This window comes from Lathyrus oleraceus, chromosome 7 (assembly GCF_024323335.1).
Source record: "Lathyrus oleraceus cultivar Zhongwan6 chromosome 7, CAAS_Psat_ZW6_1.0, whole genome shotgun sequence".
NCBI lineage: Eukaryota > Viridiplantae > Streptophyta > Magnoliopsida > Fabales > Fabaceae > Lathyrus > Lathyrus oleraceus.
The window spans coordinates 7,509,975-7,643,877 of NC_066585.1; the positions used below are offsets into that span (position 1 = coordinate 7,509,975).

General features: G+C 38.6%; 5 protein-coding genes, 2 long non-coding RNA genes and 1 pseudogene across 10 annotated transcripts; 5 read left to right on the top strand and 3 right to left on the bottom strand.

Moving 5' to 3' along the window:
* Window positions 1–18,165: 18,165 nt before the first annotated feature.
* LOC127106316 (uncharacterized) lies at window positions 18,166–104,926 on the top strand. 2 transcript variants are annotated; one of them, XM_051043630.1, is made up of 5 exons: window positions 18,166–18,320; window positions 102,584–102,737; window positions 102,824–103,197; window positions 103,709–103,751; window positions 104,276–104,926. In XM_051043630.1, exons 2-5 carry the CDS (start codon window positions 102,620–102,622, stop codon window positions 104,698–104,700), a joined length of 960 nt encoding a protein of 319 aa, XP_050899587.1. In that variant the 5' UTR covers window positions 18,166–18,320; window positions 102,584–102,619; the 3' UTR covers window positions 104,701–104,926. The 2 variants fall into 2 exon arrangements, with proteins under 2 accessions (XP_050899587.1, XP_050899585.1); XM_051043628.1 differs by lacking the exon at window positions 18,166–18,320 and adding an exon at window positions 101,921–102,096.
* Window positions 18,844–20,007, top strand: LOC127100645 (uncharacterized). The gene is made up of 3 exons (XM_051037890.1): window positions 18,844–18,961; window positions 19,048–19,421; window positions 19,933–20,007. Exons 1-3 carry the CDS (start codon window positions 18,844–18,846, stop codon window positions 20,005–20,007), a joined length of 567 nt encoding a protein of 188 aa, XP_050893847.1.
* Window positions 20,500–21,150, top strand: LOC127106318 (uncharacterized; annotated as a pseudogene).
* Window positions 29,868–34,338, top strand: LOC127106314 (uncharacterized). The gene is made up of 2 exons (XM_051043627.1): window positions 29,868–30,073; window positions 32,499–34,338. The coding sequence occupies exon 2, from the start codon at window positions 32,545–32,547 to the stop codon at window positions 34,243–34,245; it is 1,701 nt and encodes a 566-aa protein (XP_050899584.1). The 5' UTR covers window positions 29,868–30,073; window positions 32,499–32,544; the 3' UTR covers window positions 34,246–34,338.
* Window positions 48,147–118,115, top strand: LOC127106313 (uncharacterized). 2 transcript variants are annotated; one of them, XM_051043626.1, is made up of 2 exons: window positions 48,147–48,368; window positions 116,276–118,115. In XM_051043626.1, the coding sequence occupies exon 2, from the start codon at window positions 116,322–116,324 to the stop codon at window positions 118,020–118,022; it is 1,701 nt and encodes a 566-aa protein (XP_050899583.1). In that variant the 5' UTR covers window positions 48,147–48,368; window positions 116,276–116,321; the 3' UTR covers window positions 118,023–118,115. The 2 variants fall into 2 exon arrangements, with proteins under 2 accessions (XP_050899583.1, XP_050899582.1); XM_051043625.1 differs by lacking the exon at window positions 48,147–48,368 and adding an exon at window positions 113,663–113,850.
* Window positions 64,612–67,613, bottom strand: LOC127106317 (mitochondrial import receptor subunit TOM40-1). Of its 2 annotated transcripts, none has more exons than XM_051043631.1 (6): window positions 67,476–67,613; window positions 65,974–66,075; window positions 65,600–65,668; window positions 65,435–65,524; window positions 65,013–65,108; window positions 64,612–64,928 (listed from the first exon to the last, which is right to left on the bottom strand). In XM_051043631.1, exons 1-6 carry the CDS (start codon window positions 67,515–67,517, stop codon window positions 64,872–64,874), a joined length of 456 nt encoding a protein of 151 aa, XP_050899588.1. In that variant the 5' UTR covers window positions 67,518–67,613; the 3' UTR covers window positions 64,612–64,871. The 2 variants fall into 2 exon arrangements, with proteins under 2 accessions (XP_050899588.1, XP_050899589.1); XM_051043632.1 differs by having other exon boundaries at window positions 67,457–67,603.
* On the bottom strand, window positions 71,517–72,735 carry LOC127106319 (uncharacterized). Its single transcript, XR_007795328.1, has 2 exons — window positions 72,381–72,735; window positions 71,517–71,782 (listed from the first exon to the last, which is right to left on the bottom strand). It is a non-coding gene; the product is annotated as an uncharacterized LOC127106319 (long non-coding RNA).
* Window positions 90,781–91,995, bottom strand: LOC127106320 (uncharacterized). The gene is made up of 2 exons (XR_007795329.1): window positions 91,642–91,995; window positions 90,781–91,046 (listed from the first exon to the last, which is right to left on the bottom strand). It is a non-coding gene; the product is annotated as an uncharacterized LOC127106320 (long non-coding RNA).
* Window positions 118,116–133,903: the final 15,788 nt, after the last annotated feature.

A 133,903-nucleotide genomic window follows, 5' to 3' on the forward strand; every position in this document is an offset into this window, starting at 1 on the left:
AGCTTCCCTCCTAGTGGGTAGGTTGCCTTGTGAGTTGATTCTTGATCACCAAGCATGTTTTGCATTTGTATATCTTTGCTTTTCATATGTTTACTAACCAAAAAGTACAAAAATATTTTCAGCTAACCATGTTACTTGCAGCTGAAGCAATCATCAGCCAATTAGGTCAAAATCAGTCATTGGTCAGTCAAAGCAGTGGATGGTGGCCATTCTTGCAGAATTTGGGCACCATGATCAATAATCAAGAGTTCATATGACTTGAGACATCATTTGGAATCAAGGTCTCAAAGAATCAGGGTTTGGAATTCATCAGAAGTGGTTCAATCATGCAAAACCCTAGAAAAGTCAACAGGAAGTCAAACTTGGTCAACTGTGGATTTAATCAATGATTTGATGGATGGAATTGATTTGAAGGAGCTCATTCATGTCTATACAAGCCTCATATATCATGCCAAACCTCATCATGGAAGAAAATAAAGTCAAACAGAAAATTTCCAGAAATAGAAACTTGACCTGTAATTTCAACTGCCAAAAATGGAAACTTCTTGATCCTCAACTTACATCATGATACAAGCTTCAAATGAATTTTTGCCCAACATGAAAGTTGAAGATCTTGTTCTCCCATTTCCAAAAAGTCCAAGAACTCTCAAATCCCATGTATGGTTGTCAAGATATGATCAATTCATTTTCACAATTTCATGAACTTCAAAAGGCCATATCTCATGAACCACAAGGCCAATTTTAGTGGGGTTTTTTCCTACAAGCTCCATTTGTTCCCCTCTTTCCAAAAATGCATTCATCCTTTACCAAAACCTCACCATGCAAAATGCCATTTTTGGACTTGACTTCTTTAAATTCAAGTGGTGCAAAAAGTTGACTTTTTGATTTAGCATTTTTTAACACTTGTGACCATTTGGGATCTGTTTAGAAGGATATTTGAGACATGTTTTGAGGCCCAATTCGTGCAGACCTTACACCTCCATATGCATATGTTGGAAATTAGCAAATTGGCATTTTCACTTCATTCAAGTTAACCAAGCTTAGCACATTCATTAACAATGCTAAACAGACATATATAACTTCATTTTCAGCAGATTCTAAACCTAGCTGCAGCCTCTAACATACAGAAAAACTCTTTCTCTCATTTCTCTCATTTGGTGTATTGTTGAACTTTTTCCACAAAACCTGAAGAACCACGAGCTAGCTTGCATTGCTTCATCATCCATCATCGTTGTGAGCTGTTTCCAAGTGTAAAACACCAGCTGGAAGTTCATCTTGTGTTCTGTTTTCTTCGACCACCCTTCCATGGCAGTTTGGAGTTAAAGTTGAATCGAGCAAGTTTGAGCTTAAATCCTTCCATCATTTGTCATTTGAAGCTTAAAGCCACGACTGTTTTTGCTATTTGGAACCAAACAACAATCACATCACGACTGTTCTGCAAATTAGGTGATTTTTCGATTTCAACCTTTTCTAAAACTATGATGTGCTTATAATAGGTCTCCTTGCCATGAGCGTTTTGAACTTTGAATGCACAAAAATGCTTAAGTCTACTGAAAGTTATGTTGAATTCAAATCTGGCATGTGATTATGTTTTTGTTTGATGCTTCTTTGTTGGTTCAAATTGATGTTGATAATTGTTGGATTTGTGATGCATGATACTTGCTGAGTCCATTGATGTGTTGTTTTGCTGTTTCTGGAAAATAATTTCGCATGATGATGATGAACCATGAAGATGAACATATGCTGTAGCCTGTATAAACCCTAAGCCATTCCCCGTTTTTTTCCTATTTTTCTGTATCGTGTTTGGCTGTTGTTTATATTGTGATTGCATGAACCATTTCATTGCCATGCTGCTTGTGCATTTCTGGATGAATTTCGTTTATGATGATGAACATGAAGATGAACATATGCTGTTACTGTAGCAAACCCTAGCCATTTTTCCAGAAAATTTATTTTCACGTGTATCTCTTGCTTATGGTTTAATCGATAGATCATATAGCGACGAATACACCGCTACAGAAAAGTGGCGACTCTGCTGGGGATCGAACCCAGAATCCTTGGTGGTATTGCCTACTTTTCACCCTTGTTGTGCTATATTGTTATCTGTTATTTGACATATTTTTGTACAATTTGGGATGACTGTATTGATTGTAATGTTTGAATTGCTTGATATACAATTGCTGTTTGCTTTGGTGATCTGTGAGATGAGTTCTATACCCGAACTCGAGTGCACTCTAGGATAGGAGAATGGCATAGTCTTGTTGACTGGTGTGGAGTATTCCTTAGCCAGTTGACTTGCGAGTCCATTCACTTGGTGGAGGTCATGTTGGATTAATAATGTCACACAAGTTCTTTGTGGTTAGGCATTATTCTTCCAATCATGTGCCGCAGAAGCCAAGGACCTTAGTTTACTAAACCCATCTTGGCCTATTTTTAGGACCGTAGTGCGGAGGTCGTTCAGATGTCAGTTCTGATACGATTGTTACGCGATACTACACTCATAAGAGTTTCTCTTGAGAATATTCTTGGAATACGAGTATTCGTTCCTCCGATAATATTCGAAAGATGGAACGATGATTATGGGAACCTCTGATAGAACATGTCTGGCAGGTTTAAACCCTAGTACACTCCCTTTGGGTGGTTCTTAACCGAGACTCCATGCTCGTGACTCTCAACAAACCCATGATTCGTGGTTGAGTCGTTCAAACATTGTTAATATCAATGGATCCCGGATCAGGTGTAAAACCTAAAATCCATCAAAGCGGCTGGTTGATATTAAGAATGTCTGAACCGGTTCATGTACCGTTAATATCAATGGAACTTGGGTGTCGATAAGGTGAAAACCTAAATCCACCAAAATGGATGATTGATATTAGGGATACGATGAGCTTTCCCACGACCTTTGTTTGGTGTGCATTTCTTGATCCTTGAGTGTGTTTGTTGCATTCATGCATTCACGCATTCATCCGCATTCATGTCATCAGAAAAGAAAATTTTCAAGGAACTTAAAGGGTTATTTGCAAAATTTTCAGACATGGAAAGACCAAAGAGGCATACAAAGAAGTACAGCTTTAAGCAACCTGATGTAAAAGAGTTAAGGAATCTGACATCATATGTATTAGATCCCTTGGGTTTCAAAGCTCGCTATGGGAAGCTTCTGCCTCTGCTCACCACTCAAGTTGACGAAGGGTTGATGAGTACTCTGGCTCAGTTCTACGATCCGTTGCATCATTGCTTCTTATTTCCGGACTTCCAGCTATTGCCGACCTTGGAGGAGTATTCTCACCTTATTGGGATTCCGATTCTGGATCAAGTGCCGTTCAGTGGCCTAGAGAGTATTCCATCTGCTCGAGAGATTGCTAGTCTGTTGCACATAGATGAAGATCTGATTAGAGCTAATCTGACTACCAAAGGCGGAATTCAGGGTTTTCCTTCCGAGTTCCTCATTGCCCAAGCTACGTTCTATGGGAAGGCCATGAGTGAGGATGCCTTTGAGGCTCTATTTGTGCTGCTCATCTATGGATTGGTGCTATTTCCCAACTTCGACAAGTTCGTGGACATGAACGCCATAAGGATTTTCTCAGTTCTTAATCCAGTTCCGACTTTGTTGGGCGATGCATATGTCTCCTTGCACCTGAGGAATATGAAGAATGGAGGAGTTATTGTCTGCTGTTTACCCCTGCTGTACAAGTGGTTTATTTCGCACTTGCCTCAGACAGTTGCTTTTAAGGAGAACAAGGGATGTCTACGGTGGTCTCAGAGACTCATGTCTCTCACCAATGATGATATCACCTGGTATGATCGCGTGTATGATACCGTCCAGATCATCGATTATTGTGGTGAATTCCCTAATGTGCCTCTTTTTGGTACATGTGGGGGGATTACCTACAATCCTATTCTTGCACGTCGTCAGCTTGGGTTCCCCCTAAAGGATAAACCTAATAACATTCTGTTAGAAGGTGTGTTCTTCCAGGAGGGTAAAGATCCCCAAGGCCTGAAAGCCAGATTTGTCCGTGCATGGCGCAGTATTCGCAAGAAAGGTAGGAACGAGTTGGGTCCAAAGAACTGCATTGCTTTGGAGCCATACACCTCTTGGGTCAGACAGAGGGCTGCTACCTACCTGATGCCATATGATCATCCAAGACCTACACTGTTGGATGTGGCTGGGCCTTCAACCATCCCTACCCAACGTGTAGAGGAGTTGAGAGAGGAGGACCTTTCGCGTGCCTGGATCCGTGAGAGGGAGGAATTGCTGCAGCAGCTTAAGGAGAAAGATGCGATGATTGAATTTCTCGAGCACCAAGTGATCGACGATCCGAACGACGCTTGGACTTCTCTGCTTCCTCAGTCTTCCAAGTTCTGGAAGAGGAAGTATGATCGACTTGCTAAGGAGAAAGCTGATATGGAGGCTGCCTATGAGAGAGAGATCAAGAAGTTGTGCACTTCTCGTCCTCCAGCATCCCGAGCTGTTAGGGATCCATAGGATGTCATTTACCTTTTCTCTTTGTAATAATTAAGAATGCTGTATTTCTTTGTTTTGATATATCAAATGAAATATTTTCCATGAGCAATTAAAATGTTTAAATATTCAAAATATTGCAAATAAAACCCTAAGGGTTCCTTGAAAACAAAGCACTTGCACAAGCATTTCATGCATCATTCTTGCATAAACAGGTACTCCTTTTCTGGTCTTCTGGTTCTAACCTTTGATCTTCATTTATTTTGAAGACAAGCTGACTCACCGGTATTATACGCGGGTCAATTCAGCAAGGGTAATGGAGCAATTGGAACAAGAGAACAGAGAATTGAAGGAAGAGGTCGCCAGACTTGGCGCTTTGATGGAGCAACTCCTTGCTGCTCAGAACCAGCCTGCTCCACAGCCGGCAACTCCTGTTCAGAGGACGGTTATTTCTGAAGTCTCTACTTCAACGGTACCAGTTAGTGCCCATCAGCCCAATGCCATGCCTCCCGGTTTCCCTTGGGGGATGCCTCCAGGCTTCATGCCTGATCTGCCAGCTCTAACATTTGTTCAAATGCCGGCATCTAGCCCGGTCCCTGTTCCCGCTCCTCCTGTCGTGCATACCATGCCTAGGGTAGACGACACCATCTATCACTCTGAGGCATCTGAGGGCTCAGATGTTCATGAGAAGATGGACGCAATGAACGATCAATTCCTTGAGCTGAGAAAGGAATTGAGGACTCTCCGTGGCAAAGATCTCTTCGGCAAGTCTACAGCCGAGCTTTGCTTGGTTCCCGGTGTGAAGATACCGATCAAATTCAAGGTCCCAGACTTTGAAAAATACAAGGGGAACACCTGTCCACTAGCTCACCTGGTCATGTACGCCAGGAAGATGTCAACACAGACTGATAATGATCAACTTTTGATCCATTATTTCCAAGATAGTCTGTCTGGTGCCGCGCTCAGATGGTACATGAGCCTGGACAGTGTCAACATCCGATCTTTCAATGACCTTGGCGAAGCTTTTGTCAAGCAATATAAATACAATGTCGATATGGCACCTGACCGTGATCAACTCAGGTCCATGTCGCAGAAAGACAAAGAGTCGTTCAATGAGTACGCCCAGAGATGGCGTGAGCTGGCAGCTCAAATCACTCCACCGCTGGAAGAGAAAGAAATGACCAAGATCTTTCTGAAGACTCTTGGCTCATTTTATTATGAGCGAATGGTGGCAAGCGCTCCCTCTGATTTCACCGAGATGGTGAACATGGGGATGCATCTTGAAGAAGGTGTCCGTGAAGGACGGTTGGCTAAAGATGATGGTTCTTCCTCTAAGCGATATGGAGCGTTTAAGAGGAAAGAAGGGGAAGCACACGCTGTGCAGTCTCAGCCAAAACATAGAAGACCCTCTGTTCAGAGGAAGCCTGCACGACATTCCAGTCATCAGCACCAGGTGGCTAATGTAGCGCCTGTATTCAAAGATAATGCTCAGCAGTATCAACATCAACAATATCAGCATCAGCAGCAATATCAACAACCGCAATACCAACAGCCACAGCAACGTCCACAGCAACAGGCTTACCAGCCTCGTGGAAGTACAACCAATCAAGCTAATGTGAACTATGATAGGAAGAAGATCAGCTTCGATCCGATTCCTATGACATATGCAGAGCTTTATCCCTCCTTGTTGGAGAGGAAATTGGTTTCTCCCAGGGATCCTCCTGCCATTCCTGCAAACCCACAACGGTGGTACAAACCAGACCAGCATTGTGTCTACCATTCCGGTGCTCCGGGCCACAATGTAGAGAACTGCTTTCCATTGAAGACTAAGGTGCAAGACCTTATGAGAAGTGGAATTCTGAGTTTTGAAGACTCAAATCCGAATGTCACCAGGAACCCATTGCCTTCGCATGGGAAATCTGTGAATATGATTCAGGAATGCCTTGGGAAGTACAAGGTTAAGTATGTCAGCCACATCAGGCAGTCGTTGGTTGATTTACATAAGATGCTGTGTCAGTACAGCTATTTGGAGCATAACCACGACAAGTGCCGTGTTTGTTCGGTTAATCGCTTGGGTTGCGACCAGGTCCGCCGTGAACTTCAGAAGATGTTAAATGAGGGTACCATTGAGATTCTCCAGAATCGCAATGTTGATATAGTTGAACCTGAAGTGAATGTCATCTCACCAGTGTTCAAGCTGCCCGAGCCCGTTGTTATTCGTTACAATAGCAACAAGCCCAAGGCTTCCCCTTCTTTGATTATCAAGCCTGCAGGCCCTGTGCCTTATTCATCTGATCGAGCTGTGCCATTCCGGTACAATCCTGTTGCTGTCCAGGATGGGGTCGAAGTGCCTTTGCCTTCAACATCTGTAACCACTATTGCTGATGTCAGTGGTTTGACCCGAAGTGGTCGTGTGTTTTCTGCGCCTGCTAAGGCTACTGTTTCTGATACTGTTGAGCGTCCTGTAGGGACCGCGGTGAAAATTCAGAATCCGGCACTTGATGTTGCCAAACCCTCCTCGTCCGTACAAAAGACTCCTGTTTCTTCAATTGGCCCAAGCGGCATTGTCGATGAAGAATCTGATGAGATGCTGAGGCTCATCAGAAAGAGTGAGTACAATATTGTAGACCAGCTTCTACATACGCCCTCCAAGATCTCTATTCTTTCTTTGTTGCTGAATTCAGAGCCTCATAGGGAGTCTTTGCAGAAAGTTTTGGACCTGGCGTACGTTGATCACGACGTCACCCTTGAGCAGTTTGATAGTATTGTTGCAAACATTACCGCTTGCAACACTTTGAGCTTTTGTGACGCTGATCTCCCTGAGGAGGGAAGAGACCACAACATGGCCTTACATATCTCAATGAATTGCAAATCTGATGCAATGTCCAATGTGTTGGTGGACACTGGATCATCTCTTAATGTATTGCCGAAATCCACACTCTCTCGATTGTCATATCAAGGTCCTCCTATGAGGCAGAGTGGGGTTGTTGTAAAAGCTTTTGATGGGTCGCGCAAGACCGTGATTGGGGAAGTTGATCTCCCAATCAAGATAGGACCAAGTGATTTCCAGGTTACTTTCCAAGTAATGGATATCCACCCATCTTACAGCTGTCTCTTAGGCAGACCATGGATTCACGAGGCTGGCGCCGTGACATCCACCCTACACCAGAAGCTGAAGTTTGTCAAGAACAAGAAATTGGTCGTAGTAGGGGGAGAAAAGGCTCTCCTGGTTAGCCATCTGTCTTCTTTCTCGTACATTGACGCAGAGGATGAAGTTGGAACTCAGTTCCAGGCTTTATCTATTGATGAACCAATCGAGAAGAAGTCTCCTTCATTCACTTCCTACCGAGATGCGAAGCTGGCCATTGAGTGTGGTGCAGTTGCTGGATTAGGGAAAGTGCTTGAACTTGAAGATAACCGATCCCGGGCTGGCATTGGCTATGGTTCTGGGGCATGCAATGAGCAAGGTCTGTTCACAAGTGGAGGATTCATCCATGCTGATCAACCTGCAGAAGAGGAAGCTGCTGCTATCATTGAAGAAGAAGACGCAGAAGACTTGAACAATTTTGTTATTCCTGGTGGTGTTTGCCACAATTGGGTCGCTGTAGATGTTCCTACAGTCATCCATAGATCAGAGTAAATTGTTCACTTTGTTTAAAACCCTTCTCCCATGCCAAAAGGAGAAGTGATGACATTGTTGGCAAAGCATATATACAATGATATTTTCATTCAATTTTCACATTGTTAAACATTTGTTTTTCCTTTGTTTTCACTTTTTGCTTTTCGTCATGAAATCAGTGATCACAAAAAACTATAAAAACAAAAAGCAATAAAATCAAACATTTTTCATCCGCATAATGATTTGCTTGTTTAAATTCTGAAGTTTTTCCTTAACTAAAATCATTATGCAGGCTGATCCTAAAACCCATTGAACATAATGATCCAACGCCATCTCCCAATTTTGAATTCCCTGTATTTGAGGCAGAAGAAGATGACGTTGAAGAGATTCCTGATGAGATCACCCGTCTCCTTGAGCACAAAGAGAAGATCATTCAGCCGCATCTCGAAGACTTGGAAACAGTCAACTTGGGGTTTGAGGATTGCGAGCGCCTGGTGAAGATTGGGGCACTGCTTGAAGAGTCTGTCAAGGAAGATTTGATCAGCTTGCTACGAGAATATTCACATATCTTTGCTTGGTCCTATGAAGACATGCCGGGTTTAGATACAGATATTGTGCAACATTTCCTGCCTTTGAAGCCTGAGTGCGTGCCTGTGAAGCAGAAGCTCAGAAGAACTCATCCAGATATGGCAGTGAAGATCAAAGAGGAAGTTCAGAAGCAAATTGATGCGGGGTTTCTGGTGACTTCTACATATCCTCAATGGGTGGCCAACATTGTGCCTGTTCCTAAGAAGGACGGAAAAGTCCGTATGTGCGTTGATTACAGAGATTTGAACAAAGCTAGTCCAAAAGATGATTTTCCTCTACCACACATTGACATGTTGGTAGATAACACAGCTAAATTCAAAGTATTTTCCTTTATGGACGGATTTTCCGGATATAATCAAATCAAGATGGCACCAGAGGATATGGAGAAGACAACATTCATCACACCTTGGGGAACATTCTGTTATCGAGTGATGCCCTTCGGTCTGAAGAACGCCGGAGCCACGTATCAACGAGCTATGACTACCTTGTTTCATGACATGATGCACAAGGAGATAGAAGTCTATGTTGATGATATGATTGCTAAGTCCCGAACGGAAGTTGAGCATATTGAGCATTTGTTGAAGCTTTTTCAGCGTTTGAGGAAATTCAAACTTCGCCTGAATCCGAACAAATGTACTTTTGGAGTCCGTTCCGGCAAGTTGTTGGGTTTTGTGGTAAGTGAAAGAGGTATTGAGGTTGATCCTGCAAAGGTCAAAGCGATACAAGAGATGCCCGCACCCAAAACTGAGAAGCAAGTCCGAGGTTTTCTTGGCCGCTTGAACTACATTTCCAGATTTATATCCCACATGACTGCCACATGTGCGCCGATATTCAAGCTCCTCCGGAAAGATCAGTCTCATGATTGGACCGAGGATTGCCAGAAAGCTTTCGACAGTATCAAAGATTATCTGTCTGAATCTCCGATTTTGTCTCCGCCTGTGGAAGGAAGACCTCTGATCATGTACTTAACAGTTCTTGAAGACTCGATGGGTTGTGTACTCGGTCAACAAGATGAATCAGGGAAGAAGGAGTTTGCTATATACTACCTCAGTAAGAAGTTTACTGATTGTGAGTCTCGGTACTCTACACTTGAGAAGACGTGCTGTGCTTTGGCTTGGGCTGCTAAGCGTTTGCGCCAGTACATGATAAATCATACAACTTGGTTGATATCCAGAATGGATCCGATTAAGTATATCTTCGAGAAGCCTGCTTTAACTGGGAGGATTGCCCGTTGGCAGATGTTATTGTCTGAGTATGATATTGAGTATCGAGCTCAGAAAGCTATCAAAGGTAGTATCTTGGCTGACCACTTAGCGCACCAGCCAATTGAAGATCATCAGTCTGTTCAGTTTGATTTCCCGGATGAGGAAATTCTGTATTTGAAAATGAAAGATTGCGATGAGCCTACACTTGATGAAGGTCCAGAACCTGGTTCCAGATGGACGATGGTGTTTGATGGCGCTGTTAATCAATATGGAAATGGAATTGGGGCAGTGATCATTACGCCTCAATGTTCACACATTCCGTTTACAGCAAGGCTAACTTTCAAATGCACGAATAATATGGCGGAGTACGAAGCCTGTATTATGGGACTTGAAGAATGCATTGATTTGAGAATCAAATATCTTGATGTCTATGGTGATTCAGCCTTGGTTGTCAATCAGATCAAGGGTGAATGGGAGACGAATCAGCCAGGTCTCATCCCATACAGAGATTATGCAAGGAGAATTTCAACGTTCTTTATAGAAGTTGAATTTTATCATATTCCTCGAGAGGATAATCGGATGGCAGATGCTCTTGCTACGCTGGCTTCCATGATAGTTGTCAGATGGTGGAATGATGTTCCCAATATTACTGTGATGCGCTTGGACAGACCCGCTCACATATTTGCAATCGAAGACGTGAAAGATGACAAGCCTTGGTATTTTGATATCAAGAATTTCCTCCAGAACCAGGTCTACCCGCCTAGGGCATCTGTGAAAGGTAGGAAAACTTTGAGAAGGTTGTCAGGCAGTTTCTACCTCAGTGGAGAAGTGCTGTATAAGAGAAATTTTGATATGGTTTTGCTCAGATGCGTGGATAGACATGAAGCAAACCTATTGATGACTGAACCAACAAACATTCCGTAGGGGATCAAACATTCCGTAGGGGAACTGGACCAACAAACTCGGCTAGGGATACCCGAAGTGTTAACTGCTTGGGGAATCCATGATGCTCCACACTTAAGGACTTACTGTTCTTCGAAGTGCTGTTGATACTTTTTTTAATTGCTTTGAAAAATTCTTGCTTTTATATGTTTAAGAAAATGTTTTTGAATAAAATTTTGCTGATATAACTGACCATAACACATGGCAGTTAATCTCTTCTCTTCAATCAAATTCAGCTGATCATACCTGGTCTGACACCATTCAGCCTCAGTCAACTTAGCTTCCATGAGCACACACAATTAAGGAATTTCAACCTCTACGGGGAGCACTCCTTCCATACCATATACAAGAGAGAAAGGGGTTGCCCCTATTGAAGTGCGGATGGATGTACGATACCCGTGCAAAGCAAATGGGAGCATCTCATGCCAATACTTATACGTCACAACCATCTTCTGAATAATCTTCTTGATGTTCTTATTTGCAGCTTCAACAGCCCCATTCATCTTGGGTCTGTAGGGAGAAGAATTATGATGTGCAATCTTGAAGTCCTTACAAAGAGCTTCCACCATATCATTATTCAAGTTTGATCCATTATCAGTAATGATCTTGCTTGGCACACCATAACGGCATATGATCTGATTCTTGATAAACCTTACAACAACTTGCTTGGTTAGATTTGCATACGATGCCGCTTCAACCCATTTTGTGAAGTAGTCAATTGCCATTAAAATGAAATGATGTACATTCGAAGCTTTGGGTTCAATCATCCCAATCATATCAATTCCCCATATGGATAAGGGCCATGGGGAAGAAATAACATTCAATAGTGTCGGAGGAACATGAATTTTATGAGCAGATATTTGACACTTGTGGCATTTCTTCACAAACTTACAACAGTCAGATTCCATTGTCAGCCAATAGTAACATGCTCGCAACATCTTCTTCGCCATTGCATGTCCATTGGAATGAGTACGAAAGGAACCTTCATGCACTTCGGTCATCAACAAGTCTGTTTCATGTCTATCCATGCATATGAGCAAAACCATGTCGAAGTTTCTCTTGTACAGTATCACCATTCAAGTAGAAATTGCCGGCTAATCTTCTCAAAGTCTTCTTATCTTTCAAAGATGCCCTAGGAGGGAAAACCAGACTTTGGAGGAAACACTTGATGTCATAATACCACAACTTCTCATATTTGACTTCTTCAACAGCAAACACATGAGCTGGCCTATCAAGACGCATCATAGAAAAATTGGAAACCTCATTCCAATACTTCACCACAATCATTGACGCCAACGTTGCAAGAGCATCTGCCATTTGGTTCTTATCTCAAGGGATATGATGAAACTCAACTTTTTTGAAGAAAGTTGAAATCCTCCTCGTGTAATCTCTATATGGTATCAAACCGGGTTGATTCGTCTCCCATTCACCTTTGATCTGATTAATAACCAAAGCTGAATCTCCAAAGACATCTAAATGCTTGATTCTGAGATCAATGGCCTCTTCGAACCCCATAATGCAGGCTTCATATTCTGCCATATTGTTTGTACACTCGAAAGTCAATCTAGTTGTAAATGGTAGATGCGTGCCTTGAGGAGTAATAATCACTGCCCCAATTCCATTTCCATATTGATTAACAGCTCCATCAAATACCATGCCCCAACGGGAACCATGTTCTGGCCCTTCTTCAAGCAATGGTTCATCACAATATTTCATTTTCAGGTACAAAATCTCTTCATCAGGAAAATCATATTGCACTGACTGGTAATCTTCAATTGGTTGGTGAGCCAAATGGTCAGCCAAGATACTACCTTTGATCTCTTTCTGAGATCGGTATTCGATATCATACTCTAATAACAACATCTGCCAACGGGCAATCCTTCCAGTTAAAGCAGGCTTTTCAAATATAACTTGATTAAATCCATTTTGGATATCAACCAAGTGGTATGATTCAACATATATTGACGCAGACGCTTAGCAGCCCAAGCCAATGCGCAACAAGTCTTCTCTAGCATAGAATACCGAGTCTCAGAGTCGGTGAACTTCTTGCTAAGGTAGTAAATTGAAAATTCTTTATTTCCAGTTTCATCTTGCTGACCTAGAACACAAACCATACTATCTTCAAGCACAGTCAGATACATGATCAACGGTCTTCCTTCAATAGGTGGAGAAAAAATCAGAGGCTTAAGTAGATATTCCTTGATACTGTCAAAATCTTTCTGGCAATCTTTGATCCAATCACAAGACTGATCTTTCCGAAGAAGCTTGAATATAGGCCCACATGTGGCAGTCATGTGTGAAATGAATCTTGAGATATAATTCAAGCGGCCAAGAAAACCTCTGACTTGCTTCTCAGTTTTGGGTGCAGGAATCTCTTGTATTGCTTTGACCTTGGCGGGATCAACTTCAATACCCTTCTCGCTGACAATAAATCCCAATAACTTACCAGAACGAACACTAAAAGTACACTTATTGGGATTCAAGCGGAGTTTATACTTCCTCAAACGCTGGAATAACTTCAACAAATGCTCAACATGTTCCTCTTCATCAATTGATTTAGCAATCATGTCATCGACATAAACTTCAATCTCTTTATGCATCATATCATGAAAAAGAGTAGTCATTGCTCTTTGGTAAGTTGCACCAGCATTCTTCAAACCAAAAGGCATCACTCTATAACAGAATGTTCCCTAAGGTGTAATGAATGTGGTCTTTTCCATATCTTCGGGTGCCATCTTGATTTGATTATATCTGGAAAATCCACCCATAAATTAAAAGACTTTGAATTTAGTAGTATTGTCTACCAACATGTCAATGTGTGGGAGAGGGAAATCATCTTTCGGACTGTCTTTATTCAAATCTCTATAGTCGACACACATGCAGACTTTTCCATCATTCTTTGGCACAGGGAAAATATTGGCCATCCATTACGGATACTCAGCAGTCACAAGAAAACCGGCGTCAATCTGTTTTTGCACTTCTTCTTTGATCTTCACAACCATATCAGGATGCGTTCTCCTCAATTTTTGCTTGACTGGTGGACATTTTGGCTTCAACGGTAATCTATGCTCTACAATCTCAGAAACCCAACTAGGCATGTTGTGATAGGACCAAACAAACACATCTGAATACTCTCGGAGAAGATCAATCAACCCCTTCTTAACATCTGGACACAGGCGAGACCCAATCTTGACTTCTTTCACATCATCTTTGGAACCTAAGTTGACTAGCTCAATCTGCTCTTCGAACGGTTGAATGGTCTTTTCATCATGCTCAAGAAGACGAGATAACTCATCACTCACTTCTTCATCACTTTCCTCCTCGGCCTCAAACACAAGGAATTCAAAATTTGGAGAAGGGGGAGGATCATTGTATTCAATGGGGTTAGGAACCAACCTACATAATGATTTGGTGTTTTGATTTTAGAGAAGTGAATTTGTGACCAAATATTATGCAGATGGACAATTATATTGTTTATTTATGTTTTTTGTGATCACCATTTTCAGAATAAAGGAAAAAGTAAAAACAAAACATCATAGATGTGGATGAATAGAATTAATTTTTTTAATGATCAATTTTAAAATGACCAAACAATGTTCACTTCTCCCTTAGGAATAAGAGAAGAATTTTGAAAACATATAAAAGCAATTACTTAGATCGATGCAAAATAACAAGAATATCAACAGCAATCCAATTGTTGCAAGTCTTTCCATGCATCACAAAACTGGCCCAGTCTTCCTCTTCGCCATCCTCTAGCACAACAGCTAAGTGTTGTTCATTGCCATGAATGAACCCTCCATTACGGAAGCTAAGTTGCATATCCTCAGACCTTGCAGTTGATGAACCTTGTTGAAAGCCCAGATCGGTTCTGCCTTTGTTGTCGGAGACCTCTACCATCCGCCCCCACTGATCAACATTGCCTTCTTCAACAATCTTCTTTGCATCTTTCAATGAGGACACAAGTGCCCCAACTCTCTTTTCAGCAGCAATAGATAAGGCTTGGAACGGAGTTCCAACCTCATTCTCATCCTCAACATAAGAGAAAGATGACAGGTGGCTAACCAACAACACCTTTTCCCGCCAATAATTACAAGCTTTCCATTCTTCACAAATTTGAGCTTCTGGTGCAAATTGGAGGTAACAGCTCCTGCCTCATGGATCCATGGCCTTCCCAATAAACAACTATAGGTTAGGTGGATATCCATTACTTATAAAGTAATTTGGAAGTCACTCAGACCTATCTTAACTAGAAGGTCCACTTCACTAATAACTGTCTTGCGCGAATCGTCAAAAGCTTTGACGATTACACCGTTATACCTCATAGGTGCTCCTTGATATGATAGATTTGACAGAGTTGACTTTGGCAGCACATTCAGCGACGACCTGGTGTCAACAAGCACATTAGACAAAGCATCATCTTTGCAATTCATAGAGATATGTAAAGCCAAGTTATGATTCCTACCCTCCTTAGTGAGTTCTTCATCACAAAAGCTGAGATTGTTGTAGGAAGTGATGTTAGCCACAATATGATCGAATTGATCCACCGTAACATCATGTTCCACAAACGCTTGCTCTAGAACTCTTTGCAGTGCTTCTCTGTGCGCTTCTGAATTCATCAGCAGAGACAATACTGAAATTTTCGAGGGGGTTTGGAGCAGCTGATCCACCATATTGAACTCGCTCTTCTTTATCAGACGAAGTACCTCATCATCATCATCATTAGTATTCAAATCGCTGGATTCACCAGACTTACCCTTTGAAGCACTAACCGGATCTACAGCAGGCACTTCCACCTTCTTATCGACAACTGATTCTTCTTTATCTTTTGGGAACACCGGCCCAATCACACGACCACTGCGGGTCACCTTGGTAACATCAGCAATGCTCACTACATAGATGGTCGTAGGTAACGGGACCTCTTGACCATCCTTCAACATTGTAGCATTATACTGATATGGAACAACTTTATCAGATGAATACGGGACTGGACCCGCTAACCGTATAACTAACGGCGATACTGATCTGTTGTTGTTACTGTTACTGTTGTCGTATTGAATCACCAATCTTTCTGGTTGTTTAAAAACGGGTACTATGACATTCACATCGTCCCCTAAGTGACGGGATTGGAAGATTTGAATCATGCCTTCATCCATCAACCGCTGGATGTCCCTTTTCACTACAACGCAGCCCCTGCTGACGAGTTTCCCAATTTGAAGAATTAGAATTACGAGAATTTGTGCAAGCAGGTAATGGTTGTTTTTTGCTATCAAGATCTTTGGGATCTTGTGAAGGAGTGGGTAATGTTGCTTGTAAAAAATACAACGGATGAAGAAAAGGCTGCACAAAAATGATTGAATAAGAAAGATTATAAAGCTCTCTTTATGATCCAGCAATGCGTTGATGCAAATAATTTTGAAAAGGTCGGTGATATTGAATCAACAAAAGAAACATGAGAAATTCTGGAGAAATCATTTGGAGGCGCTGAGAAGGTGAAAGAGGTGGAAGAAAGTGAAACATAACTTAATTTTTCACTAGGGTTACGAAACTAGTGAATCAAATCAAGGTATGTGAAAAAGTATTGACATCAAGATCAATTTTTGCAAAGATCTTGAGGTCATCGGATCCAATGTTTGACCACGTGGTAGTAGTCATAAACGATTTGAAAGATTTGTCAACATTGACAAAAGAGGAACTTCAAGGGACAATCTCATGAACAAATAATGGTCGCAAGAGCTGCAAGCAAGTCGAAAAGTGACGGGGCTTTGCAAACACAGTCAGCAAGAGAAAATAAAGGTAAAGGGAAGTGGTTCGACAATAAAGGTAAATGAGACTACAACAATTCGACTAGTCGAATTCAGCAAGAAGGAGATTGGTCGAATCAGAGAAAGTCACCATACCAAAGCAACCAAAGAGATGACGTTGCATGTAGAGGAAGCATGGTGGTCGAAAACATGACAAAAGTCATATTTGGTGTTATAGTACCTCAAAAAATGAGAACATGACGCTTGCGAAGCGCAATCTCACGCTCGCGGGATGGACTAACAGAGCCGCCACCAAACTTTACTTATTCACAAAAGGGGAAAGGGAAAATATCGATAAAACCTCAAAAATGAAAGGATAAGATATGGTTATCGCAACCAAATCAGGGCTCAGGAGTCGATTACACAAGGGGAAGGTGTTAACACCCCTCACGTTCATTGTACTCAACAAGAATCATTTGATTAATTGTGTGCGTTAACGTTAACTTAGAAATGTTAGGCTTCTCAGGTTATTAAGAAAAAGATGAGGACAAAAAAGATTTATTTTTTTATTAGGGTGCCTGATGAGACTCTGAGACACCTTAAATAGACTCCAAGAAACTTGAACCCGAGAAGGAGAAGAATGACCTTCCTTTCGAATTGTCCCAAAGGGACTGAGCTAGAGAATCAGAGACGATATAGAGTTTAGTCTCTTGGATGGCCACAAAATCCAAATAATTAGAAAGAATGAGCTTCCTCACCTTCCTCCTTTTGATTCTACCTCTTAACCCCGTAATAAATTAAAAGAATAAACTAATATTTATCCATAACCCTAAACAACCGAGAAACTCTTTTCTTTTTATCTATCCTTTCCAAATCCATCACTTCTCTACCTAAGCCATATCATTCAACATAAACTCACAACCCAACTGTCTATAAAGTCTTAATAGTTTATAAGCTATAACATAATACTACCTGAATCTCCAAATATAAGTGAAACCACATTTAATAAATGTGAAAGAGAAGGAATATATGATCCTTATAAACAAACTAATAAAGAGAAACTCTAAGAATTCAATGCTCCGTTAAGTATTTGTTCATAAACGTTATCCTACAAACAAAAATCGATAGAGATATAAGTATCAAAATAGAGGTTAGCCATACCTACCTCCTGGAAGGAGTGAGGATCACTTGAACCACTGATATATAATAGAGAATGAGCTAAAGTCTGACCTTTGATAATCTGCAGATGGAGCAATGTAGTCAGAGCACCTATCTCAAAAGACTCTGAAAGCGACGAGATGATCTCATCGTAGATTATCAACTTACTTTAAATATGATGAAAATAAAAATTAAACACTATTAAAAATCTAATAGTTATAATTAAGTGAAAAATGTAAAATATCTTCACATTATATAGACTTTTAAAAAAATTATAATATACAATAGAATTTTAAATCTTTAATGTGCAATCCTACCTCGTGGTAACAATATAATTTAATCCCATAAATTTAAATAAGAAACACCTTATTAAAAAAAACAAAACAAAATAACAAACACCCCATATAAAATTATGCAATAAAATAACTTTCCTCTATATTTATTGTTTTCAAAAAGCTCATCAAATCATTATTCTAAACACATTTTAAGAAATAATTTAAACAATTTTCTCATCGATGATCAGTCGGAGTCGCAGTACTGAACTCAACCGCCCGGCAATCGCAGTCGGAACTTTCCGTCGACGCCGAAACAGTTAAAAATCCATTCAGGTTTTTTTCTTATCAATCATCATTACAAAATTGTAAAAATAGCCCCTTTATACCAAACCTAATTCCACATTAAACTCCTTCAACAATCATTTTATCAATCATCATTGCTAAATTGTAAATTTCTTCAACAATCCTTTTATCAAACAGAGTTTCCAATCTCATAATATAATCTATGAAATTGTTCTGGTGATGCTGAAGTTAGTAACAATTGAGATAGTTAAAATGTCGTTATTAGGTTTTGTTGTATGTAGATTATGGTGTTTAATATACCGATTGAAAATGTAACTGCAGCTTAGGAATACAATATCTTTTGTTATTTAGCTTAATTTTTTTAGTTAAGTGAGTTGTCGCGGATTGGAAGCCGCGCCTCTAGAGTCTGATGTCTTACACAACTACCAACTGAGTTGGCTTAACAGGACTCGCTAATCTTTATTTGTTCATTCATTTTTCAATTATATGAACTTAAGGAAAACTCATTTTCAAACAGGTTGTGTAAGGTTCCTGGACTTTACTTTCTTCCACAATGGCTAACAAATCTAAAGAAGAACCTAACACTGCTCCTAAACCTGATACGTGGTACAATCTCACACTAGGACCTTCTTTCAAAGATGATTCTGCTAACAAATACTGCACTCTCCGATGTAAGCTCTTCCCAACATATTACCTAATATTATTCTGTTTGGTATTTTTTATTTTTAATTTTTTTTATGTGTTGAACTTTTTATAGATGAATTTAAGCCAGCTTCAGTTGATAAGACTAAGCCAGGAATGCTACGCAAGAGCAAAGAGAATAGGGTCTCTGTCGAATTTCAGAACAACCAAATAGGAAAACCCAAGGTCACATTTGAGGGAAATAGCGAGGAATACAAGGAAAATGATGCTGTCTTGTTCTTTGATGGTCAGACACTTCGATTGGAGCGGCTTGATAGGGCTGTAAAGCAACTGCGCCACCTTCGAATGCCTGGTGAGTCTTCAGCTGCTGCGTCTGGAACTGTTACTGCTCCATCTGGACCAGCTTTGGATCCTTGGTCACCCCCCATTGGGAAGAACACAAAACCAGCATATTTTGGCAGTGCCAGGAGCTCGAATCAAGCTGTTGCGGTAAGTGCTTACGAAATATTTTTAGCATAGTTGTTAGTAGTCTAGTTCATTACATCATTAAAATGTATGCTGTTGGATACTTTCCTTTATATGGTTATTTTATTTTATATATTAAGATTTTCAGGAGGGGCAATGTTAATTTGATTCTTTACATACGTACAAACGTACATAACATACAAGTCACTCGGCTACTTCTCACTTGATGCTTAGGCAGATATTTGCATCCTTGAATTACTCCACACTTTTTTTTATGTGTTCCATAATTGAGGAAAAGAAAGTGGATTATAAAATGACTTGAAACCGGTGAATTTGTATTTTTGAGGTTGGTGTATGTTGGGCTTCTAAATGAAGCACAAGTACTCTTACAAATCTCTTTTAGAAAGTGTTAACCTTTTTTCTGTTTTAGCTAAGCTGTTAACTATTTGGCGACGGAAGGGAAGGAAATTATTCATTCCTTGTCCTTATCGCTTTTCTTACCTTATTTCCTTGCATTTACATTTATTCTTCACAGGTTGAAGTGGAACGTATTGATATTGGTGAACCTGAAAATACTGGTATGTATGATATGATTACAGGGTTTCTATAATGGAATATTTGAACACTGTAGATTTCCTTGATTAATTGATTTTCTGATGACTTGTGAGTACTTTCTATTTTGTCCTTTTTCGGTTGCATTTCTGTTTCCCACTTTGCAACCTTTTCCTTCAATCAGATGCAGGTAGGATATCGTACTAAACTTTTCATTTTGACATATTATTGTAACTTGATGCTGCCAAGTATAGACTGTTAAATTACATTTGCGAGGAATTATTTTATATTATCATATCCACTGTTGTGTAAATGTATCTTATGCATTCTTTCCAACATGATAGTTTTCACGTTCCTTTGTTGCATCTTCCAAAATGTCTATGGTATCTTCTATGTAGTTCTATGCACATACCCAAGATATTTTGCAGGATGTGTGCTTTTTGTTGTTTTTAGAAGTGATGCTTTCACAATTGATGAAATAGTTTGCAGTGACTTTACTATGCATTTGTTGAACTAAAATTAATTTAATATTATACTTATCGTAATGCAGGCATCAAGTCTGATTCTAAGAGGTCATATGATCAACTAAATGAACCGCCCACTGTTTCTGCTGCCTCACCCGCTGCCATAGATGAAGTTGGGGAACATAGAGATATAGACATTGATGACCTTTTTGGAAGTGGAACACCTGAGGATGACAATAATGTTGAAGAAAAGGATAATGTTGGATTTGACATGAATGTTCCCATCACTGATGATGAGATCGCTGATGTGGATGATAGTGGTGACGAGGTGGACAAAGGACCCAATGCCGCCGAAGCTCTCAGAGCCCAAGTGAATGCAGAGGGGAAGGGTGAAGAAACATCTACTTCTAGCAGTAGCAGTGACAGTGGAAGCAGCAGTGATAGTGGTAGTGGGAGCAGCAGCAGCAGTGATAGTGGAGGCAGCGATGACGACTCAGTTACCTCAATATAAAATTGCACAACTATGATTTTTTCTTTCTTTTCCTTTTATCAGTTATCATTGCAACTAATCCAATATATAGAATGTGTTTATTAAGCCCGGGCGAGAAGAATGTAGATTCTAAAAGGTTATTAATGATGTGGAATATTTGATATTTTGTGTTGTCTTTGATTTTACTTTGTGATCATCATTGAAACATGATAAGCAAATTTGAAGGTTATATCATCTTCATTATAAATCTTTTGTATTTTGTGATTCAAGTAACCCCTCTTGGAATTAATCTATGTCTGCTTGAAGAATGGGATTATGCAGAAATGGAAACGCTTGCTGCAGAAGGAAGCGATTGGTTGAAGAATAATGGTTCAAAGAAGTTGGGGGACTGGAGATCCTCAGATGTGGACAGAAAAAGTCATGTGGTTATGTTTCTATGGTGTTTCTTTTCATGTGTGGTGTCCGGTGTTTCTTTGAATTCATCACGGCACCGGTGGGAGTATATATGTGTTCAGATGACACCACAAGAAACCATACAACCATGGACATAACACGTATACTACTCAGAACAAAATACTCATCGGTGTTGAATGAGACTTTGGACATGCATATTAGTGGATATGTATTTAGGATTAAGGTGGTAAAAGATTCTCACGGACCTCTTAGAATAAATCTACCTAAGCAGCCTTAAAAGGGTTAGGACTCATCTAAGGATGACTGTCGAAGGGAGTATTATTGTATATGTTTCCTTGAATCGGAACTCATACTTATATGGGTATTAATTTTTTGTATTTGTACTCACATCCTATACACATATCCGTTATCTATATTTCTAGTAAAAATAAATTAATGAATTATAAAATAAAAAAACACTCAAAATTTTAATATTGAATTATAAAATAAATAAATATTCATATTAAAATGTTTGATACTTTATATTGATAATTTTTTTTAAAAATTGATATACATAAATTTTTATATAATAATATAAATGATAATATATAAACATATATTGTACGGGTATGGGGCGAGTTGGGTACTAAGGTACTCGTACCTGCACCCATATTGACTTATTATAGTGGGTATATACTTGTGTCAATATCCGAGTCCTCTTTATAAATTTTTACTCTATCCGTTGTGAGTATTTTTTGCGGGTACCTAGTGGGTATGTGCCAAATTGTCATCCCTAGACTCATTAGAGTTCTAAGAGTATTTCGACGAATGGAGTGGAGAAGAAGATGGTTCAAAACTTAAGGCGGAGTGTAATGATGATAATTCTGAAAGAATTAATATAAAGAGAGATTTTGAAAAAGAGATTAAGTCAAATGAAGCCATAGTGGTGTACGAAGAGGCGACCATGAGAAAACGAAATAGTATTGGGCAGAAAAGGAAGGAGTTGATGGTGACAAGGGAAGCCAGGTTTAATCAAATGGTGGCGAATGTTGATCATCCTAGGTCAACGATGGACAAGACAAGATATCATAAAATAATAGCAAAAAAAGTTGGAGGTAGAATAGAAGGTGACGTGGATAATGAAGTCAAAGGATTTTCATCTAGTAATAATGAAGGAAAATAGTCGTGGAAACTTAGCAATCAGGAGGTTGGAGGCAAATAATATAATGTGGCATAGCTTGAGGCACAAGGAAAGTATGCTTAGGCAAAAATCAAGTTAGAGATGAATTATAGAGGATGACTCTAACTCAACGTACTTTCATTTTGTGACGAAGAGGAGATATATAAGAAACTGCATAATGGCCTTAAACACAGTTGGAGATCGATTAGAGCAAGTTGAGTAAATCAAAGGGGAAACTAATAACACTTTCAAAGGAAATTTCAAGAATCATCTCCATCTAGAATGTAACACCTCCGTTTTTTCGAGTTATTATTTTAATTGATTTATTTGTATCTTAATTTATTTATCATGTGTGATAATTGAATTGATTTTGGGATGTGTGACCTTGAGGTGGGGGTGTAGAGAGTAAGTAGAGGTTAATGGTGTTTATTTAGAATAATTAGAATTATTTTAATAATTAAAATAATACCATTTTATGGGATTTATTTAATTAACATAAGAATTTAGAGAGTTTGAATTCAATTTGTAAACTAAGGGAAATATAGGGGAGGAATGAGTAAGAGTATTTGTTAGTAAGGGAAAGAATTATAATTATGACTAGATTATCCTAATTATATAAGGTTAAGAGATAACCTAGGCTAGGGATTTTTCTATCAGTGCATGAAAAATATTATAGGCATAAGGGAGATAGAAGGTTAGAACTTTGGAGAGAAGGGAAGAACAATCAAATACTATAATTTTTTTATTGCTGCTAGAAACACCGGGTAAATGGGAGAACTATATCAATAATTGGTATATGCACGAAGGGTGGAATTGAGGAGTCCTTAACCTCCATTAGGGCAATTGGGATTTTGATTTAATCCTAAGTTTGATGGTTTTCTGATGTTATATGTTGTTTCAGATGTGAAAATGCATGCACTAATATGAGGATAAATTTTGTTCTTATGTTGTTTTGATATGTTCACCTTTGTTAGGGGGTTAGAGCTTTTGGGATTAAGTGACTAAATGTGTTAAAATCGTTGAATTAATCTGTTATGAATGTATTATAACATGTATGATGAATTCGGTGTCGAAATAGAGGGTTTAAAAGTAATTTTGGGAGATCACATCGTTCTCCACTTTCAAAATCAAGTTTCTGCTTTTGTAGCAAGCTGTTGATGGGCGTCATCCCCTTTGAAGCGTTGGCGGGTAGCCCATCATGTCTCCCGATCACGTGTGTTGATACAGAGCGTCACAGTGGTGGTGGGTTAACTTTGATGTTGATGACAAGTGTCACACCTGTGATGCCTAGGGCGTCATGGGCCTGGAAGTTTTACAGATGGTTTATTTTCTTGTAACGAGTTGCACAATTTGATTTTTTTGACTTTTATGAATTGTTTGGCTACTGTTAGCAGCTAGTTGATGTTGTTTTTGGGTGAATTGTTGATTAACATGATTTTAATCGGGTGTTGTGAATTATTACGATTAATTGGATGTTGTTGATGAATATGATTATGAATGATTGTTGAGCATATTGATGATGAAACATGTTATGCTGATTTCGTTGTGGGATAATAGTTCAGGAGGGGAATTGTTATCGTTGGGTTAATGCATGTTTTATTTATTGTCGGGAGGGTACTTTAAACATCATGTTGTTGTTTCATTGACGTGTTGTGACGTGCATTTATTATGTTATTGTTGTTGATGAAAGAGGCAAGTTGCAATTCGAGTATGATGGATTGGTGACTTGTCCCAAATTCGAGTAGGGTGGATTCGAGGTTCGATTAGGGTGAACTCGATTCTTGAGTGAACCAATTGATGATGATACGATACCACATGCATATGACTCTAGTTGAAGTTGTGAGTCTCATTGCATATTTTAATTGATGAATATGTGATTATTTGTGTATGTTGATGGATTGAGTTTTATAATGTTATTGTGTGATTGTTATGGTATGAGTAAATTTTTGAATTCTACCTTGCAGTTTATACGTTAATTTACTGATGTGAATTCTTACCCCTTTGCTTTGATGTTGTCCATCATGGATATCTCGCAGATACTCAGGAGTAAAGTTATTGTTGTGAGTAAGAAATAACTTTTAGAGTTATTTTTATTTGTTATCGCTTTTATTATTAGTCTTCATGCTCAGATTCTGTAACACTTGGGGGGGATGCTTTCGTTTATTACGTTTGATGTTGATGTGTTTATTTTGCCGAAGTTTAACAACTGTTATGTTGAGATGTTTTTGAAGTTGTTGAGAGTTGAATATGGAATTTCCTTTTAAGTTATTTTATGAAGGGTGAGTCTTTATAAAACGAAAATTGAAGTTAAATATTATATTATTGCGATTAATATGGTTCTGCTGCAATGATACCCTAAGTGAATTTGAGATGCGATGACAAATGTTGTATGTTGTTTATTTTTCCGCAACGTGTTTTCTGATTGTCTATGTGTTATTTGAGAATTGTCATTGGTGACACCTTAAATTGTCGAGTAATTCCTTATTATAAGTTTAGGTGTTTAGGATGTCACATAGTGGTATCAAAGTTGGTCGGTCGGTCCCGCCAGGGTTTTGCATGATAATTATTCCCTAGTATGCGACATGTGTGTACATTGCCAATGCATTGTTTCTTCTAATGTTTGTTTGATGATGTGGAGAATGGCTGGAAGAAACAATCATGCAATTACTGATGCTTTTGAGTTAGTGGCTTAGGCGTTGCTTTGGCAACAAAATCAAGTCGGTAATGAGTTTCGTGGCTTGGGAAAGTTTCAGTAGAATAATCCATGATGTTCAATGATAAGTATTATTCTTGCTAAAAACACTAAAGGATTGACTTCCTTGTTCTAAGTCAAGAAGAGCCTAAAATGAATGATTGAAATGCATGTTATGTGAGTTTTTCGTGTTCTCTATCTCTCCTTTTATCTTCCAAACATCCTCATATTTATAGGTTTTCATCCTCCTCCCCTTTTTTTCCTGACCCTCCATATCCTTCCTAAAAATCATCTATCAGTAACGTCTGCCGCCCCTATAATTTCCATTTAACGTTTGCCTCCTCAGTAATTATAACTCCCTGCCATAATGTGTCACATTGTAACCGATCCTTGTGACCCTTCACATGGCATACCGGCCTTGTCATCGAATCCGACCTGTACAATTCGCTCCATTCTCGGCTTATGGGAAGTCAACTCCTCCTTGCTTACTCAGACCTACTGATCAAATTCCAATTAGTAGATGACAACTCGATAATCTAACCTGCTAACTGTAACACCCATTTTTCTACCCCAAATTATTAGCATATAATCAGAGTAAATAAGCACGCATATAAAGAAAAGGGCGTCACATCGACGTTTTCGAAACTTAAAATTTTCAAAAACCAACAATATACCTGGTCATTCAAAATAACACATTTCACTCATCATGAATATTCAAGCAATATGCGTTAGCAACGGAAAATAAAGAATACTCATGTATTTCATAATATGATCCATGTCCCATACCATGATCATCTCTCAATAATCACTTCAAATAAAATAAACAAGTAATGACATAAAGCATACCAAAATAAGGTACGAGTTCAATACCACTAATCTACCCAGTGTTACATGACCAGAGCATTGACTCATTACCTAATTTCAAACTAAATACGGAAACTCTCCAGCTATTCTTGAGCGAGCTACCGTCCACCTACTCCAGCAATACTACTCTGTAGTATCTGCATGATACCCATGTAAAGGTAACATTCAAACAGAAAGGGTGAGAATTCCAAATCATTATGAAATATCATAATAAGGCACAATGAATTAAAACACAATTAAAGAATTCATCACACTTTGTATTATTATATCAATGATATTAACAGACAATCATTCCACATATTTCAAATGTACATCATGTAACACCTCAAAATTTGCCCTCCTCTCTTGGGACTAGCATTAACATATTTGCATTGCATTTTAGGACATTAGGCAGTTCATGTTGCATATCATGTGGTTACATTATGCAAGCCATTCTCCCAAGTCTTGATCAGAAGATGAGGAAGTCAAAAGTGCAAGCCTAGGTTACTGACTGATCATGGCCATCTGAGGATTGGGCTGTGGATTAGGGTTTTATGATTCTCCAAGGGTATTGGTCTTCATATTGATTGAATGATACATCATCATCACCATGGTGGGATGTCATCAGAAGATTGAAGAAGATTCCTTGAGATTAGGGTTTTGACCACTGGTCAACCCTAATCAGTTGCATTGGGCCAATCAGGGCTGGATCAGGAGATGGGGTTTCTGATGATTCTGGGGTTCATTCTTTGGTTATATGGTGATTATTGAGGCTAGGGTTTCACCCTTGAGCCATTTCAGTTGGAGATTGGGGTTCAGATTGATCTGTGCATTGCCCAATTCATCTGTCAGTTGAAAAGTCAACTGTGGTCAACTGTACATGATCTGGTGAATTTGGAGGTGGAAATGAGTTAGACACACTTCATTCATGTTGGAACAAGTGTTAAATGACATCTCAAAGCTTAAAAATGAAGAAAATCAAGTCAGGACAAAAACTGCCAAAAATAGCAGGTGACTGGTAACTGAAGTTTCCAAAAGTGGAAAGTTTTTGACCTCAAAAACAGAAGTCCAAGGAAGCTTCAAATGAAAAATTGTTCAACATGACAGATGTAGATCTTGTTCTCACCTTTCCAAAAAGTCCAAGAACTTGAAAATCCAATGTACGGTTTGCAAGATATGGCTCAGTGAATTTCAGAAAAGACCCGTAATCAGGAGGGCATAACTACCACGTGGTTTATCCAAAATGCAAGTTCTTTATATGCACAAACTCCATTTAATGTGTACTTCAAAGTTGCATAATTGGATTTTTTGGAAAAGGCTCCATGCAAAATGCCATTTTTGAAGTGAATCAATTTAAGGAGAGGGGCAAAATGGTCCAATTTTGGAAATATGGAGAATTTGGAAAAAAGGCCAATGCTATTAGCTTCCAATGGATATTTTAGACTTGTTTCAAGTGTTAATTTTCTGCTGAATTTGCTTCTAAGCATTGAAGAGCTTAACTCCAAATTGCACATAAACCAATTTCCACTAATCATTTCTCTTGCTTAATTGTAATTAAGTTTAGATTAAGCACTGCATATAAAAACAAAACTCTAACAGAATTTGGAGAATCTTTTTCTGCTAATCACAATTTTGAGAAACTTCTACACAACCACATTTTCACTGCATAACGGAAAACCGATTCTCTCACAGTCACATTTTTTTTGACAACCCCTTCTTCACAATCACAATTCCAAAAAAAATTCTTCACACTCGTTTTGGGGAAGCTAACAGAAAATCACAACAGCTAATCATTTTCTCTCACGATCCCAAACTTCACAATCTCAATTTCCATCTAACAGAAAAAAGCAAAAAGCTCTCAAGCTCTCTCACATTTTTCTCGGTCAAGGACCTTTTTCACCAATTCATCGACGATCCTTGAAGCTTGATGCGAATCCTTGGTGGATTTGTCAATTATACTTGTTTTGGAGTTTCTGTTTGCAGGATTCGAAGCTCAATACGCAAGATTTCGCAACCGTAGAAAGAAGGTTCTTCCATACCGGCTTCACGAATTCTTGATAATCCAAGCGACTTCGAGCTGAATCGAAGACTCCACGCACCTCCTACAACTAATCGCTGCATCTGTTCGCGCGAGATCGAAGTTCAATCGCGCCGAATCCGCATCGCATCGCAAGAAAGGTTGGAAATCGAATCTTGTGTTTCGTCAAATTGAGTTAGGAGTGTTGTAGATTGTAGCTCGTAGATTGTATAACAGCTTTTGGATTGTAATTTCGTTGCGATTTGAGTGAGTAATTGTCAATTTAAGTTTCGATGCGTTTCCTTCTTGCTGTCGATTCGTGCTGCATGTTAATCTATAGAGGAAATCGCATCCATATCCTTGCTCGCGATCGAGAATCGGTCCGATCGGTACATAGTTTATGCATTTCCGTTACGCTTGCTCAAACCTGCGTTTCCAGATGAAGAACGCTTTGAGAAGACGATGAACATTCTTGCTTTTCTGGAAAAAGAGTGCGTTGGATCCATCGCGTTTCCATTTCAATGTCGCTTCATGTTTTTCGTCCCAGATGCGATCTCCACCGCTCATCACGCCTAATTGAAACGGCGACGTATAAGGCCAAGCGTTAAAAATTTCAATTGTGCCACTGGCACCAAATTAAATTTAATAAACCTAATATAATTCTAAATAATTATTAAATAAACATTTTAAAACTTAGAAAATTCATATGATATTCAATAATAATCCAAAAAATACCATATTTTTTTGTTAATCATAATTTTTTCCCTATTATTTTATAAAGATGAAAAACAAAATAATGCTTGGTAGAAAATCCAATTGGACCTAGAGATGTTTTTAATGTACATATTTTCCTACACATTACCATTTTAATTCTATACTCCACATACTATATCCAAAATAAGTGAAAATTGAAACATGACTTCTAGACATCCTTCTGGATTTTTTGACATAGGTTTGGGAGTTTTTTAGCCTATGGTCTATTATATATGAATTATTGAAGTTGGACATGTATATATGTGACATAGTTTGGCATGCTGAATTCCCCAAATATTTTTCCATGCTTCCCATTGGCCAATGGCCCTAATTTTTTGCATGAAGCTTGTTTAACATGTTAGCTATCACTGATAATTTTTGTGGATTTTTACAATCAATTTCCAATTTGATTCATATTTTTTCTTACTGCCTAGCATGTTAGAGTTCCATTGGTGTAACCTTTAGCATTTATGTTGCCATATCCTCATAATTAATCCAATGGACATGAAAATTGATAGCATAATTCCTGACACATTAATGTAGCTTTTGGCTTTGGTCCTACTGATTTATGATGCACCATTGCTGTTTACCATTAGATTGAAGTTGGTGTATAATTTTTGACTTCATTTGATGTTGTTTTTGCATGCTGTACCATGTTTAATTAATTCCTATTGATCTACTAGTCCAAATGATTTGAAATTTAATATGTGGCTTGTTGAATGCCTTCTGGTTAGGATAGAATTTTTGTGGATTTTTTGGATCCTTTTTGACATGTGGTTGGATATGATCTTGCTGGTTGTTTGTATGAGACTCAACATTGCTTCATTTGCCTTCTAGGTTGCATAATTTAAAATAGGAACATAGTTTGAATATGGGACCAATTAGGATCCCTTTGTATTTGATATTACTTGGTTTTCATCATGAATTGGCTGCTGTTTTAGGATTTTTCCATCTTTTTGACCCTAGGCTAGTCCTAGTGGTCATAGTACTTACCTTTGAGTGTGATTGTACCTTTTCAGGTTAAAGATAATGATTAAGGAGATTTGCTCACATTATGGATTGTGTTACTTGACACATATGACTAATGTATTTGTTTTGTAGGATGTTGGTTCATGTGAGCCTTGTGCTATGCACCTCATTATTTGTATAATTGTACTTGGTTAATTGATCATTATATTGTTGTCTGTTTGTGAAAGTAGATGCTGATTCTGTTTGACTTTTGTACAGGTACCTTTAGTTGCTCAATTCCTTGCGAACTTTTGCTTTGCGTTGCTTAAGCAACTTGCATTGAGGTAGGTCTTCTTGACTTCATGTAGTCTGGAGACCCGGCTGCTACCGGGCCGGGCAAATAAATGTCTGAAGTCCTCCTTAAGAGGCAATGATTGTGTTTGTTTATTTTTAAGCCCAAGCAGGAAAAGTCCTTCAAGTAAGGCAATTGGTGGAAGGTAGGGACAAGCAACCTGTCCCCCACTATTCAGTGAGTCTTCTCCTTGCTCCCATTACATGGTTGTAGCATTGAGATCAAAAGCCCAAGATCTGTGCAGTGCACATTGTGTCAGAGTCATCGAGTATAGAAGGGTTCCCCTATTCTGGACCCATGCTCATTTGTCAGCTCTCCCTGGTTAGGGATATGAGTTGTGAGGTCTGATCCTCACTTCACCTCTTCATCTGCTTCACCTTAGCCTCGTAATGGCAAGGTTAAGAGCAAAACCAGCCTGTACAGACGACTTGCTTAGGCAGTCAAACCCGATTGATTGAGCCCCTTGTTTGGCTATAGTGGGTGTTATGTGGACATTTGATTGACATGTTTGTGTTGTTTGAGATGCCTGTTCTCATCTGATATATGCTTGTATATTGTATGCTTGTGTGCTAGCTTCTTTCCTGGTTAGGATAGGCTTGTTTATGCAAGTAGGATAGAAAACCGAACTTAGGGTTAACGATGCATGACAACATTAGGCTCGAGTCTCAGCTCCCTAATTGTGTATCTTTCCCCGGTTTCTGGTTAGCAATTTAGTCCCTTTCAGGGGAACTACATCGCCCTGATCCTCGTTCCAGACGAGGTATGTAGGCAGGTGGTCGTGCGAGACCACTCCGGGCAACCTTTTTCTTTTTTGCGTGCGTTTACTTGTTATCTGACTGCGTGTTTTGGCTCGGATGCCGACGTAAGTCCAGTAAGTGGCTGTCGGGCTCCCAGTTTGCCCTTTTGAGTGAGTTTTGGTTCGGATGCCGACGTAATTCCATCCAGTGGTTGTCGGGCTCCATGTTTGCCACCCTTGCTTGTTTGTATGTTTTGGTGTTGTTTGGCGTGTGTAAGCCGAACTACAGTGGCTCTGATTCTTGTTCCAGACAAGATATGTAGGCATAAGGTGCGATACCTTATCGAGCCCGTTTCTCTTAACCCCACCTGCGTTCCCCGTGTGTGTGTGTGATGTTTAGCAACCTATTCTGTATTCTAGGACGTGGATCCCTAGGAGTACCTAGGACGTGAGGGGTGCTAATACCTTCCCCTTGCGTAACCGACTCCCTTACCCTGTCTCTTTGGTCGCGAGACCATGTCTTTCCAGGTTTCTCTGAGCGTTTCCTTTCCCTATCTTGGGATAAATAACGCGCAGTGGCGGCTCTGTGTGTGTTTTCTTTTTCGAGCTTCGCCGGTTGATTTTTCGCAGGATGCGACAGCTGGCGACTCTGCTGGGGACTTGCGATGTAGACCTATGCTGGTCCATCGTCCCTAAGCGAGTCCTTCCTAGCGTTCTAGGATTAGTTTAGGTTGCTTGTTTGTGTTATTTATTGCATTTATTATTCTAACCAGTGTGTATATACTTGCATTAAGTATGTGCATGCATCATTACTGTCACGTTGCCATCTTCCTCTGCAGGTGGTTCTGTTACTTTGGGGTGGGTGTTCTGAGTGGGGCTAAAACCCAGGCCCGAGTATACACCTAGGACTAGTGTGGTCTCACGTTGCCTCTTTCATGTTAAGTCAACATGTGCCTGGCGGCGTGATGTGCCACAAGCCGGACGAGGCTCACTTGATAGTGCTCATCTCTGTGGATATTCCGCTTTGTTTGAGTCACTCCATTTGAGTTGTTGACTCTGGTGACCGATCATTCCCGGATCTTTGGTTTAGACGATTTTAAGGGAGCTACAATGGCACACCCGAAAGGGCAAACCCATTGAGTATCTCCGCCCGATTGTCGAGACTATTATCCGCCTTAGGATGGCTTGTTTAGAACCTACCTGTGAGGGGAGGGTTGTTCTGTCAGATGTTTGTTCAGATAGCCTTCAGATGGTGACCTTTTGATCTGTGATTCAGAGACATAATTATAAGTCGGATTTATGGTTATTTATTGCTGTGACGCCGGAGTGCTGTCCGTGACTTATCAGTGGGGATCCGTTTATTTCGGATTCCCCGGGCCGAGATATGTATCAGTGGGGATCCGTTTATTTCGGATTCCCCGGGCCGATTCAGATGATGGTGTGTCTGCTCAGAGATGGTCTGGTGTTGATGATGATGATGATGCATCTGTCTTCCGTTTATTTCGGAACCCGTGGATCAGATTGGTGATTATTTGTCCACTCAGATGGTTATGATCAGTTCAGAGCCCAGATTCAGTACAGATAATCAGATGGCTTGGAGGATGGCAACGCATTGCATTCATTCATCAGCATCATTGCATTTTGCATTATTTGCATCTAACCCATGTTTACCCATATGCAGGGACACTTTTGATCGAGATTCTGGTTGAGAGATTTTCTGCTCCAGTATGAGGACCGGTTTGAAGAACAACATTGCTTACAGTTTCTTTGATCCAGAGATTGGTGTGCTCAAGGATATGATAGCATTGATTACTCCTGACCATGTGGGAATGTTTAGAGAGTCATACGGCGGTATTCTGAAGATGGTTTTCAGACTCACTGACTGCGACAGGAGCGCCATCCACACTCTTCTTCAGTTCTATGACCCTGGGTTGAGGTGTTTCGTTTTTCCAGACTATCTGTTGGGACCTCTGATGGAGGATTATGTCAGCATCCTGGGTATTCAGATCCGTGATCAGATTCCTTTCCATGTCACTAGGGCGGAGCCGGACGTCCTTGGGATTTCACGTGCTCTTTATTTGAGTCCGGAAATGGTCAAGGAAGGTTGGAAGGAGAAGGGAAAGTTACCTGGATTTCATTTGAGTTTCTTGGAGGCTAATGCCAAGGAACATGCTGCTGCGGGTAACTGGAAGACGGTTTGTGCTCTGATTGCTGTGAGCATTTATGGGATTGTTCTGTTTCCTAACCAGAAGAATATTGTGGACCATAATGCTATCAGATTGTTTATGCAGAGAAACCCTATTCCTACCCTGATTGGAGATGTCTACTACTCAGTGCATAACAGGAATGAGAAGAGGCGGGGTGGTCTGGTTAGATGCTGCTCTCAGTTGCTCTTTAGATGGTTCATGGGGTATTTGCCTTCCCGAGGTGCGTTTGTTCAGATTGACCCTAGTGTCAAGTGGTCCTTCCGATTAATGGGTCTGCGGGCTGATGACATTGCTTGGACTCATAATGGTTTAGCTGGTCAGGACTTCATATGTAGTTGTGGGAGTTTACCTAATGTGCCTTTGGTGGGAGTTCAGGGTTGCATTAATTACAACCCGATGCTTCTCCGGAGACAGATGGGGTTTGCTATAGAGGGTCCTCCTCTCGGGCGAGAGATTCAGGAGTCCTTCTATTTCCCGATTGATGGTAACCAGACCAAGTTGAGGCAGGTATTGGACGAATGGCGAGATATCCAGAGGAGGGGTAAGGTTCCTTATGGCAAAGTCAACTGCCGGTATTTTCCACTATTTGAGGATTGGTTGCGGAAGAGGATTGAGTCTACATTTCTACCGTTCCCTGGAGGTGACTCAGTGTGTCCTAGGATTGAGGGTCCAAGTTCTTCTGTCAGCATGGATGAGTTCTTAGAGGTGAAGCGGGAACGAGATCAGCTACTTGCAGAGAAGACGGAATTGGAGATGAGTGTCGCTCGGGTTCAGAGAGCTAATCAGGAGCTCAAAGCAAAGATGGAAGATCAGGATAAGCGGCATGCTTTGGAGACCAAACGCTTTGAGATGGATACAGCCTACTATGGGAAGATCAGCCAAGCTTTAGCATCATCCAACCGGGAGCACGATATCACTAAGGATAAGCTGTTCAGAGCGTCAAAAGTCATCGAAGATGAGAAGAGAAGGCAAATCATAGTGAAGGATCAGAGAGATGAGAGAGCCAGAGTCCTCGCTGCAGAGTGGGAAGCGGAAAAGGCAAAGATCAGGGCCGAGAGAGATCATTACATGGCAGAGAGAGACCACTACTTCAGGCAGATGAAGATTCATCAGAAGGAAGTTGGAAGACTACAGCAGGAGAATACCGAGCTCAGGTTCGCCGCAGAGTTCGCGAGGATGGAAGATGAGATAGGGCCATCTGTGGGACCCTCATCTAGCTAGATCTTTCATTTGTGTTGGATTACCGTCAGGCTTGTTGACGGAATTCACTTGTCTGTATTTCTTTCCTATTCTGGAGGATTGTATCTGACCTTATCGGGTTGATGTATGACTGTTGCACTGATTGTGCACTCTTTTGGTTATGTGATGGCGATTTTCATTCAGTGACTGGTCTTCAAGCTTTATTTGCTTTACCGTATGCACTTACACAAGCACACACATGGTTGGGGGTATTCTTGCTAAATCACATATCTCCGATCTGCACAACAAAATCAAACACTGCTAATCAGAATGTTAATGCCGGCTTATTATTTGTCTCGATGATGCCAGGGTCGAGAGACAAAGTGTCCTTCATATGGATAGACACTGCATACATGCATTAATCATGATAACTTGTGTTTTATTTTGCAGGTGACTATTACTAACGTGCTTGTTTGTAAACAGGAACCATTGCTCGCGCTCGAAGAGTAGTACCCCTGCACTCAACTCGCCCTCACCGATATTACACAAGAAGAAACACTCCCAGACTCATGGAGCTTCCCAGTGCTGATATGCTGGAATTGAAGGAGAAAATGACCGAACTGATCAATATAATGCAAGGTTTTGCCATTGGTCAGAAGGCTCTCGCAGATAAAGTTGAGAAACTCGAGCGGGTTTCTGCTCAGAACAGTGGGGTCAACCTGGATGGAGTCTCCAACCAGGGGCAGGGATCTCGTGATGGTGGAAAGAGGACAACAGTTGGTCTGGTGAATAATGCTGGTGCTGCTGGTCAACCTGGGCCTAGTCAGAATATGAAAGACAACTTTGTGCCTCCGTTTTATGGGTTTGACGAAGATCAGGAAGAGGATAGAGAGGCGGATCAATTCTCGATACAGAATGAGTCGTTTATGCCTTACAATATTCCACCCCAGAACCGGGAAATCCAGCTGCTGGCTGAGAAAATCAAAGTGCTTGAAAGTTATGCCACGCCAGGGGTGGTTAACATGTCCAACATGGGATTGGTGGAGGGGATTGTCATTCCTCAGAAGTTCAAGGCGCCTGCGTTCGACAAATACAATGGCAGTTCTTGCCCGGAAACTCATCTCCAGGCATTTGTCCGCAAAATCTCGGCATACACCGCGGATCAAAAACTGTGGATGTACTTTTTCCAGGACAGCCTGTCTGGAGGCTCCTTGGAATGGTACACCAAGTTGAGATCGTCCGATATCAAAAGCTGGCAAGATTTGGGAGATGCTTTCTTTAAGCAATACCAATTTAATGCTGATATGGCTCCGAGTCGTACCCAGCTGCAGGGTATGTCTCAAAAGCATAACGAAGGATTCAAGGAGTATGCGCAGAGGTGGAGAGAACTGGCTGCAAGGGTGCAACCTCCTCTGGTGGACAGAGAGATGTCCGATTTGTTCATGGGGACCCTGCAGGGGCCGTTTGCAGAAAGAATGGTGGGTTGCCCTGTCACCAATTTCTCTGACATTGTGGTGGCAGGAGAAAGAATCGAAAGTTGGTTGAAGCTGGGTAAAATCCAGGGTGGTGCATCTGCGTCTTCTTCAGGAACGAAGAAACCATTCGGTAATAACGGTCAGAGAAAGAAGGAAGGAGACACCAGTGCAGTTTATACACAGCGCGGACCCAGTAGGGACCGCTACTTCCAGCACAATGCTGCAGTAACAATTCCTGCTGAGTCTCAGTCAGCACAACCGCAACAACAACAGCAGCAACAAAGACAACCGTTCCAACAGAGGCCCCAGAGGGCTGGATACCAGGTCAGGGGCAGAGCAAATGATAGACAATTCGACAGGCCTCCGGTGACTTATTCGTTTCTGTTGAAGAAGCTTCTGGATCTCGGGCTGGTGCAACTGAGGACGCTGGCGCCTTTGAGACCTGATCAGAGGCCGCCCAGTTACAATGAAAATGCTAAGTGCGAATTCCACTCGGGTGCGCCCGGGCATAATGTTGAGGACTGCAAAGCTTTTAAGCACGTAGTCCAGGACCTAGTGGATTCCAAAGCAATCAACTTTGCGCCTTCTCCCAACGTAAATGCAAATCCCATGCCTGCGCATGGTCAGAGGGGAGTAAACGCTATTTCTGTGGAAGATAGAGTGGGGCTGTCTGAGGTCGATCAGTTGAAGACGCCTTTGGTTGAGTTGAAAAGACAACTGCTGATGAATGGGGTTTACCCGGGCTGTGGGTTTGAGTGTGCTGAGTGCACTATTTCTACGAATGGTTGTGAGCTTCTGAGGAAGCATGTCCAGGGTCTGATGGACGGTGGTGAGATTGTGGTCGAGAGGACTGAAGGAAAGAAGGAAGAGGTCTCCACCATAACCATTTTCTATGACCCGGTTGATTTGTCTAACCTGGTGGAGGAGGCTCCAGTTACCATCACGGTACCTGGGCCGATTCCATACGACAAAGAGGATGCCGTGCCATGGCATTATGGGGGAGAGGTATATTGTAATGGTGAGAGGTTGGAAGAACAATCTGCTAGTGAAACCACCGTGCTAAAGGTGGATAAGGCCGGTCCCAGCGGTTTCACTCGCAGCGGTAGGTTGTTTGCTCCCGACGCATTGAGGAGGGGGGAGGAAGAAAAAGAGAAAAAAGAAAAGGCCGAGGCTTTAGCCAGGGCAAAGGGAAAGGCTGTGGTGGATATTGGTAGTACCCCTGTGATGACACCGGCGCCTGCGGGGTCGGATAATAAATTTGATGATGAAGCTGAAGAGTTTCTGAGGATCATCAAGAAGTCAGAGTACAAGCTGGTGGATCATTTGCAGCAAACTCCGTCCAAAATCTCCATTCTTTCACTGTTACTGAGCTCAGAGGGGCATAGGGAAGCCTTGTTGAAAATATTGAAGAAAGCTTATGTGCCTCAAGAGATTACAATCAACCAGTTAGAGACGGTCGTATCCAACGTGCATGCTAGCCATGGGTTGGGCTTTACTGATATGGATTTGACCGTAGATGGAAGGAATCATAACCGAGCCTTACACATTGCAATGGAATGTAAAGGAGCCGTGCTTTCGCATGTGCTGGTTGATACCGGCTCCTCTTTGAATGTGTTGCCTAAGAAGGCCTTGGCAAAGCTGAATTGTGACGGACTGATTTTGACCCCGACTGATCTGATTGTGCGGGCATTTGATGGGTCAAAGCGGGCCGTATTTGGGGAGGTGGAATTGCCAGTGAAGATTGGCCCAGAAGTGTTTAAGTCGACCTTTTATGTTATGGACATCCAGCCAGCCTACAGTTGTTTGTTGGGTAGGCCGTGGATCCATGCTGCGGGAGCAGTTACATCGACTTTGCACCAGAAACTGAAATATGTCTGGGGAAGCCAAGTCGTTACTGTTTGCGGAGAGGAGGACATCTTTGTCAGCCACCTGTCTTCGTTTAAGTATGTGGAGATGGATGGAGAGATATGGGAAACGCCTAGTCAGGCATTTGAAACCGTTAAGGTGGAGAATGCCCTGTTCGCCAAGCAAGAGGAAGAGAAACCGTCCATCGCTTCATACAAGCAAGCTGCTGAGGTGGTCAAAAGCGGAGAAGCTCCAGGCCGGGGCAGGATAATGGAGGTCCCTGAGAAGAAAGACCGTTTTGGGGTTGGATATCAACCGGGCCGAGGCTTGGGACGAGGAAGAGGGGGTCGTACGTCTGTAACTTTCACCAGTGCTGGAATGCTAGATCCAGACCACATCTGCATGATGGGTGAAGATGCTGACAGCGACTGTGATATGGACCGATGGATAACACCGTGCGCACCAGGGATGGAAATCCACAACTGGAAAGCCGAAGAAATCATCCGGGTCACTCTCCTCGAAGAGTAATATTTTCCTTGTTTTCTTTCTTATTTGCATGCAAACCATACGTGATCGCCCGACACGTAATGGTCCATTGTAAGGGCCACCTCATGTTTAAATTTGCAGAATTTTGCATCATTAATAAAAGGATGTTTTTTAGTCAAAAGCGGTGTTCCCTGTTTTTCATTTATTTTTGCAGTTTAAAAATTAAAAACAAATAAAAATGGCAATGTTTTCATTTTCCTTTTTCAATTTTTCACACCGGTTCTAAAGCAGTGCATGAATCAACATTCATGCAGATGCGATTCCTCTCCGGACCTCATTGATAACAATCCTGTTACACCCTCGTATGACTTCGACAATCCGATCTATCTTGCCGAAGAAGAAGACGAAGAAGATTGCGAACTGCCAGGGGAATTAGCCAGGTTGTTAAAACAAGAGGAGAAGGTGATTCAGCCGCATGAGGAACAGATTGAGGTTGTGAATCTGGGTACCGACGAGGTTAGAAAAGAGGTGAAAATCGGGGCTGCTTTGGAGGAAAGTGTTAAGGGCAGGTTGGTGGTGCTATTGAAAGAGTATGTCGATATCTTTGCCTGGTCTTATCAAGATATGCCAGGGTTGGATACCGATATCGTTGTGCACAAGCTACCGTTGAGAACAGATTGTCCTCCAGTAAAGCAGAAGTTGCGCAGAACTCGACCTGATATGGCAATGAAGATTAAGGAAGAAGTGCAGAAGCAGTGGGATGCTGGTTTCCTTGCTGTCACTAATTATCCGCCATGGGTTGCGAACATCGTGCCAGTCCCGAAGAAAGATGGGAAAGTAAGAATGTGTGTGGACTACCGAGATCTGAACAGAGCTAGTCCGAAGGATGATTTTCCGCTACCTCACATTGACGTGTTGGTAGATAATACAGCTCAATTCTCGGTGTTTTCTTTCATGGATGGCTTTTCTGGCTATAATCAAATCAAAATGTCGCCAGATGATATGGAGAAAACAACGTTCATTACACCGTGGGGCACCTTTTGTTACAAGGTAATGCCATTCGGTCTCAAAAACGCCGGTGCTACTTATCAGAGAGCCATGGTGACTTTGTTTCATGATATGATTCATCATGAAATTGAATGCTATGTTGATGACATGATAGCAAAGTCCCAGACAGAAGAGGGGCATTTGGTAGATCTGGCCAAGCTGTTTGACCGGTTGAGACAGTTCAGACTGAGGTTGAATCCGAACAAGTGCACGTTCGGAGTGCGGTCCGGTAAATTGCTGGGGTTCATTGTAAGTGAGAAAGGAATCGAGGTTGATCCTGCAAAAGTAAAAGCAATAAAAGAAATGCCTGAACCGAGAACAGAGAAGGAGGTTCGTGGTTTCTTAGGTAGATTGAACTACATTTCACGGTTCATATCTCACTTAACAGCCACGTGTGAACCGATATTCAAATTGTTGAGAAAAGATCAAACGGTCAGGTGGAATGATGATTGCCAAGCGGCATTTGAAAAAATAAAAGAGTATTTGCAGGAGCCTCCGATTCTGATGCCTCCTGTGGAGGGGAGACCGTTAATTCTGTACCTGACAGTCCTCGAGGGGTCTATGGGGTGTGTATTGGGGCAGCATGACGAGTCTGGTCGAAAAGAGCATGCCATATACTACCTTAGCAAAAAGTTTACCGACTGTGAAACAAGATATTCACTGCTCGAGAAAACTTGCTGTGCTTTGGTCTGGGCTGCTCGCCGACTAAGGCAGTACATGCTGGTTCATACCACTTTATTGATTTCCAAGATGGATCCAATCAAGTACATTTTTGAGAAGCCAGCATTGACCGGACGGGTTGCGAGGTGGCAAATGATTTTGACAGAATATGATATACAGTACACCTCTCAGAAAGCGATCAAGGGGAGTGTATTGTCTGATTACCTCGCCCAGCAACCCATTGATGATTATCAACCGATGAAGTTTGAATTCCCTGATGAGGACATCATGTTTCTCAAATCGAAAGATTGCGAGGAACCGATCCCGGAGGAGGGGCCTGACCCTGAATCCGAATGGATTCTGATGTTTGATGGGGCCGTTAACGTGAACGGAAGCGGTGTTGGTGCTGTTTTGGTTACGCCGAAAGGATCCCATATTCCTTTTGCTGCCCGGCTAACATTTGAGTGCACCAACAACGTGGCTGAATATGAAGCTTGTATCTTGGGTATTGAAGAGGCGATTGATTTGAGGATCAAGAATCTTGTTATATATGGAGATTCAGCTCTGGTGATAAATCAGGTTAACGGAAAATGGTATACGCATCAATCTCATTTGGTTCCGTATCGAGATTATACGAGGAGATTGTTGACGTTTTTCACCAAGGTGAAGATGCATCATGTGCCCAGAGAGGAGAATCCTTTGGCAGATGCTTTGGCTACTCTGGCTGCCTTGATTAAGGTGCAGAGGTGGAATCAGTTCCCCCATGTTGAAGTGGGACGTCTGGATAGACCGGCTTATGTGTTTGCTGTTGATACGGCCTCTGATGATGAGAAGCCGTGGTATTATGATATCAAGCGCTATCTAGAGACTCAAGAGTATCCTGAGGGAGCATCGAAGAAAGATAGAAAGACTCTGCGGAGGTTAGCCATGGTGTTCTACCTGAATAAGGATGGGGTTTTGTATAAGCGGAATTTTGATTGGGTCTTGCTCAGATGTGTTGATGATGCAGAGGCAAGCCAATTAATGAAAGAGGTTCATGAGGGATCGTTCGGTACCCATGCCAGTGGGAATGCGATGGTGAAGAAGCTGCTGAGAGCAGGTTATTACTGGATGACTATGGAGGCCCAATGTTTTAATTTCGTGCGGAAGTGTCATAAATGCCAGATTTATGCTGACAAGGTGCACGTACCTCCAAATCCGTTGAGCTTAATGTCGTCTCCATGGCCGTTTGCTATGTGGGGCATTGATATGATTGGAAAGATAGAGCCTACAGCTTCGAATGGGCACAGATTCATATTAGTGGCTATTGATTACTTCACCAAGTGGGTAGAAGCAGCCTCTTATACGAATGTGACGAAGCAGGTCGTGGCCAGATTTCTCAAGAGAGACATCATTTGCCGATATGGGGTTCCCGAGAGAATCATTACTGATAATGGTTCTAATTTGAATAATAAGATGATGGCAGAGTTGTGTCGGGAATTCAAGATCGAGCATCACAATTCTTCTCCCTATCGTCCGAAGATGAATGGGGCGGTTGAGGCAGCCAACAAGAATATAAAGAAGATTGTGCAGAAAATGGTGGTAACCTACAAAGATTGGCATGAGATGTTGCCGTTTGCATTGCATGGGTATCGAACGTCGGTACGCACATCTACTGGGGCAACTCCGTTCTCGTTGGTATATGGGATGGAGGCTGTACTACCTGTCGAGGTTCAGATTCCCTCTTTGAGAGTCCTGATGGACGTAAAATTGCAAGAGGCTGAATGGGTAAGGACCCGGTACGAAGAGTTGAGCCTGATAGAGGAAAAGAGGCTAGCAGCCATCTGTCATGGGCAGTTGTACCAGCAGAGGATGAAGCGTGCTTTTGACAAGAAGGTGCGACCTCGGGTGTATCACGTGGGTGATATGGTGCTGAAAAGGATCCTTCCTCCTCAAAACGATCGAAGGGGCAAATGGACGCCGAATTATGAAGGTCCATTCGTGGTCAAGAAGGTCTTCTCTGGCGGAGCCTTATTGTTAACGACCATGGATGGCGAAGATTTTCCATCCCCTGTGAATGCGGACGCAGTTAAAAAATACTTCGTATAAATTGACCCGCTGGACGAAAAGAACAAAATAGTCCAGGCAAAAATGGGCATCCCGGCGAACCAAAAACAGAAAAGAGGTTCGGGCAAAAATTAGGGATAAAAATGAAAATGTACACCCGGCAAGTCGAAAACCTGAGAAGGCGACTTGGGCAAAAATGGGTATCCTGGTGGACTGAAAACCCGAAAGGGCGGTCCAGGCAAAAGAGGGATTGAAACGAACAACTGCGTCTAGCATGATCGTTTGCGCTTTGGTTAAGGCATCATGGATAATACCCGGTAGGGATCAGTCAGAGTTGTCTTGTTCAGAAGGCAGAAAGCATGGAGAGTCTGAGGATATAGGGGGTGTAACCGAGTTGGAACTTGATGAGATCACGGGTTTCACATTGCCATTAGGATAGATTTTTCCTTTTGAGCGCAATTACCTCTTTTCAGGAATTGCTTCCTTTTGTATTGCTCAATTTGAGCCACACTTTTCCAATCAATAAAATGCATATTCAGTCAAATAATTTTGTTTTTGTTTTTCATTACCGCTTTGATTGCAAAAACATCCAGATATTTTTGATAAAGAATCTTACATTTTAAGACATACGGGTTCCTTCCAATGCATGTTTATAAGATTGAAAGCTTGAAATCTTATGTGGAAGGTTGAGTGACCCAAGTGTTGAAATCTTGACACACCTGGGGCACGGTTTTATCTGACGATCTGTTTTGCAGGAACTGTTAGGTATTCGTCACTCACTTGCAGGTTGTGAGGCGGAAGCTTTGTAATAAATCCCCAGAGAGTTCGCTCAGGAACAAATGAATATGAAAAAATGACGAAGACGTTGAGACGTACGACGATCCTTGATGATAATCAAGAAGACTCTTCAAAGTCGGAAGACATGAAAGTTTGTAGTTCCCCGCAGAGTTCGATCAGGGACGAAGGAGGAACGGTGGAGAGAAGACGTTGAGACGTCCGACGACCTTTGGAATTAATCAAGAAGACTCTTCAAAGTCGAAAATTGAAATTTCTGTATAATTCCCAGGAGTACGTCTCTCGTCGAGCGCAGGGCGATTTGAAATACAAGATGATGGAGCAGAAAAGGTCCGGATGAGTCCGGGAATTCTTATTTCCCAGCTAAGTCCCCAAGCAGAATCGTAGGACTAGCTCCCCAGCCGAGTCAGTGTGGTTATACCTGGCAGGTTTATAATGGTGTTTCCTCAGCAGTCGGGTCTGAAGGTTGCTACCCCCGAGTGGAGCGGGTCTTTTCCAAAGAAATATATCTCCAACAGTGTTCATCTTACCGGAGGATTGAACAAATTCCCGTGGCGGACGGGTTTCTGCATCCCCAGCTGAGCCGATTCTACCTATGGATTGCATGGGTAATCCCCAGCGGAGTAGCAGTCGTTTCTCCTAGCATGGTCTGGATGGTCATCCCCGGTAGGTTGAAGATTGCCCATTTCCTCAGCGGGAGTATCGGTGAGGGTTCCCAAAGCAGAGTTGGGGCGTGTATCCCCAGCAAGACAAAGAGATTGTGGTATCCCCACAGAGCGCGATGATGGTTCTTCTGCCCCAGCAGGTCCTCGAGAGGGTTGGGTGCAAAGGAGGTATTCCCCAACAAGGGTGGCATTCTCCCAGCAGCAGTACTATTCCCCGGCAGGGTGGAAATCGGAGCAGTGACGAGAGCCTCAGCAGAGAGTCTCGTGTCCCCCAGAGGATTCCCCAGAGGGGGATATTTCTTTTTATGCATTCATCATGAAAAAATAGCATGGCATATTGCATAAAAAATGAATAATCGCGTAGCATTTCCATGTTTATGGAGCATTACGCAGAAAAATCAATCATGTATCATTGCAAGCATAAGCTAGTCCTAAACCGTGGTTACCGTTTGAGGGGTGGTTTTGCTGAAAGATAAAGGTGTTATTCTGAGGAGTCTAGCATCAGAACGTCAGATCAGCAATGTTCCCCAGTAGTGCGATATTGGAGGAAATGTTTCCGTCGGGCGGAGAGGGAAATAAAATCAGAGGACGTTACGCGATTAGCAGTTTTCCGGAGTTCAGACCGAGGCGGTATCCAGACCGAAGTGGCGTTCAGGCCCAGTTTCCGATTCTCAGATCGAAGAAGTTTCCGACGATCAGGTTGATGTACTTGTGGTATTCAGGCCCAGTTTCCGATTCTCAGATCGAAGAAGTTACCGACGATCAGGTTGATGTACTTGTGGTATTCAGGCCAGTTTTCCGGAGTTCAGACCGAGGCGGTATCCAGACCGAAGTGGCGTTCAGGCCCAGTTTCCGATTCTCAGATCGAAGAAGTTTCCGACGATCAGGTTGATGTACTTGTGGTATTCAGGCCAGTTTTCCGGAGTTCAGACCGAGGCGGTATCCAGACCGAAGTGGCGATCAGGCCAATTTCCCGGAGTTCAGACCGAGGCGGTATCCAGACCGAAGTGGCGATCAGGCCGATGTCCCGGTGTTCAGACCGAAGGGGTTTTCAGACCAAGAATTATCAAAAGTTCCGGGGTTCAAATGCGGAGATCCGAGGATCGTTTGCGCGGAGAAAGTTTCGGGGTTCAAGAAAATGAAAAAAGATAAAGAATATTTCGGGGTTCAAGAAAAGAATAAGAAGAAAGAATAATACTCCCGAGGGGATGTGCGGTGTTCAGACCGATTTTCTCCGTACCAGACGGATTTTTGTTCAAAGTTTGTTTCTTCGCCGATGCTGACAGGCGTTGTTAATTATTATCCCATCAGAGTGCAAATTGTTCGCCTGTTCTTGGTATTCAATCACTCTTCATCCTGATCATCCGAAAGCCGAGGCTATTTCGTATCGACAGGTTCACAGTGGATTGAATAGGGGCAGCTGTAACACCTCAAAATTTGCCCTCCTCTCTTGGGACTAGCATTAACATATTTGCATTGCATTTTAGGACATTAGGCAGTTCATGTTGCATATCATGTGGTTACATTATGCAAGCCATTCTCCCAAGTCTTGATCAGAAGATGAGGAAGTCAAAAGTGCAAGCCTAGGTTACTGACTGATCATGGCCATCTGAGGATTGGGCTGTGGATTAGGGTTTTATGATTCTCCAAGGGTATTGGTCTTCATATTGATTGAATGATACATCATCATCACCATGGTGGGATGTCATCAGAAGATTGAAGAAGATTCCTTGAGATTAGGGTTTTGACCACTGGTCAACCCTAATCAGTTGCATTGGGCCAATCAGGGCTGGATCAGAAGATGGGGTTTCTGATGATTCTGGGGTTCATTCTTTGGTTATATGGTGATTATTGAGGCTAGGGTTTCACCCTTGAGCCATTTCAGTTGGAGATTGGGGTTCAGATTGATCTGTGCATTGCCCAATTCATCTGTCAGTTGAAAAGTCAACTGTGGTCAACTGTACATGATCTGGTGAATTTGGAGGTGGAAATGAGTTAGACACACTTCATTCATGTTGGAACAAGTGTTAAATGACATCTCAAAGCTTAAAAATGAAGAAAATCAAGTCAGGACAAAAACTACCAAAAATAGCAGGTGACTGGTAACTGAAGTTTCCAAAAGTGGAAAGTTTTTGACCTCAAAAACAGAAGTCCAAGGAAGCTTCAAATGAAAAATTGTTCAACATGACAGATGTAGATCTTGTTCTCACCTTTCCAAAAAGTCCAAGAACTTGAAAATCCAATGTACGGTTTGCAAGATATGGCTCAGTGAATTTCAGAAAAGACCCGTAATCAGGAGGGCATAACTACCACGTGGTTTATCCAAAATGCAAGTTCTTTATATGCACAAACTCCATTTAATGTGTACTTCAAAGTTGCATAATTGGATTTTTTGGAAAAGGCTCCATGCAAAATGCCATTTTTGAAGTGAATCAATTTAAGGAGAGGGGCAAAATGGTCCAATTTTGGAAATATGGAGAATTTGGAAAAAAGGCCAATGCTATTAGCTTCCAATGGATATTTTAGACTTGTTTCAAGTGTTAATTTTCTGCTGAATTTGCTTCTAAGCATTGAAGAGCTTAACTCCAAATTGCACATAAACCAATTTCCACTAATCATTTCTCTTGCTTAATTGTAATTAAGTTTAGATTAAGCACTGCATATAAAAACAAAACTCTAACAGAATTTGGAGAATCTTTTTCTGCTAATCACAATTTTGAGAAACTTCTACACAACCACATTTTCACTGCATAACGGAAAACCGATTCTCTCACAGTCACATTTTTTTTGACAACCCCTTCTTCACAATCACAATTCCAAAAAAAATTCTTCACACTCGTTTTGGGGAAGCTAACAGAAAATCACAACAGCTAATCATTTTCTCTCACGATCCCAAACTTCACAATCTCAATTTCCATCTAACAGAAAAAAGCAAAAAGCTCTCAAGCTCTCTCACATTTTTCTCGGTCAAGGACCTTTTTCACCAATTCATCGACGATCCTTGAAGCTTGATGCGAATCCTTGGTGGATTTGTCAATTATACTTGTTTTGGAGTTTCTGTTTGCAGGATTCGAAGCTCAATACGCAAGATTTCGCAACCGTAGAAAGAAGGTTCTTCCATACCGGCTTCACGAATTCTTGATAATCCAAGCGACTTCGAGCTGAATCGAAGACTCCACGCACCTCCTACAACTAATCGCTGCATCTGTTCGCGCGAGATCGAAGTTCAATCGCGCCGAATCCGCATCGCATCGCAAGAAAGGTTGGAAATCGAATCTTGTGTTTCGTCAAATTGAGTTAGGAGTGTTGTAGATTGTAGCTCGTAGATTGTATAACAGCTTTTGGATTGTAATTTCGTTGCGATTTGAGTGAGTAATTGTCAATTTAAGTTTCGATGCGTTTCCTTCTTGCTGTCGATTCGTGCTGCATGTTAATCTATAGAGGAAATCGCATCCATATCCTTGCTCGCGATCGAGAATCGGTCCGATCGGTACATAGTTTATGCATTTCCGTTACGCTTGCTCAAACCTGCGTTTCCAGATGAAGAACGCTTTGAGAAGACGATGAACATTCTTGCTTTTCTGGAAAAAGAGTGCGTTGGATCCATCGCGTTTCCATTTCAATGTCGCTTCATGTTTTTCGTCCCAGATGCGATCTCCACCGCTCATCACGCCTAATTGAAACGGCGACGTATAAGGCCAAGCGTTAAAAATTTCAATTGTGCCACTGGCACCAAATTAAATTTAATAAACCTAATATAATTCTAAATAATTATTAAATAAACATTTTAAAACTTAGAAAATTCATATGATATTCAATAATAATCCAAAAAATACCATATTTTTTTGTTAATCATAATTTTTTCCCTATTATTTTATAAAGATGAAAAACAAAATAATGCTTGGTAGAAAATCCAATTGGACCTAGAGATGTTTTTAATGTACATATTTTCCTACACATTACCATTTTAATTCTATACTCCACATACTATATCCAAAATAAGTGAAAATTGAAACATGACTTCTAGACATCCTTCTGGATTTTTTGACATAGGTTTGGGAGTTTTTTAGCCTATGGTCTATTATATATGAATTATTGAAGTTGGACATGTATATATGTGACATAGTTTGGCATGCTGAATTCCCCAAATATTTTTCCATGCTTCCCATTGGCCAATGGCCCTAATTTTTTGCATGAAGCTTGTTTAACATGTTAGCTATCACTGATAATTTTTGTGGATTTTTACAATCAATTTCCAATTTGATTCATATTTTTTCTTACTGCCTAGCATGTTAGAGTTCCATTGGTGTAACCTTTAGCATTTATGTTGCCATATCCTCATAATTAATCCAATGGACATGAAAATTGATAGCATAATTCCTGACACATTAATGTAGCTTTTGGCTTTGGTCCTACTGATTTATGATGCACCATTGCTGTTTACCATTAGATTGAAGTTGGTGTATAATTTTTGACTTCATTTGATGTTGTTTTTGCATGCTGTACCATGTTTAATTAATTCCTATTGATCTACTAGTCCAAATGATTTGAAATTTAATATGTGGCTTGTTGAATGCCTTCTGGTTAGGATAGAATTTTTGTGGATTTTTTGGATCCTTTTTGACATGTGGTTGGATATGATCTTGCTGGTTGTTTGTATGAGACTCAACATTGCTTCATTTGCCTTCTAGGTTGCATAATTTAAAATAGGAACATAGTTTGAATATGGGACCAATTGGGATCCCTTTGTATTTGATATTACTTGGTTTTCATCATGAATTGGCTGCTGTTTTAGGATTTTTCCATCTTTTTGACCCTAGGCTAGTCCTAGTGGTCATAGTACTTACCTTTGAGTGTGATTGTACCTTTTCAGGTTAAAGATAATGATTAAGGAGATTTGCTCACATTATGGATTGTGTTACTTGACACATATGACTAATGTATTTGTTTTGTAGGATGTTGGTTCATGTGAGCCTTGTGCTATGCACCTCATTATTTGTATAATTGTACTTGGTTAATTGATCATTATATTGTTGTCTGTTTGTGAAAGTAGATGCTGATTCTGTTTGACTTTTGTACAGGTACCTTTAGTTGCTCAATTCCTTGCGAACTTTTGCTTTGCGTTGCTTAAGCAACTTGCATTGAGGTAGGTCTTCTTGACTTCATGTAGTCTGGAGACCCGGCTGCTACCGGGCCGGGCAAATAAATGTCTGAAGTCCTCCTTAAGAGGCAATGATTGTGTTTGTTTATTTTTAAGCCCAAGCAGGAAAAGTCCTTCAAGTAAGGCAATTGGTGGAAGGTAGGGACAAGCAACCTGTCCCCCACTATTCAGTGAGTCTTCTCCTTGCTCCCATTACATGGTTGTAGCATTGAGATCAAAAGCCCAAGATCTGTGCAGTGCACATTGTGTCAGAGTCATCGAGTATAGAAGGGTTCCCCTATTCTGGACCCATGCTCATTTGTCAGCTCTCCCTGGTTAGGGATATGAGTTGTGAGGTCTGATCCTCACTTCACCTCTTCATCTGCTTCACCTTAGCCTCGTAATGGCAAGGTTAAGAGCAAAACCAGCCTGTACAGACGACTTGCTTAGGCAGTCAAACCCGATTGATTGAGCCCCTTGTTTGGCTATAGTGGGTGTTATGTGGACATTTGATTGACATGTTTGTGTTGTTTGAGATGCCTGTTCTCATCTGATATATGCTTGTATATTGTATGCTTGTGTGCTAGCTTCTTTCCTGGTTAGGATAGGCTTGTTTATGCAAGTAGGATAGAAAACCGAACTTAGGGTTAACGATGCATGACAACATTAGGCTCGAGTCTCAGCTCCCTAATTGTGTATCTTTCCCCGGTTTCTGGTTAGCAATTTAGTCCCTTTCAGGGGAACTACATCGCCCTGATCCTCGTTCCAGACGAGGTATGTAGGCAGGTGGTCGTGCGAGACCACTCCGGGCAACCTTTTTCTTTTTTGCGTGCGTTTACTTGTTATCTGACTGCGTGTTTTGGCTCGGATGCCGACGTAAGTCCAGTAAGTGGCTGTCGGGCTCCCAGTTTGCCCTTTTGAGTGAGTTTTGGTTCGGATGCCGACGTAATTCCATCCAGTGGTTGTCGGGCTCCATGTTTGCCACCCTTGCTTGTTTGTATGTTTTGGTGTTGTTTGGCGTGTGTAAGCCGAACTACAGTGGCTCTGATTCTTGTTCCAGACAAGATATGTAGGCATAAGGTGCGATACCTTATCGAGCCCGTTTCTCTTAACCCCACCTGCGTTCCCCGTGTGTGTGTGTGATGTTTAGCAACCTATTCTGTATTCTAGGACGTGGATCCCTAGGAGTACCTAGGACGTGAGGGGTGCTAATACCTTCCCCTTGCGTAACCGACTCCCTTACCCTGTCTCTTTGGTCGCGAGACCATGTCTTTCCAGGTTTCTCTGAGCGTTTCCTTTCCCTATCTTGGGATAAATAACGCGCAGTGGCGGCTCTGTGTGTGTTTTCTTTTTCGAGCTTCGCCGGTTGATTTTTCGCAGGATGCGACACATCACACTCACATCAATACATGCATTCAATGATCACATAACTATAGACGACTCTATGCAAGACAATGTGACCCCATGCATGTGGTACCTCAATGTGAACTCAAAGTTTCACCGCTTTCCGATTCAATATCTAGAATCCAAACCACGCTTCCGATCCAGACAAGATCAAAGCCCTACGTCTGTTTCCAATGAAGGATCACCGCTTAAAACTACGCCTAATCCCAATTAAGGATTAACGTCTGCTACGTGTGTTTCCAATGAAGGATCACCGATTAATACTACGCCTGATTCCAATTGAGAATCAACGTCTGCTCATGTGAACCCACAGTTTCACCACTTCCACAATGAAGTCAACCATGCTATGAATGAATGCACACATACCAACACATATGCAATTAAGATCTATACCATCTTAACATACCACATACCATCATAACTCGCAATTGGTACGTATACACATTCATCACCACACATCATCTATGATCACATATACACATCCATAACCAGAAATCATTCACAATCCAATAATGGTATACATACCTATTCATACAATATTTTATTCACCAATATAGGTCAACCATCAAATAGGTACACATAGATTTCATTCCAAAACGCACACAACAATTACATATCAATTTTTCAATATTATAACAGTGTTAACCGGTTAACGCCCTGGGTTAATCGGTTAACGCAAAACAGAATGCGCTTCTTGGCAATTTTTAACAGTGTTAACCGGTTAACACCCTGGGTTAACCGGTTAACGCAAGACAGAATGCAATTTTTCAATATTATAATAGTGTTAACCGGTTAACGCCCTGGGTTAACCGGTTAACGCAAAACAGAAAGCTGTTCCTGCGCTAACAACGAAACAGAATGCAAAATTCTCCGTATTTTTCATCGTTGGAGGACTTCCGGACCTCCGATTTCGATTCCGTAAAAAGCTACACGTTCAGAAAATTATGACTCATCCAAATATATATTCATTCACAGTTTTAACATAATTTAATCATCACAATTCAAGAGTATTTATCAAACCTAATAATTCCAAAACCATGCCAATTAAGGATTTCAACCTAAAACATGTTCATACCCATTGACCCAATCATACTAACCCATAATAATAAGGATTTCCCCCCTTACCTTGTAAATCTGATGAAAACCCTTACTCCTCTTTACTTTTCCTCTCCTCTTTCGCTATTGCCTTCAATGCTCAAGTGAATTCTAATTCTCACTCCCCTCACCTCTTACTATTTATAATAGTGTTCTAGTTGGGCTTAACTCATCTAATTTAATCACTAGGCCCAATAATGCCTAATATTTAAATACCTCTATTTAAATTCAAATAATTAACCACTCACTATGCACACTAGGTTAATTAATAATTATTTAATTATATCTCATATCAACTAAATAATTAATTACCACACTAATTAAATTAAAATATAATAATAATAGTATAATAATTCAATACTAAAAAAAATGGGTTGTTACACTAACCCTACCCTATTCGGTTATTATGTCAAGTCAACTAATTTTCTGGGATGTACATAAGCCCCTCGAGCATGAGATCTAAAAGATTGAAGTGTTCGGACAAAAGAAGCCCGAAAAACCTTTTTATTTAGAACCAGAGTCTTCCTCGACCTTTCTATGAAATAGTACTTGGCTACGCTGGCTACTTTCTTCAGGATGATAAGTTCTTTTTTCTCTTTCTCCCTCTCTTCAAGATTACTTTTATGGGAACTCCCAGTTCATCATTCGCCCTTTGTTTACAACTTCCTGACCGTTACCATTATCTTCTTTTTAAGGGTTTCACTTTCATTCATATATCTTCTCCAAATGTCTCTTTCCTTGAACGCCTTACCAACTGATCAACCTTCAAACTTCAGGTATCATTACTCTTCTGCTTCTTTTTTATCATGTCATAATATTTTATTGTTCTTATTGCTTGTGATAGAAATAGAATTTGGAATGCCTGTATGCGGGAGTGGGAGGGTTATTTGAATAGAGTGTATTTTGACCGCATTATTAAAAAAGATCATTGTCGTCTTCTCCTTCTCTGTTAGGGTAACATCCATCTTCTCAGATCCTTTTAACGCTTCTAACAAATCCCGCTGAACTAGTAGGGTTTGCATCTTCAAGCACCATAAATCAAAATCAATCACACTGGTGAATTTCTCAATCTCATCCTTCATTGATGGCATCTTGTCCACGCTCACCTCACTAGTTTCTTGTGACAATCTTCACACTAGGAATGAATAAAAATATGAGAAAGATTGAGTTTCTTGAACAAACACAATAAACCTTTTTAGGTTTACGAAAGAGAGAAAAAAGGGAAGAACAAGAACAAGAATTGGTTAAACCCGTTTTACTATTTACTTTCACAATTAGGGAAAATTGTTTACAAGCAAATAGCAATCAATCTTAACCCTCTCTCGACTACCTGAAAGAGCGGCATACTTATAGACTACAAGATAACTTAAACACTAAGCTAACTTAATCACTAAGCTAACTTGACTAACAAGTTAACTTATACAACTACATGCTAGAATATACTTCGACTACATCATACATATCTTCGACTCCTGCATGCTTAAATAAACTTCGACTACAACATACACAACTTCTGTCGAAATATGAAGTTATCTCTGTCGAAACTAAAGTTCGATTGGAAATACTACATAAATTAAGTTGAAAAAATAAACTATAGGACTGCAAATAACCTCAAAAATAATAATAACATTACTATTCTTTTTTATCAATGCATCTCTCTTAATTATGTTATATTTTTTTCATACAACTTATATTAAATATGATAAAAGTTACTCATATGCATGTCAATTTATTAAACAACATTACTTGTCAATAAAATTAATAATTTTCTTAACTTTTGTGTTTTGATCAATAAAATTTAATGCTTAAAGATAGTAGAAAAAGTATATATATATATATATATATATATATATATATATATATATATATATATATATATATATATATATATATATATATATATATATATATATATATATATATATATATATATATATATATATATATATATATATATATATATATATATATATATATATATATATTAAAAATAATTGTGTACCCCTGATCTAAGTTCTTGGCTCCGCCACTAGTTGCGCTTAGTGTTTTATCTTATAAAATCATTTCGGACTCTTTTTTTTTTCTTTCTCAAAACTTCTTTAAACTAATTCTAGCAAGTACATAATAAATTAAGAAGCGATTATGAGTAATTAAGAAATCCAAAATCGTTGTCTAATTAATTATACCTTTTGATCGAATTGATTAAGAAACCGATTAGGGAGCCTTTTAACCGATTGCACACACACCTTAAAGATTGGTACTTATACCTGCAAGAGATGTTTTCTAGACAACTTACTAATTTTTCAAAAATCCAAAAGCTAGAAAACCATATGTTGGTGCACAAGGTGAAGAAGATGAAGATGGAAGAAGGGAGAGAATAACAAACTTCCACTACCCATACAAAACAGTTTCAATAAATAGTTGCACACCCACTGTATATAATGCACACACTCAGTATTTCACTACTAATTGTTGACAACTACACTATTTATATATAAAAACAATAATGTCACGTAGGCAAAATGCTAACCTACACTAGCTAGGTTAAGCTTAGAAAAACTAATATTAAAATACTGAATTACCCTTCAACATCATCCCTTAATTCAATATTTAACTAATCGAAACTAATAACACCAATTTCATCCCTCAAGTGGAGAAATTGATCAATTTTGATTGCTTTTGTCAAAACATCTACGAACTGCTTATGGGTGCTACAGTGCATAACTTCTAGCGTTGCATTCTAAACTTGACTTCTTAGAAAATGATACTTAGACTCAATATGCTTGCTTCTCCCGTGCAACACAGGGTTCTTGGCAAGATTTATTGGAGACTTGTTATCAATCATCAACTTCAGAAGCTTGTTTACCTTGATCTTTAGATCCTACAGTAAATTCAGAAGCCAAATAGCTTGATATGCAGCCACAACACCTGCAATATATTCAATTTCACGGATTGACAGAGCAACAATTGGTTGCTTCTTGGAACACCAAGAAATAGGACTTCCCAGATACTTAAACAAATATCTAAAAGTACTTCTTCTATCAACTTTGTCTCCACACCAATAAGAGTCTACGTCAGACATTAGCTCTGAACTAGCATTTTCTCCAAAAAGGAACAAAACTCCATACTTCATAGTCCCTTAATATGCCTCAAAATCCTGACAACAACTTGGTAATGAGACCACTTCAGTTTACTCATGAACCTACTAACATTCCAACTGCATAGCAAATGTCAGGTCTGGTATTACATAAATACCTCATAGAGCCAACCAACTACTTGAAAGTTGTAGCATCTACATCATCACCTTTAGGATCTAATCCAATTTGTAATTTGTTTTTGAAGGTGTGACCGCAGTTTTATAATTCAGCAACTCAAATCTCTTCAGAAGTTCAAGTTCATACATCGACTGATGCAAAATGATACCCTTCTCAGAGTACATAACCCCTATCCCTGGAAAATATGTCATATTTCCTAGATCGGTTATTTCAAACTCATTCATCAACACCTTCTTGAACTTAGTTATCTCATGTTCACAACTTCATGTTAGCAATATGTCATCAACATATAGGCATACCAAAATAATATTGCCTTCAGAAGTATGCTAAACATAGACACCACTCAATCTACGCTTTCTAAATCCTTGGAGCTTGAAAAATGAATCAATTTTTAGATTCCAAGCTCTAGGAGCTTGTTTCAGTCCATACAGGAGGTTGTGACATATATACCTCCCGATTCTTTTTCACAAATCCAGGAGGTTGTGACATATATACCTCTTCTTGCAATGGACCGTTCAGAAATGAAGATTTCACATCCAGATGCATCAGATGCCAATTCCTATTAGCAGTTGTCGTAATCACCAATCTAATTCTCATGTCTTGCTACAGGAGAAAACACTTTAAAGTAATTTGACCCAGGTTTCTGTAGGAAGCCTCTTTCTACTAACCTTGCTTTGTGTTTGCCAATTGATCCATTTGACTTTAGTTTTACCTTGAAAACCCACACGACACTGATGACTTTCTTGTTCTTTGAAGCTCAGTCAACTTCCAAGTCTTATTTCTTTCTATAGCCTCAAGTTCTTATTTCGTGGCCTTAAACCACACTTTCTTCTTGAGCGCTTCTTCAGTACTCACTGGTTTAAAGTCTACTAATATGGCAGACTTGATAACTTCTCCTTAAGAGTTTACTTAAGTATCTTGCAGCATGTTAAACTCTTCAAACCTTATTGATATGCTTCTGATTCTTTGTGGCATCTGAAGTTGTTAAGAATCTCCTTCGGATGCTGGAACAATATCAAATGCTGAAACCTCAGAAATACCACCTTCAGAGGCATGACCACCTTCAGAGTATGGAATATTCCTAGAGTCTAGATCTCCACCAGATTCTGAATCACCATCAGAATTTGGATCAGAATCAGATTCACCTTCAGAGTCAGGCTTACCTTGAAAATTATTTTATGATTCTCACTCATCTTCAGAACCTTCAGATTCTAAAGTATCTTCAGAGGTTAACTTTACACTAGAGTTGGATTAAGATTTACTTTAACCCCACAATTATGATTCCTTCACAATGACATCTCTATTGAATTCAACCTTGTTATTGACAAGAGAATAGAGCTTATAAGCACCTGTACTGTGGTACCCTACAAGCAACATAACTCGACTTTTGTCATCCAACTTCTTTCTCTTAGTATCTAGAACATGTTTGTAACAAACAGAACCAAACACCTCCAAATATGCATAATCAGATTCAGAAGCCATCATTAGCATAAATTCATCATCAGAATCTCCTTTGCCTACATTTGCTTCTTCTGACTTCCTTTCCTTGTTTGATCAATAATCGGCAACGAAGTGGCCAAACTTCTTACCACAATAGCACTGAACTTTCCTCTTGTCATACTTATCCTCCCCCTTCTAAGCATTCTTCTGCCTTTCAGAAGTTGAGGTTTCTGACTTCTGAACACCATTAGATCTCTTCCTGGCTTCTCACCAAGACTGCTTCTGATATTTCTTACCAGAAGCGGCTTTCAGAGCCTGTTGCTATACCTCTATTTCAGAGTTTCTCTCAGTCAGACGCAACTCTTGTGCCTTTAGACTGCTTTACAACTCTTCAATTCTCATGGTGCTAAGATCCTTAGAATGATCAGTTTCTATAACAATATAATCAGACTGAGGAGTAAGAGATGTAAGTACCTTCTCAATTATACTTTCTTCAGAGAGAGTTTCTCCACACAACTTCGTCTCATTTGTGATCAGAATCACTCTGGAGATACAGTAAGATACCTTCTCATTGTTCGTCATGCCGAGATTCTCATACTACTTACATAGAGACTGAAGCTTTACCTTCTTCACGGATGCATCATCACCGTAGCACCGTACCAGTGTGTCCCATGCAGTCTTTTCCATCATCGAATAAGCGATTTTGTCAAACACGTTCACATCCACACACTGATGGATGTAGAACAACGCCTTCTGGTCCTTCTTCCTCAGATCACGCCGATCATTCCTCTGTACATCCGTTTCATTTTCTGGAAGTGCAACCGGAATGTAATCATCATTGACGAGATCAAGAACATCTTGAGCGCCAAACAACATACACATCTTAATCATCCACCAATTCCAGTTATTTCCATCAAACACTAGAAGCTTAGTACTCAGATTACCATTTCCGTTCATCTTCAACCTTGTGCAAACCACTCAAATCTCACGAAACATTAGTGTTTCCCAATCCCACAAAATCAAGACTGTGATTATGTTACGATTCCGATCAAGAATTCAACACGAATTCAAGAAACGAAATCAACCATACAACACCTCATCGTTCACCCATGTTTCCCTGTGGATATGAACTGAATCTCTAGATACCAATTTTTGGTGCACAACATGAAGGAGGTGAAGATGGAAGAAGTGAGAGAAGTGAGAGAATAATAAACTTCCACTACTATTACAAAACGATTACAATAAATGGTTGCACATACACTGTGCATAATGCACACACTCAGTATTGCACTATCAACTATTTACAGCTATACTGTTTATATATACAAACAATAATGTCACGTAGACAAAAGTGTTAACCTATATTAACTAGGTAAAGCTTAACAAAAACTAATACTAAAATACTAAATTACCCTTCAAAATTATATTGAAAAGTTCATCATCAGTTTGAATACAAAACAATGACATCAAGTGCATGTGAGCTTCGATGACTTATCAATCGTATCATTGACTTTAAACTACTTATTCACAAACAACAATGCTATATTATGATAAATAGTTCATAAAACATATTGATATCAATTTCCCCTTCTATAAATACACAAAATATATTGAACTCGATTGCCACTTCATTTGAGAAACAACAACTTTTTCACATACTTTCTATCACACAATAATTTCTCAGCATTTTCACTAAACCTATTGATCCAAATCTCATCTATTACTTTATTATGACATACTTTCTATGCTCAAACTTAAGGAGAGATATTAAATATAATATAGTTTATCTAGTTAACTAATTTGTTTTAACAACTTATTTAGTTGTTAAAATTGTTTTCTTTTTTATAAGAGTAATAACAAATGCCATCAACAAAACAATAAGATATATTTTCAATAATTATAAAAGAAAAAAATATTTATGATTTTTACATTGTTAATCAATTAAATACATATATCTGTTAAATTATATTTTTATTTTTAAAATACTGATATGACATGATTGAATGTAATTAATTAATAGTGTAAAAATATTTTACACTGACAGTGTATTATCTTTATTTTTGTATTAAAACCAACTAAAAAATAATATTTAAAATAATATTTTATAATATATTAAATTGTTGACACTTATAACTCTTTTTTTTTTTTTAGTTTTATAAAACAGTACTAAAACCTAATATATATATATATATATATATATATATATATATATATATATATATATATATATATATATATATATATATATATATATATATATATATAGAGAGAGAGAGAGAGAGAGAGAGAGAGAGAGAAAGAGAGAGAGAGAGAGAGAGAGAGAGAGAGAGAGAGAGAGAGAGAGAGAGAGGAGTGACGTGGATAGATATTAAGTTGTTTGACGAAGCTGGAGAAATGAACCAGAAAAATGAATGGGAAACAAAATACCAATACTCAAGACTTGGCTCAGATGTTTTGTCCTCTTCTGAAAGTATGAAATAAACAAAATCTTCATATCCCAAATCGGATAGAAAAACCCTGACACAGGAGTTGGTTAAACTAAGCAGCACCTTGAATCCTCTGAGAGTAAGTTGCTTCTATTGAGTGATCGTCTGGATGGAATGGAGAAGCATCGACAACAGATGATATCGTTCTTGGTCATGGTCATACAATGCCCCAGCCGCTTCACCCTAAGGAAAATAACTGGCGTTTTGCAGAACAAGGGAATATGTGGGACCACAGTAGCCGAGATGACGAACCAGTTCCTTCTGATGGAATGATTGTAAAGTATAAGCCACTTGTAAGTGAAACACTAAAGTCTTGATCATTGAGGAAGATTTGAGGGCTGCTAATCTGAATCCTAAGAACAATGGTATTGTTCATTCTGATTGTACTACAACGTCTTTCTTCTAAGGAAGCTTGTGATGTTGAAATTGGAGTTGATCAAAAGGGGCCGAACAAGTTTCACAAATGGGGCAAGTTGTGGAATAAATTGGGATTAATACAGAGGAGAAAGGAAGATAAGTTGGGAGAGAAAGAATGTGTTTCTGGTGATGTTGTTAATAAGCCGATTGCCGAGTCTTGGCAGAAGCTTAGGAGGGTTGTTAATGGACAACGGAGTGAATCGGTTAGTGAGAAACTTATTCGTAGCTATAGTGTTAGTTGTAGAAATCATAGTAGAATGCCTGGTTTTGCTCACCATGTTTCTGATGAAAGGTTTCCGCCTAATTATTTTTCGTTTTTGCTTTTGTATATGTATTACAGACGTCTTCGATGGAAGGTCTCCGCTGAATTCTTCCCATTTTTTGTAAGGTAATCCCTTGTCTCACTTTTTTTTTCTCGTTGTCATCTTTGATGTTTTCACGGTTTCCATCTTTATCTTCAATGGGGATTTTCTGAAACAAAGTATGATGCACATTTCGTGTTCATAGTTTCATTTCTGCCTTTTGGATTCATATCAACCTTCCTACTAACTTGCCTTCAAATATAGAAGTTATAGCTCATTCATTCATATTGACACCAATTGTTTTGCACATGTAGTTTTTCTTTGCACATTCACCCTGATTATTTTGATCATTCTGATTATTTTAATCTTTAAAAATATAATGTTTTAGAACCTAAAATAATGGGGTCTATGTTTCTATTATCCGCTGGGATTTGATATTTTCCTGGAAAATATACTGAATGACGTGCACATTTTGTTAGCAAAATCTAAAGTGAGTGATTAATCTTTATTATTACTCAATGTTGGTCTGGAAGCCATATTATATGCTTTCTCCAAAGAAAACATCTTAACTAATGTGTACTTAATATAATCAGGTTGATCCGTTTTTGGGATTTTGCGATGATAATCAAGTATATACTAATATACATATGGATTTAAGATAGTATGGTACTGCATTGGTGGAACATTCAAGCATCAATAGGTGAAGTTGAGGGGATAAAGGAGCTAATAAAGCATAAAGGGTATCAAGTACTCATAAAAAGTTTCAATTTTCATTATTACATATGTGGATTGCTTGTCTCAGGTTGCTCTTGTAGAACTAGAACATGTGCTACTAAGTTATTTTCTTATTGTTGATGCATTAATTATACTGTGTGTTCACCCTTATTTTCGTTGTCTAAGTGAAAAAAATGATGTAGGGTTGAAGATGAAGAAATTAGATAGATAACAATGGCGTATGTGGTGAGAAGATCTGGTTCTTAAGATATCTTGCAAAAACTATTGTTCAATTTAGTATTAATATGTAGTGAGTGCATATTTTTAATGCAATTCCACTTTTTTTTCCAGCAGCAGCAAGTGAAATGGGGTTAACATTTGAAGAATCCATGGAAGAACGATTGTGTACGTATTCCCGAGTTGTTGCTCGTTTTCCCACATCAGTTAAGGAGGTAAAGATGAAAACATTTGTCATGTTTGCAATGCCAAAGAGTAGCAGACATATATACAATATATATTCAATTTGTTTGATGACTCCTATTCTTAAAGTTGTGTTCTTCTTCTAAATTGATCTATTATGAGACATCCAATTTGCTTGCTTTTTTTTACTCCTTTTGTATTCAAAAATATGAATCTAATTTTAATTGATTCCATTTTGATGATAGGTTGTAGCTTGAGAAGTATGAGAATGGTTGTTGGAACAACATATCGATATATGCTTAGTATCTTTATAGGTAAACACAAAGGTATTCTATGAAGCTATTACACTTACTGACTCTTGATTCTAAAAACACATAATTGCGTCTCATTCACTCAATGGATTTATGTAATATTTACCACTTAGAAAAATTTTAACTTAATTAATTTTTACATGAAATGCTAATTTATTGGTAGTTTTAGAAAATGTCAGTTGACACTCAATTCAATGTTGGTAATGCATATGGCAATACATTGCATATAATTGATGTATAGATATAGATATATTATGTTGGATATTTCTTTATAAAACTCGCTTTATAAAGGCTAAAGAACATCAATTTCCAATATTTGATTATTATTATAGTGGCATTTGGAGTTGGAGTGAAGGTTGATGACTTGGTAGTTTCTTTTCCTTTTTTTCCATTATGATTGATTTTTGTTTTACTTTTGGTGTAAAATATGTATTATTTTTTGTTGAAAATTTTGTGGTGACACGGGAAACATGTATTTCAGTTTTAATGTTTTTTTTCTTCCTTTTTTTTAATGTAACTAATCAAGATGGAAACAAGGTCACTGAAAAAGTCATTTTAGATTATTTAGAATTACATTAAGCAGTGATGACTATGCTATAGTTCATTTATTTGGTATTCAGTGATGATTATGCTATAGTTCATTTATTTGGTATTCAGTGAAAAAGTCATTTTAGATTATTTAGAATTATAAATGTATTTAATGAATATAGTAGTATTTCTAGGTTACTTTGATTATTCAGGACTTTTATAGGGGATGTAATTTCTGGTTGAGTTATATAATTCCAACTGTCTCCAAATAGTGAATATAATGGAATAATATCTCATGTTAAAATTATAAATGTACCTCTCTTTGTTAAAATATCACAATAAACTTTATGATCTTCGGGCAATATCAATATGGTTTGTATAAAATATGGTTAGTATAAGTGGGTTTTTGTTTAAGAAATTTAATTCTAAAAACAAAGTATGATGAGTACAATGAAAAAAGAAAGTGTTAGTTGTTCATGTGGTTTATCATTATCATGTCAATTGCAACGTATAAAAGGTTGTAGGTGCATATGTATAGATTGTAGAAATAAAAAAAAATTGCTCAGTTTTGGCCATGCACCGATAGTTCATTTATAGTTATAAGCAATTGACTTTTAGAATATTATTCAATCAATTTAAATGATATATCACTTAATCACTATTAGTGACATAAGTGATCACATAGAATTTAAGATTTTATTGATAATTAAGTAAAATTATATAAAGTAGCACGAGACACGTAAAAATACATAAATATGTATATTTTTTTAACTGACAAAAAAATATAATTATTTTTCTCAAGATGAAAGATCCTAAATCATTATGTATTATATAGTCTTTCCCAATTGTTAAGATAATTTCCTATTATTTTGTAGGTGTTGATTATAGTCTACCAGCTCTATTAATGAACAAAATTATAATGAACAAAATTGTGTATAAATTCTTCAATGTGTTTGTTGTAATCAATTACTAAATTTAAAATTGACAATATAAGTGAGTAAATAATTAATAAAATATACAATAGATTTATAAAAACTATTATTTAAGTATTTTATTTTCTATTTCTATTTTATTATTTATTTTTTATAAATTAAGTGACTACATATTAATTTTTAAATATTTGTAGTTATTAATAATTTTATAATAAAAATTATAAATCACAATAATCAAATCTTATCTAATAATGTAAGACAGATGGAATATTGTGTTTATTAATATATTAGTTGTTACAAATATATCTCTTTATTAACTATTTTCGTTATAAATTTATTTTAAATAGTCATTTTAGCTATTGAATTATTTTTGTTAGAAAATCATGTGAACAAAAATAGTAAAATAGGATTAATAATAACCAAAATAGTGTAAGTGCTCTATTTATTGATTATTTTCGTCAAAATGCATAATAAATGTATATGAAGTGTTTGCTTAATAATTTTATTCTCAAATTTTAAGATGGAAAATGAATAGAAACAAAAGAAAATCCAACTTTGTATCTAGTAGCAATGTAGCCTATGATACCTGATCCCATGTGATACCAAACTTTCTATCTATTTTAGAGGTACTGAGTTTATTAAGCATGCTTTCATATTTTGATAAGTGGTCCTCTACGAATATGCTTCTCACAAATAATTGTTATGCATTTTGTCCAATTAATAATTGGCTGAATTTTGCATGGTTCCTTGCTAGCTATTAGCATGTATTCTCAAAATCTATTTATTTTGATGAAAGTAACTTGTTTTGCATTTGAGTAAAAAGATTGAAAATAATGGACAAATAATTCATGTGATAAAAATGTAGCATAATTACATTTTTAAAACAAATAATCCTATAAAGAAATTTAGTGAAATACGGTAAGCCAATTTGCTATAAAACTAGTCCATTACACCATTCATCATCATGCAACTTACAACTTAGTAAGTATAATATCATTATATTTTCTACATAGTATCTTCCAAGTTATTTTCTCATCTAATTTATTATAGTTGATTGCGAAGCACTACACTTCCATATTTTTCATTAATTTCGCCAACCTCACTCCAACATATTCTTTGAAGAAATCAATGTAAGATTTAAGATTGTCTGATTATACATACTTAATTTCGTCCACCACACATGTGTCAAATATTTCTCACCCTTAATATTTATAATATGTTGATATTTCTTTAATGCATTTTGCAGAATTTTTCCTTCAACTTTATCATGGGCTATGGTAACACAGGTATGTACATTATAATTATAATTTTATATTTATACTTCTGCGATTCAATAGAATTCACTTTTATATTTAAGTTAAATTCTTTTATTTTTTCAGGAGAAAATCCTCCTTTCGTCAGCATCTTGATAGGAGTTGGCATTTCAATAGTATTTTTTATTTTTCTTATTATTATTACTCGTGTTTGGAGATTTTATAGACGCCGGTATCTTGTTCGAATCATCCAAGAGAGAATCAGTGAATCAACGTTTGACTCATCCATCCCGCTCCAACACACTGAAAATCAGTGTATGATATGTGTGTACGAGTTTGAAGATGGGGAAATGCTTCAGAGTTTGCCATGCGGACATGCATTTCATAAAAAATGTTTGCCCCAGTATTTATTAAAGATGACTCTTACCTGTCCCATTTGTAGGGCAAAGATTTGAGATATATTAATGTCTTATTTTATATTCAATATTAATGTAAAAGAATTTATATTAAGGTAAAAATAAAGTGTTCTAGTGTTTGAGAATGAATATAATAATATATAAAATTAATTATATTATGTTTATTAAATTATATATTTGTAATATTTTACTTTTAATATAACTATATTGAAAGTCATGCTATGAACCATTTTTATTTATTATATATAAATATTATATTAACACATATTTATTGAACAATTTTGATCTATTGAGAGTGTAAAATAAATATAATAGATAAACATTAATTTATCGAGGAGAATATAAATGCTAACTACTTTCGGTTTAAATATTTACACTTATTTAATATGCAAGAAACTCGTTATTTCTAAAATAGTTAAACACTAGTCATTCTATACTATAAATTGTTTATTATTGAACATGTGAATTAAAAGACAAAATTAATGTTACAGATTTCATAAAAGCATATATAAATATATGGAATATTAATTAAAAATTGAAGAAAATAACATATTAAAATGAAAAAAAATATTAAAAAAAGTACCGTCGATATCTTTTCAACCAGACAAAAAGAAACAAATTGTTTTTCTTTTAGAATTAACTCTATAGTTCAACAATGGGTACAAAGAAGAAAAAAATTAGCATGATTTGGCATTTACTAAATCAATTTACTGTTATCTCCTCATTTTATTATAACTTTTGTAAAAATATTTTGTATCACAAGTATTTTTAAATATTTATATTTTTTTTTATGTTGATTTGTTTTTTCAATATTATTAATAAATTATAATTTTAAATGAAAAGTAAAAACAATTTATAATTAAAAAAAAAGGAAATATTAATTATCAAAGTGTAAGCATGTTCATACATTTGCAAACGTTCTCAATTTTTCTATCTATTTTTTATATGACATCTATAACGTCGCACTTTCTAGTTCTGTCTCTCAACATATTGAAAGGTATTAGGGAGTCCACAACATTTATGGATCCCAATTTCAACTAGATATCAGTATTAATCGCTTTATTAACTAGATTATTTCTACATAATAGAACTCTGGTATGAATCTGCGAAAACATCCAAATCGCTTTATTAAGTGTGATTAGTTCTAGTATGAATCTGTGAAAACATCCAAATGGTAAACATAATCACCAAATTATGCAAGGACTTTTTTAAGTCTTCGCTCTTGAGAAATCGAAAGATTTTAGCAAACACGAGCATTATGTTGAAATGAATCTTATAATATGCATGGTCATCTATTATCACTCTACATCTCCCTCCAGGGAAAACATGGCAACAAATTTGAAGTATTTTTAGGCCAACTTGTAGATTAAATGATGTTTGCCGACACAAATGATATATTCCTCCTGTGTTTTCTTTTTCCCAAAAAGAAAAATCTCCAACAAGTAAAATGAAGCAAGAAAACTTGCTAGGCTAGGCTGGCTAATGAAAAAGGAAATACAGCTCTAGTCCTGCTATTTTATTCTCCAACAGTCAAACCAAATCCAAATTTGTAGTCTTTTTTCTTGTGATCAAGCTGCAATAAGTAAATATGAAAATCATGTCAAAGAATGATGAATAATCTGATAAAACCTATATGAACAAAGGAAAGCGCTCTGACCTCGGCAGAAAGAATGAAGTTCAGACCCATGTTTAACCGCTCCTCCAAAAATGCAGCACAGACGCCATTGGAATCAACCTTTCCCCTAAGGCGGCACTATAATAACCAACACAAGATGTTGAAACAAGATAAGATGGTTTTTCAACTGGATAAAATGGGTCAAAATTTCATCACAATGAGCAAAGAACTTTAAATGGCCAACTGTGATCCTAATCAGCTTCCAAAGGGAGACTTTAAATGGCCAACTATGATCCTAATCAGCTTTCAAAGGGAGACATGGGTGGTAAGTTTCTTCCTCATAATTCACATTGTGTATTACTAAGTGCCATTTAAAATAAAGAAATAGGCATAAAAATCGTGGAATCGTTTAAAATCAGTCGAGGAATGACAAAGCATCACACCAAATATGTAGTACTAAGTACCTGTCTAAGGATGTAGTCATAACCAAAGCTAGCAGTGACGTCTCTTGACATGGAGTTGAAGTTGCACATCAAATCAGTAGCCAGAGAAACCTGCAAGGAAAATTCAATGTAAGAAATAAAAAGGACTAAGGAAAGCACAAATCTACTATGTCATGATTGACTCACCTTATCAGATACCTTCTGAACATAGCTTAGAAGGGCCATTCCAGTGCTGGCAATTTGTCCAGTGGCAACCTGGATGAATACAAGCAATTTGATATATTTCGGTAGCCATATAAAATGAATAAAATAAGTAGGTGATAAAAATGGAAACATTGAACAGAAAATAAGATAATATGTAGCATATGTTAACAATCCCAGATAGCAGAGCAGAGCATCCACAAAAACGATATAGCAAAAAAACGGGATGGCCATTATTCTATACGATAAACTTTAGATAAATAAACAGTTGTGAAAGATCCGAAATTAAATAAGTAAGCAAAGGGAAGCAAGCAAGTTGCAGATAATGCATGTAAGAACAAGTCTTAAGTCATCATTACCATTTTATCAGTGTTGTAGCGAGCAGCATAACCAACACCAGACTTCCGATGCTGACCATTCCAAAATACCTCCCCACCCAATGATAAATGATTGGTGACACTCTGCAAAACAAAAGTCAATGTTTTCAGTAATAAAATGGATTTATTCGCATGTCAATAAATTGTACCACACCGTGCAACAGATTGAATCGGTAGATATGTTTCGGATTAGGGGATAAAACAGTAAAGCTTGTAAACTATTCAGAATAATGATAACTCAAAATAGACCTAATGTAGAGATGATCCAATCATCCAATTAGAACACAAGCAATTCTTCATCAACCCATGATAGTGGGAAAAATTTGCACATAACAAACTGAATGTATCTCAAAAAACCTAAGTTGATGGCCTGATGCACAAGTCCATACATTTATATTAGTATACATAAATTGAACTTACTAAGCGATTCATACAAAGAAGAAACTAAGAAATTCTCTCACTCAACAATGACATTGACCGATTGACCATTACATGACTTAAATATGAGCCAAACTACTAAAGTTAAAAGTATTAAAAACAATCAATTATATATCTGAAGAGCATGCATTATTTACATTTCATGAAAATTTGCTAGCTTCCGTATATCAATATATACCACTGTTTAAGTAGAAATGTCCACCTTAAAATAACTGTAGAATTAGTTTTCACATAGAATCCCATTTAAAAATTAAACTGTAAATTAAGGTAGTGTAGGTCATTTGTGAAGTAGATAGGATTGCTGACAGTACAATGTCAATCAGTTCAAACAAAACCAGATAGCTGTATGCAAGTAATATACTGTAATAACAAACAAGTTAAGTAATCTAAATGACTTTTTCCTACCTAAATCTCATATAAAACAGGCATTAACTTGCTCCTAGCAAAGATCCATTTCCTAGTTGAATCTGGGTCCTATAATCCTTTCCCTGAAAAATATAAAAAGGAAACTACTTGAGAACAATTTGCATTCATAGTCAGAGAAAGTTCCACTAAGAAACTACCAAAACAATATATGCCAATAGAAATATAATAGTTAATGGACAACTAGTAGATGAGGGCATCAAACGAAATAATCTAGATTCTAAAAATAAAAACTAACATATTTGAAGGCCATATTAGTGCTCTCAAAAAATGGTCTTCTGTTACCTTAACACAATTCTAGGGCACAATCATAATTGAAGATAGAGCAACACAATTCAAAAAACAAAATGAAACAAAGTTTATCAAACACAATAACATATAAGAAATTCATTTATCAGGAACATACCAAAAGAGGGGAAAATAAAAACAAGTCAAGATGAATGTGGATCATCAATTACAGTGATTAAAACAGAATAACAACGCCATACAATGAGAGTTGGAGATAAAGAATATGAGTTACTGAGATTGCGAAGGAGTTCTTACAGATAGCAACAATGGCGCAAGTTTCATAAAAACAAATAAACAACGAAAAACTCATACATACCATAATTTTCAGAGCTTACAGAGGTCAACGGAATCATGTTGAGGTGCGACTGCAGACGCATTCTCTTGCCGGCGGAGTTGTGTTAGGGTTTTTCATCGCTTATGTGGGCCCGTCAAACCGCTGGCCCGTTTGAAATTGTGCTTTTTGGTTTTTATATTCAACATTTAAGATAAAAAAAAATGTTCTAGTGTTTGAGAATGAAATAAAAACACCTGATTGTTAAATACATTGTAAATGAATTTATTAAGACTTAAGATGATAATTCTAAAATAAAAAATGAAATTGTTTCACTTTTATCAATGTTAAATTAAAAAAATACAATGACTAATATTTTTAATAAAATATTTTACTCTAAGATTTAATTTATATATATATATATATATATATATATATATATATATATATATATATATATATATATATATATATATATATATATATATATATATATATATATATAAACTAATATATTAAATACAATTTCAAAATGAGACTGTATAGGATATAACTTGGTTGGATTACTTTAAAATGTATTATCTTATAAAGTTTAAATTGAAATTTATTTACAAATTTTATAATATTAATGATTATAAATATTTTCTATAGATTATGGATTATTAAATTGAAGATATTTATTTAATATATTACATTATACATTACGGGCATGCCACAGGGAAAACAGTGGGTGTCAGCATCCCACAGGGAAGGTGAAAGGTGTTAGTCGAACCTTCCCAAAAATAGAGCGAAGAAAGCAACATGCAAGGATTGACCCTACGGGCATGCCTTGAGATTTGGATGGCGTCAAAGATGCCAGCTATCTTCCTTTGGGCTTGACGTTTGTTTTGCACCCTATCGAGCCAGGCTATGTATTCTTTGTTGTCAGAAGTAGGAATCGACTGGAAAACTCTAACTTCTGGGTCCATAAATTTGAGATCGATGATGCCATCCTTCTCGAAAGTAGAAGGAACAGTAGGGGTGAAGCAAGGGAAGACTTTTTGAACCTTTTTTGGTTGCATTCTTTCGTCTGGGAGTGTCCCATGGAAGGCGAGAAGTTTCTCAGTCACCATGAAGGGAATGAGTGTTTGTCGTTGCCAAGTTTCCACCTTGGGTGGATTATTTGAAGGTGGTTGAGGAACCATGGTTAAACCTTCTTTTTTAGCAAGGTTAAAAGTGATGGGATTGTTACCAGTATCGTGTGTAACTGTATCCATAATGTTAGCAGAATATGCCATTACAATTTAAGAAAGAAGGGAAATGAGAAAAGTATTTGTTCTGAGAGTTGCAGAAAAATGCGCAAAGGAGAAGAAGGAAGGAAAACAAAAAATATGGAAGAATGGTATTTATAAGCAAATAAAATGACAACCAAGAGTCAATCGATATTGACGATAACTATTCTGATTCAGTGGTAGTGGGAAAGTTAGTAAAGGTGGTTGAAAACCCACAATCTAGGAACTAGTTGCAAATGATGGCATTTACCTTGGAAACCGTGGTGCAGAAAGGTGTCATCATTGTGTATGACATCATCAATGTTTAGACACCTAGTCGAAATTGGGAAAGACAAAACGCCAAGTTTATCGGTCGAAACTGGCCTTTTAGGGGCAACTTGTTAGACAACAAATTTCGACTATTCCAAAGAGGAAAATTGAAGCAATAAGTATGGAATCATAAAACAAAGCTTCGAGGAGAGTGAACATGGTCGAAGGGGTTCGACAGAAAAGACGGACATGGAACATAAGCCAAGTCGAAATAGGTCCGACAGATAGAAAATGTGCAGGTCGAAGTCGAAGAAAATGACAGTTTACGCGGGTAGGATTTGAAAATATCAAGAATGTGGGAAGTTATAAAGGAAGTGGGCAGACACATGTCAAGCTATTAATCATCAAGAGCAAAATAACAGTTAATTTTATTTCCTATTTAAGAAAAGTTCATTGTTAGTTTTAGAGGTTGCATTTGTAATATTAAAGAGGGAAAACACTCAAAGTATCAAGCGTTTAGAGAAACAAGTTCATTCCCACAAAAAGGTATGTTTGCGTCCACATTTACCTTCAAGCAATTTAAATTACCAAGTATTTTTATCTGCTTTGCCATTTATGGTTTATCTTGTCTTTCGTTCATCTATTTTAATTGCACCTTTTACAAGCATTTCATGTCAACCATTTTCTTAATCCAAACATTTAAATAAAACATCCTATAAACTTAACACTTAGTCTAGGATTTTGTAGCCGATCTTGGAAGTAAACCTCAATATGAGGCTAAAGATTGTCTGTGATAAACCACATGCAAACAGTCCCTCTATAACATTATTATAGGAAGGCCCTCATTCAATGCTCTGAAAGCAGTGTTGTCCACCATGTATCTTGCATTAAAGTATCCCTTAGAAGATGGTCAAGTTGAAATAGTGAAAGGTGACCAAGGAATTGTTGGTGCAAGGGTAGAATGAATGATGAATGGAAATATTCTATTAAGAGAATGACGGCTACAAAACATGATAAAAGTTACAATGATTGTCACCCTATTTATATGCTAAAACTAGGGTTACTAGAATAGGATAAAATACTAAAATACCCTCTAACAAACTTAGGGGCTAAGAAAATAGTACAACTAAATATGAATTACTTCTAATACCATCCCTTAATTCATATTCCATCAAAACTTGTAACACCAATTCCATCCCTTAATCTGAGAAATTGATCAGTTTTGATAGCTTTCGTCAGAACATCTGCCAACTGTTTCTGAGTGCTGCAGTGTACAACTTCTAACACTCCCCTCTGAACTTGATGTCTCAGAAAATGATACTTGGTCTCAATGTGCTTGCTTCTCCCATGCAACACTGGGTTTCTGGCAAGATTGATTGCAGACTTGTTGTCAATCATCAGCTTCAGAGGTTTGTTTACTTTGATCTTCAGATCCTGCAATAGATTCAGAATCCACACAGCTTGGCATGCAGTAATAGCACCTGCAATGTATTCAGCTTCACAAGTTGACAACGCCACAACAGGTTGCTTCTTGGAACACCAAGAAATGGGACCTCCCAGAAATTTGAATAAGTACCCAGACGTACTTCTTCTGTCAACTCTGTCTCCACACCAATCAGAATCTGAATAACTCAGAAGTTCTGACTCATCATTTCTTCCAGAAGGAAATAATACTCCATACTTCAGAGTTCCCTTGATATACCTCAGAATCCTGACAACAGCTTGGTAATGGGACCACTTAGGTTTACTCACGAACCTACTAACCATCCCAACTGAATAGCAAATATCAGGTTTGGTATTGCACAAATACCTCAGAGAACCAACCAACTGTTTGAAGGTTGTAGCGTCCACATCCTTTCCATCAGAGTCAGAATCCAATTTCTGATTTGTATCAGAAGGTGTTGTCATACCCCAATTTTGTCCGGCCATTTTGGTTTAATCCATGAGATTTCTTTGTTTCAAAAGTCCCATATTTAGAATTTGCATTTTTTAGAAACATGTATGTGTTTTTTTTTTAAATTAAAAGTCCCATGTTTAGATTTTTTGTATTTTAAATAGAATTGTGTTTTTTTAATTTAAAAGTCCCATGTTTAGATTTTTTGTATTTAAAATAGAATTGTGTTTTCTTTAAATTAAAAGTCTCATGTTTAGATTTTTTGTATTTAAAATAGAATTATGTTTTTTTAAATTAAAAGTCCCATGTTTAAATTTTTTGTATTTAAAATAGAATTGTGTTTTTTTTTAAATTAAAAGTCTCATGTTTAGATTTTTTGTATTTAATGTTTTTTTTTAGTCATTATACTTAAATTATAAATTTGTTTTTTAAATTAAGTCATTATACTTAAATTAGAAATTTGTTGTTTTTAAAATTAAGTCATTATACTTAAATTAGAAATTTGTTGTTTTTAAAATTAAGTCATTATACTTAAGTTGGAAATTTGTTGTTTTTTTAAAAAAAGTTGAAATTGACCAGCACAAATAAATATTGAGTTAAATTTTTTTAAAAAAAAAAGAGCTTAAAAGATAATTACATAATTAAAATTTAATTCAAAAAAATTCCTAATAATCCAAAACAATTGCATAACTGGCCAAAAAGAGAAATTCCAAATTAAAGTTTGTACATGTTACAAGCAATCCCTAAGTTCATAATCCAAAAGGTCTCTGTTACATCAGAAATAATTTTATTAAAAAATTGGAACAAGACACAGTAGTTTGAGGCAAATTTCACAGACTCTTCCAAAAGCTCTTTTGAAAGTTCCCAATTCAAAAGCAACTCTTCAGAACTTTCCCAAAAAATCTGTTGAATAATAGTGCCCCTTTTTTCAATAAATCAGCATCAACATCACTTCACCTGCAAAAAAACCAATTCAAAATCAAAAAACAGCTTATTCAAAAAGCACTTTTCAAAAGCGCTTAAAAAATTGAAAAATAACTAAACAAATTACTCAGTTTGAAGCTTTATCCATAAGGTTAACATAAACATCCAAAAAGCACTTTTGGCATTAGCTTAAAACATAATAAACCAAATCCCACATAATCTGGGATGGGAAATTCAAAAAGCAAGGAGTTTCTTAAAGACTGTATCTGATCTTCAAAAATGAAAGAGGAGAGGTTAACAGGAAAACAACACAGTAAGAATTCTTCTCAAAACCTAAACAGCAACAACACAGCAAAGTAATTTTTTTTTCCTCTCAAAATCAAAAAACCTTAAACCAGAAATGCATAGCAAGAACAACAAACACATCAAGAACAACATATACACAACATAATTTTTTTTTCAAAAAAACCTAAAGAACATAACAACACAACAACAATAACAGAAACTCTCGGTAATCCTTCACCGACGATTCACGAATCGATCAATAATCGAAGGAGAAGAAGAGAGATAGAGTTGGGAAAGAAAAGAAATAACAGAATCATAAGAGAGAAGCGAAAAAACTCGACAATACCTTTTCGGAATTGATTCGCTTCCGCTCTTCATCTTTCGACTCGAGCATCGTCGTTCTGCATTCCATCTTCAAGCCACAACCACGACGATCTCCCACGACCCTCTCTCGATTCAGAAAAACCTAACCCGATTTCCATCCACCGTAACACCATCTTCACCGGCGTAACCTCCACCATTCCGACAACCACTTGCCGCCGCCAATAACGGCCTTCACCACCGTACTCTCGTTCACGCCGTCGTACTCTCGCTCACGCCGTTGTGGAGGTCCGCTTTTCTCCTTCTCTCATTTCCTATCCCATTTTACTCCCACTATCTGCAAACCTAATTTGTGACGTGTAACTTTGGAGTGTTTTGATATTGTTTTTTTATTTACCATCATTATTATTATTTTTATTTATTTACTTAAAATATGATAGGAAGAAGAAACACACAGGATGAGTTGATTCATTTTTATGAGTTTTGGGCCCAATCAATAGATACACCCCACTTCATTATTCATACCCCCCATACGATTGGTTCATACTGATTGTTTTAGAATGTTAATTAGAAAAATATTTTAGAATTTTTAATTTAATTTAGAATGATTTTAGAATTTAATTTTTGTTAACATTTTAGAATTTAATTAGATTTCTTTTTTAGGAATGATTGTAGATTAATTAGAATTATAAAGAGATTTAGAATTATTTTAGAATTTTAATTTAATTTAGAATGATTTTAAAATTTAATCTTTGTTAATATTTTTAGAATTTAATTAGATTTCTTTTTTAGGAATGATTGTAGATTAATTAGAATTATAAAGTGATTTAGAATTATTTTAGAATTTTTAATTTAATTTAGAATGATTTTAGAATTTAATCTTTGTTAATATTTTAGAATTTAATTAGATTTCCTTTTTAGGAATGATTGTAGATTAATTAGAATTATAAAGAGATTTAGAATTATTTTAGAATTTTAATTTAATTTAGAATGATTTTAAAATTTAATCTTTGTTAAATATTTTAGAATTTAATTAGTTTTTTTTATTTTTAGAAATGATTGTAAATTAATTAGAATTATAAGGTGATTTAGAATTGTTTTAGAATTTTAATTTAATTTAGAATGATTTTAGAATTTAATCTTTACTAGTATTTTAAAATTAATATTTTGGATAATAGTTTAGAATTGAGATTTTCGATTGTTTAATATTGTTTTGAGTTTTAATTTAATGATATTTTTGTTAATTGCTTAAAATTTAGTTATTTGTTTTAGATTTAACATTTTATTACAATTCTCTTGTTATTTCATGTTGATTTCAACTAACACCTAACATTTAACGATTAACTCTAATTTTTTAATTTCCGCAATTAACACCTAACTCTTTTAAATCCCGCTTCTAATATTTATTTATTTTTGCGTGTTTACTTTACTTCGCTTTATGCTATATCATTGTACATTCTTCATCTCATCTTAAAATGAACCTAAAAATAATAAAGACTTAAAAATACAAAAAGATTATAATTCTCATGCCATCAATTCAAACCAATTTTTAAAACAAATAGAACTTCTCGATTCAAAGTCGAGCCCATTTTAAATGCCTTTGTAAGTCGATCGCTTGAAAAAACATCGCCATCAACCTCACATGGCTTACTCTTGGGCCTTCTTACAATGAGACCTATTCGATTTTAATTAATTCAATTCATTCACAAGAATGCAAATTTTAAAACCTCGATCCGACATCGAAAGTTAAATTAAAATACTTAATCACATCTAAACAACACTTCATTTGAAAATGAAAAAAAGGGATGGTTTTGAGTTTTCAACTCCTCTCCTCGATTATTTGAATACGAGTTTTCTTACTCGGTTAGTCAAATAGTCGTCATTTCTAATTCATTTAAGTACAAACAAATCCAATCCTTTTATAATAAGAAACCAAAAAGGGAGATAACTTTGAGTCTTCAATTTTTCTCCTCGACCATTTAAATACAAGTTCTCTTACTTGGTTATTCAAATAATTGTCATTTCTTTACAAACTTCCAAACCCGACTAAATCAAATTATTTTCATAATAAGTTAAATAAAAAGGGAGATGACTTTGAGTCTTCAACTTCTCTCCTCAATTGTTTGAATACGAGTTCTCTTACTCGGTCAGTCGAACTATTGTCATTTTTTGAAAACATATAACCTAATAAAATCATTTTCATATCAATACTATACGAAAAGGGAGATGGCCTTGAGTTTTCAATTCCTCTTCTCAAATGCTTGGATATGAGTTGTCTTACTCAACCATTCAAGTACTTGTCGTCTACGCTAAAATACGTCAACCTTATTTAATCTAGTTTTCATAAATATTCAGATGAAACAGAAAACGGTGTAGAGTCTTCTATTCCTTTTCCCGATTATTAGGATACGAGTTGTCTTACTCGACCGTCCGAGTAATCGTCATCCATTCAAAATACCTTAACTATTATCAACTCCTTTCACAATAAAGGATGAAAAGGGAGATGGTCTAGAGCCTTCGATTCCTCTCCTCGACTATTAGGATACGAGTTGTCTTACTCGAATATCCGAGTAATCGTCATCCAACAAAATATCTCAACACATCAAATCTATTTTTTCTCGCCCTCGTGCGATCGAAACCAATCAAAACATCCAACATATTAATCCAACTTGTCACCCCCGTGTTGTAACACCCCAATAAAATAAAATAATTATTTAAATTGAGTTAATAGTATATTATTAATTTAATTAAATAATTGGATTATTATTATTGGATTATTTTTACTATTATTATTGGAATAAAAGTAGAAATCAGTAAAAAGGTCCCATTTGGTAAAAAGGTTTATTTTTCACGTGAAAAGGAAAAAGAGACAGAAAAGTGGAAAAGGGCAAAGCGAACCAGAGAACAAGGGTTGAAGGAAGGAAAAGCTAGGAGCTCCGAGATTTGCCGGATTAACTCAGGTAAGGGGGGTTTATCATCGATTAATGGGTATTATGGGATAATATGTGATGGGTAGTGAGAAACCATGAATTTGCCTCTGATTGAATGATGTATGATGAATTTGTGAACTTTTGGGATGAACGAAATTTGGATTATAATTGAAGAAATTCGTAGGAATTAGAGGTAGAAAGGTTAGCAATTTGTGAAATCGAAAGTGTATGATTCGTGTTAGATGATATGAATGAATTGGGTGTAAAATTTGGACTGTAGAAGGTTGAATTGGATGGATCTCGTAGCAGAGAAAGCCATTGCAGATCTGGGAATTCTGGTTTCTGGTCATACGCGTATGGCACTAGGCAATACGCGTATGAGATGGCATGGTACGCGTATGGCACTAGGCAATACGCGTATGGATGAGGAAGATGATGTTTTGAACGTGAAAATTGTCTTTGTTGGTACGCGTATGAGGATGTGGTACGCGTAGCATACGCGTATGGGCATGGGCAATACGCGTATGGACTTGGTCAGACATGGGCAATACGCGTATGGGCATAGGCAATACGCGTATGGGCAGATTTGTGATTTTCCTGAACTGTTGTTGTGCAGTTTTTGGTTGTTTAGGCTGAGTGATGTACTTAGCTGAGGTATGATATTGTAGGGATCATTTCCCGTGGTTTTAAGTAGTATAGGTATTAGTAGAGTGTGCTGATACTATGATTGATTATGTGACATGATATGATATGCATGTGTAATGAATGTGTTGATGATATGTGATGGTATACATGATGTTGTGAATGTATGCATTGTGAATAGACTGTTTTATGGCTTAGAGTGTGAGCATATGTCTATTCTTGAATTGTTGTTGATGTTGCATTGCTAGGTGATTAGCATGCATATGTGGCCTTTATGGTGGTAGCTAATTCCCATGGCGAGGAATTAGTGATGTTAGTCATTTTGGACTGTTGTTGATGTTTGCATGCTAGGTGATTTAGCGTGCATAGCATGGCCCTTTGGGGGTGGTAGCTAATTCCCATGGTGAGGGATTAGTGATGTGAGTCACCATGTCTCAAATGAGTGGGACTAGTGAGCTTGGTAGCCGTACCTGGATTTGGTCGGTGAGGTTGAACTATATGTTCACAAATAGTCGGTACCGCATGCATGGAGTCTCATTGCATAATATATGTATGTATGGCGTATAATATGAATGGATGTATTCCAATATTATACGTGTGTTTTATGGTTGTTTTGAGTTGAGTATGATGATGGGGATGATTATGAGTTGATATTGCCGTTGCTGAATATGTGTAATCTGATTAGGGTGATGATATGTGTTATATTACTTAGCATTACATGATATTTTATAATGCTTATTATATCGATTGAAGGACTCACCCTTACAACTATGTTTTCAGGTAACGGGCAATGATTGAATAGAAGCTAGTCCTGGGAGTCTAGTGTAGTCCATTAGCGGGTCATGCTCTGGTAGATGTAACATCGAGATAGGATGTTTTACTATGTTTTCTTTTGGTTGTTGAACAACTTTACATGTAATGTAGTACATGAATTGAATGTTGTTATTTTGTATCCGCTGCGAATTATGCAAAAGTGTCTTATTTGATTAAATAAATGAGCATGACAGGATATTTTGATGATTGGTGTGAAATGATTGTGTGACACCCTTCGGGGCATAATTACTCTGATTGATATTTTTATTATTTTAAATAAATGTTTGGGGTATTTTAGAAGGGTGTTACATTAGTGGTATCAGAGCATAGTCGGTCGAGTCGAGTCGTAATTATTCTGTTCCCCTGTACGGGATAGGTGTTGAGTAACCCTATCAGTACTTATTGTTTTAGTTTGTTGGGTTTTCAGAATAGAGATGGCTGGAAGAGGCAGAGATGACGCTGCGATTGCTGAGGCTCTGGGTATGCTGGCTGGAGTACTTGGAGGAAATCCGAATGTTGTGGGAATGGGAGCTGCTCGTCAACTGAGTGAGTTCCAGAAGAACAATCCTCCAATGTTCAAGGGAGCATACGATCCAGATGGTGCTCAGAAGTGGTTGAAGGAGATTGAGAGGATCTTCCGAGTGACTGAGTGTGCCGAGAACCAGAAGGTCAGGTTCGGTACGCATATGCTGTCAGAGGAAGCTGATGATTGGTGGGTTGCTACCCGCACTGAGTTGGAATCTGCTGGAAATGCTGAGATCACTTGGGCTGTGTTCAGGGAGAGATTCCTGAGGAAGTATTTTCCAGAGGATGTTAGAGGAAAGAAAGAGATAGAGTTCTTGGAATTGAAGCAGGGCAATCGGTCTGTTACTGAGTATGCTGCTAAGTTCACGGAGCTGTCAAAGTATTATACTCCCTATAATGAGGCTGTTGGGGAATTTTCGAAATGTGTGAAGTTTGAGAACGGGTTGCGTCCCGAGATCAAACAAGCTATTGGATATCAGCGAATCAGAGTGTTTTCTGATTTGGTTGACTGTTGCAGGATTTTCGAACAGGATACCAAGGCCAGAGCTGAGAGCTATCAGCAGAGGGTTGATAGGAAAGGTAAGAATCAGATTGACCGTGGAAAACCGTATGCAGCTGGCAAAGGTTTTCAGAGACAGAGTGGGATGAAGAGGCCTAGTGGGGGAGACTCCAGTGCCCCTGCTAAGTGTTACAGATGTGGTCAGGCTGGACACCGTTTCCATGAGTGTACCAGTGCTGAGAAGAAGTGTTTCAAGTGTGGAAAAGGTGGTCACTTGGCTGCAGAGTGCCGGTTGAAGACTATGACTTGTTTCAACTGTGGAGAGGTGGGTCATATCAGTCCACAGTGTCCTAAGCCGAAGAAAGAGAATCAGTCGGGAGGCAAGGTCTTTGCTTTATCGGGTTCTGAGACTTCTGCAGATGATCGTTTGATCCGAGGTACGTGTTATATTAATGGCTTTCCTCTTGTAGCTATTATTGACACAGGTGCTACTCATTCCTTTATATCTTTGGATTGTGCTGTGAAACTTAAGTTAGAGATATCTGAGATGTATGGTAGTATGGTGATTGATACTCCTGCAAAGGGTTCAGTGACTACTACTTCAGTTTGCTTGAGTTGTCCTTTGAGTATTTTTGGTAGAGATTTTGGGATAGACCTTGTGTGTCTTCCACTAGTGCAGATTGATGTTATCCTGGGTATGAACTGGTTGGTGTTTAACCGAGTCTATATCAACTGTTTTGACAAGACTGTGATTTTTCCTGAGATGGAGGAAGGAGAGAGTTTGTTTCTATCAACGAGGCAGGTGAATGAGGAAGTGGCAGATGGGGCAGAGTTGTTTATGCTGTTAGCGACTTTGGAGGCTAAAGATAAACTGATGATTGGCGAGCTAGCTGTGGTGTGCGATTTTCCTGATGTGTTTCCAGAAGAGGTGAATGAATTGCCGCCAGAGCGTGAAGTTGAGTTCTCGATTGATTTGGTACCTGGTACTAGACCGATATCGATGGCTCCATATCGTATGTCTGCTGTTGAGTTAGCTGAATTGAAGAGTCAGCTGGAAGATCTGTTGGATAAGAAATTTATTCGTCCGAGTGTGTCACCGTGGGGTGCACCAGTGTTATTGGTTAAGAAGAAGGAAGGTACTATGAGGTTGTGTGTGGACTACAGGCAACTGAATAAAGTGACGATCAAGAATCGGTATCCTCTACCGAGGATTGATGATTTGATGGATCAGTTGGTTGGTGCAAGTGTGTTCAGCAAGATAGATTTGAGGTCGGGATATCATCAGATACGTGTGAAAACTGAGGATATTCAGAAGACTGCTTTCAGAACGAGGTATGGACATTATGAGTATTCTGTAATGCCTTTTGGTGTGACTAATGCGCCTGGAGTATTTATGGAGTATATGAATAGGATTTTCCACCCGTACCTAGATAAGTTTGTTGTGGTGTTTATTGATGATATTTTGGTGTATTCGAAATCTGAAGAAGAACATGCTGAGCATTTGAGAGTGGTTTTAGGAGTTCTACGAGAAAAGAAGCTATTTGCTAAACTGTCAAAGTGTGAATTTTGGTTAGAAGAGGTTAGTTTTCTTGGTCATGTGATTTCAAGAGGTGGTGTTGTTGTTGATCCTTCTAAGATAGAAGCGGTGTCCAAGTGGGAAGCTCCGAAGTCTGTTGCTGAGATTCGAAGTTTTCTTGGTTTGGCTGGTTATTATAGGAAGTTCATTGAGGGATTTTCTAAGTTGGCGTTACCGTTGACGATGTTGACTAGAAAGGGGCAAGCGTTTGTTTGGGATTCAAAATGTGAAGAAGGTTTCCAAGAGTTAAAGAGAAGGTTAACTACTGCTCCTATTCTGATATTACCGAGTCCGTCGGAACCATTTGAGGTTTACTGTGATGCTTCATTGTTGGGTTTGGGTGGTGTATTGATGCAGAATAAGCAGGTTATAGCTTATGCTTCGAGACAACTGCGGGTTCATGAGAGGAACTATCCGACGCACGATTTAGAGTTGGCAGCTGTGGTATTTGTTCTGAAATTATGGAGGCATTACTTGTATGGATCAAGATTTGAGGTTTTCAGTGACCATAAGAGTTTAAAGTATTTGTTTGATCAGAAAGAGCTGAATATGAGACAGAGGAGATGGTTAGAGTTTCTGAAGGATTATGACTTTGGTTTGAATTACCATCCGGGTAAAGCAAATGTAGTGGCTGATGCATTGAGCCGGAAGTCGTTGCATATGTCTATGTTAATGGTTAAAGAATTGGATTTAATTGAGCAGTTCAGAGACTTGAGTTTGGTGTGTGAGAGTACTCACAATAGTGTTAAATTGGGAATGTTGAAGTTAACGAGTGGTATTCTGGACGAGATTAGAGAGGGTCAGAAATCCGATGTGCTTTTGGTTGATAAGTTGACTCTAGTGAATCAAGGTCAAGGTGGTGAATTCAGAGTTGATGAGAATGGTGTTTTGAGATTTGGTAATCGGGTGTGTATTCCGGATGTTACCGAACTTAAGAGGAGTATTCTTGAGGAAGGACATCGTAGTGGCCTGAGTATTCATCCTGGAGCTACGAAGATGTATCATGATTTGAAAAAGTTATTTTGGTGGCCGGGAATGAAAAGAGAAATAGCGAGTTTTGTTTATTCTTGTTTGACTTGCCAGAAGTCGAAGATTGAGCATCAGAAGCCGTCTGGGTTGATGCAACCGTTGACTATTCCAGAGTGGAAGTGGGATAGTATCAGTATGGATTTTGTTTCGGGTTTACCGAGGACAAGTAGGAATTTCGAAGCTATTTGGGTGATTGTTGATAGATTGACGAAATCGGCTCATTTCATTCCGATCAGAATGAATTATCCGTTAGAGAGATTAGCTGAGTTGTATATTGAGAAGATTGTAAGTTTGCATGGTATTCCGTCGAGTATTGTTTCGGACAGAGATCCTAGATTTACATCGAAGTTCTGGGAAGGTTTGCAGAGGGCTTTGGGAACTAAGCTAAGATTGAGTTCTGCATATCATCCGCAGACTGATGGTCAGACTGAGAGGACGATTCAGTCACTAGAGGATCTTTTGAGAGCTTGTGTTTTGGAAAAGGGAGGTTCTTGGGATTGTTATTTACCTTTGATTGAGTTCACCTACAACAATAGTTTTCATTCGAGCATTGGTATGGCACCGTTTGAAGCTTTGTATGGTAGGAGATGTCGGACACCTTTATGTTGGTATGAGTCCGGTGAGAGTGCTGTGGTCGGACCGGAGATTGTTCAACAAACTACGGAAAAGATTAAGATGATTCAGGAGAAGATGAGAACTGCTCAGAGTCGTCAGAAGAGTTATCATGATAAGAGGAGGAAGTCACTTGAGTTCCAAGAGGGAGATCATGTGTTTCTTCGTGTTACTCCGATAACGGGTGTTAGTCGAGCTTTGAAGTCGAAGAAGTTGACACCTCGTTTTATTGGTCCTTATCAGATTTTGGAGAGGATAGGGGAGGTAGCCTATCGTATCGCTTTACCGCCGTCGCTTGCGAATTTGCATGAGGTTTTTCATGTGTCTCAGTTGAGGAGGTACATTCATGATCCGTCGCATGTAGTCCAAGTAGATGATGTACAGGTGAGAGATAACCTGACTGTTGAAACATCACCTATAAGGATCAAGGATCGAGAGTTGAAGCGGTTGCGGGGTAAAGAGATTGCTTTGGTAAAGGTAGCTTGGGGAGGACCAGCAGGTGGCAATGTAACTTGGGAACTTGAGAGTCAGATGAAGGAGTCTTATCCAGAGTTGTTCACTTGAGGTATGTTTTCGAGGACGAAAACTCTTTTAGTGGGGGAGAGTTGTAACACCCCAATAAAATAAAATAATTATTTAAATTGAGTTAATAGTATATTATTAATTTAATTAAATAATTGGATTATTATTATTGGATTATTTTTACTATTATTATTGGAATAAAAGTAGAAATCAGTAAAAAGGTCCCATTTGGTAAAAAGGTTTATTTTTCACGTGAAAAGGAAAAAGAGACAGAAAAGTGGAAAAGGGCAAAGCGAACCAGAGAACAAGGGTTGAAGGAAGGAAAAGCTAGGAGCTCCGAGATTTGCCGGATTAACTCAGGTAAGGGGGGTTTATCATCGATTAATGGGTATTATGGGATAATATGTGATGGGTAGTGAGAAACCATGAATTTGCCTCTGATTGAATGATGTATGATGAATTTGTGAACTTTTGGGATGAACGAAATTTGGATTATAATTGAAGAAATTCGTAGGAATTAGAGGTAGAAAGGTTAGCAATTTGTGAAATCGAAAGTGTATGATTCGTGTTAGATGATATGAATGAATTGGGTGTAAAATTTGGACTGTAGAAGGTTGAATTGGATGGATCTCGTAGCAGAGAAAGCCATTGCAGATCTGGGAATTCTGGTTTCTGGTCATACGCGTATGGCACTAGGCAATACGCGTATGAGATGGCATGGTACGCGTATGGCACTAGGCAATACGCGTATGGATGAGGAAGATGATGTTTTGAACGTGAAAATTGTCTCTGTTGGTACGCGTATGAGGATGTGGTACGCGTAGCATACGCGTATGGGCATGGGCAATACGCGTATGGACTTGGTCAGACATGGGCAATACGCGTATGGGCATAGGCAATACGCGTATGGGCAGATTTGTGATTTTCCTGAACTGTTGTTGTGCAGTTTTTGGTTGTTTAGGCTGAGTGATGTACTTAGCTGAGGTATGATATTGTAGGGATCATTTCCCGTGGTTTTAAGTAGTATAGGTATTAGTAGAGTGTGCTGATACTATGATTGATTATGTGACATGATATGATATGCATGTGTAATGAATGTGTTGATGATATGTGATGGTATACATGATGTTGTGAATGTATGCATTGTGAATAGACTGTTTTATGGCTTAGAGTGTGAGCATATGTCTATTCTTGAATTGTTGTTGATGTTGCATTGCTAGGTGATTAGCATGCATATGTGGCCTTTATGGTGGTAGCTAATTCCCATGGCGAGGAATTAGTGATGTTAGTCATTTTGGACTGTTGTTGATGTTTGCATGCTAGGTGATTTAGCGTGCATAGCATGGCCCTTTGGGGGTGGTAGCTAATTCCCATGGTGAGGGATTAGTGATGTGAGTCACCATGTCTCAAATGAGTGGGACTAGTGAGCTTGGTAGCCGTACCTGGATTTGGTCGGTGAGGTTGAACTATATGTTCACAAATAGTCGGTACCGCATGCATGGAGTCTCATTGCATAATATATGTATGTATGGCGTATAATATGAATGGATGTATTCCAATATTATACGTGTGTTTTATGGTTGTTTTGAGTTGAGTATGATGATGGGGATGATTATGAGTTGATATTGCCGTTGCTGAATATGTGTAATCTGATTAGGGTGATGATATGTGTTATATTACTTAGCATTACATGATATTTTATAATGCTTATTATATCGATTGAAGGACTCACCCTTACAACTATGTTTTCAGGTAACGGGCAATGATTGAATAGAAGCTAGTCCTGGGAGTCTAGTGTAGTCCATTAGCGGGTCATGCTCTGGTAGATGTAACATCGGGATGGGATGTTTTACTATGTTTTCTTTTGGTTGTTGAACAACTTTACATGTAATGTAGTACATGAATTGAATGTTGTTATTTTGTATCCGCTGCGAATTATGCAAAAGTGTCTTATTTGATTAAATAAATGAGCATGACAGGATATTTTGATGATTGGTGTGAAATGATTGTGTGACACCCTTCGGGGCATAATTACTCTGATTGATATTTTTATTATTTTAAATAAATGTTTGGGGTATTTTAGAAGGGTGTTACACGTGTGACCAAAACTTTGTCCAGAAAGAACACTATTTAATCCTTTCTAATGCGCACAACAAACTAATGCTTAAGCCTCCGCCGAGAGTAGACAAGCCAGCGTTTAGCCTTTAAAACGCGATCTAAACAATTGTTCGATAAAAGACACCAACCAACCGTAGTTCCCGAACTACGAATGCTCTGATTTCCTTATTTAAGGATACGTAGGCAGGAGATTGATGTATCTTCGCGAGCACACTAATAAAAAACCTCCCCTTTTCCCTTTCTGAGGTTCCCATAAATTTCTATTTTTATAACCCAAAGATAACAAACAAACATAAATTAACACACGAAATGCAAATTAGAACTAAAAGGTTCCCGTTGAGTACAACGGACGTAAGGGGTGCTAATACCTTCCCCTTACGTAATCCACTCCCGAACCCGAATATGGTTGCGACGACCATCATTCCATTTCCTAAAGGTTTTATCGATATTTTCCTATCCCTTTATTGGGATAAATAAAGTTCGGTGGCGACTCTGTTCGAACGTAATTTTTTCCGCGACCATCGCGAGGAATCGTATTTTTCGAGATGCGACAGATGGCGACTCTGCTGGGGACATTAGCTCCAAGCAAAAGAGAGTGAAGCCTAATTTAGTTCAATTTCTGTATTGTGTGTTAACCTTGTTTGTTTATCTGTTATTTTTTTTATTCTGCTATTATTATTCTGTCATAATTATTATATTGTGATTTATTGACTATGTCTTATTTGGGGTTCTCTGGTTGGTAATACTTTGTGAGATAGGCTCTCAACCCGAGTCTGAGAAAAACCATAAGTTTAAGTTGGTGGTTGCATAGTGGGCGCCCACAAGGAGTCTTCCTTGTTGGGAAGAAACGAAGACCCCGCCTAGAGGAGATTCTCTTGAGATATTATTTTCCGACGAGTCTTCGTCACGACGATAGTATTTTCAAGTTGGATCAATGACTCTAGGGACTTTTTAACCCATTATATCTGGTGGTTATGTAGTATTAACCTACGAAGTTTCAGACTTGTTAGGTTAATACGAAAGCCCCAATCAGATGAGATCCCTTGGACGTATTACTATCTTACAGTAATATTTCCAACCTCGATCTATGACTCTGAGAACCTTGTTAGAACCCTGGACTCGAGAGTCATGTAGTAGAATCCTCATGGAGTTTTCCTTGTTGGGATAATACAAAGACCTCACCTAGACGAGATCTTCTTAAGGATATTATTGTCCGACGAGTCTTCGTCACGACAATGACGTTCTTAGGAAATATTTGTGACTCTAGGAACCTACCAGCTGTAGAGCCTACCCATGGGGTTTCATTATTCAAAGATACCTGTCATTCACCCATTATTCAGATCCATCTGAGAACACCTTGAACTTGTGATCCTAAACATGTCACTACACTCATACACATATCATTGCATTTGCATTCATCATCATACATTTCATATCATTTTTCACCAAAAATAAATACAAAAAAAACTCATTTGTCCTTCGTCCATAACCTGCAGTTGATTTCCCGATACTCATATCAGACTTGAAGTAGCTCTTGAAAGATTATGGATCCATTGGATCAAAGTCACATTGCATTAAGAGGAGATGTTGACTTGATGAAAAACCAGCTAGACCAACTTGTGGAAGCTATGATAGTTTTAGCAAAGAAGGAAGACAACATTCAGCAGACTGCAGTTGTTGAGAATGTTATGCTAGCTACAGTAAATGGGCTTACCCAACCTCAGCTTGTGCAAACCCCAGTTGATAACTCTACTGTACTCTACTGTTCAGACAGGAAGACATCCTCAACACTAGCAATCGTTGGACTGATTTGTTTCTATTTTTGCATTTGTAGTTTCTTTGTTGTTAAAAGCTGCTTGTGTTTAAACATTGTTGTTTTTAATGGTAATATTGATGAAGTAATGATGCATGTTTTGAATTAATTATCTCGCATCCGCTCATTTTTTCTTCTCTTATATCAAAAACAAAAAATACATCAGTGTTTCTCCCATTCACTTTTCTTTATCATAACTTTTGTTTTAGCAAAGATTTGAGGGAGGATGACGAAAATAAAATACCCATAGTTGCTGACTGTATGCTTTCGGATAAAATCCTACTGATGATGTACATGCATTGTTTCAAATCCCCAAACACTGGAGAGATAAGAAGTTAATCCCTAGTCAACCACTTCGAGCCTAGAAGTAGGCGTTTCTTTCGGATCTAAAAAAACCTTACATTAAACCTGGGGCAGGGTAGTGTTCAGTTAATCTAACTACACACTCGGATTATAAGACGAAATATCCTGTCTAAGGATCAATCACATGATATTCTTCGCACACATCCTGAAGTGTCGAGGGAACCTTGCAAAATCCAAAAGTTATGTTGGTTGTTCTCCGAATGACCAATGACTTGGTAGTCATAATTTTCCAAAAAAAATCAAAGAAAGAGCCCGCTAAGTCGAATACCCAAAAAGGAGACTTAGGCAAAAACCGGGGCAATCCCGACGGACTAAAGCTTCAAAAAGCGGTCCAAGCAAAAGTTAGGGATCAAAACAAAAATCAAAGGAGGTCACGAAAACCCTCAACAAAATAAAAACAAGATTTAGTGACCACCATATCAAGAATCAAAGGGTCACCAATATCCATGAAGAGCAAAATAAAATGACTGTCATTTCAAAAAGATCTTACACTGCTGAAATCTCGTAAGAGTAAGTGTGTGTCGAATTAATTGAATGTAGGATTGGAGATCATCGTGAAGAATGGGTGGGTTAAAACAAAACTTCGAGCCTCATATCCTTTGTTTCAATAACCATGAACCAAGCCACGCTACAACCCTCAAAAGACCTAATTGAGGTACGGTTATTTCCGAAAGCATATTACAGCAAAATTGCGTAAACTGACTCCTAAAGATTTGCTAATATTCAACATCAATGTCATTATTCTCGTTGTGTCTTTCACACTTTAAATTGCTAAATCAGCATTACATCTGGACTCATGGTCTACTCGTCACACACTATCACATCATTTCAATAATAAGTCTTTTCAAAACCTGCATAAGTATCACATTAAAATTACCATTTCTGAACAAACAATTTTAACTGCAAGACAATACTTGACGTCAGGGAAATTCCAACAATAAGGAACAATCAGAGGAACTTGGACATTCGTTAGTGCTGACCCGAATCAAGACTACCTCACAACCTATGAATCCGAGACATGTCGCCTAAACATCAGTTGGTCATAGGAAGATTACTCCAAGAAATTGGTCAGTCTTAAACAGTCTCCAACATCTGTTAATAAATGTGCAAATCATTTCAAGAATCAGTTGATCCAGAGCAAATCATCTCAGGACTCTATTAACTAGGGGCAGATCACCTAGAGGTTCTTGTGGTCAGGGGAAGACCCCTTCAATATTCAGTTAGGGTGAGTTAAGTCGCTTTAACGCTCATGTCAAGGCAAGCTACCTCAAGAGCACAAGAAAGTCAACCACTCCAAAAGTTGGTTAACCAAGGATAAATCCTTTCATGGATCAAAATTCTGGGGCAATCCATCTCTAAATTACGGTATAATTGCTTTCAAAATCCTTTCGAGGGAAACAGTTTGCATAGACCCATCACATTGGGGAAAGATGAGCCATACAGGAGCGAGTCCTCTCCATGTTTCAAGCAGTTCAAGCAAAAGCTTTTTTCGCAAGTCAGCAAATGCAGAGTTCAAGATGAGTGTCGGGGAATCATGTTATCACCCCCATCCAATAACCTTTTGGCAGACAAAAGCCTTTCTGCAAAGAACCTTCTCTTCCATATCCCACGTAGGGGCATTTTGAAAGCCTTCAAATCATTACATAAATCATCATCATGCATTAGTCATGTCGCTTTGCTCTAGCATAAAGCCATGCATATCATATCATTTATCAGGCATAACCCCCCATAACATGAACCTGACATCAAAAAGCCTTGAAACACAAAACCTTTTTCAAAAGCCCAGTTCCCGTCTGGCAATTTATTTCAAAACCTAGTTCCCGTCTGGCAATTTATTTCAAAACCTAGTTCCCGTCTGGCAATTCATTTCAAAGTCCAGTCCTCGTCTGGCAATTTATTTCAAAGTCCAGTTCCCGTCTGGCAACTTATTTCCAAAGCCCAGTTCCCGTCTGGCAAACCTTTTTCAAAAATACCAGTTCTCGTCTGGTAAATTATCTCTTAATACCAGTTCTCGTCTGGTAGGTCACTTATTTCGATACCAGTTCTTGTCTGGTAGTCAATTATTTTCACCAGTTCTCGTCTGGTAACCTATTTTAAAAAAGTCAGTTCCCGTCTGACAAACAAAAACAAATTCAGTCCCGTCTGACATTTCAATTATTTTCACCAGTTCGCGTCTGGTAACATACCCTTCGAGTGTTGTCCTCATCTGGCAGTTCAATCTCCTTCACCAGTTCTCATCTGGAAGTTCCCATTTAAAGTCCAACCTCATTGGCAATCAAGAATTAAACCCTACAAAAACATCCAATTACCCAGTTGCATTCCCACATGCATCACACGAATCATCCATACATGGTTTTCCTACCAAGCAGAAAATTCAAAAAAACACAATCATATCAATCATCAACATACTTATGCATAACCTTATACAAAATAAAAATCATTCGCATTCCTACATGCACAACCAAATATCCCCAGCAATTGCATACTTGCATACATCCCATGTATCATCCCATGCATGGAAATCCTACCTAAAGTGGGACATCATACAAAAATCAAATATAAAATGTCTGGATCCAAGGTCCTTCATGTATATCTTGGACATTCCTCATTCCAAATGAAGTTATTACCCTGCATATGCTCGTAGGGTTATTTCTCAGCAAATCATTTTTCAACTTTTTTTAATAATGATATTCCCAGCAATTTTCTTTACAATCATCGCTCCCCAAGCAGAGGTTATCCTAAAAAGTCTCTTATGAGCTTTTTCCCCTGCAGAGCATTTCCAATATGTCTCCCTCAAAAGGAGTATTTTCTTAAAAATTCCCCCAACAGACGAATATTTGAGATACTGCTTCATTTATCTGAAGAATCTCATTTCTCTGTTTGAGATATTGCTTCATCAATTTGAAGAATCTCATTTGTTTTCTAGAGATACTGCTCTAAGTATCCTCGGAGAGTCTTAAATTCAATTAAGGTATCATTCCCTTGTTCGGAATGTCTTAATTCTATCATATAAGATGCTGCTTCGACTCGATACAGAGAGTCTCATTTTTACTGTTTGAGATGCTGCTTCATCAATATGAAGAGTCTCATTTCAGATTCTTTTTTAGAGATACTGCTCTAATATCCTCGGAGAGTCTTAGATTCAATTAAGGTATTTTTCCCTTGCTGGAATATCTTAATTCTATCATATAAGATGCTGTTTCGACTTGATACAGAGAATCTCGTTTTTACTGTTTGAGATACTGCTTCATCAATATGAAGAGTCTCATTTCAGATTTATTTTAGAGATACTGCTCTAAGTATCCTCGGAGAGTCTTAGATTCAATTAAGGTATTTTTCCCCTGCTGGAAAATCTTAATTCTATCGTATAAGATGCTGCTTCGACTCGATACAGAGAATCTCATTTTTACTGTTTGAGATACTGCTTCATCAATATGAAGAGTCTCATTTCAGAATTTTTTAGAGATACTGCTCTAATATCCTCGGAGAGTCTTAGATTCAATTAAGGTATTTTTTCCCTTGTTGGAATATCTTAATTCTATCATATAAGATGCTGCTTCGACTCGATACAGAGAATCTCACTTTTACTGTTTGAGATGCTGCTTCATCAATATGAAGAGTCTCATTTCAGAATTTTTTAGAGATACTGCTCTAAGTATCCTCGGAGAGTCTTAGATTCAATTAAGGTATCTTTCCCTTGTTGGAATATCTTAATTCTATCATATAAGATGCTGCTTCGACTCGATACAGAGAATCTCACTTTTACTGTTTGAGATGCTGCTTCATCAATATGAAGAGTCTCATTTCAGGTTTTTTTAGAGATACTGCTCTAATATCCTCGAAGAGTCTTAGATTCAATTAAGATATTTTTTTGCCTTGCTGGAACATCTTAATTCTATCATATAAGATGCTGCTTCGACTCGATACAGAGAATCTCACTTTTACTGTTGAGATGCTGCTTCATCAATATGAAGAGTCTCATGCCAGATTTTCTTTAAACTGCTAGCATCCTGGAAAACTCTTGAGATTTAGCTAGGGATGTCATTCTATTACTAACATATCTCGACCATAACGTCCAAGATATTGTTCTGACAATTCCCAGAAAGTCTTGGCTGTTTCATTTTACTTTAGGATAACGTCTCTCACTATTTCTCACTGCATTTTCTTCCTTGCATTTCAAAGGACAAAATTTGGGTCTTTTCGTATTTAATTACCTTCCACTACGAATGTATGAAGACTGTTGTCGTTCTTACCTTCTAGTTCAAGATAATGAAATAGGGGCAGCTGTCATACCCCAATTTTGTCCGGCCATTTTGGTTTAATCCATGAGATTTCTTTGTTTCAAAAGTCCCATATTTAGAATTTGCATTTTTTAGAAACATGTATGTGTTTTTTTTTAAAATTAAAAGTCCCATGTTTAGATTTTTTGTATTTTAAATAGAATTGTGTTTTTTTTAATTTAAAAGTCCCATGTTTAGATTTTTTGTATTTAAAATAGAATTGTGTTTTTTTTAAATTAAAAGTCTCATGTTTAGATTTTTTGTATTTAAAATAGAATTATGTTTTTTTAAATTAAAAGTCCCATGTTTAAATTTTTTGTATTTAAAATAGAATTGTGTTTTTTTTTAAAATTAAAAGTCTCATGTTTAGATTTTTTTTGTATTTAAAATAGAATTGTATTTTTTTTTAGTCATTATACTTAAATTATAAATTTGTTTTTTAAATTAAGTCATTATACTTAAATTAGAAATTTGTTGTTTTTAAAATTAAGTCATTATACTTAAATTAGAAATTTGTTGTTTTTAAAATTAAGTCATTATACTTAAGTTGGAAATTTGTTGTTTTTTTAAAAAAAGTTGAAATTGACTAGCACAAATAAATATTGAGTTAAATTTTTTTATTTAAAAAAAGAGCTTAAAAGATAATTACATAATTAAAATTTAATTCAAAAAAATTCCTAATAATCCAAAACAATTGCATAACTGGCCAAAAAGAGAAATTCCAAATTAAAGTTTGTACATGTTACAAGCAATCCCTAAGTTCATAATCCAAAAGGTCTCTGTTACATCAGAAATAATTTTATTAAAAAATTGGAACAAGACACAGTAGTTTGAGGCAAATTTCACAGACTCTTCCAAAAGCTCTTTTGAAAGTTCCCAATTCAAAAGCAACTCTTCAGAACTTTCCCAAAAAATCTGTTGAATAATAGTGCCCCTTTTTTCAATAAATCAGCATCAACATCACTTCACCTGCAAAAAACCAATTCAAAATCAAAAAACAGCTTATTCAAAAAGCACTTTTCAAAAGCGCTTAAAAAATTGAAAAATAACTAAACAAATTACTCAGTTTGAAGCTTTATCCATAAGGTTAACATAAACATCCAAAAAGCACTTTTGGCATTAGCTTAAAACATAATAAACCAAATCCCACATAATCTGGGATGGGAAATTCAAAAAGCAAGGAGTTTCTTAAAGACTGTATCTGATCTTCAAAAATGAAAGAGGAGAGGTTAACAGGAAAACAACACAGTAAGAATTCTTCTCAAAACCTAAACAGCAACAACACAGCAAAGTAATTTTTTTTCCTCTCAAAAACAAAAACCTTAAACCAGAAATGCATAGCAAGAACAACAAACACATCAAGAACAACATATACACAACATAATTTTTTTTTCAAAAAAACCTAAAGAACATAACAACACAACAACAATAACAGAAATGCTCGGTAATCCTTCACCGACGATTCACGAATCGATCAATAATCGAAGGAGAAGAAGAGAGATAGAGTTGGGAAAGAAAAGAAATAACAGAATCATAAGAGAGAAGCGAAAAAACTCGACAATACCTTTTCGGAATTGATTCGCTTCCGCTCTTCATCTTTCAACTTGAGCATCGTCGTTCTGCATTCCATCTTCAAGCCACAACCACGACGATCTCCCACGACCCTCTCTCGATTCAGAAAAACCTAACCCGATTTCCATCCACCGTAACACCATCTTCACCGGCGTAACCTCCACCATTCCGACAACCACTTGCCGCCGCCAATAACGGCCTTCACCACCGTACTCTCGTTCACGCCGTCGTACTCTCGCTCACGCCGTTGTGGAGGTCCGCTTTTCTCCTTCTCTCATTTCCTATCCCATTTTACTCCCACTATCTGCAAACCTAATTTGTGACGTGTAACTTTGGAGTGTTTTGATATTGTTTTTTTATTTACCATCATTATTATTATTTTTATTTATTTACTTAAAATATGATAGGAAGAAGAAACACACAGGATGAGTTGATTCATTTTTATGAGTTTTGGGCCCAATCAATAGATACACCCCACTTCATTATTCATACCCCCCATACGATTGGTTCATACTGATTGTTTTAGAATGTTAATTAGAAAAATATTTTAGAATTTTTAATTTAATTTAGAATGATTTTAGAATTTAATTTTTGTTAACATTTTAGAATTTAATTAGATTTCTTTTTTAGGAATGATTGTAGATTAATTAGAATTATAAAGAGATTTAGAATTATTTTAGAATTTTAATTTAATTTAGAATGATTTTAAAATTTAATCTTTGTTAACATTTTTAGAATTTAATTAGATTTCTTTTTTAGGAATGATTGTAGATTAATTAGAATTATAAAGTGATTTAGAATTATTTTAGAATTTTTAATTTAATTTAGAATGATTTTAGAATTTAATCTTTGTTAATATTTTAGAATTTAATTAGATTTCCTTTTTAGGAATGATTGTAGATTAATTAGAATTATAAAGAGATTTAGAATTATTTTAGAATTTTAATTTAATTTAGAATGATTTTAAAATTTAATCTTTGTTAAATATTTTAGAATTTAATTAGTTTTTATTTTTATTTTTAGAAATGATTGTAAATTAATTAGAATTATAAGGTGATTTAGAATTGTTTTAGAATTTTAATTTAATTTAGAATGATTTTAGAATTTAATCTTTACTAGTATTTTAAAATTAATATTTTGGATAATAGTTTAGAATTGAGATTTTCGATTGTTTAATATTGTTTTGAGTTTTAATTTAATGATATTTTTGTTAATTGCTTAAAATTTAGTTATTTGTTTTAGATTTAACATTTTATTACAATTCTCTTGTTATTTCATGTTGATTTCAACTAACACCTAACATTTAACGATTAACTCTAATTTTTTAATTTCCGCAATTAACACCTAACTCTTTTAAATCCCGCTTCTAATATTTATTTATTTTTGCGTATTTACTTTACTTCGCTTTATGCTATATCATTGTACATTCTTCATCTCATCTTAAAATGAACCTAAAAATAATAAAGACTTAAAAATACAAAAAGATTATAATTCCCATGCCATCAATTCAAACCAATTTTTAAAACAAATAGAACTTCTCGATTCAAAGTCGAGCCCATTTTAAATGCCTTTGTAAGTCGATCGCTTGAAAAAACATCGCCATCAACCTCACATGGCTTACTCTTGGGCCTTCTTACAATGAGACCTATTCGATTTTAATTAATTCAATTCATTCACAAGAATGCAAATTTTAAAACCTCGATCCGACATCGAAAGTTAAATTAAAATACTTAATCACATCTAAACAACACTTCATTTGAAAATGAAAAAAAGGGATGGTTTTGAGTTTTCAACTCCTCTCCTCGATTATTTGAATACGAGTTTTCTTACTCGGTTAGTCAAATAGTCGTCATTTCTAATTCATTTAAGTACAAACAAATCCAATCCTTTTATAATAAGAAACCAAAAAGGGAGATAACTTTGAGTCTTCAATTTTTCTCCTCGACCATTTAAATACAAGTTCTCTTACTTGGTTATTCAAATAATTGTCATTTCTTTACAAACTTCCAAACCCGACTAAATCAAATTATTTTCATAATAAGTTAAATAAAAAGGGAGATGACTTTGAGTCTTCAACTTCTCTCCTCAATTGTTTGAATACGAGTTCTCTTACTCGGTCAGTCGAACTATTGTCATTTTTTGAAAACATATAACCTAATAAAATCATTTTCATATCAATACTATACGAAAAGGGAGATGGCCTTGAGTTTTCAATTCCTCTTCTCAAATGCTTGGATATGAGTTGTCTTACTCAACCATTCAAGTACTTGTCGTCTACGCTAAAATACGTCAACCTTATCTAATCTAGTTTTCATAAATATTCAGATGAAACAGAAAACGGTCTAGAGTCTTCTATTCCTTTTCCCGATTATTAGGATACGAGTTGTCTTACTCGACCGTCCGAGTAATCGTCATCCATTCAAAATACCTTAACTATTATCAACTCCTTTCACAATAAAGGATGAAAAGGGAGATGGTCTAGAGCCTTCGATTCCTCTCCTCGACTATTAGGATACGAGTTGTCTTACTCGAATATCCGAGTAATCGTCATCCAACAAAATATCTCAACACATCAAATCTATTTTTTCTCGCCCTCGTGCGATCGAAACCAATCAAAACATCCGACATATTAATCCAACTTGTCACCCCCGTGTGACCAAAACTTTGTCCAGAAAGAACACTATTTAATCCTTTCTAATGCGCACAACAAACTAATGCTTAAGCCTCCGCCGAGAGTAGACAAGCCAGCGTTTAGCCTTTAGAACGCGATCTAAACAATTGTTCGATAAAAGACACCAACCAACCGTAGTTCCCGAACTACGAATGCTCTGATTTCCTTATTTAAGGATACGTAGGCAGGAGATTGATGTATCTTCGCGAGCACACTAATAAAAAACCTCCCCTTTTCCCTTTCTGAGGTTCCCATAAATTTCTATTTTTATAACCCAAAGATAACAAACAAACATAAATTAACACACGAAATGCAAATTAGAACTAAAAGGTTCCCGTTGAGTACAACGGACGTAAGGGGTGCTAATACCTTCCCCTTACGTAATCCACTCCCGAACCCGAATATGGTTGCGACGACCATCATTCCATTTCCTAAAGGTTTTATCGATATTTTCCTATCCCTTTATTGGGATAAATAAAGTTCGGTGGCGACTCTGTTCGAACGTAATTTTTTCCGCGACCATCGCGAGGAATCGTATTTTTCGAGATGCGACAGATGGCGAATCTGCTGGGGACATTAGCTCCAAGCAAAAGAGAGTGAAGCCTAATTTAGTTCAATTTCTGTATTGTGTGTTAACCTTGTTTGTTTATCTGTTATTTTTTTTATTCTGCTATTATTATTCTGTCATAATTATTATATTGTGATTTATTGACTATGTCTTATTTGGGGTTCTCTGGTTGGTAATACTTTGTGAGATAGGCTCTCAACCCGAGTCTGAGAAAAACCATAAGTTTAAGTTGGTGGTTGCATAGTGGGCGCCCACAAGGAGTCTTCCTTGTTGGGAAGAAACGAAGACCCCGCCTAGAGGAGATTCTCTTGAGATATTATTTTCCGACGAGTCTTCGTCACGACGATAGTATTTTCAAGTTGGATCAATGACTCTAGGGACTTTTTAACCCATTATATCTGGTGGTTATGTAGTATTAACCTACGAAGTTTCAGACTTGTTAGGTTAATACGAAAGCCCCAATCAGATGAGATCCCTTGGACGTATTACTATCTTACAGTAATATTTCCAACCTCGATCTATGACTCTGAGAACCTTGTTAGAACCCTGGACTCGAGAGTCATGTAGTAGAATCCTCATGGAGTTTTCCTTGTTGGGATAATACGAAGACCTCACCTAGACGAGATCTTCTTAAGGATATTATTGTCCGACGAGTCTTCTTAATTGAACATTTTGGAAGCAAGATCCATCAGATTTCATGCAAATTCGAAGCTGTTGAAGTTTACATCCATTAATGGCAGTTGGAGATTCAAGCAAGATCAAGCAAGATTGAGCCTCAAACCTTCCTCCATTCCATCATATAAGAGCTAAGGATCATCTGTTTGAGCTTAGCATGGCCTGATTCGAGCAATTCCACTTCTGCATCTTCATTAAGGTCAGAATTCGATTCTCATAATTCTTGAAATGGTTGTGTGCATGTTGTAGATCCTTCATCACTGAGTACACTGAGCTTTGTATCATTAAATTTCATGAAGAAATGAGTGAGTCATGTTGGATCTAAGTTTGATAGGTGAAACTTCCCTTGCTCGAATCTTTTGATACATGTGGAATTAGGTTAAATTGAACATTGATCTGTGATGTATGTGGAAAGATGAACATGATGATGTGTTGGTTTTTGATTTCTGGACACATGTGTTCTTGAGTATGAAGAACGTGATGAATGTTGTTGAAGGAGCTAGGGTTTTATTTTCCAGAATTCGTTTGATCTTTGGCAGCGCGTTTTGCATGAGTTTCTATGTTAGTGGACATGTATTGGTCCAGCTGTAGGGGGCGTGGCATAGTGATTGGTTCAGATTGTTTCCCATTGCCACATGGACTTAAGTGAAACGGCGCGTTTCACTTATGAGCGCCCAATTCAAATAGTGGCACGGTTCGATTCTTCCATGCAGCATCATTTTCAAAGGCCTTTGCATTTTATTCCATATTATCCATCCATTCATGTATATGCCTTGTTCATGTTTTTTTAATTTTTCATTCACATACAAAATTCATAAATAAATGATGGATGATCCAAATGGCATGGGAATTTTTGCATGTTATTCCTCATGATTTCTAGTTTTTTATGACTACTTTTCCAGAAATTGTGCATGGATCAAAAATGTTTTGGCCTAGGGTTTGTTCACATGTGTGCTATCTTGTACCTTGCTTGCCATATGCTTTGTGAAATAATGAGATTTCATCCAATGCTTTTGAAACTTTGCATGCTTAAACTAGGCATCTTAATTGAAATTGTGGTGTTGAGTTTGCATTTTTAGCATTTGTGGTTGCTGAGTTATGATCCTTTGAATGTAGGTGTGACAATGTGTGTCACACCTTTGCTTGCTCAACTTGATGAATTTCTTTGCCATGCCAATTGAATGCCAAATGATGTGATTTTTTGCGTGATGCTACTTGTGGATGTTAGGAATGATCATGAATTGTCTCGGAATTTTTGGATAGCTTTCTGATTTGTTTGAGATTTTCCTTTCTGGTTGACCATTTGTGGACTTTTGGATAGTCATGAACTTCAATGATTTGTGAAATGCTTGATGTTTATCATATGAACTTGAAATTTTGCACATTGTTTCTAGACACCTTGAAGTTTGTTGTGGCTTTGATTGGAGGTCTTTATCATGTTTGGATTCTGTTTTAGGCTTGTGCTAAGTTGATGCACCAAGTTGTGTCCTATTTGAGCTTGTTTTGATTGCCTTGCTTACACTTGTCCAAATGACTTGAATTTTGGTGTGTTGATCATGTGATGTGTTCTGTTTAGCCATGAGTTTTGTTGAGATTTATTGAATCATTTTTGAATTGATGTGGATTGATTCATTCTGTTGCCTCAATGAGCTTTCAACTTGCATGCTTTGCCTTATTTGATTTGTGAAATGAATTTGGTGGATGCTATTGACATGAGACCACTTGGATATTGTTCTTAATTGATTGAGATTGATTCATGTCAATTTTCATGTTCTGTTTTGGATTATTTCTCCCACTTTGAACCTAGGCCTTGTCCTAGTGGTTTGTGCTTATGTTTGAGTTTTGTTTTCAGGACAAGAAGCATATGGCCTTGAGGAATTGATTCATTGGCTTGAGTTGCCTATTTGGTTGATGTTGACTAATCTTGAATTGTTTTGTAGGTGGCTTTTAGCTCCTTTGAGTTGAGCTTGTGGCTTGCACATTGGTGCTTGATGCCTTGCTTGTTTGTTTGTGTCCAGTTGACTGTGGACTATTAACTGTTTGTTTGACTTTTTGCTTGACTGGTGGACATTTTGGCTTCAACGGTAATCTATGCTCTACAATCTCAGAAACCCAACTAGGCATGTTGTGATAGGACCAAACAAACACATCTGAATACTCTCGGAGAAGATCAATCAACCCCTTCTTAACATCTGGACACAGGCGAGACCCAATCTTGACTTCTTTCACATCATCTTTGGAACCTAAGTTGACTAGCTCAATCTGCTCTTCGAACGGTTGAATGGTCTTTTCATCATGCTCAAGAAGACGAGATAACTCATCACTCACTTCTTCATCACTTTCCTCCTCGGCCTCAAACACAAGGAATTCAAAATTTGGAGAAGGGGGAGGATCATTGTATTCAATGGGGTTAGGAACCAACCTACATAATGATTTGGTGTTTTGATTTTAGAGAAGTGAATTTGTGACCAAATATTATGCAGATGGACAATTATATTGTTTATTTATGTTTTTTGTGATCACCATTTTCAGAATAAAGGAAAAAGTAAAAACAAAACATCATAGATGTGGATGAATAGAATTAATTTTTTTAATGATCAATTTTAAAATGACCAAACAATGTTCACTTCTCCCTTAGGAATAAGAGAAGAATTTTGAAAACATATAAAAGCAATTACTTAGATCGATGCAAAATAACAAGAATATCAACAGCAATCCAATTGTTGCAAGTCTTTCCATGCATCACAAAACTGGCCCAGTCTTCCTCTTCGCCATCCTCTAGCACAACAGCTAAGTGTTGTTCATTGCCATGAATGAACCCTCCATTACGGAAGCTAAGTTGCATATCCTCAGACCTTGCAGTTGATGAACCTTGTTGAAAGCCCAGATCGGTTCTGCCTTTGTTGTCGGAGACCTCTACCATCCGCCCCCACTGATCAACATTGCCTTCTTCAACAATCTTCTTTGCATCTTTCAATGAGGACACAAGTGCCCCAACTCTCTTTTCAGCAGCAATAGATAAGGCTTGGAACGGAGTTCCAACCTCATTCTCATCCTCAACATAAGAGAAAGATGACAGGTGGCTAACCAACAACACCTTTTCCCGCCAATAATTACAAGCTTTCCATTCTTCACAAATTTGAGCTTCTGGTGCAAATTGGAGGTAACAGCTCCTGCCTCATGGATCCATGGCCTTCCCAATAAACAACTATAGGTTAGGTGGATATCCATTACTTATAAAGTAATTTGGAAGTCACTCAGACCTATCTTAACTAGAAGGTCCACTTCACTAATAACTGTCTTGCGCGAATCGTCAAAAGCTTTGACGATTACACCGTTATACCTCATAGGTGCTCCTTGATATGATAGATTTGACAGAGTTGACTTTGGCAGCACATTCAGCGACGACCTGGTGTCAACAAGCACATTAGACAAAGCATCATCTTTGCAATTCATAGAGATATGTAAAGCCAAGTTATGATTCCTACCCTCCTTAGTGAGTTCTTCATCACAAAAGCTGAGATTGTTGTAGGAAGTGATGTTAGCCACAATATGATCGAATTGATCCACCGTAACATCATGTTCCACAAACGCTTGCTCTAGAACTCTTTGCAGTGCTTCTCTGTGCGCTTCTGAATTCATCAGCAGAGACAATACTGAAATTTTCGAGGGGGTTTGGAGCAGCTGATCCACCATATTGAACTCGCTCTTCTTTATCAGACGAAGTACCTCATCATCATCATCATTAGTATTCAAATCGCTGGATTCACCAGACTTACCCTTTGAAGCACTAACCGGATCTACAGCAGGCACTTCCACCTTCTTATCGACAACTGATTCTTCTTTATCTTTTGGGAACACCGGCCCAATCACACGACCACTGCGGGTCACCTTGGTAACATCAGCAATGCTCACTACATAGATGGTCGTAGGTAACGGGACCTCTTGACCATCCTTCAACATTGTAGCATTATACTGATATGGAACAACTTTATCAGATGAATACGGGACTGGACCCGCTAACCGTATAACTAACGGCGATACTGATCTGTTGTTGTTACTGTTACTGTTGTCGTATTGAATCACCAATCTTTCTGGTTGTTTAAAAACGGGTACTATGACATTCACATCGTCCCCTAAGTGACGGGATTGGAAGATTTGAATCATGCCTTCATCCATCAACCGCTGGATGTCCCTTTTCACTACAACGCAGCCCCTGCTGACGAGTTTCCCAATTTGAAGAATTAGAATTACGAGAATTTGTGCAAGCAGGTAATGGTTGTTTTTTGCTATCAAGATCTTTGGGATCTTGTGAAGGAGTGGGTAATGTTGCTTGTAAAAAATACAACGGATGAAGAAAAGGCTGCACAAAAATGATTGAATAAGAAAGATTATAAAGCTCTCTTTATGATCCAGCAATGCGTTGATGCAAATAATTTTGAAAAGGTCGGTGATATTGAATCAACAAAAGAAACATGAGAAATTCTGGAGAAATCATTTGGAGGCGCTGAGAAGGTGAAAGAGGTGGAAGAAAGTGAAACATAACTTAATTTTTCACTAGGGTTACGAAACTAGTGAATCAAATCAAGGTATGTGAAAAAGTATTGACATCAAGATCAATTTTTGCAAAGATCTTGAGGTCATCGGATCCAATGTTTGACCACGTGGTAGTAGTCATAAACGATTTGAAAGATTTGTCAACATTGACAAAAGAGGAACTTCAAGGGACAATCTCATGAACAAATAATGGTCGCAAGAGCTGCAAGCAAGTCGAAAAGTGACGGGGCTTTGCAAACACAGTCAGCAAGAGAAAATAAAGGTAAAGGGAAGTGGTTCGACAATAAAGGTAAATGAGACTACAACAATTCGACTAGTCGAATTCAGCAAGAAGGAGATTGGTCGAATCAGAGAAAGTCACCATACCAAAGCAACCAAAGAGATGACGTTGCATGTAGAGGAAGCATGGTGGTCGAAAACATGACAAAAGTCATATTTGGTGTTATAGTACCTCAAAAAATGAGAACATGACGCTTGCGAAGCGCAATCTCACGCTCGCGGGATGGACTAACAGAGCCGCCACCAAACTTTACTTATTCACAAAAGGGGAAAGGGAAAATATCGATAAAACCTCAAAAATGAAAGGATAAGATATGGTTATCGCAACCAAATCAGGGCTCAGGAGTCGATTACACAAGGGGAAGGTGTTAACACCCCTCACGTTCATTGTACTCAACAAGAATCATTTGATTAATTGTGTGCGTTAACGTTAACTTAGAAATGTTAGGCTTCTCAGGTTATTAAGAAAAAGATGAGGACAAAAAAGATTTATTTTTTTATTAGGGTGCCTGATGAGACTCTGAGACACCTTAAATAGACTCCAAGAAACTTGAACCCGAGAAGGAGAAGAATGACCTTCCTTTCGAATTGTCCCAAAGGGACTGAGCTAGAGAATCAGAGACGATATAGAGTTTAGTCTCTTGGATGGCCACAAAATCCAAATAATTAGAAAGAATGAGCTTCCTCACCTTCCTCCTTTTGATTCTACCTCTTAACCCCGTAATAAATTAAAAGAATAAACTAATATTTATCCATAACCCTAAACAACCGAGAAACTCTTTTCTTTTTATCTATCCTTTCCAAATCCATCACTTCTCTACCTAAGCCATATCATTCAACATAAACTCACAACCCAACTGTCTATAAAGTCTTAATAGTTTATAAGCTATAACATAATACTACCTGAATCTCCAAATATAAGTGAAACCACATTTAATAAATGTGAAAGAGAAGGAATATATGATCCTTATAAACAAACTAATAAAGAGAAACTCTAAGAATTCAATGCTCCGTTAAGTATTTGTTCATAAACGTTATCCTACAAACAAAAATCGATAGAGATATAAGTATCAAAATAGAGGTTAGCCATACCTACCTCCTGGAAGGAGTGAGGATCACTTGAACCACTGATATATAATAGAGAATGAGCTAAAGTCTGACCTTTGATAATCTGCAGATGGAGCAATGTAGTCAGAGCACCTATCTCAAAAGACTCTGAAAGCGACGAGATGATCTCATCGTAGATTATCAACTTACTTTAAATATGATGAAAATAAAAATTAAACACTATTAAAAATCTAATAGTTATAATTAAGTGAAAAATGTAAAATATCTTCACATTATATAGACTTTTAAAAAAATTATAATATACAATAGAATTTTAAATCTTTAATGTGCAATCCTACCTCGTGGTAACAATATAATTTAATCCCATAAATTTAAATAAGAAACACCTTATTAAAAAAAACAAAACAAAATAACAAACACCCCATATAAAATTATGCAATAAAATAACTTTCCTCTATATTTATTGTTTTCAAAAAGCTCATCAAATCATTATTCTAAACACATTTTAAGAAATAATTTAAACAATTTTCTCATCGATGATCAGTCGGAGTCGCAGTACTGAACTCAACCGCCCGGCAATCGCAGTCGGAACTTTCCGTCGACGCCGAAACAGTTAAAAATCCATTCAGGTTTTTTTCTTATCAATCATCATTACAAAATTGTAAAAATAGCCCCTTTATACCAAACCTAATTCCACATTAAACTCCTTCAACAATCATTTTATCAATCATCATTGCTAAATTGTAAATTTCTTCAACAATCCTTTTATCAAACAGAGTTTCCAATCTCATAATATAATCTATGAAATTGTTCTGGTGATGCTGAAGTTAGTAACAATTGAGATAGTTAAAATGTCGTTATTAGGTTTTGTTGTATGTAGATTATGGTGTTTAATATACCGATTGAAAATGTAACTGCAGCTTAGGAATACAATATCTTTTGTTATTTAGCTTAATTTTTTTAGTTAAGTGAGTTGTCGCGGATTGGAAGCCGCGCCTCTAGAGTCTGATGTCTTACACAACTACCAACTGAGTTGGCTTAACAGGACTCGCTAATCTTTATTTGTTCATTCATTTTTCAATTATATGAACTTAAGGAAAACTCATTTTCAAACAGGTTGTGTAAGGTTCCTGGACTTTACTTTCTTCCACAATGGCTAACAAATCTAAAGAAGAACCTAACACTGCTCCTAAACCTGATACGTGGTACAATCTCACACTAGGACCTTCTTTCAAAGATGATTCTGCTAACAAATACTGCACTCTCCGATGTAAGCTCTTCCCAACATATTACCTAATATTATTCTGTTTGGTATTTTTTATTTTTAATTTTTTTTATGTGTTGAACTTTTTATAGATGAATTTAAGCCAGCTTCAGTTGATAAGACTAAGCCAGGAATGCTACGCAAGAGCAAAGAGAATAGGGTCTCTGTCGAATTTCAGAACAACCAAATAGGAAAACCCAAGGTCACATTTGAGGGAAATAGCGAGGAATACAAGGAAAATGATGCTGTCTTGTTCTTTGATGGTCAGACACTTCGATTGGAGCGGCTTGATAGGGCTGTAAAGCAACTGCGCCACCTTCGAATGCCTGGTGAGTCTTCAGCTGCTGCGTCTGGAACTGTTACTGCTCCATCTGGACCAGCTTTGGATCCTTGGTCACCCCCCATTGGGAAGAACACAAAACCAGCATATTTTGGCAGTGCCAGGAGCTCGAATCAAGCTGTTGCGGTAAGTGCTTACGAAATATTTTTAGCATAGTTGTTAGTAGTCTAGTTCATTACATCATTAAAATGTATGCTGTTGGATACTTTCCTTTATATGGTTATTTTATTTTATATATTAAGATTTTCAGGAGGGGCAATGTTAATTTGATTCTTTACATACGTACAAACGTACATAACATACAAGTCACTCGGCTACTTCTCACTTGATGCTTAGGCAGATATTTGCATCCTTGAATTACTCCACACTTTTTTTTATGTGTTCCATAATTGAGGAAAAGAAAGTGGATTATAAAATGACTTGAAACCGGTGAATTTGTATTTTTGAGGTTGGTGTATGTTGGGCTTCTAAATGAAGCACAAGTACTCTTACAAATCTCTTTTAGAAAGTGTTAACCTTTTTTCTGTTTTAGCTAAGCTGTTAACTATTTGGCGACGGAAGGGAAGGAAATTATTCATTCCTTGTCCTTATCGCTTTTCTTACCTTATTTCCTTGCATTTACATTTATTCTTCACAGGTTGAAGTGGAACGTATTGATATTGGTGAACCTGAAAATACTGGTATGTATGATATGATTACAGGGTTTCTATAATGGAATATTTGAACACTGTAGATTTCCTTGATTAATTGATTTTCTGATGACTTGTGAGTACTTTCTATTTTGTCCTTTTTCGGTTGCATTTCTGTTTCCCACTTTGCAACCTTTTCCTTCAATCAGATGCAGGTAGGATATCGTACTAAACTTTTCATTTTGACATATTATTGTAACTTGATGCTGCCAAGTATAGACTGTTAAATTACATTTGCGAGGAATTATTTTATATTATCATATCCACTGTTGTGTAAATGTATCTTATGCATTCTTTCCAACATGATAGTTTTCACGTTCCTTTGTTGCATCTTCCAAAATGTCTATGGTATCTTCTATGTAGTTCTATGCACATACCCAAGATATTTTGCAGGATGTGTGCTTTTTGTTGTTTTTAGAAGTGATGCTTTCACAATTGATGAAATAGTTTGCAGTGACTTTACTATGCATTTGTTGAACTAAAATTAATTTAATATTATACTTATCGTAATGCAGGCATCAAGTCTGATTCTAAGAGGTCATATGATCAACTAAATGAACCGCCCACTGTTTCTGCTGCCTCACCCGCTGCCATAGATGAAGTTGGGGAACATAGAGATATAGACATTGATGACCTTTTTGGAAGTGGAACACCTGAGGATGACAATAATGTTGAAGAAAAGGATAATGTTGGATTTGACATGAATGTTCCCATCACTGATGATGAGATCGCTGATGTGGATGATAGTGGTGACGAGGTGGACAAAGGACCCAATGCCGCCGAAGCTCTCAGAGCCCAAGTGAATGCAGAGGGGAAGGGTGAAGAAACATCTACTTCTAGCAGTAGCAGTGACAGTGGAAGCAGCAGTGATAGTGGTAGTGGGAGCAGCAGCAGCAGTGATAGTGGAGGCAGCGATGACGACTCAGTTACCTCAATATAAAATTGCACAACTATGATTTTTTCTTTCTTTTCCTTTTATCAGTTATCATTGCAACTAATCCAATATATAGAATGTGTTTATTAAGCCCGGGCGAGAAGAATGTAGATTCTAAAAGGTTATTAATGATGTGGAATATTTGATATTTTGTGTTGTCTTTGATTTTACTTTGTGATCATCATTGAAACATGATAAGCAAATTTGAAGGTTATATCATCTTCATTATAAATCTTTTGTATTTTGTGATTCAAGTAACCCCTCTTGGAATTAATCTATGTCTGCTTGAAGAATGGGATTATGCAGAAATGGAAACGCTTGCTGCAGAAGGAAGCGATTGGTTGAAGAATAATGGTTCAAAGAAGTTGGGGGACTGGAGATCCTCAGATGTGGACAGAAAAAGTCATGTGGTTATGTTTCTATGGTGTTTCTTTTCATGTGTGGTGTCCGGTGTTTCTTTGAATTCATCACGGCACCGGTGGGAGTATATATGTGTTCAGATGACACCACAAGAAACCATACAACCATGGACATAACACGTATACTACTCAGAACAAAATACTCATCGGTGTTGAATGAGACTTTGGACATGCATATTAGTGGATATGTATTTAGGATTAAGGTGGTAAAAGATTCTCACGGACCTCTTAGAATAAATCTACCTAAGCAGCCTTAAAAGGGTTAGGACTCATCTAAGGATGACTGTCGAAGGGAGTATTATTGTATATGTTTCCTTGAATCGGAACTCATACTTATATGGGTATTAATTTTTTGTATTTGTACTCACATCCTATACACATATCCGTTATCTATATTTCTAGTAAAAATAAATTAATGAATTATAAAATAAAAAAACACTCAAAATTTTAATATTGAATTATAAAATAAATAAATATTCATATTAAAATGTTTGATACTTTATATTGATAATTTTTTTTAAAAATTGATATACATAAATTTTTATATAATAATATAAATGATAATATATAAACATATATTGTACGGGTATGGGGCGAGTTGGGTACTAAGGTACTCGTACCTGCACCCATATTGACTTATTATAGTGGGTATATACTTGTGTCAATATCCGAGTCCTCTTTATAAATTTTTACTCTATCCGTTGTGAGTATTTTTTGCGGGTACCTAGTGGGTATGTGCCAAATTGTCATCCCTAGACTCATTAGAGTTCTAAGAGTATTTCGACGAATGGAGTGGAGAAGAAGATGGTTCAAAACTTAAGGCGGAGTGTAATGATGATAATTCTGAAAGAATTAATATAAAGAGAGATTTTGAAAAAGAGATTAAGTCAAATGAAGCCATAGTGGTGTACGAAGAGGCGACCATGAGAAAACGAAATAGTATTGGGCAGAAAAGGAAGGAGTTGATGGTGACAAGGGAAGCCAGGTTTAATCAAATGGTGGCGAATGTTGATCATCCTAGGTCAACGATGGACAAGACAAGATATCATAAAATAATAGCAAAAAAAGTTGGAGGTAGAATAGAAGGTGACGTGGATAATGAAGTCAAAGGATTTTCATCTAGTAATAATGAAGGAAAATAGTCGTGGAAACTTAGCAATCAGGAGGTTGGAGGCAAATAATATAATGTGGCATAGCTTGAGGCACAAGGAAAGTATGCTTAGGCAAAAATCAAGTTAGAGATGAATTATAGAGGATGACTCTAACTCAACGTACTTTCATTTTGTGACGAAGAGGAGATATATAAGAAACTGCATAATGGCCTTAAACACAGTTGGAGATCGATTAGAGCAAGTTGAGTAAATCAAAGGGGAAACTAATAACACTTTCAAAGGAAATTTCAAGAATCATCTCCATCTAGAATGTAACACCTCCGTTTTTTCGAGTTATTATTTTAATTGATTTATTTGTATCTTAATTTATTTATCATGTGTGATAATTGAATTGATTTTGGGATGTGTGACCTTGAGGTGGGGGTGTAGAGAGTAAGTAGAGGTTAATGGTGTTTATTTAGAATAATTAGAATTATTTTAATAATTAAAATAATACCATTTTATGGGATTTATTTAATTAACATAAGAATTTAGAGAGTTTGAATTCAATTTGTAAACTAAGGGAAATATAGGGGAGGAATGAGTAAGAGTATTTGTTAGTAAGGGAAAGAATTATAATTATGACTAGATTATCCTAATTATATAAGGTTAAGAGATAACCTAGGCTAGGGATTTTTCTATCAGTGCATGAAAAAATATTATAGGCATAAGGGAGATAGAAGGTTAGAACTTTGGAGAGAAGGGAAGAACAATCAAATACTATAATTTTTTTATTGCTGCTAGAAACACCGGGTAAATGGGAGAACTATATCAATAATTGGTATATGCACGAAGGGTGGAATTGAGGAGTCCTTAACCTCCATTAGGGCAATTGGGATTTTGATTTAATCCTAAGTTTGATGGTTTTCTGATGTTATATGTTGTTTCAGATGTGAAAATGCATGCACTAATATGAGGATAAATTTTGTTCTTATGTTGTTTTGATATGTTCACCTTTGTTAGGGGGTTAGAGCTTTTGGGATTAAGTGACTAAATGTGTTAAAATCGTTGAATTAATCTGTTATGAATGTATTATAACATGTATGATGAATTCGGTGTCGAAATAGAGGGTTTAAAAGTAATTTTGGGAGATCACATCGTTCTCCACTTTCAAAATCAAGTTTCTGCTTTTGTAGCAAGCTGTTGATGGGCGTCATCCCCTTTGAAGCGTTGGCGGGTAGCCCATCATGTCTCCCGATCACGTGTGTTGATACAGAGCGTCACAGTGGTGGTGGGTTAACTTTGATGTTGATGACAAGTGTCACACCTGTGATGCCTAGGGCGTCATGGGCCTGGAAGTTTTACAGATGGTTTATTTTCTTGTAACGAGTTGCACAATTTGATTTTTTTGACTTTTATGAATTGTTTGGCTACTGTTAGCAGCTAGTTGATGTTGTTTTTGGGTGAATTGTTGATTAACATGATTTTAATCGGGTGTTGTGAATTATTACGATTAATTGGATGTTGTTGATGAATATGATTATGAATGATTGTTGAGCATATTGATGATGAAACATGTTATGCTGATTTCGTTGTGGGATAATAGTTCAGGAGGGGAATTGTTATCGTTGGGTTAATGCATGTTTTATTTATTGTCGGGAGGGTACTTTAAACATCATGTTGTTGTTTCATTGACGTGTTGTGACGTGCATTTATTATGTTATTGTTGTTGATGAAAGAGGCAAGTTGCAATTCGAGTATGATGGATTGGTGACTTGTCCCAAATTCGAGTAGGGTGGATTCGAGGTTCGATTAGGGTGAACTCGATTCTTGAGTGAACCAATTGATGATGATACGATACCACATGCATATGACTCTAGTTGAAGTTGTGAGTCTCATTGCATATTTTAATTGATGAATATGTGATTATTTGTGTATGTTGATGGATTGAGTTTTATAATGTTATTGTGTGATTGTTATGGTATGAGTAAATTTTTGAATTCTACCTTGCAGTTTATACGTTAATTTACTGATGTGAATTCTTACCCCTTTGCTTTGATGTTGTCCATCATGGATATCTCGCAGATACTCAGGAGTAAAGTTATTGTTGTGAGTAAGAAATAACTTTTAGAGTTATTTTTATTTGTTATCGCTTTTATTATTAGTCTTCATGCTCAGATTCTGTAACACTTGGGGGGGATGCTTTCGTTTATTACGTTTGATGTTGATGTGTTTATTTTGCCGAAGTTTAACAACTGTTATGTTGAGATGTTTTTGAAGTTGTTGAGAGTTGAATATGGAATTTCCTTTTAAGTTATTTTATGAAGGGTGAGTCTTTATAAAACGAAAATTGAAGTTAAATATTATATTATTGCGATTAATATGGTTCTGCTGCAATGATACCCTAAGTGAATTTGAGATGCGATGACAAATGTTGTATGTTGTTTATTTTTCCGCAACGTGTTTTCTGATTGTCTATGTGTTATTTGAGAATTGTCATTGGTGACACCTTAAATTGTCGAGTAATTCCTTATTATAAGTTTAGGTGTTTAGGATGTCACATAGTGGTATCAAAGTTGGTCGGTCGGTCCCGCCAGGGTTTTGCATGATAATTATTCCCTAGTATGCGACATGTGTGTACATTGCCAATGCATTGTTTCTTCTAATGTTTGTTTGATGATGTGGAGAATGGCTGGAAGAAACAATCATGCAATTACTGATGCTTTTGAGTTAGTGGCTTAGGCGTTGCTTTGGCAACAAAATCAAGTCGGTAATGAGTTTCGTGGCTTGGGAAAGTTTCAGTAGAATAATCCATGATGTTCAATGATAAGTATTATTCTTGCTAAAAACACTAAAGGATTGACTTCCTTGTTCTAAGTCAAGAAGAGCCTAAAATGAATGATTGAAATGCATGTTATGTGAGTTTTTCGTGTTCTCTATCTCTCCTTTTATCTTCCAAACATCCTCATATTTATAGGTTTTCATCCTCCTCCCCTTTTTTTCCTGACCCTCCATATCCTTCCTAAAAATCATCTATCAGTAACGTCTGCCGCCCCTATAATTTCCATTTAACGTTTGCCTCCTCAGTAATTATAACTCCCTGCCATAATGTGTCACATTGTAACCGATCCTTGTGACCCTTCACATGGCATACCGGCCTTGTCATCGAATCCGACCTGTACAATTCGCTCCATTCTCGGCTTATGGGAAGTCAACTCCTCCTTGCTTACTCAGACCTACTGATCAAATTCCAATTAGTAGATGACAACTCGATAATCTAACCTGCTAACTGTAACACCCATTTTTCTACCCCAAATTATTAGCATATAATCAGAGTAAATAAGCACGCATATAAAGAAAAGGGCGTCACATCGACGTTTTCGAAACTTAAAATTTTCAAAAACCAACAATATACCTGGTCATTCAAAATAACACATTTCACTCATCATGAATATTCAAGCAATATGCGTTAGCAACGGAAAATAAAGAATACTCATGTATTTCATAATATGATCCATGTCCCATACCATGATCATCTCTCAATAATCACTTCAAATAAAATAAACAAGTAATGACATAAAGCATACCAAAATAAGGTACGAGTTCAATACCACTAATCTACCCAGTGTTACATGACCAGAGCATTGACTCATTACCTAATTTCAAACTAAATACGGAAACTCTCCAGCTATTCTTGAGCGAGCTACCGTCCACCTACTCCAGCAATACTACTCTGTAGTATCTGCATGATACCCATGTAAAGGTAACATTCAAACAGAAAGGGTGAGAATTCCAAATCATTATGAAATATCATAATAAGGCACAATGAATTAAAACACAATTAAAGAATTCATCACACTTTGTATTATTATATCAATGATATTAACAGACAATCATTCCACATATTTCAAATGTACATCATGTAACACCTCAAAATTTGCCCTCCTCTCTTGGGACTAGCATTAACATATTTGCATTGCATTTTAGGACATTAGGCAGTTCATGTTGCATATCATGTGGTTACATTATGCAAGCCATTCTCCCAAGTCTTGATCAGAAGATGAGGAAGTCAAAAGTGCAAGCCTAGGTTACTGACTGATCATGGCCATCTGAGGATTGGGCTGTGGATTAGGGTTTTATGATTCTCCAAGGGTATTGGTCTTCATATTGATTGAATGATACATCATCATCACCATGGTGGGATGTCATCAGAAGATTGAAGAAGATTCCTTGAGATTAGGGTTTTGACCACTGGTCAACCCTAATCAGTTGCATTGGGCCAATCAGGGCTGGATCAGGAGATGGGGTTTCTGATGATTCTGGGGTTCATTCTTTGGTTATATGGTGATTATTGAGGCTAGGGTTTCACCATTGAGCCATTTCAGTTGGAGATTGGGGTTCAGATTGATCTGTGCATTGCCCAATTCATCTGTCAGTTGAAAAGTCAACTGTGGTCAACTGTACATGATCTGGTGAATTTGGAGGTGGAAATGAGTTAGACACACTTCATTCATGTTGGAACAAGTGTTAAATGACATCTCAAAGCTTAAAAATGAAGAAAATCAAGTCAGGACAAAAACTGCCAAAAATAGCAGGTGACTGGTAACTGAAGTTTCCAAAAGTGGAAAGTTTTTGACCTCAAAAACAGAAGTCCAAGGAAGCTTCAAATGAAAAATTGTTCAACATGACAGATGTAGATCTTGTTCTCACCTTTCCAAAAAGTCCAAGAACTTGAAAATCCAATGTACGGTTTGCAAGATATGGCTCAGTGAATTTCAGAAAAGACCCGTAATCAGGAGGGCATAACTACCACGTGGTTTATCCAAAATGCAAGTTCTTTATATGCACAAACTCCATTTAATGTGTACTTCAAAGTTGCATAATTGGATTTTTTGGAAAAGGCTCCATGCAAAATGCCATTTTTGAAGTGAATCAATTTAAGGAGAGGGGCAAAATGGTCCAATTTTGGAAATATGGAGAATTTGGAAAAAAGGCCAATGCTATTAGCTTCCAATGGATATTTTAGACTTGTTTCAAGTGTTAATTTTCTGCTGAATTTGCTTCTAAGCATTGAAGAGCTTAACTCCAAATTGCACATAAACCAATTTCCACTAATCATTTCTCTTGCTTAATTGTAATTAAGTTTAGATTAAGCACTGCATATAAAAACAAAACTCTAACAGAATTTGGAGAATCTTTTTCTGCTAATCACAATTTTGAGAAACTTCTACACAACCACATTTTCACTGCATAACGGAAAACCGATTCTCTCACAGTCACATTTTTTTTGACAACCCCTTCTTCACAATCACAATTCCAAAAAAAATTCTTCACACTCGTTTTGGGGAAGCTAACAGAAAATCACAACAGCTAATCATTTTCTCTCACGATCCCAAACTTCACAATCTCAATTTCCATCTAACAGAAAAAAGCAAAAAGCTCTCAAGCTCTCTCACATTTTTCTCGGTCAAGGACCTTTTTCACCAATTCATCGACGATCCTTGAAGCTTGATGCGAATCCTTGGTGGATTTGTCAATTATACTTGTTTTGGAGTTTCTGTTTGCAGGATTCGAAGCTCAATACGCAAGATTTCGCAACCGTAGAAAGAAGGTTCTTCCATACCGGCTTCACGAATTCTTGATAATCCAAGCGACTTCGAGCTGAATCGAAGACTCCACGCACCTCCTACAACTAATCGCTGCATCTGTTCGCGCGAGATCGAAGTTCAATCGCGCCGAATCCGCATCGCATCGCAAGAAAGGTTGGAAATCGAATCTTGTGTTTCGTCAAATTGAGTTAGGAGTGTTGTAGATTGTAGCTCGTAGATTGTATAACAGCTTTTGGATTGTAATTTCGTTGCGATTTGAGTGAGTAATTGTCAATTTAAGTTTCGATGCGTTTCCTTCTTGCTGTCGATTCGTGCTGCATGTTAATCTATAGAGGAAATCGCATCCATATCCTTGCTCGCGATCGAGAATCGGTCCGATCGGTACATAGTTTATGCATTTCCGTTACGCTTGCTCAAACCTGCGTTTCCAGATGAAGAACGCTTTGAGAAGACGATGAACATTCTTGCTTTTCTGGAAAAAGAGTGCGTTGGATCCATCGCGTTTCCATTTCAATGTCGCTTCATGTTTTTCGTCCCAGATGCGATCTCCACCGCTCATCACGCCTAATTGAAACGGCGACGTATAAGGCCAAGCGTTAAAAATTTCAATTGTGCCACTGGCACCAAATTAAATTTAATAAACCTAATATAATTCTAAATAATTATTAAATAAACATTTTAAAACTTAGAAAATTCATATGATATTCAATAATAATCCAAAAAATACCATATTTTTTTGTTAATCATAATTTTTTCCCTATTATTTTATAAAGATGAAAAACAAAATAATGCTTGGTAGAAAATCCAATTGGACCTAGAGATGTTTTTAATGTACATATTTTCCTACACATTACCATTTTAATTCTATACTCCACATACTATATCCAAAATAAGTGAAAATTGAAACATGACTTCTAGACATCCTTCTGGATTTTTTGACATAGGTTTGGGAGTTTTTTAGCCTATGGTCTATTATATATGAATTATTGAAGTTGGACATGTATATATGTGACATAGTTTGGCATGCTGAATTCCCCAAATATTTTTCCATGCTTCCCATTGGCCAATGGCCCTAATTTTTTGCATGAAGCTTGTTTAACATGTTAGCTATCACTGATAATTTTTGTGGATTTTTACAATCAATTTCCAATTTGATTCATATTTTTTCTTACTGCCTAGCATGTTAGAGTTCCATTGGTGTAACCTTTAGCATTTATGTTGCCATATCCTCATAATTAATCCAATGGACATGAAAATTGATAGCATAATTCCTGACACATTAATGTAGCTTTTGGCTTTGGTCCTACTGATTTATGATGCACCATTGCTGTTTACCATTAGATTGAAGTTGGTGTATAATTTTTGACTTCATTTGATGTTGTTTTTGCATGCTGTACCATGTTTAATTAATTCCTATTGATCTACTAGTCCAAATGATTTGAAATTTAATATGTGGCTTGTTGAATGCCTTCTGGTTAGGATAGAATTTTTGTGGATTTTTTGGATCCTTTTTGACATGTGGTTGGATATGATCTTGCTGGTTGTTTGTATGAGACTCAACATTGCTTCATTTGCCTTCTAGGTTGCATAATTTAAAATAGGAACATAGTTTGAATATGGGACCAATTAGGATCCCTTTGTATTTGATATTACTTGGTTTTCATCATGAATTGGCTGCTGTTTTAGGATTTTTCCATCTTTTTGACCCTAGGCTAGTCCTAGTGGTCATAGTACTTACCTTTGAGTGTGATTGTACCTTTTCAGGTTAAAGATAATGATTAAGGAGATTTGCTCACATTATGGATTGTGTTACTTGACACATATGACTAATGTATTTGTTTTGTAGGATGTTGGTTCATGTGAGCCTTGTGCTATGCACCTCATTATTTGTATAATTGTACTTGGTTAATTGATCATTATATTGTTGTCTGTTTGTGAAAGTAGATGCTGATTCTGTTTGACTTTTGTACAGGTACCTTTAGTTGCTCAATTCCTTGCGAACTTTTGCTTTGCGTTGCTTAAGCAACTTGCATTGAGGTAGGTCTTCTTGACTTCATGTAGTCTGGAGACCCGGCTGCTACCGGGCCGGGCAAATAAATGTCTGAAGTCCTCCTTAAGAGGCAATGATTGTGTTTGTTTATTTTTAAGCCCAAGCAGGAAAAGTCCTTCAAGTAAGGCAATTGGTGGAAGGTAGGGACAAGCAACCTGTCCCCCACTATTCAGTGAGTCTTCTCCTTGCTCCCATTACATGGTTGTAGCATTGAGATCAAAAGCCCAAGATCTGTGCAGTGCACATTGTGTCAGAGTCATCGAGTATAGAAGGGTTCCCCTATTCTGGACCCATGCTCATTTGTCAGCTCTCCCTGGTTAGGGATATGAGTTGTGAGGTCTGATCCTCACTTCACCTCTTCATCTGCTTCACCTTAGCCTCGTAATGGCAAGGTTAAGAGCAAAACCAGCCTGTACAGACGACTTGCTTAGGCAGTCAAACCCGATTGATTGAGCCCCTTGTTTGGCTATAGTGGGTGTTATGTGGACATTTGATTGACATGTTTGTGTTGTTTGAGATGCCTGTTCTCATCTGATATATGCTTGTATATTGTATGCTTGTGTGCTAGCTTCTTTCCTGGTTAGGATAGGCTTGTTTATGCAAGTAGGATAGAAAACCGAACTTAGGGTTAACGATGCATGACAACATTAGGCTCGAGTCTCAGCTCCCTAATTGTGTATCTTTCCCCGGTTTCTGGTTAGCAATTTAGTCCCTTTCAGGGGAACTACATCGCCCTGATCCTCGTTCCAGACGAGGTATGTAGGCAGGTGGTCGTGCGAGACCACTCCGGGCAACCTTTTTCTTTTTTGCGTGCGTTTACTTGTTATCTGACTGCGTGTTTTGGCTCGGATGCCGACGTAAGTCCAGTAAGTGGCTGTCGGGCTCCCAGTTTGCCCTTTTGAGTGAGTTTTGGTTCGGATGCCGACGTAATTCCATCCAGTGGTTGTCGGGCTCCATGTTTGCCACCCTTGCTTGTTTGTATGTTTTGGTGTTGTTTGGCGTGTGTAAGCCGAACTACAGTGGCTCTGATTCTTGTTCCAGACAAGATATGTAGGCATAAGGTGCGATACCTTATCGAGCCCGTTTCTCTTAACCCCACCTGCGTTCCCCGTGTGTGTGTGTGATGTTTAGCAACCTATTCTGTATTCTAGGACGTGGATCCCTAGGAGTACCTAGGACGTGAGGGGTGCTAATACCTTCCCCTTGCGTAACCGACTCCCTTACCCTGTCTCTTTGGTCGCGAGACCATGTCTTTCCAGGTTTCTCTGAGCGTTTCCTTTCCCTATCTTGGGATAAATAACGCGCAGTGGCGGCTCTGTGTGTGTTTTCTTTTTCGAGCTTCGCCGGTTGATTTTTCGCAGGATGCGACAGCTGGCGACTCTGCTGGGGACTTGCGATGTAGACCTATGCTGGTCCATCGTCCCTAAGCGAGTCCTTCCTAGCGTTCTAGGATTAGTTTAGGTTGCTTGTTTGTGTTATTTATTGCATTTATTATTCTAACCAGTGTGTATATACTTGCATTAAGTATGTGCATGCATCATTACTGTCACGTTGCCATCTTCCTCTGCAGGTGGTTCTGTTACTTTGGGGTGGGTGTTCTGAGTGGGGCTAAAACCCAGGCCCGAGTATACACCTAGGACTAGTGTGGTCTCACGTTGCCTCTTTCATGTTAAGTCAACATGTGCCTGGCGGCGTGATGTGCCACAAGCCGGACGAGGCTCACTTGATAGTGCTCATCTCTGTGGATATTCCGCTTTGTTTGAGTCACTCCATTTGAGTTGTTGACTCTGGTGACCGATCATTCCCGGATCTTTGGTTTAGACGATTTTAAGGGAGCTACAATGGCACACCCGAAAGGGCAAACCCATTGAGTATCTCCGCCCGATTGTCGAGACTATTATCCGCCTTAGGATGGCTTGTTTAGAACCTACCTGTGAGGGGAGGGTTGTTCTGTCAGATGTTTGTTCAGATAGCCTTCAGATGGTGACCTTTTGATCTGTGATTCAGAGACATAATTATAAGTCGGATTTATGGTTATTTATTGCTGTGACGCCGGAGTGCTGTCCGTGACTTATCAGTGGGGATCCGTTTATTTCGGATTCCCCGGGCCGAGATATGTATCAGTGGGGATCCGTTTATTTCGGATTCCCCGGGCCGATTCAGATGATGGTGTGTCTGCTCAGAGATGGTCTGGTGTTGATGATGATGATGATGCATCTGTCTTCCGTTTATTTCGGAACCCGTGGATCAGATTGGTGATTATTTGTCCACTCAGATGGTTATGATCAGTTCAGAGCCCAGATTCAGTACAGATAATCAGATGGCTTGGAGGATGGCAACGCATTGCATTCATTCATCAGCATCATTGCATTTTGCATTATTTGCATCTAACCCATGTTTACCCATATGCAGGGACACTTTTGATCGAGATTCTGGTTGAGAGATTTTCTGCTCCAGTATGAGGACCGGTTTGAAGAACAACATTGCTTACAGTTTCTTTGATCCAGAGATTGGTGTGCTCAAGGATATGATAGCATTGATTACTCCTGACCATGTGGGAATGTTTAGAGAGTCATACGGCGGTATTCTGAAGATGGTTTTCAGACTCACTGACTGCGACAGGAGCGCCATCCACACTCTTCTTCAGTTCTATGACCCTGGGTTGAGGTGTTTCGTTTTTCCAGACTATCTGTTGGGACCTCTGATGGAGGATTATGTCAGCATCCTGGGTATTCAGATCCGTGATCAGATTCCTTTCCATGTCACTAGGGCGGAGCCGGACGTCCTTGGGATTTCACGTGCTCTTTATTTGAGTCCGGAAATGGTCAAGGAAGGTTGGAAGGAGAAGGGAAAGTTACCTGGATTTCATTTGAGTTTCTTGGAGGCTAATGCCAAGGAACATGCTGCTGCGGGTAACTGGAAGACGGTTTGTGCTCTGATTGCTGTGAGCATTTATGGGATTGTTCTGTTTCCTAACCAGAAGAATATTGTGGACCATAATGCTATCAGATTGTTTATGCAGAGAAACCCTATTCCTACCCTGATTGGAGATGTCTACTACTCAGTGCATAACAGGAATGAGAAGAGGCGGGGTGGTCTGGTTAGATGCTGCTCTCAGTTGCTCTTTAGATGGTTCATGGGGTATTTGCCTTCCCGAGGTGCGTTTGTTCAGATTGACCCTAGTGTCAAGTGGTCCTTCCGATTAATGGGTCTGCGGGCTGATGACATTGCTTGGACTCATAATGGTTTAGCTGGTCAGGACTTCATATGTAGTTGTGGGAGTTTACCTAATGTGCCTTTGGTGGGAGTTCAGGGTTGCATTAATTACAACCCGATGCTTCTCCGGAGACAGATGGGGTTTGCTATAGAGGGTCCTCCTCTCGGGCGAGAGATTCAGGAGTCCTTCTATTTCCCGATTGATGGTAACCAGACCAAGTTGAGGCAGGTATTGGACGAATGGCGAGATATCCAGAGGAGGGGTAAGGTTCCTTATGGCAAAGTCAACTGCCGGTATTTTCCACTATTTGAGGATTGGTTGCGGAAGAGGATTGAGTCTACATTTCTACCGTTCCCTGGAGGTGACTCAGTGTGTCCTAGGATTGAGGGTCCAAGTTCTTCTGTCAGCATGGATGAGTTCTTAGAGGTGAAGCGGGAACGAGATCAGCTACTTGCAGAGAAGACGGAATTGGAGATGAGTGTCGCTCGGGTTCAGAGAGCTAATCAGGAGCTCAAAGCAAAGATGGAAGATCAGGATAAGCGGCATGCTTTGGAGACCAAACGCTTTGAGATGGATACAGCCTACTATGGGAAGATCAGCCAAGCTTTAGCATCATCCAACCGGGAGCACGATATCACTAAGGATAAGCTGTTCAGAGCGTCAAAAGTCATCGAAGATGAGAAGAGAAGGCAAATCATAGTGAAGGATCAGAGAGATGAGAGAGCCAGAGTCCTCGCTGCAGAGTGGGAAGCGGAAAAGGCAAAGATCAGGGCCGAGAGAGATCATTACATGGCAGAGAGAGACCACTACTTCAGGCAGATGAAGATTCATCAGAAGGAAGTTGGAAGACTACAGCAGGAGAATACCGAGCTCAGGTTCGCCGCAGAGTTCGCGAGGATGGAAGATGAGATAGGGCCATCTGTGGGACCCTCATCTAGCTAGATCTTTCATTTGTGTTGGATTACCGTCAGGCTTGTTGACGGAATTCACTTGTCTGTATTTCTTTCCTATTCTGGAGGATTGTATCTGACCTTATCGGGTTGATGTATGACTGTTGCACTGATTGTGCACTCTTTTGGTTATGTGATGGCGATTTTCATTCAGTGACTGGTCTTCAAGCTTTATTTGCTTTACCGTATGCACTTACACAAGCACACACATGGTTGGGGGTATTCTTGCTAAATCACATATCTCCGATCTGCACAACAAAATCAAACACTGCTAATCAGAATGTTAATGCCGGCTTATTATTTGTCTCGATGATGCCAGGGTCGAGAGACAAAGTGTCCTTCATATGGATAGACACTGCATACATGCATTAATCATGATAACTTGTGTTTTATTTTGCAGGTGACTATTACTAACGTGCTTGTTTGTAAACAGGAACCATTGCTCGCGCTCGAAGAGTAGTACCCCTGCACTCAACTCGCCCTCACCGATATTACACAAGAAGAAACACTCCCAGACTCATGGAGCTTCCCAGTGCTGATATGCTGGAATTGAAGGAGAAAATGACCGAACTGATCAATATAATGCAAGGTTTTGCCATTGGTCAGAAGGCTCTCGCAGATAAAGTTGAGAAACTCGAGCGGGTTTCTGCTCAGAACAGTGGGGTCAACCTGGATGGAGTCTCCAACCAGGGGCAGGGATCTCGTGATGGTGGAAAGAGGACAACAGTTGGTCTGGTGAATAATGCTGGTGCTGCTGGTCAACCTGGGCCTAGTCAGAATATGAAAGACAACTTTGTGCCTCCGTTTTATGGGTTTGACGAAGATCAGGAAGAGGATAGAGAGGCGGATCAATTCTCGATACAGAATGAGTCGTTTATGCCTTACAATATTCCACCCCAGAACCGGGAAATCCAGCTGCTGGCTGAGAAAATCAAAGTGCTTGAAAGTTATGCCACGCCAGGGGTGGTTAACATGTCCAACATGGGATTGGTGGAGGGGATTGTCATTCCTCAGAAGTTCAAGGCGCCTGCGTTCGACAAATACAATGGCAGTTCTTGCCCGGAAACTCATCTCCAGGCATTTGTCCGCAAAATCTCGGCATACACCGCGGATCAAAAACTGTGGATGTACTTTTTCCAGGACAGCCTGTCTGGAGGCTCCTTGGAATGGTACACCAAGTTGAGATCGTCCGATATCAAAAGCTGGCAAGATTTGGGAGATGCTTTCTTTAAGCAATACCAATTTAATGCTGATATGGCTCCGAGTCGTACCCAGCTGCAGGGTATGTCTCAAAAGCATAACGAAGGATTCAAGGAGTATGCGCAGAGGTGGAGAGAACTGGCTGCAAGGGTGCAACCTCCTCTGGTGGACAGAGAGATGTCCGATTTGTTCATGGGGACCCTGCAGGGGCCGTTTGCAGAAAGAATGGTGGGTTGCCCTGTCACCAATTTCTCTGACATTGTGGTGGCAGGAGAAAGAATCGAAAGTTGGTTGAAGCTGGGTAAAATCCAGGGTGGTGCATCTGCGTCTTCTTCAGGAACGAAGAAACCATTCGGTAATAACGGTCAGAGAAAGAAGGAAGGAGACACCAGTGCAGTTTATACACAGCGCGGACCCAGTAGGGACCGCTACTTCCAGCACAATGCTGCAGTAACAATTCCTGCTGAGTCTCAGTCAGCACAACCGCAACAACAACAGCAGCAACAAAGACAACCGTTCCAACAGAGGCCCCAGAGGGCTGGATACCAGGTCAGGGGCAGAGCAAATGATAGACAATTCGACAGGCCTCCGGTGACTTATTCGTTTCTGTTGAAGAAGCTTCTGGATCTCGGGCTGGTGCAACTGAGGACGCTGGCGCCTTTGAGACCTGATCAGAGGCCGCCCAGTTACAATGAAAATGCTAAGTGCGAATTCCACTCGGGTGCGCCCGGGCATAATGTTGAGGACTGCAAAGCTTTTAAGCACGTAGTCCAGGACCTAGTGGATTCCAAAGCAATCAACTTTGCGCCTTCTCCCAACGTAAATGCAAATCCCATGCCTGCGCATGGTCAGAGGGGAGTAAACGCTATTTCTGTGGAAGATAGAGTGGGGCTGTCTGAGGTCGATCAGTTGAAGACGCCTTTGGTTGAGTTGAAAAGACAACTGCTGATGAATGGGGTTTACCCGGGCTGTGGGTTTGAGTGTGCTGAGTGCACTATTTCTACGAATGGTTGTGAGCTTCTGAGGAAGCATGTCCAGGGTCTGATGGACGGTGGTGAGATTGTGGTCGAGAGGACTGAAGGAAAGAAGGAAGAGGTCTCCACCATAACCATTTTCTATGACCCGGTTGATTTGTCTAACCTGGTGGAGGAGGCTCCAGTTACCATCACGGTACCTGGGCCGATTCCATACGACAAAGAGGATGCCGTGCCATGGCATTATGGGGGAGAGGTATATTGTAATGGTGAGAGGTTGGAAGAACAATCTGCTAGTGAAACCACCGTGCTAAAGGTGGATAAGGCCGGTCCCAGCGGTTTCACTCGCAGCGGTAGGTTGTTTGCTCCCGACGCATTGAGGAGGGGGGAGGAAGAAAAAGAGAAAAAAGAAAAGGCCGAGGCTTTAGCCAGGGCAAAGGGAAAGGCTGTGGTGGATATTGGTAGTACCCCTGTGATGACACCGGCGCCTGCGGGGTCGGATAATAAATTTGATGATGAAGCTGAAGAGTTTCTGAGGATCATCAAGAAGTCAGAGTACAAGCTGGTGGATCATTTGCAGCAAACTCCGTCCAAAATCTCCATTCTTTCACTGTTACTGAGCTCAGAGGGGCATAGGGAAGCCTTGTTGAAAATATTGAAGAAAGCTTATGTGCCTCAAGAGATTACAATCAACCAGTTAGAGACGGTCGTATCCAACGTGCATGCTAGCCATGGGTTGGGCTTTACTGATATGGATTTGACCGTAGATGGAAGGAATCATAACCGAGCCTTACACATTGCAATGGAATGTAAAGGAGCCGTGCTTTCGCATGTGCTGGTTGATACCGGCTCCTCTTTGAATGTGTTGCCTAAGAAGGCCTTGGCAAAGCTGAATTGTGACGGACTGATTTTGACCCCGACTGATCTGATTGTGCGGGCATTTGATGGGTCAAAGCGGGCCGTATTTGGGGAGGTGGAATTGCCAGTGAAGATTGGCCCAGAAGTGTTTAAGTCGACCTTTTATGTTATGGACATCCAGCCAGCCTACAGTTGTTTGTTGGGTAGGCCGTGGATCCATGCTGCGGGAGCAGTTACATCGACTTTGCACCAGAAACTGAAATATGTCTGGGGAAGCCAAGTCGTTACTGTTTGCGGAGAGGAGGACATCTTTGTCAGCCACCTGTCTTCGTTTAAGTATGTGGAGATGGATGGAGAGATATGGGAAACGCCTAGTCAGGCATTTGAAACCGTTAAGGTGGAGAATGCCCTGTTCGCCAAGCAAGAGGAAGAGAAACCGTCCATCGCTTCATACAAGCAAGCTGCTGAGGTGGTCAAAAGCGGAGAAGCTCCAGGCCGGGGCAGGATAATGGAGGTCCCTGAGAAGAAAGACCGTTTTGGGGTTGGATATCAACCGGGCCGAGGCTTGGGACGAGGAAGAGGGGGTCGTACGTCTGTAACTTTCACCAGTGCTGGAATGCTAGATCCAGACCACATCTGCATGATGGGTGAAGATGCTGACAGCGACTGTGATATGGACCGATGGATAACACCGTGCGCACCAGGGATGGAAATCCACAACTGGAAAGCCGAAGAAATCATCCGGGTCACTCTCCTCGAAGAGTAATATTTTCCTTGTTTTCTTTCTTATTTGCATGCAAACCATACGTGATCGCCCGACACGTAATGGTCCATTGTAAGGGCCACCTCATGTTTAAATTTGCAGAATTTGCATCATTAATAAAAGGATGTTTTTTAGTCAAAAGCGGTGTTCCCTGTTTTTCATTTATTTTTGCAGTTTAAAAATTAAAAACAAATAAAAATGGCAATGTTTTCATTTTCCTTTTTCAATTTTTCACACCGGTTCTAAAGCAGTGCATGAATCAACATTCATGCAGATGCGATTCCTCTCCGGACCTCATTGATAACAATCCTGTTACACCCTCGTATGACTTCGACAATCCGATCTATCTTGCCGAAGAAGAAGACGAAGAAGATTGCGAACTGCCAGGGGAATTAGCCAGGTTGTTAAAACAAGAGGAGAAGGTGATTCAGCCGCATGAGGAACAGATTGAGGTTGTGAATCTGGGTACCGACGAGGTTAGAAAAGAGGTGAAAATCGGGGCTGCTTTGGAGGAAAGTGTTAAGGGCAGGTTGGTGGTGCTATTGAAAGAGTATGTCGATATCTTTGCCTGGTCTTATCAAGATATGCCAGGGTTGGATACCGATATCGTTGTGCACAAGCTACCGTTGAGAACAGATTGTCCTCCAGTAAAGCAGAAGTTGCGCAGAACTCGACCTGATATGGCAATGAAGATTAAGGAAGAAGTGCAGAAGCAGTGGGATGCTGGTTTCCTTGCTGTCACTAATTATCCGCCATGGGTTGCGAACATCGTGCCAGTCCCGAAGAAAGATGGGAAAGTAAGAATGTGTGTGGACTACCGAGATCTGAACAGAGCTAGTCCGAAGGATGATTTTCCGCTACCTCACATTGACGTGTTGGTAGATAATACAGCTCAATTCTCGGTGTTTTCTTTCATGGATGGCTTTTCTGGCTATAATCAAATCAAAATGTCGCCAGATGATATGGAGAAAACAACGTTCATTACACCGTGGGGCACCTTTTGTTACAAGGTAATGCCATTCGGTCTCAAAAACGCCGGTGCTACTTATCAGAGAGCCATGGTGACTTTGTTTCATGATATGATTCATCATGAAATTGAATGCTATGTTGATGACATGATAGCAAAGTCCCAGACAGAAGAGGGGCATTTGGTAGATCTGGCCAAGCTGTTTGACCGGTTGAGACAGTTCAGACTGAGGTTGAATCCGAACAAGTGCACGTTCGGAGTGCGGTCCGGTAAATTGCTGGGGTTCATTGTAAGTGAGAAAGGAATCGAGGTTGATCCTGCAAAAGTAAAAGCAATAAAAGAAATGCCTGAACCGAGAACAGAGAAGGAGGTTCGTGGTTTCTTAGGTAGATTGAACTACATTTCACGGTTCATATCTCACTTAACAGCCACGTGTGAACCGATATTCAAATTGTTGAGAAAAGATCAAACGGTCAGGTGGAATGATGATTGCCAAGCGGCATTTGAAAAAATAAAAGAGTATTTGCAGGAGCCTCCGATTCTGATGCCTCCTGTGGAGGGGAGACCGTTAATTCTGTACCTGACAGTCCTCGAGGGGTCTATGGGGTGTGTATTGGGGCAGCATGACGAGTCTGGTCGAAAAGAGCATGCCATATACTACCTTAGCAAAAAGTTTACCGACTGTGAAACAAGATATTCACTGCTCGAGAAAACTTGCTGTGCTTTGGTCTGGGCTGCTCGCCGACTAAGGCAGTACATGCTGGTTCATACCACTTTATTGATTTCCAAGATGGATCCAATCAAGTACATTTTTGAGAAGCCAGCATTGACCGGACGGGTTGCGAGGTGGCAAATGATTTTGACAGAATATGATATACAGTACACCTCTCAGAAAGCGATCAAGGGGAGTGTATTGTCTGATTACCTCGCCCAGCAACCCATTGATGATTATCAACCGATGAAGTTTGAATTCCCTGATGAGGACATCATGTTTCTCAAATCGAAAGATTGCGAGGAACCGATCCCGGAGGAGGGGCCTGACCCTGAATCCGAATGGATTCTGATGTTTGATGGGGCCGTTAACGTGAACGGAAGCGGTGTTGGTGCTGTTTTGGTTACGCCGAAAGGATCCCATATTCCTTTTGCTGCCCGGCTAACATTTGAGTGCACCAACAACGTGGCTGAATATGAAGCTTGTATCTTGGGTATTGAAGAGGCGATTGATTTGAGGATCAAGAATCTTGTTATATATGGAGATTCAGCTCTGGTGATAAATCAGGTTAACGGAAAATGGTATACGCATCAATCTCATTTGGTTCCGTATCGAGATTATACGAGGAGATTGTTGACGTTTTTCACCAAGGTGAAGATGCATCATGTGCCCAGAGAGGAGAATCCTTTGGCAGATGCTTTGGCTACTCTGGCTGCCTTGATTAAGGTGCAGAGGTGGAATCAGTTCCCCCATGTTGAAGTGGGACGTCTGGATAGACCGGCTTATGTGTTTGCTGTTGATACGGCCTCTGATGATGAGAAGCCGTGGTATTATGATATCAAGCTATCTAGAGACTCAAGAGTATCCTGAGGGAGCATCGAAGAAAGATAGAAAGACTCTGCGGAGGTTAGCCATGGTGTTCTACCTGAATAAGGATGGGGTTTTGTATAAGCGGAATTTTGATTGGGTCTTGCTCAGATGTGTTGATGATGCAGAGGCAAGCCAATTAATGAAAGAGGTTCATGAGGGATCGTTCGGTACCCATGCCAGTGGGAATGCGATGGTGAAGAAGCTGCTGAGAGCAGGTTATTACTGGATGACTATGGAGGCCCAATGTTTTAATTTCGTGCGGAAGTGTCATAAATGCCAGATTTATGCTGACAAGGTGCACGTACCTCCAAATCCTTTAGCTTAATGTCGTCTCCATGGCCGTTTGCTATGTGGGGCATTGATATGATTGGAAAGATAGAGCCTACAGCTTCGAATGGGCACAGATTCATATTAGTGGCTATTGATTACTTCACCAAGTGGGTAGAAGCAGCCTCTTATACGAATGTGACGAAGCAGGTCGTGGCCAGATTTCTCAAGAGAGACATCATTTGCCGATATGGGGTTCCCGAGAGAATCATTACTGATAATGGTTCTAATTTGAATAATAAGATGATGGCAGAGTTGTGTCGGGAATTCAAGATCGAGCATCACAATTCTTCTCCCTATCGTCCGAAGATGAATGGGGCGGTTGAGGCAGCCAACAAGAATATAAAGAAGATTGTGCAGAAAATGGTGGTAACCTACAAAGATTGGCATGAGATGTTGCCGTTTGCATTGCATGGGTATCGAACGTCGGTACGCACATCTACTGGGGCAACTCCGTTCTCGTTGGTATATGGGATGGAGGCTGTACTACCTGTCGAGGTTCAGATTCCCTCTTTGAGAGTCCTGATGGACGTAAAATTGCAAGAGGCTGAATGGGTAAGGACCCGGTACGAAGAGTTGAGCCTGATAGAGGAAAAGAGGCTAGCAGCCATCTGTCATGGGCAGTTGTACCAGCAGAGGATGAAGCGTGCTTTTGACAAGAAGGTGCGACCTCGGGTGTATCACGTGGGTGATATGGTGCTGAAAAGGATCCTTCCTCCTCAAAACGATCGAAGGGGCAAATGGACGCCGAATTATGAAGGTCCATTCGTGGTCAAGAAGGTCTTCTCTGGCGGAGCCTTATTGTTAACGACCATGGATGGCGAAGATTTTCCATCCCCTGTGAATGCGGACGCAGTTAAAAAATACTTCGTATAAATTGACCCGCTGGACGAAAAGAACAAAATAGTCCAGGCAAAAGGGCATCCCGGCGAACCAAAAACAAAAAGAGGTTCGGGCAAAAATTAGGGATAAAAATGAAAATGTACACCCGGCAAGTCGAAAACCTGAGAAGGCGACTTGGGCAAAAATGGGTATCCTGGTGGACTGAAAACCCGAAAGGGCGTCCAGGCAAAAGAGGGATTGAAACGAACAACTGCGTCTAGCATGATCGTTTGCGCTTTGGTTAAGGCATCATGGATAATACCCGGTAGGGATCAGTCAGAGTTGTCTTGTTCAGAAGGCAGAAAGCATGGAGAGTCTGAGGATATAGGGGGTGTAACCGAGTTGGAACTTGATGAGATCACGGGTTTCACATTGCCATTAGGATAGATTTTTCCTTTTGAGCGCAATTACCTCTTTTCAGGAATTGCTTCCTTTTGTATTGCTCAATTTGAGCCACACTTTTCCAATCAATAAAATGCATATTCAGTCAAAATTTTTTGTTTTTGTTTTTCATTACCGCTTTGATTGCAAAAACATCCAGATATTTTTGATAAAGAATCTTACATTTTAAGACATACGGGTTCCTTCCAATGCATGTTTATAAGATTGAAAGCTTGAAATCTTATGTGGAAGGTTGAGTGACCCAAGTGTTGAAATCTTGACACACCTGGGGCACGTTTTTATCTGACGATCTTTTTGCAGGAACTGTTAGGTATTCGTCACTCACTTGCAGGTTGTGAGGCGGAAGCTTTGTAATAAATCCCCAGAGAGTTCGCTCAGGAACAAATGAATATGAAAAAATGACGAAGACGTTGAGACGTACGACGATCCTTGATGATAATCAAGAAGACTCTTCAAAGTCGGAAGACATGAAAGTTTGTAGTTCCCCGCAGAGTTCGATCAGGGACGAAGGAGGAACGGTGGAGAGAAGACGTTGAGACGTCCGACGACCTTTGGAATTAATCAAGAAGACTCTTCAAAGTCGAAAATTGAAATTTCTGTATAATTCCCAGGAGTACGTCTCTCGTCGAGCGCAGGGCGATTTGAAATACAAGATGATGGAGCAGAAAAGGTCCGGATGAGTCCGGGAATTCTTATTTCCCAGCTAAGTCCCCAAGCAGAATCGTAGGACTAGCTCCCCAGCCGAGTCAGTGTGGTTATATACCTGGCAGGTTTATAATGGTGTTTCCTCAGCAGTCGGGTCTGAAGGTTGCTACCCCCGAGTGGAGCGGGTCTTTTCCAAAGAAATATATCTCCAACAGTGTTCATCTTACCGGAGGATTGAACAAATTCCCGTGGCGGACGGGTTTCTGCATCCCCAGCTGAGCCGATTCTACCTATGGATTGCATGGGTAATCCCCAGCGGAGTAGCAGTCGTTTCTCCTAGCATGGTCTGGATGGTCATCCCCGGTAGGTTGAAGATTGCCCATTTCCTCAGCGGGAGTATCGGTGAGGGTTCCCCAAGCAGAGTTGGGGCGTGTATCCCCAGCAAGACAAAGAGATTGTGGTATCCCCACAGAGCGCGATGATGGTTCTTCTGCCCCAGCAGGTCCTCGAGAGGGTTGGGTGCAAAGGAGGTATTCCCCAACAAGGGTGGCATTCTCCCAGCAGCAGTACTATTCCCCGGCAGGGTGGAAATCGGAGCAGTGACGAGAGCCTCAGCAGAGAGTCTCGTGTCCCCCAGAGGATTCCCCAGAGGGGGATATTTCTTTTTATGCATTCATCATGAAAAAATAGCATGGCATATTGCATAAAAAATGAATAATCGCGTAGCATTTCCATGTTTATGGAGCATTACGCAGAAAATCAATCATGTATCATTGCAAGCATAAGCTAGTCCTAAACCGTGGTTACCGTTTGAGGGTGGTTTTGCTGAAAGATAAAGGTGTTATTCTGAGGAGTCTAGCATCAGAACGTCAGATCAGCAATGTTCCCCAGTAGTGCGATATTGGAGGAAATGTTTCCGTCGGGCGGAGAGGGAAATAAAATCAGAGGACGTTACGCGATTAGCAGTTTTCCGGAGTTCAGACCGAGGCGGTATCCAGACCGAAGTGGCGTTCAGGCCCAGTTTCCGATTCTCAGATCGAAGAATTTCCGACGATCAGGTTGATGTACTTGTGGTATTCAGGCCCAGTTTCCGATTCTCAGATCGAAGAAGTTACCGACGATCAGGTTGATGTACTTGTGGTATTCAGGCCAGTTTTCCGAGTTCAGACCGAGGCGGTATCCAGACCGAAGTGGCGTTCAGGCCCAGTTTCCGATTCTCAGATCGAAGAAGTTTCCGACGATCAGGTTGATGTACTTGTGGTATTCAGGCCAGTTTTCCGGAGTTCAGACCGAGGCGGTATCCAGACCGAAGTGGCGATCAGGCCAATTTCCCGGAGTTCAGACCGAGGCGGTATCCAGACCGAAGTGGCGATCAGGCCGATGTCCCGGTGTTCAGACCGAAGGGGTTTTCAGACCAAGAATTATCAAAAGTTCCGGGTTCAAATGCGGAGATCCGAGGATCGTTTGCGCGGAGAAAGTTTCGGGTTCAAGAAAATGAAAAAAGATAAAGAATATTTCGGGGTTCAAGAAAAGAATAAGAAGAAAGAATAATACTCCCGAGGGGATGTGCGGTGTTCAGACCGATTTTCTCCGTACCAGACGGATTTTTGTTCAAAGTTTGTTTCTTCGCCGATGCTGACAGGCGTTGTTAATTATTATCCCATCAGAGTGCAAATTGTTCGCCTGTTCTTGGTATTCAATCACTCTTCATCCTGATCATCCGAAAGCCGAGGCTATTTCGTATCGACAGGTTCACAGTGGATTGAATAGGGGCAGCTGTAACACCTCAAAATTTGCCCTCCTCTCTTGGGACTAGCATTAACATATTTGCATTGCATTTTAGGACATTAGGCAGTTCATGTTGCATATCATGTGGTTACATTATGCAAGCCATTCTCCCAAGTCTTGATCAGAAGATGAGGAAGTCAAAAGTGCAAGCCTAGGTTACTGACTGATCATGGCCATCTGAGGATTGGCTGTGGATTAGGGTTTTATGATTCTCCAAGGGTATTGGTCTTCATATTGATTGAATGATACATCATCATCACCATGGTGGGATGTCATCAGAAGATTGAAGAAGATTCCTTGAGATTAGGGTTTTGACCACTGGTCAACCCTAATCAGTTGCATTGGGCCAATCAGGGCTGGATCAGAAGATGGGGTTTCTGATGATTCTGGGGTTCATTCTTTGGTTATATGGTGATTATTGAGGCTAGGGTTTCACCCTTGAGCCATTTCAGTTGGAGATTGGGGTTCAGATTGATCTGTGCATTGCCCAATTCATCTGTCAGTTGAAAAGTCAACTGTGGTCAACTGTACATGATCTGGTGAATTTGGAGGTGGAAATGAGTTAGACACACTTCATTCATGTTGGAACAAATGTTAAATGACATCTCAAAGCTTAAAAATGAAGAAAATCAAGTCAGGACAAAAACTACCAAAAATAGCAGGTGACTGGTAACTGAAGTTTCCAAAAGTGGAAAGTTTTTGACCTCAAAAACAGAAGTCCAAGGAAGCTTCAAATGAAAAATTGTTCAACATGACAGATGTAGATCTTGTTCTCACCTTTCCAAAAAGTCCAAGAACTTGAAAATCCAATGTACGGTTTGCAAGATATGGCTCAGTGAATTTCAGAAAAGACCCGTAATCAGGAGGGCATAACTACCACGTGGTTTATCCAAATGCAAGTTCTTTATATGCACAAACTCCATTTAATGTGTACTTCAAAGTTGCATAATTGGATTTTTTGGAAAAGGCTCCATGCAAAATGCCATTTTTGAAGTGAATCAATTTAAGGAGAGGGGCAAAATGGTCCAATTTTGGAATATGGAGAATTTGGAAAAAAGGCCAATGCTATTAGCTTCCAATGGATATTTTAGACTTGTTTCAAGTGTTAATTTTCTGCTGAATTTGCTTCTAAGCATTGAAGAGCTTAACTCCAAATTGCACATAAACCAATTTCCACTAATCATTTCTCTTGCTTAATTGTAATTAAGTTTAGATTAAGCACTGCATATAAAAACAAAACTCTAACAGAATTTGGAGAATCTTTTTCTGCTAATCACAATTTTGAGAAACTTCTACACAACCACATTTTCACTGCATAACGGAAAACCGATTCTCTCACAGTCACATTTTTTTTGACAACCCCTTCTTCACAATCACAATTCAAAAAAAATTCTTCACACTCGTTTTGGGAAGCTAACAGAAAATCACAACAGCTAATCATTTCTCTCACGATCCCAAACTTCACAATCTCAATTTCCATCTAACAGAAAAAAGCAAAAAGCTCTCAAGCTCTCTCACATTTTTCTCGGTCAAGGACCTTTTTCACCATTCATCGACGATCCTTGAAGCTTGATGCGAATCCTTGGTGGATTTGTCAATTATACTTGTTTTGGAGTTTCTGTTTGCAGGATTCGAAGCTCAATACGCAAGATTTCGCAACCGTAGAAAGAAGGTTCTTCCATACCGGCTTCACGAATTCTTGATAATCCAAGCGACTTCGAGCTGAATCGAAGACTCCACGCACCTCCTACAACTAATCGCTGCATCTGTTCGCGCGAGATCGAAGTTCAATCGCGCCGAATCCGCATCGCATCGCAAGAAAGGTTGGAAATCGAATCTTGTGTTTCGTCAAATTGAGTTAGGAGTGTTGTAGATTGTAGCTCGTAGATTGTATAACAGCTTTTGGATTGTAATTTCGTTGCGATTTGAGTGAGTAATTGTCAATTTAAGTTTCGATGCGTTTCCTTCTTGCTGTCGATTCGTGCTGCATGTTAATCTATAGAGGAAATCGCATCCATATCCTTGCTCGCGATCGAGAATCGGTCCGATCGGTACATAGTTTATGCATTTCCGTTACGCTTGCTCAAACCTGCGTTTCCAGATGAAGAACGCTTTGAGAAGACGATGAACATTCTTGCTTTTCTGGAAAAAGAGTGCGTTGGATCCATCGCGTTTCCATTTCAATGTCGCTTCATGTTTTTCGTCCCAGATGCGATCTCCACCGCTCATCACGCCTAATTGAAACGGCGACGTATAAGGCCAAGCGTTAAAAATTTCAATTGTGCCACTGGCACCAATTAAATTTAATAAACCTAATATAATTCTAAATAATTATTAAATAAACATTTTAAAACTTAGAAAATTCATATGATATTCAATAATAATCCAAAAAATACCATATTTTTTGTTAATCATAATTTTTTCCCTATTATTTTATAAAGATGAAAAACAAATAATGCTTGGTAGAAAATCCAATTGGACCTAGAGATGTTTTTAATGTACATTTTCCTACACATTACCATTTTAATTCTATACTCCACATACTATATCCAAAATAAGTGAAAATTGAAACATGACTTCTAGACATCCTTCTGGATTTTTGACATAGGTTTGGGAGTTTTTTAGCCTATGGTCTATTATATATGAATTATTGAAGTTGGACATGTATATATGTGACATAGTTTGGCATGCTGAATTCCCAAATATTTTTCCATGCTTCCCATTGGCCAATGGCCCTAATTTTTTGCATGAAGCTTGTTTAACATGTTAGCTATCACTGATAATTTTTGTGGATTTTTACAATCAATTTCCAATTTGATTCATATTTTTTCTTACTGCCTAGCATGTTAGAGTTCCATTGGTGTAACCTTTAGCATTTATGTTGCCATATCCTCATAATTAATCCAATGGACATGAAAATGATAGCATAATTCCTGACACATTAATGTAGCTTTTGGCTTTGGTCCTACTGATTTATGATGCACCATTGCTGTTTACCATTAGATTGAAGTTGGTGTATAATTTTTGACTTCATTGATGTTGTTTTTGCATGCTGTACCATGTTTAATTAATTCCTATTGATCTACTAGTCCAAATGATTTGAAATTTAATATGTGGCTTGTTGAATGCCTTCTGGTTAGGATAGAATTTTTGTGGATTTTTTGGATCCTTTTTGACATGTGGTTGGATATGATCTTGCTGGTTGTTTGTATGAGACTCAACATTGCTTCATTTGCCTTCTAGGTTGCATAATTTAAAATAGGAACATAGTTTGAATATGGGACCAATTGGGATCCCTTTGTATTTGATATTACTTGGTTTTCATCATGAATTGGCTGCTGTTTTAGGATTTTTCCATCTTTTTGACCCTAGGCTAGTCCTAGTGGTCATAGTACTTACCTTTGAGTGTGATTGTACCTTTTCAGGTTAAAGATAATGATTAAGGAGATTTGCTCACATTATGGATTGTGTTACTTGACACATATGACTAATGTATTTGTTTTGTAGGATGTTGGTTCATGTGAGCCTTGTGCTATGCACCTCATTATTTGTATAATTGTACTTGGTTAATTGATCATTATATTGTTGTCTGTTTGTGAAAGTAGATGCTGATTCTGTTTGACTTTTGTACAGGTACCTTTAGTTGCTCAATTCCTTGCGAACTTTTGCTTTGCGTTGCTTAAGCAACTTGCATTGAGGTAGGTCTTCTTGACTTCATGTAGTCTGGAGACCCGGCTGCTACCGGGCCGGGCAAATAAATGTCTGAAGTCCTCCTTAAGAGGCAATGATTGTGTTTGTTTATTTTTAAGCCCAAGCAGGAAAAGTCCTTCAAGTAAGGCAATTGGTGGAAGGTAGGGACAAGCAACCTGTCCCCCACTATTCAGTGAGTCTTCTCCTTGCTCCCATTACATGGTTGTAGCATTGAGATCAAAAGCCCAGATCTGTGCAGTGCACATTGTGTCAGAGTCATCGAGTATAGAAGGGTTCCCCTATTCTGGACCCATGCTCATTGTCAGCTCTCCCTGGTTAGGGATATGAGTTGTGAGGTCTGATCCTCACTTCACCTCTTCATCTGCTTCACCTTAGCCTCGTAATGGCAAGGTTAAGAGCAAAACCAGCCTGTACAGACGACTTGCTTAGGCAGTCAAACCCGATTGATTGAGCCCCTTGTTTGGCTATAGTGGGTGTTATGTGGACATTTGATTGACATGTTTGTGTTGTTTGAGATGCCTGTTCTCATCTGATATATGCTTGTATATTGTATGCTTGTGTGCTAGCTTCTTTCCTGGTTAGGATAGGCTTGTTTATGCAAGTAGGATAGAAAACCGAACTTAGGGTTAACGATGCATGACAACATTAGGCTCGAGTCTCAGCTCCCTAATTGTGTATCTTTCCCCGGTTTCTGGTTAGCAATTTAGTCCCTTTCAGGGGAACTACATCGCCCTGATCCTCGTTCCAGACGAGGTATGTAGGCAGGTGGTCGTGCGAGACCACTCCGGGCAACCTTTTTCTTTTTTGCGTGCGTTTACTTGTTATCTGACTGCGTGTTTTGGCTCGGATGCCGACGTAAGTCCAGTAAGTGGCTGTCGGGCTCCCAGTTTGCCCTTTTGAGTGAGTTTTGGTTCGGATGCCGACGTAATTCCATCCAGTGGTTGTCGGGCTCCATGTTTGCCACCCTTGCTTGTTTGTATGTTTTGGTGTTGTTTGGCGTGTGTAAGCCGAACTACAGTGGCTCTGATTCTTGTTCCAGACAAGATATGTAGGCATAAGGTGCGATACCTTATCGAGCCCGTTTCTCTTAACCCCACCTGCGTTCCCCGTGTGTGTGTGTGATGTTTAGCAACCTATTCTGTATTCTAGGACGTGGATCCCTAGGAGTACCTAGGACGTGAGGGGTGCTAATACCTTCCCCTTGCGTAACCGACTCCCTTACCCTGTCTCTTTGGTCGCGAGACCATGTCTTTCCAGGTTTCTCTGAGCGTTTCCTTTCCCTATCTTGGGATAAATAACGCGCAGTGGCGGCTCTGTGTGTTTTCTTTTTCGAGCTTCGCCGTTGATTTTTTCGCAGGATGCGACACATCACACTCACATCATACATGCATTCAATGATCACATAACTATAGACGACTCTATGCAAGACAATGTGACCCCATGCATGTGGTACCTCAATGTGAACTCAAAGTTTCACCGCTTTCCGATTCAATATCTAGAATCCAACCACGCTTCCGATCCAGACAAGATCAAAGCCCTACGTCTGTTCCAATGAAGGATCATCACCGCTTAAAACTACGCCTAATCCCAATTAAGGATTAACGTCTGCTACGTGTGTTTCCAATGAAGGATCACCGATTAATACTACGCCTGATTCCAATTGAGAATCAACGTCTGCTCATGTGAACCCACAGTTTCACCACTTCCACAATGAAGTCAACCATGCTATGAATGAATGCACACATACCAACACATATGCAATTAAGATCTATAC

What these genes read in the sequence shown, in the direction of transcription:
- LOC127100645 (XM_051037890.1), top strand. Translation starts at nt 18,844, where the DNA reads ATGGCTAACAAATCTAAAGAAGAACCTAACACTGCTCCTAAACCTGAT. An exon ending in CAAATACTGCACTCTCCGAT is followed by an intron (nt 18,962 to 19,047) that starts GTAAGCTCTTCC and finishes AACTTTTTATAG; the next exon opens with ATGAATTTAAGCCAGCTTCA. An exon ending in GCTCGAATCAAGCTGTTGCG is followed by an intron (nt 19,422 to 19,932) that starts GTAAGTGCTTAC and finishes TATTCTTCACAG; the next exon opens with GTTGAAGTGGAACGTATTGA.
- LOC127106314 (XM_051043627.1), top strand. Translation starts at nt 32,545, where the DNA reads ATGAGGACCGGTTTGAAGAACAACATTGCTTACAGTTTCTTTGATCCA.
- LOC127106317 (XM_051043631.1), bottom strand. Translation starts at nt 67,517, where the DNA reads ATGCGTCTGCAGTCGCACCTCAACATGATTCCGTTGACCTCT. An exon ending in TTCAGAAGGTATCTGATAAG is followed by an intron (nt 65,525 to 65,599) that starts GTGAGTCAATCA and finishes TTTTCCTTGCAG; the next exon opens with GTTTCTCTGGCTACTGATTT. An exon ending in ATGACTACATCCTTAGACAG is followed by an intron (nt 65,109 to 65,434) that starts GTACTTAGTACT and finishes TGGTTATTATAG; the next exon opens with TGCCGCCTTAGGGGAAAGGT.
- LOC127106316 (XM_051043630.1), top strand. Translation starts at nt 102,620, where the DNA reads ATGGCTAACAAATCTAAAGAAGAACCTAACACTGCTCCTAAACCTGAT. An exon ending in CAAATACTGCACTCTCCGAT is followed by an intron (nt 102,738 to 102,823) that starts GTAAGCTCTTCC and finishes AACTTTTTATAG; the next exon opens with ATGAATTTAAGCCAGCTTCA. An exon ending in GCTCGAATCAAGCTGTTGCG is followed by an intron (nt 103,198 to 103,708) that starts GTAAGTGCTTAC and finishes TATTCTTCACAG; the next exon opens with GTTGAAGTGGAACGTATTGA.
- LOC127106313 (XM_051043626.1), top strand. Translation starts at nt 116,322, where the DNA reads ATGAGGACCGGTTTGAAGAACAACATTGCTTACAGTTTCTTTGATCCA.